This window comes from Oryx dammah, unplaced genomic scaffold (genome assembly GCF_014754425.2).
Source record: "Oryx dammah isolate SB20612 unplaced genomic scaffold, SCBI_Odam_1.1 HiC_scaffold_11232, whole genome shotgun sequence".
In the NCBI taxonomy this organism is placed as follows: domain Eukaryota; kingdom Metazoa; phylum Chordata; class Mammalia; order Artiodactyla; family Bovidae; genus Oryx; species Oryx dammah.
The window spans coordinates 3,035,909-3,180,087 of record NW_024080625.1 but is presented as its reverse complement, the minus strand read 5'-3'; the positions used below and the strand labels follow the sequence as shown (position 1 = coordinate 3,180,087).

General features: G+C 38.5%; 1 protein-coding gene and 1 pseudogene across 3 annotated transcripts; one reads left to right on the top strand and one right to left on the bottom strand.

The window, feature by feature from the left end:
- The first annotated feature begins 39,173 nt into the window (after positions 1-39,173).
- LOC120861252 lies at positions 39,174-40,874 on the top strand (annotated as a pseudogene).
- A 22,587-nt stretch (positions 40,875-63,461) lies between these two features.
- On the bottom strand, positions 63,462-112,535 carry LOC120861335 (sodium-coupled neutral amino acid transporter 4). 3 transcript variants are annotated; one of them, XM_040236983.1, is made up of 16 exons: positions 112,466-112,535; positions 97,964-98,193; positions 92,828-92,918; positions 92,206-92,321; positions 89,347-89,420; positions 88,592-88,684; positions 81,999-82,080; positions 81,830-81,912; positions 81,680-81,738; positions 80,537-80,812; positions 80,326-80,405; positions 79,134-79,234; positions 76,847-76,971; positions 70,472-70,616; positions 69,258-69,355; positions 63,462-63,902 (listed from the first exon to the last, which is right to left on the bottom strand). In XM_040236983.1, the coding sequence occupies exons 2-16, from the start codon at positions 98,080-98,082 to the stop codon at positions 63,819-63,821; spliced, it is 1,626 nt and encodes a 541-aa protein (XP_040092917.1). In that variant the 5' UTR covers positions 98,083-98,193; positions 112,466-112,535; the 3' UTR covers positions 63,462-63,818. The 3 variants fall into 3 exon arrangements, with proteins under 3 accessions (XP_040092917.1, XP_040092916.1, XP_040092918.1); XM_040236982.1 differs by lacking the exon at positions 63,462-63,902 and adding an exon at positions 63,976-66,398; XM_040236984.1 differs by lacking the exons at positions 63,462-63,902; positions 92,828-92,918 and adding an exon at positions 63,976-66,398.
- Between the last annotated feature and the right edge of the window lie 31,644 nt (positions 112,536-144,179).

The following is a 144,179-nucleotide window of genomic DNA, read 5'->3' as shown; positions in this document are numbered from 1 at the left end:
AGCTTTCATTATTGTCCAATAAATCTTTCTACTGAGTTCCTTCTATTAGACCAAAAAGTTAGCTCAATATTTTGAACCTTCTATTGGCATCACCAACTCAATGGACATTAGTTTGAGCAAACTCAGAGAGATAGTGAAGGACAGCGAACCCTGGCACATGCAGTCCATGGGGTCACAGAGTCAGACTCGACTGAGTGAATAAACAATAACAGATTGGGTTCTTTAAAATATTTTAATAAGGCAAATGGATTTTTTTTTGTTCTTCTCAGTCCTAAGAATTTTCTTTCCAGTCTGTATTTAGTAACAAATGACCTTAAAATCTTGATACTTTGAGTTCATCTCTCTTCCGCGTTTATTATAAAACGAAAACTAGATCAATAAGTTTAGTCTCCAGGCAACAAAAGAAACACCAATCAATTTAGCCTTAGGCAGAGTCTTTTGTAAACCCAGTTCTTTAAAGCCCTTGGACTTAAAAAAAAATTTTATAAATGTATCCAGTTTTTGGACATTTGTTCCATTTGATATTGTCATGAGCTTCAGATAAAAGATCTTAGGAATATAAAGCACTTAATAAACAAGTTGAATCAACCTAAAAAATTTTATTAAGGAAAACTAAATATTTTCATTTTTCTGTCTCTTCAAAAAAGAGTCTAAAAATGTGACTATCATGAGAAAAAAAGACAGGCTACAGATTAATTATGCTGTCCACATATTTAAAGCTATGGTTTTTCCAGGAGTTACGTATGGGTGTGAGAGCTGGACCATAAAGAAGGCTGAGCACTGAAGAATTGATGCTTTTGAAATGTGGTATTGGAGAAGACTCTTGAGAGTCCCTTGGACTACAAGGAGATCAAACCAGTCAATCCTAAAGGAAATCAGTCCTGAATATTCATTGGAAGAACTGATGCTGAGGCTGAAGCTTCAGTCCTTTGGCCACCTGAGGTGAAGAGCCAACTCATTAGAAAAGACCCCGATGCTGGAAAAGACTGAAGGCAAAAGGAGAAGAGGACGACAGAGGGTGAGATGGTTGGATGGCATCACCAACTCAATGGACATGAGTTTCAGCAAGCTCTGGGAAATGGTGAAGGACAGGGAAGCCTGGCAGGCTGAAGTCCATGGGGTCACAAAGAATCAGACATGACTGTATGAACAACAAAAAGATTCATTCTACGTTAAAGGAGGCCAAGGAAATATGAAAACTAAATGCAGAATGTATCCTGAAGCAGATCCTGGAGCAAGAACAAAAGCTATAAAAGATATTACCAGGACAGTTGAAGAAATTTGACTAGGGACTAAAGATTAGGAAATGTTATTGTATTATGTTAAATTTCCTGGTGACCTTAGAAAATATACTATGAAATGCTGTGCTGTGCTATGTTTAGTCCCGCAGTCATGTCCGACTCTCTGTGACTCCGCGGACAATAGCCCTGCAGGCTGTTGTGGGGAAGAATACTGGAGTGGGTTGCCATTGCTCCTCCAGGAGATCTTCCCAACCCAGGGACTGAACCCACGTCTCCCACATGGCTTGCAGGAAGATCCTTTACCATCTGAACCACCAGGAAAGCTCATACTATGGAGTATTTAGGGGCAAAGAGAGAGAGAGAGGGAAAATGATAAAACAAGTGGGACAAATACTTAACACTTCAATGGCAGCATTGGGTGATTGGTATCAAAGAGTTCTTTGTAATAGTTCTATGAATATTTCTGTAAATTTGAAATTATCTCAAAATAGAAAAGTAAGAACAACAGCATAAAACCAAAGTTATCAAGATGGTACCAGAGAAGGGTCCTTGGTGGAAATCAAAACTCAACTGATAAGTGAAACTTGTATTTCATTTATCTTCTTATTGTGGATAAATATGTTACATTATCCTGGACTCAATGTTAGCATAATAAAACTAATTTAGCTCTTTTAAGTTTAATTGTGGATTCTGTTACAGAAGAGTGCATTTAATTAGGGTAATGTAGAATGCATGCTAGGTGACTTCAGTCATGTCTGACTCTTTGAGACCCCATGGTCTATAGCCTGCCAGGCTCCTCTGTCCATGGGATTCTCCAGGCAAGAATACTGGAGTGGGTGGCCGTGTTCTCCTTCAGGGTATCGCCCCGACCCAGGGATTGAATCCACCTCTCTTGCATCTCCTGCATTGACAGGTGGCTTCTTTACCACTAGTGACACCTGGGAAGCAAAAGAGCCTGACACATATTGATGTGCGCTATCCGTGCAGAAGGAAATGACGCCCACTCCAGTATTCTTGCCTGGAAAATCCCATGGGTGGAGGAACCTGACAAGCTACAGTCCATGGCGTCGCAAAGAGCTGGACACAACTAAGTGACTTCACTTTACTTTACTTTTGCATTTCCTCCTCTACTTCTTTTTGCAGCAGCTCTAAAGCAGCCGTGAAGAGATACCCCACGTCCAAGGTAAGAGAAACCCAAGTAAGACAGTAGGTGTTGCAAGAGGGCATCAGAGGGCAGACACACTGAAACCATACTCACAGAAAACTAGTCAATCTAGTCACACTAGGACCACAGCCTTGTCCAACTCAATGAAACTAAGCCATGCCCACAGGGCAACCCAAGACGGGCGGGTCATGGTGGAGAGGTCTGACAGAATGTGGTCCACTGGAGAAGGGAATGGCAAGCCACTTCACTGTTCTTGCCTTGAGAACCCCATGAACAGTATGAAAAGGCAAAATGATAGGATACTGAAAGAGGAACTCCCCAGGTCAGTAGGTGCCCAATATGCTACTGGAGATCAGTGGAGAAATAACTCTAGAAAGAATGAAGGGATGGAGCCAAAGCAAAAACAATCATTGGAAAAGACTTTGATGCTGGGAGGGATTGGGGGCAGGAGGAGAAGGGGACGACAGAGGATGAGATGGCTGGATGGCATCACTGATTCGATGGACATGAGTCTGAGTGAACTCCGGAAGTTGGTGATAGACAGGGAGGCCTGGAGTGCTGCGATTCATGGGGTCGCAAAGAGTCGGACACGACTGAGCGACTGAACTGAACTAAACTGAACTTAACCAGATGTTGGATACATAAATCTGATACTATTGGTTGTGATGTCTGACAAGTGATGGAGGAGGATTATACATAATATTCAAACCCAACTCAGAAGCATTTATATCAGTTTTTATGTTCATGAAAGTGTCTCATATATGAATCTGGGTGGAGAAAAGAAAAAGCTTGAGAATGGCTTTTCACAATACTGATATTTCAGTCATATTTCTTCTGGTATAGTTTTTTTTAAATTTATTATATATATTATATATATACAATACATAAAACTATAGATGCCTATATTATAAAAAAAGAAAAACAAATCAATACCTTAACTCATAAATTTAAAAAACTCAAAAGTGAAGAGTAAACTAAACACAAAAGAAGCAGAAGGAAGAAAATAATAAAGAGAAGAGCAGAAATAAATGAAATAGAAAAATAATAAAAACAAAATCAAAAGTGGATTCTTTGAAAACATGAGCAAAATTGACAAACCTTTGGTTAAACTTACCAAGATGAAAAGAGACAGGACTCTAATTAATAAAATCAATAGCAAAACAAGGGATATAACAACTTTATGGAAATAAAAACAATTAGAAGGGAATAATTATATGTCTGTTAATTAGTTAACAGATAAAACACAAACAACTGACTCCAGATAAATAGAAAATCTGGATAGATTTCTATTAAAGAGATGGAATTAGTAATCAAAAACCTTCCCACAAAGAAATGCTTAGGCCCAGATGACCTCACCAGTGAATTCTACCAAGTGTTTGAAGAAAATTAATAGCAAACTTCCACAAACTTTCCTGAAATCTATATGAGAGAAAATTTCCCAATGCATTGTAAGACACCAATATTATTATCATACCAAAACCTGACCAAAGTAATCACAAGAAAAGAAAACAGTAGACCAGTATCTCTTTAGAATACAGATACAAAAATCCTCAACAAAGTACCAGCAAACCAAGTTTAACAATGTATATATCATACCCATGTGAAACTGATTCCAGGGATGGAGGGTTGGTTCAACATATGAGAATCAATGTAATATAACATATTAATTTTTAAAAGGGCAGAAAACACGTGAGCATCATAATAAATGCAGAAAAGACATTCAACAAAATCCAAAAATCATTCATGGCAAAAGCAGTCAATATACTACATATAGAAAGGAACTTTCTTAACATGATAAAGGACATGTACAAAAACCACAAGTAACATCATACTTCAAGGTGAAAGACTGAAAGCCTGCCCCCTAAGAACACAAACAAGACAAGGATGTCCACTCTCCCCACTTGTTTTCAACATTGTACTGATGTTCTCACTAGGGCAATTACTCAAGGAAAAGAAACAAAGGCATCCAAATTTGAAAGCAATAAATAAAACTATTTCTATTTATGAATAACATTGTCTTATATATAGAAAAAGTAAATTCACAAGAAAATTATTAAAACTAATAATCAAGTTTAGTAAGATTGCAGAATAAAAGGTCAATATAAGGAAACCAATTGTATTCCTATATATCAAAAGTGAACAATCTGGAAAAGAAATTAAGAAAAATAATTTCATTTACAATAACATCAAAGAGATTAAAATATATAAAACAAATTTAACAAAAAAGTGCATGATTTGTATACTGCAAATTACAAAACAGTGTTGCAAGCAATTAAGGAAGATAAATAAATGGAAAACATGTCATATGTTCTGGAGAGTGGTTATGGTTTTACAATTTTCTGAATACACTCAAAACCACTGAATTTTATACTTTTTTTGTTATTCAGTTGCTAAATCATGCCCAACTCTTTGTGAACCCATGGACTGCAGCATACCAGAAAGACAGGCTTCCCTGTCCCTCACTTTAAGGGTGAATTTTTATTTGAATTATATAACAGTTTTTAAAAAGGTATCTAGATTTTGTTTTGTTTCCTAAGTACTTTGCCCAGTTCTATATCTTCTGGGCTTTACTTCTGCCCAGAAATCAGAGTTAGAATAATGGTATAAACATTACAAGAAGAAATATTTCATGGCAGTGCCATTCGATAATTCATAAAAGTAAAAAGCTTAGTGATGGTTTCTGTCTTGCTAGACACAAAGGATGTAGTTTGAGCAAGACAGGAATGCATCCTGCTTTTAAGTGGTAGACAGTCTAGTCAGTGAATTTCCTGCAGTTGGAGTTGTCCAATAATAAAATGGCTTCCTTCCAGAGATGTTACGATGTCCTTTCATTACTGATGACCACCTTTGGGGATGTTACGGATGGAATTCAAGTCCTGGATAAATGTCCAAGGCCTTTAAACCTCCATTAGACCTGAAATACTGATCTGACAAGTCTCATTAATTTGCCAGTTGTTGCTAGTTTGTCTTATAAAGAAAATTTTTAAATGCTTCATTATTTTGGTTTTATATTTAAAATATGTTTATTGCAGAATTGGAAACCGAGAAGAGAATGTATATGGTGTCTACTGCAATTATAACTACATACTTTTCCCTTACTTATTACTTTGTTTGTTCCCAGTCTGCTTAATCTATTGTAGAGGTTTTATTGTTTTGTTTCTGCCTGTATGATTTTCTTGCTCTTTTAAATTTATTGCAGTAGTCATCATATGAGGAGAGATTACCCTAACCTAATCATATGGTTAGGCTTTAAGGATCTCTTCTAAAAGAAATGGGCCCTCAGAATGTTACTTTTCAACAGGAAGTCAGATAGACTTGACTTTAACTCATGGGTCCTCCTTTTAATAAATAGATAATCTTCTTCAAGTTTTTTATTTTTCAGATCCTCAGTATCTATATCTGTAAAAACATTTAACTTGTAAGTCTGTTAAATGCTTTAAAGATTATTTATAATCTTGGCACACAAGAATGGCAGATATTATTGAGATTATTTTGGATTTTTTAAAAGATTTCTTTTTAATGTGGACCATTTTTAAAAAGTCTTTATTGAATTTGTTGCAATATTGCTTCTATTTTATGTTTTGATTTTTTGGTTGTGAAGTGTGTGGGATCTTAACTGCCTGACCAGGGACTGAACCCACACCCTCTGCATTCCACTGGACCTCCAGGGAAGTCCGTTCATTGAGATTATTTTGATTAGCACAAAAGTGAATTAAGGACTAAGGATGTATATGTGTGCCACATATCATATTACTGCATATATGTGGAAAATCTAGAAAAAAATGGTACTGCTGCTGCTAAGTCACTTCAGTAGTGTCTGAATTTGTGCGACCCCCATGGACTGCAGCCCACCAGGCTCCTCCATCCATGGGATTTTCCAGGCAAGAGTACTGGAGTGGGGTGCATTGCTGTCTCTGAAAAATGGTACAGATGAACCTATTTGCAAAGCAGAAATAGAGACACAGATGCAAAGAACAAACACACGCAGACCAACAGGGGAAATGCACAGGCGGGATGACTTGGGAGACTGGGCCTGCCATATGTACACTGCTACATATAAAACAGATAACTAATGAGAACCCACTGTGTATCACAGGGAACTCTACTCAGTGCTTCGTGGTGACTTGAATGGGGAGGAAATCCAAAAAAAGAGGGGATATGTTTCTACTTACAACGGGTTCACTTTGCTGTACAACAGAAACCGACACACATTGTAAAAAAACTTTAATCCAATAAAATTTTCAAAAAAGAACTAAACAGGACCTCTTTTCCTTCTTACAAGATTTTTATATAAGATATGCTTCTAATTTTGAATATACAGTCCAGCCAAATTATTATTCCTAGAATAGAGAAGTAAGCATTTAAGTATAGAGAAGCTGTGTAGGATATTAGGAAGGATGTTGAAGGTAAATTTGGAGATTTAAGTTCCATCTTTTAATGTAAGTAGTCGTGAGGCATTAAATAAATATTTATATTTTGAACAGCAGCTCCCTCATCTCCTTTATGTGGGGGTTACTCTAGGTCAGTGTTTCACAAAACAGTTTTCCTTGATTAAGTCAACTGTTGGAAACTCTTGAGTTGAACAAAATCAACAAGAAAAACATAGTGCTTCTCAGAGCCATTTTCTGCCAGTATGTATTGTGATTCTCAAGCAAGGAATATAATATGCAGTGTTTTTTATTGGCACTGACCCACTTTCTATAGAGCATCTCACAAAACCAGTGTGGCACAGAACACACACTGTGAAATCCTGCCCTTCCTAATATCTAAGGAAGCCCCTTCCAGCTCTAATGTTCTGAGCTGAACTGCCTTCGAAGTTGTCTAAACTCAAGGGAATATTAACCTCTTTGAATTTTTTTTTCCTATGGCTAAAAAAGTGAGGATAATTTCCATCTGTTTACTTCACAACTTGATGGGAGGACTAAATAAATAATGTATTTGAAATTCTTTATGAACTATAAAATGCTTTACAAATACAAGGATCTTTCTCTTTTTTTTTTTTTAAATCATGGAGGTTTGCTATGAATATTCAAGAGAATATAAGCAACAGATGTATGTACATGTTTATACCGAATTCAAGACAAAAGAAGTATGCCCCACATGGAGGGAATTTTCTGCTTATTGTTTGAGCTTGAGTTTAATTCGTATGATGCATTATACATTTGTGATTTCCCATACCATCAGATGGTAAAGAATCTGCCTGCAGTGCAGGAGACCTGGGTTTGATCCCTGGGTCAGGAAGGTCCCCTGGAGCAAGGCAATGGTCACCCACTCTAGGATTCTTGCCTGAGGAAACCCATGGACAGAGAAGCCTGCCAGGCTATGTCCATGGGGTCACAAAGTCTGATATGACTAAGCAACTAACACACATATACCCTCAGGATGCCTGCTAATATAACTGACAAGTAATTAAACTGTGAAGGCCCACTGGACCCTATAATTGCTGAGGGCTAGAGAGTACTCATACAGATTGTGTTTCCCATATGCTCTTCCCATAAGAATGGGTTCAGTGCCTTTGGACGTGAGAAATATTAATAGAACAGCTATGGTAGGTTAGAGGGTAAAGATATAATAAAGATAAGTGACGAAACGGAAAGAATATGTTTGGAGCCAAAAGACCTGAGTCTGGTTCTGATTATTCCATTCACTGGCTGAGTGATTCTGGACAAGCTATAACTCTCTGAGAATCAGAATTTTCCTCTGTAAAATTTCTTCATATAATGTTTTTGGGGGAGAGGGTTAAATTATTATATGACTATTGTAAAGAAAAAATGAGAAAATCCCATGTACTTCTGCTGCTGCCAATGCTGCTAAGTTTCTTCAGTCATGTCCGACTCTGTGCGACCCCATAGAAGGCAGCCCACCAGGCTCCTCTGTCTCTGGAATTCTCCAGGCAAAAACACTGGAGTGGGTTGCCATTTCCTTCTCCAATGCATGAAAGTGAAAAGTCAAAGTGAAGTCGCTCAGTCGTGTCTGACTCTTCGTGACCCCATGGACTGTAGCTTACCAGGCCCCTCCGTCCATGGGATTTTCCAGGCAAGAGTACTAGAGTGGGGTGCCATCGCCTTCTCCACATGTACTTCTAATTTGCTATAAAAACACTAGGTTTGAGTCTTTGATAGACATTTGAATATACTTTATGAAATGAATTTATGAACAAGAAATCATCAGAAGATTCTGATTAGTTAAGTATCTACCAACTTCTTTGACACATTTTTACATTTAAAAGCGCATGAAAATATAACCCACCAAAATCACACAAAATATATAAGTATTATATACAAGGAGGTAGCTATTTTTATGTGGAATTTAATACCATTTAATCTACAGTGAACCATATCTAAATTGAAGTTTTTACCTTCTTGATCTTATAGTACAAAACATCCTTTAAGAATGATTCCACTACAGTACAGACATGAGAAGAGCATTTTTTAAAAAGCTAAAATTTCTAAGTAGTAGTGCATCTCTTCCTTCTCCACTTTTAATACACTTCCTATATCCATAGACAAAATAAATACATACAAGGTGTAAAGCACCCTTATTCACACTTACAATATGCTATATTTCTGGAAAAGATATTCACATAGCAGTCTGATATTTGTCTCCATGGAAATAGGATTGGACTTAGGTTATTTTTCTGAAAAAGTAGCTTGTTACTGGCTTTTCATGGACTAAATCACAAACTCCTTTTTCCGCTATAAATAGCATTTATTTTTGCTATATAATAATCAGTGGATATTTCTTTAGATAGTTTGATGAAGGAAGAATTGTAATAACCAGTTATAAAAAAAATTACAGCTAATGATTCAGCCTCATAATAAACTATATAAGATTGTTAATTTTGAACACCTGTTTAGTGCAACAAATTGAAGAAAAAGAACTGACTTTGTAAGGCTAAAGAAGTGGATTGAATATTAAATATTTTACTCTTTTTGTTATAGTGAATTTCAAATTCAGTTTTTCTGCTATTGAAGGAGTTGGAATCAATTTTCTTTGCAATGATGAGTCCAATGCATATGGAAAAGCCATTGTGTTAGAGTGGAAGCTGGCATGGTCAGATGGGTATGGTTTGTTAAAAGCTGTATGGCTGAATGAATGGACAAGGACACAGGAAACAAAACAGATGAAAATAGATACAACTCAGATTATAGTTTACAATGCTGCCTATGCATTTGGATCCCTAGGCGATGTTCCTTGTACAATTGTAGCATCACTAAATTTATAGGACCACCTGGGGGAAAACCTAAAAATATCAGTTTCTTGTCACATAAGCCTCTCAGCAGAGCTGCTCACAACATGGCAGCTTACTTCCCCCAGAGTGAGAAATCCAATTGAAAGCAAGGAAAAGACAACTCCCCAGAAGTCTTTTATAACCTAAATCTTGGAAGTGACATCTTATTACTTCTACCGTGCTCTATTTGTTAGAAGCAAGTCACTAAGTCCACCCACATTCAAGGGGGGGGGGGGATTATACAAGTCATGATGGCAGGAGGCAGAAGTCATTGAAATCATCTTTGAGGCTGTCTACTTTACACACTCTTATCAAAAGACTGATTTTTTTCTGTAGCCATGGAAACAAACAGCCATCTCATGAATTTTAAACCCATTTAACAGATGAACTACAACTTCCTCATTAAACTGCTTTTGCAAGCCCAGCCAAAGAGTATGATTAACATCTTCCTTTTGTAAATCAATCAGTTTGGAATACATTCCCTCAAATTAGCACACTCTCTGAATGTGCCTGCCAATCAGCAAAAGTCTCATCCGAGTAACCATGATTCAACAGATGATAACCATGAAAACCTGCCAGTTTTTGAACTTCATGGATTTCCCCAAGTCCGCTGTAAGATTAGCAGTCTGATCTAACTGATGAGACTGTTCCCAATCAGCATAGCTCTTCTCTTCTATGTCAGCAATAAATTTAGTTTTATGTTTTTTGTTTGTTCGAGGTATTGAGTGATGGTCTATCACCCCCTGAGAATTCAATAGATAATGTTTTAAGCCACTAAGTTTGAGTAGTAAGCTGTTAGTAAGCAAAAGTTAACATACACTCTGAAATAACAGGTCCATCACAAGACATATTTTTTTCATCCTTAAGAGAATAGGATCCTGGTTCTTTGGCGTGGAAGTTGGAGAGCGCTAATGGAAATAATGGCTTGTAAAAGCAGTTTAGTGTCAAAGTTATCACTGTCATGAATTCAGATTAATTTGTGATTTGATACATTTTATTTTGTCATCCTTATTATTGTCAGGAATTACAGATGTTTTCAGTGTTTCTAGAGGAGACTTCTCTACTTGGCTTTTAAATGCATTCAAGGCCTTGATCTTTTCTCTTAAAATACTTGAAATGCTAATGTTGGTCTTGTGAAGGCACATACTTTCACATAATTGCAGAATGATTTCTGAGAAGTTGGTATCTGGAAAGCATGTTTAAAAACTCTGATTTATTTGTATGGTGAAACAAAGGAATTATTAAGAAATTCTGGAAGTGGGCTATGAGTAGGCTTTTTTCCCTCCAACATTTATAAGCTTTCATGTGAAGCTCCCTTTATGCAACATTGGTCAGAACATGGTCCATGGTATTTAGTGTTGATTTTCCTAAAGAACAACACATTTTTAAAATTCTGAGGTTTGTCACAGGTTGGTCACTAATCAAATGATCAGCAAACTCTACAAAGGAGGAATATGGCAAGAAATAGCCTAAGAAATAAAATTGCTGTTCCCCAAATCAGTTGTATTCAATACATATTGAATATTTTAGGTATAAAGAGAACTGGGTTAAAGGGTTGGAACTGGAGATAGAACCAGGAAGGTTTAATTTTAAATGCCATAATAAAGAACATTAAGTACATTTTTGTGGATTTCTTTGGTGGCTTAGGGCTTTCCCAGTGGCTCAGCAGTAAAGAATCCACCTGTCAATGCAGGAGACATGGGTTTGATCCCCTGGAGAAGGAAATGGCAACCCACTCAAATATTCTTGCCTGGGGAATCAGACAGACGAGGCTGGCGGGCTCTATGGAGTTACAAAAGAGTCAGACATGACTTAGTAACGAAAACACAACAACAAAGTATATTTTTAAAGAGTATAGGGAACTTTTGGAATGGTTTAGATATAGCGATGACATAATCAATCTGGTGTTTTAGCAATCTCAATCTGGTGTATGTGTAGAATGTGTAGGATAAATAGTATCGGAGAGGTAGTGGAGGAAAGTAACTAGATGAGAAACCATCATGATACTCCAGGTTGTGAGTTCACATTGCTGTTCTACCACTTAGCAACTGTATAACCTTAGAAGTCACCTGGTAGTTACGCCTCAGTCTCTCCATCAGCAAAACTGGTTGAGATTGATCTATATGATCCATAAGGTCCTTTATAGAACCTAAAAGGAAAGCCAAACTCTTTAACTCTCTAGGGTTCTGGGAAGCAAAATCAATGCAATGCAAGAGTTTGAGTCATTGAAAGAGCAACAGCCATGCTAACTGTTAGTCAGGGTTAAGATTCCTTTGCTTATTTCAACCCTCTCCCAATGTCGAAATCTCAAATCTCACCCAAGTAATAGCTGACGGATGGCTCTCAGTCTCTACTTCAGTACCTCCAGTAACAGAGAACGAACTCCTCTGAAGGATACCACTTCATCTGTGGCAGCTCTAACTGTGCTTTCTTTTGTTTTAATGTTGAGGTAAAATTTGTTCATTATTATTAAGTTTGGAATTACACTGAATAAGTCCATTTTTTTTTTCTTCTGTGTGACCATTAAACTTGCTCCTAGTCATTCTCAGGTAAACGTGCTAAAGTGTTTTCAACTGTTTTCTGAGGATTTGGGGCCCTTCATCGTCTTGAATATCCAGAAGTGCTATGAGTGCAGTTTCCATGAATGTCAAAACGCTGCTGTGACAGCCCCTGGCTCCTCCTCCTCACCCTTCCATTGCTGCTGGAGAGCAAGCACAGCTCAGATACTCAATCAGAACCTGTGGTTCTCCAGGATGTGGGCTCCAGGAATTAGGTTTGTGGAATGCCCCAGGAGCTCTCTGTGGATTGTCAACAAGTAGGTCGATACTGAAGGTCCCTGTTTCCCCGTGGGAGTGGCTGCACCTGAGCTCAACTTGCCAAGGACATGGTGGCCTCTGAACTGGTAGTTTCTTTCCCACAGCAGGAGTGGGTGTGGATTCCCATGGGCCCTGGGCAGATGCCATTTCTCACTGCTCCTGTAACCAGCAGGCACTGAGGTTTAGTCAGCTTAGCATCTGAGTCCAAAAGCATTTGTTCCTCTCACTAATAAGTCCACTTTCAAGATTGTCCAATATGGAGGACAAGGGTCTCCAAACGCCCCTGATTTTCATGTTTCCCCAATAAATCTAGTACCTTTATGCCTAATCTGAAGGTATGGAATTCACCCTCATCCACTTCACCATAGTATTATAGTACACACACACACATGCACAGACACACAATTCCCCTCCTAATTTTTTTCTTTTTGCTGAGACATTAGGTCTCAGTTTTAGCACTGGATGTAATTTCCCTTCTCCAAACCATGGGGGTTGAATTTTTCACTTACTGGGTTTCCTGAAAGCAAAAGAATTAATCCCAAACACCCGTCTCTTACTCAAAGGTGATCCCTTCCCTGAACCCAAAGGACACAGTGTTACCACACAAATATGGGATCCTGCTAGAGATAAGGTCTGGGAGAAGGAGGCTCGGAGTCCCCAGAACATTCCTCTGTGGGTGGCTCTTGCATGCATCCAGCCTCTGGAGTGCAGGGATGGGAACTGGAGCTTGCCTGGGCAGGTCTCTAAATGCAGGGGATCCAGAAGTTTCTTAGTAAAGGTGAGGCCTTTAGTTCCCCAAAATCTGAACTATTATTGGTCAAGTTGGTCTCTGGTCGTTTAGTCATCTTTCTGTCTAGGGTGCTGTGATTGGTGCTACAGTCACCAGCAAGCAGGAAGGCGTGATGTCTGTTATTGGCAGGAGGTTGCAGGCATCAGCTGGCAATCTCCCTTTGGGGATGGATGGAACTAGGGAGCCTTATGGGGATAGAAGGCCTACAGACATCATCCAAGAATAGGAAGTCTGAGGAACAGACTTTCCATTCTTTTTTTAAAATTTTATTTATTTTTAATTGAAGGATAATTGCTTTACAATATTGTGTTGGTTTTTACCATACATACATCAACATAAATCAGTCATAGGTATACATATGTCTCCTCACAACTATTCTTTTGAGAAACTTCCATAATATCTCAATCAGTTACAAGGCGGAGCTATTTCTCAGAGCAGAAAGGCCCATTTACTTTGGTAAAGAGAGAGAAAACATCCTCTTTATGGCATGAATTTGCAGCACGCCTTCTGGCTATGTCAAGCCAGGTAGAGTTCTAATTGCTTTACAAATTTAAACTCTTTTGATATACAGAAAAGGAATATGGCAAAGACATTTGCAGTAACTCTGTTTTATAGGTAAAGGAACTGAGACACAGAGTTAGAAGTCAGCTCTGGGTCACAGGGTAGGTGGGCGGGCCAGGGCCAGGAGTGAGACCTAAACAATCTGGCTCCAAAGCCCAGGCCTGACCACTGCACCACCCTGCCTATCCAGATATTGCTGCTCCTTCCATATGGCCCCAACTTACCTTTCCAAGTCTCTCTCTTTATTTCCACATAGTAAAACTGGAACATTCACTCTCTCCTTAACAGAATCCGTTTTCCCCACCTCTGTGTCCTCTTACGATCTACTTTCTGCCCCAAGTGCCTATCTTCAGGGCCCTTCTCTGCCTGAAAACCTCACATCTATTTGGGGGAGAATCCATCTTAAAGGTACAATCAAAACAAAATAAAATAACATTTGCTAAGATCCTACTATCCTTTGGATACTGTACTAAGTAAATTCACATAAAATATTTTGTTTAATTATCAATCCAACTCTCTGGGATAGGATAGATAAAAAAAAGGCTCTGAGATGGGTTTTGTCTCTTCATTGTTCTGTGTGTCGTGTCTCTTCATTGTTCCTCCCGCAGAGCATGCTGGCAATCTCTCAGGAGGCTTCACCGTACCTTAGAGTACAGGTAGTTGTGTAATGCCCCATCATAAGACTTCTGACAGCAGAAGTTGTGTCTGTATCCCTTTTCCTCTCTGAGGTGCCCAGCCTAGTCCTTTGAACCCAAGTCAATTAACAAATACTTGTGTAATTGAGTGAAACTGACTCAAGGATCAAGGAGGCAGCCTTGGTGGGGAAGACAGGCTCATGCTTGCCAACTCCAACACTTCTTCCAAGTTCTGAAATAATGAGCTGTCAGTTTCCTTGAGTTGCTAAACCTTTTGGGAAGGAAGAAGTGAACTGAAACAAGCAAGTACGTGCCTCAATCCATCAGAAGAGGAAGCTCCTGCTTTCAGACATGACAAGTTCCCAAAATATGTGGTGTTAACTCCAACAGCATGCATTTAGCACAACTTGTGACCGCACAAACATGTGGAAACCAGCTCAGGAACAAAGACACCTCCTTACCCAAAGGTGCCAGAATACATTAAAACACCATAAAAGCAATTTCACATGAATAGTACATGGCTCCTGCAAAGGAAAATAATTTGTTTGGAAACTTTCTTTTATCATATGCCATGTTTTCACTTAAATATGTCTAATGAATCTGTGTTTGTTGGGTGCCAGTTGTGTAAGTAATTAGGTAAGGAGCCCAAGGCACTTGGCTGTTCCACCATTGCTAGATCCTAAGTTACAGAAAACAGAGAAGCAAAACAGTGGAAAAAATATCTTCCTCTTCAATTCCTGCTGCCTTTTCCTTTCTCATTCTGAAGCAGAGGGCTGAGAGCCATAAAGATAATCCAGCCATTCAGGGGATGCAAAAAAGTTTCAAGTTTCCAAGACTCTTTACCTTGTCCTGATACCAAATAGCTGAAAAACACAAGTGGCTTTAAAATACATAAACCTGAAGAAACCATCACCCACAAAGCACTACAGGACAACAAAAAGGGAGCTTAGCTTACATTTTTACCCTACACATCAGAAAACAGGTAACTCAAGCGAGCAAGGAGTGATGGAAATTGGATTTGAAATTGATCGAAAAGGCTGTATGTGTGATTGATACATTTTGAGGGGGGAAAAATGTGAGTAAACCAAAAGAAAATGATGGCAATTACTTTCTAAAAGATTATAAGAACCTCCTAGGTCAGTGTTAGAAGGAATGAGGAGGCAATAATAAGTCTGGAAAGGATTCGGGATGTAGCAGGAAAGGACTGGTGATTGATTGAGAATTGGAGAGGGGTAAAAGATGACTCCTTTTCTGAAGGCTTGAGTGACTGGGTAGGTAGTGCTGTCACCCTCTGAAATATGGAATATGGGATCAGCAGAAGGGGCAAGGATAAGATGAAGTGGAAGGTGAAGTAGCTTAGCTGCTTGCTCCAGCAGGAAGCAATGCCATGTGATAACAATTGAGAAGAGGCGTGTGTTAGGGCCTTGAGGGTGGTCAAGGTTGGCAATGGTAACCGAATATAGAGAAGATGCTGACCAAAGGGAGCACAAAGCATGAAGGGCAGAACTGAGGACTCAGCAGAAGCCTGAGGACACAGATTGGCAAAGTAGTATGATTTTCTCTAGCTGTGTCAACTTAGGAGAGAGAGCAGAGGGTGGAGCCAATAAGCTTCAAAAAGGAGACATCCTGGAAGGCACAATGATGACTTGGTTTTGCATACTCTGATTACTGAAGTCTTGACTGAGATATTTAGGAAGTTTCTACTCAGGCCAGATACTTAACCCACATGATATGTGTTTTAAATTAATCACTGTATAAGTGAAAGTGAAAGTCACTCAATCATGTCCGACTCTTTGCTACCCCTTGGAATATACAGTCCATGGAATTCTCCAGGCCAGAAAACTGGAGTGGGTAGCCTTTCCCTTCTCCAGGGATCTTCCCAATCCAGGGGTCAAATCCAGGTCTCCTTTATTGCAGGCAGATTATTTTTTTTATATATATATAAATTTATTTATTTTAATTGGAGGTTAATTACTTTACAATATTGTATCGGTTTTGCCTTACATCAACATGAGTCTGCCACAGGTATACACGTGTTCCCCATCCCGAACCTTCCCTCCCTCCTCCCTCCCCGTACCATCCCTCTGGGTCGTCTCAGTGCACCAATGCACTTTGAGAAAGATTTGAGGGAGCCAGGCCTAGATGAAGGGAGACTGGGCTGGAAGTCAGTCTTTGTGAAAGATAAAGTTCTGGGCCAAGACAAAGTTAGTTGAGTTATAATTCAGGACCTCATGAAGCCAAGAGAAAGGTGGATTTTTTTGTTGTTCTTTTTTTCCCCCCATTTATCTGATTATCTGTCTGCATTAATATACTGAATCTTTAAAAGAGAAACCGATTTAGATGTATTATTTTTAAGAGACAGTATGATTTGGCAGGTAAGAACACATGCTAAGGTAAATCAACTCCCTGAGTTCAAATCCCACTCTACCATGTAAGAGTTGTGTGATCTCCAACAAGTTAGCTTACTCCCATCTATAAAGTGGAAAGAATGATTTTACTTAGTTGTATGGTTGTTGTAAGACTGAAATATGCTAATATACTTAAAGAGCTTAGAAAACCTGATATGTATGAAGATCTATAAATGCCAGTACTATTCTCTTGTATATTTCATACAAATGTCATCATCTCAAAGAGTCATTTTGTTCTTCATGTTAGAATTAGAATGGCTAAAGGGTTTTCTACAGTGCTCTCCTCCAACTCTGTGTGCTTTCCTGAAGTTTATAGGAGCTCTTTCTCACGAAACCTCTGCTTACTTCTCATGTCCTGCAGTTGTTCTTTGTACTACTAAGAGACATAGTCTTTTGTCCTAGAGTCCCCAAAATATCTCCATCACAAGGCCAGTTAGAAAATTTTTATGCAAGGCTTAGAAGGTAACAGTGGAGTTGATATCACAGCTCTGCAATTTACCATGAACTCTTAGACACCCCTGATTTGGAAAGTCCATTGAACAGTCCCATTGCCAGGAAGGTGTCCCTGGCCACAGTTTTGTTCACAGAATAAGTTTCTAAGCCTCTTCTCTCTTTCAGCTTCAACTTCTCATCTCTCTTTCTTTTTAGTCCAGTCTCCTCAGGTCCTATTTCTTGGGCAACTGGAGGAACTCCATCTCTTTTCCTTTATTAGTCGTATCAGTTAGCTGTCTTTCTGTTTCACACTCTCATCTTCCAGAACCATGGCCTATCAGTGTTTTTGTCAGATTAAAAATGAAATTATGTTTTAAAAAATAACATATTAGCAGAACATGACTTCATTAATCAAAATGACCTTGGTTAATCATTTCTAGATGATGACTGATAGCCAGATGCAATTAATATTAACTGAAATGGTTAAAATTAGAATTACTTAAATGTTTTTCACCACTGAGGACAGCACCATCAGCCTTTGTTCAAACCACTGCAAAACTGAGTTAAAATTTGTAGCTATAAGGGCAAATATAGCTACATTGATAGAATATGAACTATTTAAGAATTATTAGCCTTGATTTCAAAGTGCCTTTCTTTACAATTTAATATCACTATGACAATTTCTCCATATACATAATGAGAATAAATACTGCTTTCTTTTTTCAGTGTTGAAATATCCAAATAATTTTAGTAAAGGATCTTTATTTTGATATTATATAAGAAAAAGGAAATGTATATCCATGTAAGAACAATATTTTTTAGAACCACACACTAACAAAATATTTTAATATTACATATCCTACACTAATTAAAGATAAAGAACCTTTTTTTTTTTTTTTCTTAAACAAAATGGGAAAAAAAATGAAAGGACTGATAAATCAAGAAAAGAGACATTCTCTCCTTAGGAAAATGCTGCCATTGACTTTTAAAATAAATGTTTCACTATTAAATGTAGTTATGTAAACAATGAGTAGGTGCTACATAGTGCTGTTCTAATGTAAATGTCTAATTCCTCAGTATATACTCTGGTGAAAAGTTTCCTTTTATTCAACTTGTGGAGCATTTTTGTATCTTTATTTCTGAGAGAGATTGATTTGCCATTTTCCTTTATTGCAACATTCTTCACAGTTGTTGGTGTGGAGGCTAAACTGGCCTTAGAAATTGAGCTGGGAATGCTTATACTTTTTTCTTCCCTGGGAGAATTTGTATAAAAATATTATACTCTTCTATAATATTTCTAAATATTCTTCTAAAATATTATGTCTTCTAAAATATTTCTTCTATAATGTTTGGAAGTGTTCACGGGTAGGAACACTGTATCTGGATTGCATGTGTGTGTGTGAAGTTGTATTGACGGAGCTCCAATTGTTTTTATTTTAATTTTTCTTATCCATGTAGAAAAAGAAAAACTAGCTATAAACTCCATATGGCCCATCATTCCTATACAAATGCAAGAACAAAATCAATTTATATGCTAAAAATCACAAATGTGTAAAACTTGTAATATTTAAAATTAATTAAGGAGAACAAGATGGCAGGCAGAGGGGTAGGAGAACATGGAGTACATCTCTCTCCACACATACATCAGGAATACACCTTCAGACACAGAAGCGTTAGCAGAACAGCAACTGAGAGAGGCAGGAATATCTGACCACTGGAAAAGAATATATAGACCCACACAAAACTTAGTAGGACAAAGGAAGTAGGGGGAAAAAGAGGAGTTAGTAGGACTCACCCTGCCCTTGGTGGGTGGGGAAACTGAAGCAGGGGTCCAATCCCCACACTGGGGAAATTTGGGGGGACAGAGGAGAAACCTTTAAGGCGGAGAGTGAAGTAGCTGATCTGATAGAGTCTAAATGGAATGAGAATCACATAGACAATCCTTGCCACAGCCATACGTACCCTAAGGAGGGACGTGGGTCCCATAGAAGGCACAGCAGCTGGAAACTGGAGCAGAGGGATTGTGGAGCAATCCCAGGGTGAGGTCTGCTGTTGATTGCTGGGATATAGCCCAAGGTCATGTGAAGAAGGAGATTGTGGTGGCAAATGCCTGTGGGGGAAAACTAGGCCGCCATGGAGGCAATGCAGTACTGTTGAGTAATGTGTAAGGGTGGAGCCATCGCTGCAGCCTCTCTATCCCCAAATGCCAGCACTGGTATCGGAACAACAGAGAGCCTGGCTCTTTAAGTGCCTGACACGTGGACCAACACAGTAGGACCCAAGCCAAGGGGCCATTTAAGGGCCTGAATGGAGGGGAGCAACAGAGAAGGACCAGGCAAAGAGGCCTTCTGATCGACAGCTACCAGAAGCTAGAAAAAGACTAATAGGACCACAGTTCCTGTGGCTGAGATAATCCGTGTCACTGCACACGTGGCGCCTGGAGGGTCCCTGTGACCCAAGTAGTCCACCACCTTCACACTCAGTCCTCACTGGAGCAGAGCTGCCACAGGCTAGCTGCAGCTGCTGCTAAGTCGCTTCAGTCGTGTCCGACTCTGTGCAACCCCAGAGATGGCAGCCCACCAGGCTCCCCCGTCCCTGGGATTCTCCAGGCAAGAACACTGGAGTGGGTTGCCATTTCCTTCTCCAATGCATGAAAGTGAAAAGTGATAGTGAAGTCGTTCAGTCGTGTCATACTCTTCGTGACCCCATGGACTGCAGCCTACCAGGCTCCTCCGTCCATGGGATTTTCCAGGCAAGAGTACTGGAGTGGGGTGCCGTTGGCCACAGGATAGAAAAAGCCTTACTAGCACAGTTTCTTTTGTGACAATAGATGCCAGTACTCCTGCATGGCCAGCATTGACAGGTCCCCCTGATCCAAGCAACTGCACCACCTCCATGCATGATCCCCACTGGGACAGAGTTGTCAGAGGGTATAAAAAGTCCTGCATCCATGCATGAGGTGTCACTTCAGTCGTGTTCAGCTCTTTGCAACCCTGTGGACTGTGGCCTGCCAGGCTTCGCTGTATGTAGGATTCTCCAGGCAAGAATACTAGAGTGGGTTGCTATGCCCTTCTGCTGCTGCTGCTGCTGCTGCTGCTGCTGCTGCTCAGTCGCTTCAGTCGTGTCCGACTCTGTGCAACCCCATAGACAGCAGCCCACCAGGCTCCCCCGTCCCTGGGATTCTCCAGGCAAGAACACTGGAGTGGGTTGCCATTTCCTTCTCCAATGCATGAAAGTGAAAAGTGAAAGTGAAGTCACTCAGTCGTGTCCAACTCTTAGCGATCCCATGGACTGCAGCCTACCAGGCTCCTCCGTCCATGGGATTCTAGAACACCATATTTTCTGCTGCCCTAGCTCCTGGCTTCCATGAGTACCTAGTGCTACTGGGGCCCCTGCAACCCAAGAAGCTGCATCACCTTCACATCTGGCGCTCACAGGGGCAAACCCAAGTCCTCCAGGGCAGCCTCAGAAATAAACCCCTGTGGGCAACACACATGCAGAGGTGGAGATAAAGCCACAAATGAAACCCAGGGGCAGTGTGGCTAAGGAAGAGAACCCAAAACCTGCCTACCACCTGTACAAGCTATAGATTAAATCCACGTGATTAACTAGGCAGACTCTGCATCTATGGAATATATTAAAAGGACAATGAGAATTCCCACAAAAGAAAACACACTAGTTCTGACAGCTCTGGACACTGGAGGCAAGAACACACAGGAGTAGGACCAGATTAGAGTCTGAGCTGCCCTCACAGCAGATCAGAGACCAGCCCAGTATTGGAGGGCATCCTAGAGAAGCAAGGTGGACTATGACTCCCAGCGAGGGAAAGGACTCTGACATCAGAGACTCAAGAAAAGCATATATTAGTCTTACATTTTGACTTGTTCTGTAGTTGCTTCTGGAGTTTTTTTCTTTTTTTCTCTTCTGTTGCAGTTGTTGATTTTATTTGTAAACACAAGCTGGAATCAAGATTGCTGGGAGAAATATCAATAACCTCAGATATGCAGATGACACCACCCTTATAGCAGAAAGTGAAGAGGAACTAAAAAGCCTCTTGATGAAAGTGAAAGAGGAGAGTGAAAAACTTGGCTTAAATCTCAACATTCAGAAAACAAAGATCATGGCATCTGGTCCCATCACTTCATGGGAAATAGATGGGGAAACAGTGGAAACAGTGTCAGACTTTATTTTTGGGGGCTCCAAAATCACTGCAGATGGTGACTGCAGCCATGAAATTAAAAGGCACTTACTCCTTGGAAGAAAAGTTATGACCAACCTAGATAGCATATTCAAAAGCAGAGACATTACTTTGCCGACTAAAGTCCGTCTAGTCAAGGCTATGGTTTTTCCAGTGGTCATGTATGGATGTGAGACTTGGGACTGTGAAGAAGGCTGAGCGCCGAAGAATTGATGCTTTTGAACTGTGGTGTTGGAGAAGACTCTTGAGAGTCCCTTGGACTGCAAGGAGATCCAACCAGTCCATTCTGAAGGAGATCAGCCCTGGGATTTCTTTGGAAGGACTGATGCTAAAGCTGAAACTCCAGTACTTTGGCCAGCTCATGCGAAGAGTTGACTCATTGGAAAAGACTCTGATGCTGGGAGGGATTGGGAGCAGGAGGAGAAGGGGACGACCGAGGATGAGATGGCTGGATGGCATCACTGACTCGATGGACGTGAGTCTGAGTGAACTCCGGGAGTTGGTGATGGAAAGGGAGGCCTGGCGTGCTGCGGATTCATGGGGTCTCAAAGAGTCGGGCACGACTGAGTGACTGAACTGAACTGACGCTTTTGAGATTTTTTAAAAATCACATTTTCTTATTCTTTTATATACTTCTGCCTCTACTTTGGGCCTTCTGTGGTTCTGCGTTTTCCTTTTTTCTCGGCTTTTTAAATTTTAATTTAAAAAAGTTTTTTTACATTTATTCTTTTGTTTGCTTTCCCTACTGTTCTTTTCCCATAGTAGTTAATCTTTAATAATAAATCTTCTTTATGTGTCTCTAACTTTGCGTTTCTATCCTTTCTTTATTTTCTTCCATTTGGTTGTTTTTCTCCCATGTTTCTTAGTTTGTTTTGTTTTTGTTGCTGTATTCTCCAGTTGGCAGCTTGTTTTAGTTTTGTTTTCCAGTTTGTGCTTTAGTCAGTTTTGTTTTTTATTTGTGCATATAATTTTTGGTTTCCTCTGTTTGCCAGGTCAATCTATTGTATTTTATTTATTTATTTTTTGACTGTTTAATTTGTTTATGGGTGTATATTCCATTATTTTAGTTGTTACTTGCCTGATTTTATATTGTCATTTGTCTGAGGTATGTCTTTTGTTTCTTGTTTTTGTGTATTTAATTCCGTTTAATGCCATAACAAATTACCTGTGGAATCTCTGTCCCCAGGCCAGAGATTAAGCCCTGAGCCTTTGAAGTAGGAGTGCTGACTCCAGGACTATAGACTACCACAGAACGCCTAACCCAGCTGCTCTGCTGCTAAGTTGCTTCAGTCATGTCCGACTCTGTGCGACCCCATAGATGGCAGCCCACCAGGCTCGCCTGTCCCTGGGATTCTCCAGGCAAGAACACTGGTGTGGGTTGCCATTTCCTTCTCCAATGCATGAAAGTGAAAAGCGAAAGTGAAGTCGCTCAGTCGTGTCATACTCTTCGTGACCCTATGGACTGCAGCCTACCAGGTTCCTCCGTCCATGGGATTTTCCAGGCAAGAGTACTGGAGTGGGGTGCCGTCGCTTTCTCCACTCCTAACCCTAGGGAGTGTTAATTAATGAGAACTTCCACAAAGTCATTCACCTGTATACAAGACCCAGCATCACCCAACTGCCAGCAGCACCCTGTGCAAGACACCTCATCCAAACATCAAAGAAGACAGAAGTAAAAATCCAGTCATCAGCAAACAAGATTACCACCTCACACAGTCTTGCCTATAAGAAGAAAAAAGAAAAACAAACAAACAAACAAACACCTCACCTCTTCCCACCAACACAAGCACGAGTCACATCCTACAAGAAGCTTACACAAATCACTGGACCAACCTTACAAGGGCAGAAACCAAAAAGAAGAAAGAATTCAATCTCAAAGTCTGGAAAAAGGAGACCTCAAATACAATAAGTTTTTTTAAAAATGAAAAGGCAGAGAAATATGGTGCAAATGAAGGAATAACCTAGAAACACTTAAGTCCAAAAAAATGAAAAGGAAATAGGCAAACTACCTGAAAAATAATTCAGAATAATGATAGTAAAGATGGTCCAAAACCTCCAAAATAGAATGGAGAAACTGCAAGAATCAATTAACAAAAACCTAGAAGAGATAAAGAATAAAAACAGAGACAACACAATTACTGAAATTGAAAATACTCGAAGGAACCAATAGCAGAATATCTGAGGCAGATGAGTGGATAAGTAAGCTAGAAGATACAATGGTGGAAATGACTGCTGAAGAGCAGGATAAAGTAAAAAGAATGAAAAAAACTGAAGATAGTCTCAGAGACATCTGGGACAATATTAAATGCATCAACATTCAAATTATGGGGGTCCCAAAAGAAGAGAAGAAGAAAGGATATGAGAAAATTTTTGAAGAGATTATAGTTGAAAATTTCCCCAACACAGAAAAGGAAATAATCAAGTCCAAGAAGTGCAAAGAGTCCCATAGAGGATAAACCAAAGGAGAAACATGCCAAGAGATATACTAATCAAACTAACAAAGATTAAACATAAAAAAAGAATGTTAAAAACAGCAAATGAGAAGCAACAAGTAACATATAAGGGAAACCCCATACACTTAACAGCTGATCTTTCAGCAGAAACTCTCCAGGCCAGAAGGGAATGGCAGAAAATATTTAAAGTACTGAAAAGGAATAATCTACAACCAAGGATACTCTACCAAGCAAGGATCTCATTCAAAATTGATGGAAAAATCAAAAGCTTTACAGACAAGCAAAAGTTAAGAGAATTTAGTACCCCTAAACCATCTTTGCAACACATGTTAAGGGGACTCATATAGTCAAGAAATATGAGAGAAAAAAGACCTACAAAAACAAACTCCCTACAATGAAGAAAATGGCAATAGGAACATAAATATCAATAATTACTTTAAATGTAAATAGATTAAATGTTCCACAGAAAGACACAGACTGGCTGAATGGATACAAAAACAAGACCCATATATATGCTGTCTACAGGAAACCCACCTCAGACCTAAAGACATATAGACTGAAAGTGAGAGGATGGAAAAATATATTCCATGCAAATGGGAAGCAACAGAAAGCTGGAATAGCAATCCTCATATCAGATAAAATAGACCTTAAAATAATGTTACAGGAGATAAGGAAGGATGCTACATAATGATCAAGGGATAAATCCAAAAGGAAGACATAACAAATTTAAATATTTATACACCCAACATAGGAGCACCTCAGTACATAAGACAAACACTAACAGACATACAAGGAGAAATAGACAGTAATAAAATAATAGTAGGGGACTTTAACACCCCACTTACACCAATGGAAGATAATCAAAACAAAAAATTAATAAGGAAACACAAGCCTTAAATGACCAGATAGATCTCATTGATATCTTCAGGACATTCCATCCAAATGCAGAAGAATACACTTTCTTTTCAAATGCACATGGAACATTCTCCAAGATAGACCACATCTTGGGTCACAAATCAAACCTCAGTAAATTTAATAAAACTGAAATCATACAAAACATCCTTTCTGACCACAGTGCTATAAGACTAGATACCAAATACAAGAAAAAAAGACCTGTAAAAACACAAACAAGTGGAGATTAAACAATATGTTTCTAAATAATGAACAGGTTACTGAAGAAATCAAAAAGGAAATTAAAAAATTCCTAGAAACAAATGAAAATGAAAACACAACAACTCAAAACCTATGGGATGCAGCAAAAGCAGTGCTAAGAGGGAAGTTTATAACTCAAAACACAAGAAAAACATCTAATAGGCAACCTAACTTTACACCTAAAACAACTGGAAACAGAAGAACAAAAAATCACCAAAGGATTTTTTGGAAAAAAAAAAAGCATAAAGATCAGAGCAGAAATAAATGAAATAAACAATAGTAAAAGTTAATAAAATTAAAAGCTGGTTCATTGAGAAGATAAACAAAATTGACAAACCTTTAACCAGATTTATCCAGGAAAAAAGAGAGAAGAATCAAATCAACAAAACTAGAAATGAGAAAGGAGGGTTTACAACAAACAATGCAGAAATACAAAGGATTATAAGAGACTATTATGAGCAACTACATGGCAGTAATACGAACGACCTGGAAATAATGGACAGATTCTTAGAAAAGTTCAACCTTTCAAGACTGAACTGGGAAGAAATAGAAGCTATGAACAGTCCAATTCAGTTCAGTTCAGTCGCTCAGTCTTGTCCGACTCTTTGCGACCAAACTCAACTGAACTGGATTGTTCAAAGCTTCTATTTCAAAATTGAAACTTTGATAAAAAATCTCCCCAAAGACTAAAGTCCAGGGCCAGATGGCTTCACAGGTGAATTCTATCAAACATTTAGAGAAGAGCTAATGCCTATCCTTCTAAAACTCTTTCAAAAAATTGCAGAGGAAGGAACACTCCCAGGCTCATTCTATGAGATCACTGTCACCTTGATAACAAAATCAGGCAGGACAACACACAAAAAGGGAAATTACAGGTCAGTGTCACTGATAAACATAGATGCAGAAATTCTCCTCAAAATTCTAGCAAACAAAATTCCACAACACATTGAAAAGCTCATATACCAGAATCAAGTATGGTTTATTCCAGGAATGCAAGAATTCCTCATGTGTGCAAGTTAATCAATGTGATATACCATATTAACAATATTAACAAATGGAAAGATAAAAACCATATGATAATCTCAACAGATGCAGAAAAAGCCTTTGACAAAATTCAGCATCCATTTATGATTTAAAAAAAAAAAATGCTTCAAAAAATGGACATAGAAGGAACCTACCTCAACATAGTGAAGGCCATAGGCAGTGCTAAGGCACAGTGTTAAGGCATATAGTAAAACCACAGCACATTATTCACAATGGTAAGAAACTGAAAGCATTCCCTCTAAGATCAGAAATAAGAGATGGGCACCTACTCTCACCACTATTATTCAACATAGTTTTGGAAATCCTAGCTACAGCAATCAGAGAAGAAAAAGAAATAAAAGGAATCCAGATTGGAAATGAAGAAGTAAAACTCTCAGTGTTTGCAGATGACATGATACTATATATAGAAAACCCTAAAGATATTATTAGAAAATTACTAGAGCTAATCAGTGAATTTATCAAAGTCACAGGATACAAAATCAATACAGAAAAATCACTTGCATTCCTGTATAACAACAATGAAAAATCAGAAAGAGAAATTAAAGAATCAATCCCATTCACCATTGCAACAAAAAGGATAAAATATCTAGGAAGAAACCTACCTAAGGAGACAAAAGAACTATACAGAAAATTGTAAGACACTGATGAAAGTAATCAAAGACAACACAAACAGATGGAGAGATACTCTATGTTCCTGAGTTGGAAGAATATTTCATTATTTTTGAAATGATGAAATTATGAAAATAACTGTACTACCAAATGCAATCTACAGATTCAATGTGATCTGTATCAAATTACCAATGGCATTTTTCACAGAACTAGAACAAAAAATTTCACAATTCATAGAAACAAAAAAGACCCTGAATAACCAAAGCAATATTGAGAAAGAAGAAAGGAGCTGGAGGAATCAATGTTCCTGACTTCAGATTATACTACAAAGCTACAGTCATCAAGACAGTATGGTGCTGGCACAAAAACAGAAATATAGACCAATGGAACAAGATAGAGAGCCCAGAAATAGACCCACACACCTATGGGTACTTTATTTTTGACAAAGAAGCCAAGAATGTACAATGGGACAAAGACAGTTTCTTCAATAAGTGGTGCTGGGAAAACTGGACAGCTACATGTAAAAGAATGAAATTAGAACACTTCCTAACATCATACACAAAGATAACCTCAAAATGGATCAAACACCTAACTGTAAGACCAGAAGCTATAAAACTCTTAGAAGAAAACATAGGCAGAACACTCGATGACATAAATCAGAGCAAGATCCTCTATAACCCACCTCCTAGAGTGATGGAAATAAAAACAAAAATAAACAAGTGGGACCTAATTAAACTTGAAAGCTTTTGCACAGCAAAGGAAACTATAAGCAAGGTGAAAAGGCAATTTTCAGGATGAGAGAATATAATAGCAAATGAAACAACTGACAAAGGATTAATTTCCAAAATATACAAGCAGCTCCTACAACTCAATATCAGAAAAACAAAAAACCCAATCAAAAAGTGGGGAAAAGATCTACACAGACATTTCTCCAAAGAAGACACACAGATGACTAACAAATTCATGAAAAGATGCTCAACATAGTGCATTATTCAGTTCAGTTCAGTCGCTCAGTCGTGTCCGACTCTTTGCGACCCCATGAATCACTGCACGCCAGGCCTCCCTGTCCAACACCAACTCCCAGAGTTCAATCAAACTCATGTCCATGGAGTCGGTAATGCCATCCAGTATCTCATTCTCTGTCGTCCCCTTCTCCTCTGGCCCCCAATCCCTCCCAGCATCAGGGACTTTTCCAATGAGTCAACTCTTAGTATAAGGTGGCCAAAGTATTGGAGTTGCAGCTTTAGCATCAGTCCTTCCAATGAACACACAGGACTGATCTCCTTTAGGATGGACTGGTTGGATATCCTTGCAGTCCAGGGGACTCTCAAGAGTCTTCTCCAACACCACAGTTCAAAAGCATCAATTCTTCAGCACTCAGCTTCCTTCACAGTCCAACTTTCACATCCATACATGACTACTGGAAAAACCATAGCTTTGACTAGACAGACCTTTGTTGGCAAAATAATGTCTCTGCTTTTGAATATGCTATCTAGGTTGGTCATAACTTTCCTTCCAAGGAGTGTCTTTTAATTTCATGGCTGCAGTCACCATCTGCAGTAATTTTGGAGCCCCCAAAAATAAAGTCTGACACTGTTTCCACTGTTTCCCCATCTATTTCCCATGAAGCGATGGGACTAGATGCCATGATCATAGTTTTCTGAATGGTGAACTTTAAGCCAACTTTTTCACTCTTCTTTCACTTTCATCAAGAGGCTTTTTAGTTCCTCTTCACTTTCTGCCATTAGGGTGGTGTCATCTGTATATCTGAGGTTATTGATATTTCTCCCGGCAATCTTGATTCCACCTTGTGCTTCCAGCCCAGCATTTCTCATGATGTACTCTGCATATAAGTTAAATAAGCAGGGTGACAATATACAGCCTTGATGTACTCCTTTTCCTATTTGGAACTAGTCTGTTGTTCCATGTCCAGTTCTAACTGTTGCTTCCTGACCTGCATACAGACTTCTCAAGAGGCAGGTCAGGTGACCTGGTATTCCCATCTCTTTCAGAATTTTCCACAGTTTACTGTGATCCACACAGTCAAAGGCTTTGGCATAGTCAATCAAGCAGAAATAGATGTTTTCCTGGAGCTCTCTTGCTTTTCGATGATCCAGCAGATGTTGGCAATTTCATCTCTGGCTCCTCTGTCTTTTCTAAAACCAGCTTGAACATCTGGAGTTCATCATTCATGTATTGCTGAAGCCTGGCTTGGAGAATTTTGAGCATTACTTTACTAGCATGTGAGATGAGTGCAATTGTGCGGTAGTTTGAGCATTCTTTGGCATTGCCTTTCTTTGGGATTGAAATGTAAACTGACCTTTTCCAGTCCTGTGGCCATTGCTGAGTTTTCCAAATTTGCTGGCATATTGAGTGCAGCACTTTCACAGCATCATCTTTCAGGATTTGAAATAGCTCCATTGGAATTCCATCACCTCCACTAGCTTTGTTCACAGTGATGCTTTCTAAGGCCCACTTGACTTCACATTCCAGGATGTCTGGTTCTAGGTGAGTGAGCACACCATCATGATTATCTGGGTTGTGAAGATCTTTTTTGTACAGTTCTTATGTGTATTCTTGCAACCTCTTCTTAATATCTTCTGCTTCTGTTAGTTCCATACCATTTCTGTCCTTTTTCGAGCCCATCTTTGCATGAAATGTTCCCTTGGTATCTCTAGTTTTTTTGAAGAGATCTCTAGTCTTTCCCATTCTGTTGTTTTGCTCTATTTCTTTGCATTGTTCGCTGAAGAAGGCTTTCTTATCTCTCCTTGCTGTTCTTTGGAACTCTGCACTCAGATGCTTATATCTTTCCTTTTCTTCTTTGCTTTTCACTTCTCTTCTTTTCACAGCTATTTGTAAGGCCTTCCCAGACAGCCATTTTGCTTTTTTGCATTTCTTTTCCATGGGGATGGTCTTGATCCCTGTCTCCTCTACAATGTCACAAACTTCCATCCATAGTTCATCAGGCACTCTATCTATCAGATCTAGACCCTTAAATCTATTTCTCACTTCCACTGTATAGTCATAAGGAATTTGATTTAGGTCATACCTGAGTGGTCTAGTGGTTTTCCCTACTTTCTTCAAGTTCAGTCTGAAATTGGCAATAAGGAGTTCATGATCTGAGCCACAGTCAGCTCCCAGTCTTGTTTTTGCTGACTGTATAGAGCTTCTCCATCTTTGGCTGCAAAGAATATAACCAGTCTGATTTCAGTGTTGACCATCTGGTGATGTCCATGTGTAGAGTCTTCTCTTGTGTTGTTAGAAGAGGGTGTTTGCATTCTCTTGGCAAAAGTCTATTAGCCTTTACCCTGCTTCATTCCACATTCATTTCAAGGCCAAATTTGCCTGTTACCCCAGGTGTTTCTTGACTTCCTACTTTTGCATTCCAGTACCCTATAATGAGAAGGACATCTTTTTGGGGTGTTAGTTCTAAAAGGTTTTGTAGGTCTTCATAGAACCGTTCAACTTCAGCTTGGGGCATAGGCTTGGATTACCGTGATATTGAATGGTTTGACTAGGAAACGAACAGAGATCATTCTGTCATTTTTGAGATTGCATCCAAGTATTGCATTTCGGAATCTTTTGTTGACCATGATGGCTACTCCTTTTCTTCTGAGGGATTCTTGCCCGCAGTAGTAGATATAATGGTCATCTGAGTTAAATTCACCCATTCCAGTCCATTTTAGTTCACTGATTCCTAGAATGTCGACGTTCACTCTTGCCATCTCTTCTTTGACCACTTCCAATTTGCCCTGATTCATGGACCTGACATTCCAGGTTCCTATGCAATATTGCTTTTTACAGCATCGGACCTTGCTTCTATCACCAGTCACATCCACAACTGGGTGTTGTTTTTGCTTTGGCTCCATCCCTTCATTCTTTCTGGAGTTATTTCTCCACTGATCTCCAGTAGCATATTGGGCACCTACCGACCTGCGGAGTTCCTCTTTCAGTATCCTGTCATTTTGCCTTTCCATATTGTTCATGGGGTTCTCAAGGCAAGAATACTGAAGTGGTTTGCCATTCCCTTCTCCAGTAGACCACATTCTGTCAGACCTCTCCACCATGACCCGCCCGTCTTGGGTGGCCCCACACAGCATGGCCTAGTTTCACTGAGTTAGACAAGGCTGTAGTCCATGTGATCAGATTGACTAGTTTTCTGTGATTGCAGTGTGGCTTCTGGTTTCAGTGTGTCTGCCCTCTGATGCCCTCTCACAACACCTACTGTCTTACTTGGGTTTCTCTTACTTTGGACGTGGGGTATCTCTTGAGGGCTGCTCCAACAAGGCACAGCCACTACTCCTTACCTTGGACGAGGTCACCCCTCCTGACCTTGAACATAGAGTACCTCCTCTTGGCCCTCCTGTGCCCGCACAGCCGCTGCTCCTTTGACATGGGGTTGCTCCTCTTGGCTGCCGCCCCTGACCTCAGGCGTTCATTTTTAGAGAAATGCAAATCAAAACTACAATGAGATATCAACTCACACTGGTCAGAATGGCCATCATCAAAAATCTATAAGCAATAAATGCTGGAGAGGGTGTTGAGGAAAGAGAACCCTCTCGCACTGTTGGTGGGAATGTAAATTGATACAGTCACTATAGAAGATAGCATGAAGATTCCTTAAAAAATTAGGAATGAAAGTAGCATATGATCCAGCAATCCCATTACTAGGCACATACCCTGAGGAAATCAAAATTGAAAAATACACATGTACCCCTAATGTTCACTGCAGCACTATTTACAATCACTAGAAATGGAAGCAACCTAGATGTCCATTGACAGATCAATGAATAAAGAAGCTGTGGTACATATATATGATGGAATATTACTCAGCCATAAAAAGGAACACATCTGAGTCAGTTCTAATGAGGTGAATAAACCTAGAGCCTATTATATAGAGTGAAGTAAGTCAGAAAGAGAAAGATAAATATCATACACTAACATATATATATATGGAATCCAGAAAGATGGTACTAATGACCTTTCTTGCAGGGTAACTAAGAGTCAGACATGACTGAGTGACTTCACTTTCACTTCTCACTTTCATGCATTGGAGAAGGAAATGGCAACCTACTCCAGTGTTCTTGCCTGGAGAATCCCAGGGACGGGTAGCATGGTGGGCTGCCATCTATGGGGTCACACAGAGTCAGACACGACTGAAGCGACTTAGCAGCAGCAGCAGCAATAGAAACAAAGACATAGAGAACAGACTTATGGACACAGTGGTGGGGGTGGGCGGGAAAGGAAAGAGAGGATGAGATGTATGGAAAGTGTAACATGGAAACATATTACTATATGTAAAATAGATAGTCAATGGGAATTTGCTGTATGACTCAGGGAACACAGTGTCTCTGTATGTAGCAAACTGGAGGGGTGGTATGAGGAGGGAGATGGGAGGGAGGTTCCAGAAGGAGGGGAGATATGTATACCTATGGCTGATTCATGGATTCATGTTGATGTTTGGCAGAAAACAACAAAATTCTGTAAAGCAGTTATCTTCCAATTAAAAAATCAATCAATAAAAATTAATCATATTATTTCAGTATAGTGGGTAATTGTTTTCCTTGGCTATGTTGTGATTTGAAATATAAACGCATGTTGTTTGGGCTTCTAAGTTTGCCATCCAGAAGCTGTCTTGTGCCAAGGGATGACTCAAGTCTCCCATTCCTTTTCTTCAATAAATATGAGAAACTTCTCTCATAAGGTACACAGTGACATTACCTGGTCTTCATTTAGCTGAAATGCCTCACCTCTACATTAAATCCTCAACTGTTCTTTGTTTTCACACTAGCCTGTAATCAGGAGACTAGTTCATTATGTTACTTGCTGGCAGGAATTTGTTTCACATTGTCAAATTGATCTCATTTATTAGTTAATAAAAGAGACAAATTGCATGCTATGGAAAAATTTTTAATTGAAAACAATCATTCCAAAGAAAACTTGCATGTTTCTAAGTGGCAAAATAGTTTAACTTGAGTGTAACTGAGAATAAAAGACAAGCATTTCTGTTTGGATATTAGAACACTTAAGGTCTGGCTACTGACCTTAAATCTTATGTTTTATTTTATATATTTTTGGCTGTGCGAGGTCTTTGAAGTTGCTCGAGCTTTTCTCTAGTTGGGTAAGCGGGGGTTACTCTCTAGCTGGTGCATGACTTCTCGTTGCAGTGGCTTCTCTTTTTGCACAGCGCAGGCTCTAGGGCATGTCGGCTTCTAGGTGTGGCTCCTGAGCTCTGGAGCACAGGCTCAACAGCTGTGGCACACTGGGCTTAGTTACTCTGCTGCATGTGGAATCTTCCCAGATCAGGAACTGAACTCGTGTCTCCTGCATAGGCAGGTGGATTCTTTACCACAGAGCCACCAGGTAAGCCCCTGGCTGCTGATCTAACATCAGGCAAACATGCTTCCAATGCATTAAAACTTAAATGTGGCAACTTAAAACGACTCCTTATGGCTTCTATAAAGACGAATGGAGAAGTAGGAATTAAAACTGCATGATGCTGTTTGAGGATAAAGTGGTTGTCTAGATGATAACCGATATGTTTATAGTAATTTTTAAGATCATCATCTAAAAGAAAATATAGACAAAGAATTTGTAGGGAACACATGAAATTGAAACAGTAGATGACAGTAAAAATGCTAATATGTAAAACTCAGTTCTATTGTTCTATAATAGCCAATATCAGGAGTTTTCTGTTAACCAGAAACTGGGAGAGAGCATATGTACCGTTCAAAAACTATATTTTTGACAATAAATGATTAAATGAAAAAAGAAAGAGAACTTAAAGACCCCCATTAGTCTAAGCCCCCTAGTTGAGAAACATTATTTCATATGAAAAGAATCAAGGTTTACAAATTCTGACACTGTCTGGTGACCTGTTCATTTATCATCTGATTCCATTGTTCTTTCTTCTGTATCCTCTGCTGTCTCGTCCCAGGGCCAAAGTGTACTTTTAACAAGGTCCTTACTATTGCTCACAGAGATTTTAGGCTTTGCAGCTACACACGCAAAGTCTACTCTAAGTGTTGAGCTAAGAAGACTCAGCTGTCCTGTAACAAGTGCTATAAAGGAATAGATACCAGCTATAGGGCAGGATCACATTCATCCACGTTGGTTTCTGTTAATTATGTTAGTTGTTTACCCTGTGACCTTCTCCTCTTGGAGCTAGAGGAGTGTGTGTGTGTGTGTGTGTGTGTGTGTGTGTGTGTGCGTGTGTGTGTGCTCAGTCATGTCTGACTCTTTGTGACCCCATTTACTGTAGCACACCAGGCTCCTCTGTCCATGGAATTTTCCAGGCAAGAGCACTGGAGTGGGTTGCCATTTCCTCCTCCAGGGGATCTTCCCAACCCAGGGATGGGGGACGAACATGTCTTGAGGCTCCAGCGTTGGTAGGTGGATTCTGCACCACCTGGGAAGCAATAAGAGATTTTATTCTTCCCCAAATAAAAAATAGAAAAGAACCAAAGAAGTATGTTAAGCCCTTGCCTTTTAAATGTTGTAAAAGCCTCAACTGAAACACTGAGCAAGTTCATCAGCCCTTTTGCTCCCTGCAAGGGGGATCTTGGACACAGTTGGAGGAAAATTAGAGGACAACCAGAGAGCAAGATGCTGGTGAGGTACTCTGAACAGGTGTGCTGTGCCCTGCTTCCCTGTTTTGTGGTTAGCTCCAACACTGGGGAGTGGATAGCTAATAGAATAATTTTCCCAACTGTGAGAAGCCCAGAGCAGAGGAGCCAGGGCCTCTGTTTTCTCTCCAGAACCCTGGGAAGTGCTCATTCAGCAGCAGCAGCCCATGACAATCTGAGTTAGGCAACAGAGCTGTGATTGCCAAGGGGCTGGGATGTGGGGAAGGATGGATTGGGAGTTGGGGTTAACAGATGCAAACTGTTATGTAGAATAGATAAACAACAAGTTCCTACTGTATAGTGCAGGAACTATATTCAATGTCCTGTAGTAAGATATAATGGGAAAAAATATGAAGAAGAATGTATATATGTGTGTGTCTATCAGTTCAATCAGTTCAGTCACTTAGTCATGTCCAACTCTTTGTAACCCCATAGACTGCAGCACGCCAGGCCTCACTGTCCATCACCAACTCCCAGAGCTTACTCAAACTCATGTCCATTGAGTTGGTTATGCCATGCAACCATCTCATCCGCTGTCATTTCCTTCTGTACCCACCTTCAATCTTTCCCAGCATCAGAGTCTTCTCCAGTAAGTCAGTTCTTCGCATCAGGTATCCAAAGTATTAGAGCTTCAGCTTCAGCATCAGTGCTTCCAAAGAATATCTGGGACTGATTTCCTTTAGGATTAACTCATTGGAACTCCTTGCAGTCTTCTCCAACACCACACTTCAAAAGCATCAATTCTTCAGCGCTCAGCTTTCTTTATAGTTCAATTCTCACATCCATACATGACTACTGGAAAAATCATGGCTTTGACTAGAAGGACCTTTGTTGGCAAAATAATGTCTCTTTTTAATATACTGTCTAGGTTGGTCATAATCTTTCTTCCAAGGAGCAAGCATCTTTTAACAGCATGGCTGAAGTCACCATCTGCAGTGATTTTGAAGCCCCCCAAAATAAACTCTTTCACTGTTTCCACTGTTTCCCCATCAATTTGTCATGAAGTGATGGGACCAGATGCCATGATCTCAGTTTCTGAATGTTGAGCTTTAAGCCAGCTTTTTCACTCTCCTCTTTCACTTTCATCAAGAGGCCCTTTATTTATTCACTTTCTGCCATAAGGGTGGTGTCATCTGCATATCTGAGGTTATTGATATTTCTCCTGGCAATCTTGATTCCAGCTTGTGATTCATCCAGTCTGACATTTCACATTATGTACTCTGCATATAAGTTAAATAAGCAGGGTGACAATATACAGCCTTGATGTACTCTGTTCCTGATTTATAACCAGTCTGTTGTTCTATGTCCAGTTCTAACTGTTGCTTCTTGACCTGCATACAGATTTGTCAGGAGGCAGGTCAGGTGGTCTGGTATTCTTGTCTCTAGAAGAATTTTCCACAGTTTGTTGTGATCCACACAGTAAAAGGCTTTGACATAATCAATAAACCAGAAATAGATGTTTTTCTGCAACTCTCTTGCTTCTTTGATGATCCAATGGATGTTGGCAATTTGATCTCTGGTTCCTCTGCCTTTTATAAATCCAATTTGAACATCTGGAAGTTTACAGTTCATGTACTGTTGAAGCCTGGCTTGGATAATTTTGAGCATTACTTTCCTAGCTTGTGAGATGAGTGAAAGTGTGCAGTAATTTGAACTTTCTTTGGCATTGCCTTTCTTTGGGATTGGAATGAAAACAGACGTTTTTTAGTCCTGTGGCCACTGATGAGTTTTCCAAATTTGCTGGCATATTGAGTGCAGCACTTTCACAGCATCATCTTTCAGGATTCAATTCCAGTTGAAATAGCTCAACTGGAATTCTATCACCCCCACTAGCTTTGTTTGTACTGATGCTTCATAAGGCCCACTTGACTTAGCATTCCAGGATGTCAGACTCTTAAGTGAGTGATCACACCATCGTGGCCATCTGGGTCATTAAGATCTTTTTATATAGTTCTTCTGTGTATTATTGCCACCTCTTCTTAATATCTTCTGCTTCTGTTAGGTCCATACCATTTCTGTTCTTTATTGAGCCCATCTTTGCATGAAATGTTCCCTTGATATCTCTAATTTTCTTGAAGAGATCTCTAGTCTTCCCCATTCTATTGTTTTCCTCTATTTCTTTGCATTGATCACTGAGGAAGGCTTTCTTATCTCCCCTTGCTGTTCTTTGGAACTCTTCATTCAAATGGGTATATCTTTTCTCCTTTGCCTTTTACTTCTTTTCTTTTCTCAGCTATTTGTAAGGCCTCCTCAGACAACCATTTTGCACTTTTGCATTTTGCTGGGGTGGGGGTGGGGATGGTCTTGATCAGTGCTTCCTGTACAATGTCACAAACCTCTGTCCATAGTTCTTCAGGCACTCTATCAGATCTAATCCCTTGAATCTATTTGTGTATGTGTATATAGGAGATATACAAACTGAATCACTTTGTTGCACAATAGAAACTAGCAGAGCATTGTAAATCAACTATACTTCAAGAAAATAAATTAAAAACGAATTGAGATGTCTGCATGGGGAGCAGGGCTAGAGAGTCTCTGGTAGTCACAGCAGCTTTCCCCCACCCATTTAGCAATGAGAAGGATTCAGAAGAAGTTGAGAGGAAAGCAGAATTTTTCCATACCCCAAGAAAAACAGAGAAACCAGCTAAATGCAAACTGGCAAACCAGAAGTTGTTATATCAGTTCCAAGGGGATGTCATCAAAAGATCTCAGAGGATCTCTCTCTCCTGGAGAATGTGACCTCTTAGAAGATGCTGGCATAAAGTGTTGATGCCATAACCAGGTGAGACAATGGCCATGGTAATGAATGTCAGTGTGGACAGGTGTCTAACAAGTAGATGCCTCCCCTGATGCTGTGATGGTACCTGAGCCCCAACATAGATGCCACCTCAGGAAAAGGAGGGCAGAGGACAATCCCCAGTGACTGACACTGGGATGACTACATGTATCTAGAACAGACTGATCATATTTTTAATTATTTTTCAGCCTCTAAATATGGCAGAAATTCAAAAGAATTGAACCATAAATTGAATTAATGAGTTCTCTTCTATAAAAATATTTATCAAAGAAATATATCCTGAATGAAGGCAAAAAGGTACCATCTCTCTGGGCAAGATGGTGGGGTGAGGGGGTCAGGGGGACAAGGCTGGTATGAATTTGGGGCAGGTGCATGATAATTAATATAGGTACAGTTCATCATGTAGTTCATGAGAAATCTATGGTTGTAAAAGCTATTTCTGTAATTCACACTGTCCAGTTCAAAAAGAACTGGAAAGAAATATTGCAATAAAACTTGAGTATGCTAAGCTTTATACACTTGATGACCTACATTGTTCTCCACCGTATTTCCTTGGTTAGGGCTTCCCAGGTGACACAGTGGTAAAGAATCTGGCTACCAGTGCAGGAGAGCAGGAGATGAGAGTTTGACCCCTGGGTCGGGAAGATTCCCTGGAGCAGGAAATGGCAACTTGCCAGGGTCCAGCCCCGGTGGATCCAGGGAATTCGAAGGGTGGACAGAGTCGGCGAGGAAAGACTTATTTACTTATTAATATAAGATTAGATTAGGAAGAACTAGTGTAGTAGGAAGATTAAGTGGAGGAAGAGGGCTGAATAGCTTGGATTACGCGGAAGACCAATAAAATTCCAGACAAGGAATTTGCACCATCTACGTTGGGCCACCGGCGCTCGCTTGAATATCTAAGGGTGCCTCGCCTTAGGCTCCCTTTCGCGCGGGTCTTAACAGCCAGGGCAAGTAAGTAGACTTGGCGAGCCTCCGCGCCCCAGATGGGAATTCAGCCTGAGATTAAGGCAAAGAGGAGGGAAAAAGAGAGAGACACGGGGGAAAACAGTCCAGCGACTGGCTCCAGCTCCTATTGTTTAGAAGGCCTTATATACCTTTTGGATTGTACATAGAGATCAATGGGTAATGCAAAATTATGCAGTGTTAGCAGCCCAGACTCTTATCAAAACCAGGCTTTTCTCTCTGCATACCTAATTGTATACACAAGTCTTAGGTGATTTACATCATCTTCTGGCCAAAAGGGGCCAATTAACATTTTACAGCCTTTTTTTCTGATAAGGGTTAGTCAACCAGAAGACTTATTTGTATTGATCTTCCCAAAGTTTGGTGCCACTCTCAGAAAGTACTAAATAAAGTTACATTCTTACATAGCAAGGACACAAGAGGAGTGCAAAGAGAAGTAATTAACTCAAAAGTCTAGTGTTGCTAACATCAGAACTACTATATATCTTTTTCCATATCCCGTTTACATTGATTAACATCCTCCCAGGTGCCTAAAAGATAAAGAACATGGAGGCCTGGCAGCAATCATTGAGTCAACAGTGAAATCCCGTGACCAATATAATTTTTAACTCTTTAGAAAAGGCTCTGTATCTTTAAGATGCTTTTAAGCTTTGTGCCTCTCGCTGTTGGGGGCTGCAAGCAATTCACAAGCTGTAAGAGGTCCAGGGAACCTGTTAGGCAAGCTAGAGAGCAATCAGAGGGGGTTAACTGAAACATCCCTTTCAAATGCAGAAGACTAAAGCCCTGAGTTGACTTTTTTCCAGAGAATATCAGAAAAGTGGAAAAGCAGGCAGATTCTTATTTTGAGGGGGGTGGATGCTCAGGAAATTCCAGGGGGAAAACCTGAGGTCTGATTAGCCTGGCCATCAGAGCTCTTGCCGCATGACCTTGTCACGGGTGGGATTCCTCACGGGCCTCCGGCAGCAACCCACTGTAGTATTCTTGCCTGGGAAATCCCATGGACAGAGGGGCCTGGTGGGCTGCAGTCTATGAGGTCGCAAAGTGTCTGACATGACTGAGGACGCCCACATGCATGTTGCCTTTGTTGACTGCCCTGGAATATTACGATGTTGTGATGGCTCCATGCTGAACAATGCCGCAGTGATGGATGCCGCTTCTCTGTTGATAGCTGGTAATGAGTCTTGCCTTTTCATACTGTTCATGGTCGTCTCAAAGCAGGAATACTGAAGTGGTTTGACATTCCCTTCTCCAGTGAACCACATTTTGACAGAACTCTCCACCATGACTCGCCTGTCTTGGGTGGCCCTACATTGCATGGCTGATAGTTTCATTGAGTTAGACAAGGCTCTGGTCCACGTGATCAGTTTACTCCAACACTTTGGCCACCTGATGCGAAGAATTGACTCATTGGAAGAGACCATGATGCTGGGAAAGATTGAAGGCAGGAGAAGGTGACGACAGAGGATGAGATGGTTGGATGGCATCACCAACTCAATGGACATGAGTTTGAGCAGGCTCCAGGAATTGGTGATGCACAGGACATGCTGCAGTCCACGAGGTCGCAAAGAGTCGGACACAACTGAGTGACTGAATTGAACTGAACTGAATGAGTCTTGTTCTCAGCCTCAGACCTCTGAACACTTGACTGCTATGGAAATTATGAAACTGAAGCATATTTTGATTCTACAAAGTAAAATTGATTTAGTTAGTTTTTTTTTTTTAAAGCCAGACTAAAGAATGGTATGAACAGATCCTTGCATTTGTACAAGTTACAATAGCATAGAAAGAGCTCCTATTATTCCAATTTCTTCTCAGCTAAAATACAATATTGAAGTTGTCTGTGAATACATAGTAAAGAAATTTCCAGTGCCCCCAAGAGACTTTACTTCAGAACCCCAACTTACTGTTATTAGATCCTTTGATGTCAACAAATCTGGATGTGAAGTTGATGACCTTAAGGAGAATGTAGCTGGTGGTAGTGTTCTAAAAGGAGTATTAAATGTGGGTCAGGAGATAGAAGTCAGACCCAGTGTTGTTTCCAAAGACACTGAAGGAAAATTCATGTTTTTACCACTTTTCACAGAGCATAATGATCTTCAGTATGCTGCTCTGTGTGTGTGCTAAGCCGCTTCAGTTGTGCCTGACTCATTGCAACCCTATGACTGTAGCCCACCAAGCTCCTCTCTCCATGGGATTTTCCAAGAAAGAATACTGGAGTGTGTTGCCATGCCCTGCACCAGGGGATTTTCTCAACCCAGGGACTGAACCCGTATCTCTTATATTTCCTGTATTGGCAGGCAGGTTCTTTACTACTAGTGCTACCTGCTCTAGGAGGTATTATTGGAGTTTGAACAAAAATTGACCCTACCTTGTGCCAGGCTGACAGAATGGTGTGGCAGTTACTTGGTGTGATTGAAACTTTACCTGAGATCTTCACAGAATTGGAAATTTCCTACTTCCTATTTAGATGGCTCGTAGGTGAACACACTGAAGGAGACAAGAAAGCAGCAAAAGTGCCAAAGCTATCAAAGAATGAAGTGCTTACGGTGAACACAGGATCCCTGTCGACAGGAGGAAGAATTAGTGCAGTCAAGGCTGATTTGGGCAAAATTGTTTTGACTAATTCTGTGTGCATGGAAATAGAAGAAGAAAAAAATCACCCTTAGTCAAAGAGTTGAGACACACTGGCATTTAATTGCTTGGGGTTAAATAAGAGGGGTGACAATCAAGCCAACAATAGATGATGACTGAAGAATTAAATAACAGATGTGGATGAAGTCAGAATTTCTCTTAACAACCTGGGGCTATATTTTCAAAGCAATAGTAGGGAATTAATTTCACAGTTCATTACCTTAGTAGTAGCTGTAAGGTTATTCTCATTTTTGAGTGATGAAAATTTCACCTCTAGTACTGAGACAGGGTCTACAATAAATGTAAAAGTTGGCATAATGTTGGATTGAATCTACATTTTACCAGACATTAATCATTTCTAAGTAATGTCCAATTTATACAGTGAAGGTTTGAAAGTAAACTGCTTGCTACAACCAGACTTTGCAGTAGCACACATTCCATTGAACCTGTTCAAAATAAAATCTTTCTTCTTAAAAAAAAAAAAAAAAAAAGATGCTATTTGAGAAAATATCTCGGCTTCTAAATTTTGCTCACTTCAATATAAAACTATTGAATTAAGATTTGAATTAAGAATGGTTTCCATTTAGCGTTTGCTCTGAGCTTCCTGTATACATTAGTGCCTGCAGAGAGTTTTTCTCAGGTAGATAAAGTTTACAGAAAAGGATTATTTGAAAGTATTAATCATTTCAAACCTATTAACCACAAAATGCAAATCTGAAAAATATTTTGGGCATAACATTTCATAAACACCCCATTCAAAAAGATAAATTTGTCAAATGATAACAAGGCATGATAACCACAGATAATAAATAATGCTAAGAAAGGAATTAAAGCTCATGAATAAATCAAAAATGAATAATTTTTACAAGTCTTTGCAAGGAACAGATTTAATTTCAAATTTTACTTGTGAGTAACATAAATATAGACATGAGCAAAATTGTAAATGTGGAGTCACATTTAGAGTTGCATAAACTGAAACCAGCAGCCAGCTGGAAAAACAGGCACTCCCAGGACCCCAGAAGCCTCCCTGAAGTTCCCATCTACCCCTCTCAGAGTACCCATTCTCCTAGCTTCTATCACCATAGATTAGTTTTGCCTGTTCTATTCTTTTGTGTCTGTCTTCTTATGCTTAATATTGTATTTGTGAGATTCAGCAGTGATTTTGTGTGTAGTTACATTTTGTGTATTCTTGTTGCTTTGTTCCTTTATTATATAAATATACTATGATTTTTTATCCACTCTACTGTTGATGGATGTTGTGATATTTTCAGCAGGGGGACTTTTATGAGGAGTGCTGTAAATGAATATATTCTTGTGTGTCTTTGATAAATATATGCACACGTCTATGTTGGGTCTATTCCTATGAGTGGACTTACTGGATCATGTAGTATACTATCGGCTTCCCAGGTGGCACTGTGATAAAGAACCTGCCTGCCAGTGGAGGACACCTAAGAGATGTGGGTTCAACCCCTGGATTGGAAAGATCCCCTGGAGGAGGGCATGGCAACCCACTCCGATACTCTTGCCTGGAGAATCCCATGGACAGAGGAGCCTGACAGGCTGCAGTCCATCGGGTCACACAGAGTTGGAAAGGACTGAAGCAGCTGAGCATGCACACACAGTATACGTATATGCAGCTGTAGAAGATGCTGCCAAACACTTTGCAAAGCACTGGCACCTTTATGTCCAGGGGCTGCCTCAAGAGAGCCCCAGATGCTGAGTGTATCCTTATTAACATCTGCCTTTCTTCTCCTACTTCTTCCTTTTCTCTGTCAGAAGAAGACAGTCTTCTCTCTGTCTTCTCCCCCTCCTTCTCCTGCTTCTATCCCCTCTTCCTTCTTTCTCTTCCTTTCTCCCTTCCCTCTCTCTTCTCTTCCTCCTTCTATTTCTCTTCTCCCTCTCCTATCACCCATCCTAGCACACCTCCTCATCTTCTTCCTTCTTTTTCACGCTTTCTGTCTGGTGGATGTCTACTGGTAACATATCATGGATTTAATTTGCATTTCTTGGTATCTGAACTTAAGCGTGTTTCACATTTGGAGATTCCCTTTTGCGAAACACCATTTAGCAAAATTATGTTGCCTACCTTTTTCTTATAGATATGTAGTTCTTTGTAGATTTTGGATGTGAGCCCTTTGTCATATACACGTATTTCAAATATTTCTCCCACTTGAAAATTACCATTAAATATGTGATATATATTTTAATTTTAAATACTCTATGAGAAAACAAATTTTTTTTCAGTCCTAATCTGCCAAAAGTTTATCATAAAAGAGCATTACATTTTATTAAGTGCCTTGAATCTTTCAAGTTAAACATAGGCTTTTTCTCCTTTATTCTGTTAAAGTGGGTGAGATATATACTGTTACATTTGAAATGGTAAACCAATTTCAAGCTCTGGAAACAAACTCAACTTGTCCTTTTCTTTATACTTCAGAATTTCATTTGCTAATATTTTGCTTAAAGGTTTTGCATCTACTGAGAAACACTGATCCATAATTTTCTTTTCTTTTGGTATCTTTGCCCAGGATTAATGTCCTCATACAACATGCCAGTAAATATTCTCTTCTTTTCTCTTCTCTGGAAAAAAATTTTAAGATTAATTATTTTTGTTCCCTAAAATGTTTGGAAGAATTCATGCGTGAATCCAGCTGGATCCAGAATACTCTTGTGGGATATTTTTAAATTGCAGATTTAATATCTTCAATAAATATAAATTTTTTTACTTTCAGTGTCATTTGGGGGAAATTGTATATTGACATAAATTATATATAATGTCTTTTTATGATTTTAATTATCAGTAATATCCATAATGTGGTCTCTTTTCCATTCCTGATATTGTAATTAGTATTTTTTTCTCCTTTTTCTTGACCAGTCTTCTTAGGACTTTATTCTTTTCATTAGTCTTCAAAGAACCTCCTTTGGATTTATTGAATATTTCTATAGTATACCAGTTGTAGAGCATTGTCACTTTATTAATTTTTTTCTCTTTATTATATCTTTTTTCTATTTGCTATATTTTTAACTTCTCTTTATGGATACTATTAATTTAAACCTTTTGCCTATTTGAATATGTGCATTTAACACAATAAATTTCCTTAAAGAGCAGCGGTAGCAGCAGCCCACATGTCTTGATATGCAATATCTTTCCTAACCTTTAGTTCAAAATATTTTCTAGTTTCTACTGTGATACATTCTTGATCCATATTTAATTTCTAAGCATTTGGAGATTTTGAACTTATCTTTTGTGGTTAATTTTGAGCTTAATTCCACTGTGTTATGAACATAACGTATGAATCATACTTTGTATAATTTTTATATTTGAAAAGTTTTTGAGGCCTTGATGGCTCAGTTGGTAAAGAATCTACCTGCAATGAGGGAGACCTGGGTTCAACCCCTGAGTCATATATACATGTATATATGTATGTATATATAAGGAAAAGTTTGTTAATCTCTGTTTGTTCAAATCTCTATGTCCTTTCTGATTTTTAATCAATTAGAGATTTCAGCTAATATTTTCTGTTATGTTTATAGATTTATCTATTTATCCTTTGGTTAAAAGGAATTATTTTAAGTTTTATTTCTACCACCACATGAACAGACTCAGAGTATCCTACTGGAGAATGAGTATTTCGCTGTCATCCCAGTCATTCCAGCTAAGGACTGAAACATGTAAGTGAACCCAGGCATAAACAGATGATCCTGGTCCATACTAGAATGACCACCCAGTTGTTCTCAGTCTAAATTGGTAACTGCAGACTCATGAGCTAGGTAAATATTTTGTTGCTTTAAGCCACTAAGTTTTTGGTTGCTATGTTATGAAGCAATGAAAGTGAAAGTCTCTCAGTCATGACTCTTTGTGACCCCATGGACTATACAGTCCATGGAATTCTCCAGGCCAGAATACTGGAGTGGGTAACCTTTCCCTTCTCCAGGGTATGAAGCAATAGGTAAAATTAATTAGCAAAGTTTTGTAATGTAAGGGCCACGTCAGTACTTCCTTCCTGGGTTTGACTTTCTAATTGGTCTCCTGGGGCATGTTGGAATGTAGTTAACCATCTGAAAGCAATGAGAGGTGGTATAGATGGAACATGAGGAGACTTTGAACAAGAGCTATTTCAGACAGAGCATGAGAAGATGATTGTATTGTCAAGGAATGATCAGTAGAGTTGGGGGGATTCCGAATCATCTCGTTCACCATTCTAATTTCCATGGTTCCACTCTTTCTCAGTCTTGCTCTGCTTTCACATGAAGTTGTAAGACAGTTTTCCAAACAACACAATGACACTCCACATTTGAGTTTTGGTATATTTTTCTTGAGACAAAGAAATTCTGTTATGATAATCTGAGAAACTTCCTGGTTCTCTGATCATGCCTTGATGTAAAAACTTATAACATTGAGCACTGAATTTCCTTTCATTAAGCTTCAAATATATTAGAAGCATCCAACCCTCAGTACCTCTCTTGTTTTTCCTGTGCCTTTCACACTGTGCTATGGAAGTAGCCCCTATCTGCCAAAAGTGCTAACGCTCACTCCATACAGCTTTAACAATGGTTTAAGTAGCTTTTTGACATTGCATGTTGTGAATGATAAGTATTCCATTCCTTAATGGCAGTTGGATCTTTACTACCTTCCAACCACCAAATCAGAGAACCAGTCCCTATCAATTGAGGTACCTCCAGTGAAAATTCAGTAGAGTCAACTGAATCCATTCAAGCCAATTTAAGCAGGAAGACACTCAGTGTAGGAAATTAGATGCTTTTTAAAACTTTGAAGGCTTAGGCTGAGCTTCTAGGAAGGACTCCTTAAATGATCCTGAAGAACTGATCTCTAAGTGAGCTTCTACGTTGACTACAAGCAGGAAGCTCAGAAAAGAGAAAGCTGCCATCACAACTACTGGCTCTAGAACGACTCCCACCCCTGCCCTCTTCCATGACATGGGCAGGTGAATGGATCCACTTACTCTCAGTACTCATAAAACCAGAGATGGTCTTAAAAGACCAGCATCTTCTCTATCTGACAAAGAAATACTCCCATGACACTGTTTTCCAGAACTAACAGAGCAGAACTTTTCCCTTTCTAGATACCCTAGAATTTGGATCTTCCAAATCTCGTGCAAATAGATTTGTTGGCCTAAGCTCCATGACTGGTTGAACTCCAAGGAATCAGGGACATTCAGCCCCTATTTTCTGACTGCACAAAGTGTATCTGTAGCCCTATGGCATCAGCAACATTTGTGAGGGAACAGAGATAAGCAAGCCCATTGTAGAACCTGACAAAAGGGCCAGGGATATGGATGATGCTCAATTCGTGTTAACTGTTACTGTTATTGGCCTGGCATTGCTTATCACGGGAATAAACAGACTACAGAGCAAGGAAGCCTGAAGCTTCTTCAGGACACAGCAGCAACAAACCTTTATTTTGTTTCTCTTTTTTAAAATTTTTAAATTAAATTCTTACTCTTTTATTTATTTTATCTATATTTTTTGGCTGTGCTGCATGGTTTGTGAGATTTTAGTTCCCCGACCAGGGATTGAACCCATAGCCTTTGTACTGAAAATGCAGAGTCATAACCACTGTACCCCAGGGAATTCTTTTTGTTATGAGTGTCATGCTGTGATAAAAGGCATCCCCAAAATAGTAATGCTGAAAGGGGACAGTTTCATACTGTTTCTCTCTCATCATGAACTTCCTTCATAAATTAACTTGCCTATTGAAAAAAAATTTCACTTTCTGTCTCTCCTTTCCTTGTTTTCCCCTTTCTGTTTCTTGGTTTTCAGCTCTCCCTCCAACTCTTTCTTGCCCTTTTCCTCCCTCTTTCTCTCTCTTTCATGACTTAAAAGCTGAACATTTGGTTAATTTAATCATTTTAAACCACATTTTATGAATAAAGATAACTCAGTTGCTTTCGGTGCTCAATTCTGCATTTGTTTAACACCTTGTTTCACACTCACTTGCATGACTGCTTAACAAGATTTGATATTGACTTTCCAGAAAAACCCAAGATAAATTGAAAGGAAACTACATGCCTGTTTATCACAGACATATTCATATACTGGGCAATTTTAATAATAACCTAATGCTTTTTTTTAAAGGACTCTGAGAACATCAAGAAAATAGAAGTACAGTGACAGTGAATAAACACTTTTGAGCCTGAGAGGATGTAGCAGAAACTGAAGGGCCCACATCCTGGTAGGCTCATATCAGGGCAAATTTTGCCTGTAAAGATGTCCTGCAGATTTGTGGGAGACAGAGAGAGTGATTGTGAGTGGGAAACCCTGAGTCTGGCTCACTTGAGCCCTTACAGCAATTAGCTGATTTGTTTTTATGCATTTCAGGCACAGGTGAAGTTAATGAAGTTGTTGCATGGTCTTCTCATCTACACATCCTTCCTTATGTTTTCCTCAGCTGTGACCCACCCAGATGGACACTGGGTGCCCAACTTGCAGCCTCTGAGATAGCAATTTTATCTTTTAAGTCACTTCTAACGAGCATTTTACAACCCCTGTCTCAGTTTCTTTAAGGTGGGGAAATGATCATTTTAAACAGGGTTGCAATAGACCTCATGTTTGGCACCTTCTTTGTTAGATTTAACCACTTTGGGAATAAAAAGAATGGCAGAGGAGGAGGTTCTCGACAAGAACAGTCATTAGCAGAGCCTGATTCAAGAACTAACAGATCTTGATGTTTGCAAATCGCCTCTTACATGACATTACATAAATTCATCAGAATGTAAGTTCTTCAACAATGATGATGAAACTCCATCAGTGACTTGTGGCCAAGCAAGGATCCAGCTGTTTTCTCCAAAGTGACAGGGCTCTCTCGAGCATAGTCAGTGTGACTGACAGATGGCTACCTTATGATCATTAGGGATGATCATTTAGCCCCATTTTCCAGGAGAATCCTGGTTTAGGCATATTGTCCCTGCATTCATCCAGTTAATAGCCCCATTCACTCTCATGTGTGTACAGATTTGGATGATAAACTGTATGGACAACTTCTTTAAAAAACAAGAAAGTGGTCAGGAACAAGTTACACCTGGGTGTGCCTTATCTGCTCTTGTCCTACAGGGTTCCTGGAGTTCTGAATCGGGAACTTAATGGAATCTTCAGTGACAGGTGTGGGGAAAGTGCTTCCCACTCACCTGTACTCCCCCTCCAGGCTTCCGTTAAAACTGTACAAGACAAGACCATTGGCATCATTTTTCTCTCTTTCCATTTCCTCACTCCTGTCCTTTATTCCCTTTCTGCTGCTATTTCGTTTCTCCTTCTCTCCCTCCCCATCCCCCTCCTCTTACCTCCCCTCCACTCCCCCTCACCTCCTCCTTCTCTGTTTCCCTTTTTTTTCTTCTTTTTCTCCTCCTGTTTCTTTTTCTCCTATTGTTCCAGATTGTTTTAAAATTGCATTTTGTGTTTTAGGAATCTTTGTTCAGCAATTGTAAAACATATTACAGCTGCAATATAAGAAATTATTTGTCTTGATTACATGTTCTCCTGGTTACTTTTTCTATTTCTCTTATTCTTGCATTTCTTGTATATCTGTCATTCTTCTTGGATTACATTTTTATTTTGGGTAATATTTTTCAGAGGGGTCTGTGGGTGGCAAAATTTCTAAATTGCTTGCGTGTTCAAAATTATCTTCTTTTGTTTTCATACTAGAATGGCAATTCAGCTGGAAAAAATTTACAAATCCTTTTCCCTCAGAATATTTTGGTTATTTCTCCATGATTTTCTGACTTCTTCACTTGCCAATCAGAAGTCTGGGGCCAGATTCATTATAACTCCTTTGTGATACTCCTTACCTTCTACCTTCTCTTTTTTAAAAATTCCTTCCACCTTCTCTTTTTTAAAAGTTTGTAGAATTTTCTTTTTATCCTCGGAATTCATGAAAATCATCAGAATGTGTGTTTTCTTAATATTTGTGTAAAACATGCTAAACCCTTTTGATCTGAATGTATGTCTTTCTTTAGCATATGGAAATTTCTCCCACTGTTTCTTTGATTTTATTTTTCCCTCCATGCTCTTGGTTCTCTCATTTTATTGGGTAAATATTTGAATGTATATTTATCTGGATACAGCTCCAAGTTTATTAACTTCTCATAGTTTTCATTTTTATTTTTTTGAATTCTTAAAAAAGTCCTTAGCCCAAATTTCCAGGTTGCTAAGTGTACCTGTAGTCCTCTCTGTTTCTGTATTCAGTTCTTCTGTTGAATTGTTAGCAACCAGATTTTTAACTCCCAAGAATTACTTTGTGTTCTCTTGCATTAATTTTGCTTCCCTTGATGATCTTTTTTACTTCTCCCATTTATTGCCTTTTTTTCTGTTTTCTCAAATGGTGTCTGATTCTATAGTAAGTGGGTTGATGTGATGAGTAGGCTTTTTCTGAAGTCCAGAGAGGCTTATCTTTAAGTGTGAGGCTGCATGTCCTCAGAGAAGCCAGAAATGACCTGGGACATTACACCACTTCTCTCTCTAGCCCCTTGGCTCATGCTGGGCACTTCCTACAAGTAAATCTATTGTCTACAGAGGTCTTTTTAGGACTTCAGCCTGGGGTGAATGCTACAGGCAGGGACCTCAAAAGCAGATTCCCATGCTCTGTTAGGTTTTGCGAACATCCAAGTCTAGTCCATCTGCTTTATACCATACAGAAATTACCTCATATTCTGGTCTGCTAACATCAGCTTTTTGGTTTACTAGTGCTTCTAAGGATTTGGTTTTTATCCTTTCTATGGTATTGAGGAGAGAGCAAATAAGTAAGTAGTCCACCCATTTTTAGCTTTGCTGCTGCTGCTGCTAAGTCGCTTCAGTCCTGTCCGACTCTGGGCGACCCCATAGATGGCAGTCCATGAGGCTCCCCCATCCCTGGGATTCTCCAGGCAAGAACACAGGAGTGGGCTGCCATTTTTAGCTTTAAGGCACACCAACTCTCCAACTATTCTCATCCCAAAGATTTGCCCAATCTAAGCCATATGGATTGTACGGTTGATAAAGCTGAGCATAAAACACCTCTTATTATGTGCTTCTATTTACTGCTTTCTAATTATGGCTCTAATTTTGCATTTTTCCCAATTTATAACTCATTCATGTTGAAAAAAATCATACAGTATGCTTCCACTGCATTATAAGGATATTATTGCTAAGTTGAGCCAGTCATAAAAAGACAAATTTCGCATGATTCCACTTATATGAGGTGTCTAAAGTAGACAGACTCAGAGAGTGGTTGCCAGGGGTTGTGAGGAGGGAGAAAAAGTTGTGCAATGGATAGTGAGTTTTAATTTTGCAAGATGAAAAATTGCTAAGATGGAAAATTTTACATGTTTGTTAACCACACACAAAAAAATCAGAGCTTTAAATCTCAGTTTGAGAGAAACTTTAAATGTAAATAATCCAGTAAGAGGGAAACAATTGGCTTAAATTTAACCGTAGGTGTAAGAGACCAGTGTCAGGCCCTATTCTAATAGCAGGTTTGCAAAGCAGGAAGGGCTTCCCTAGTGGCTCAGTAGTAAAGAACCCACCTGCCAATGCAAGAGACTCAGGTTTAATCCCGGGGTCAGGAAAATGCTCTGGAGAAGGAAACGGCAACCCCCTCCAGTGTTCTTGCCTGGGAAATCCTACAGATCGAGGAGTCTGGCAGGCTAGAGTCCATGGGATTGCGAAAGAGGTGGACACCACTTAGCGGCTAAAACAACAACAACAAAGGATGGCTGATAGCTTGACGCTGTGGGGCTTCTGAAGGGACAAGGTAGGCATAATGTGTTGCCAAAGGGTTAGACAAATGCTGACTGTTACCCTGGAAAGTCAATGGTTGTTCTCATGCTGACACTTAGGGATTGAGCAATACATGTTGAGGTGACAGATGACATTTTTGCAAAATTCCTTCAAGGAGTCAAAGGATGTTTGGAAAATGAATCCTATGGAATATTGTATGTCGTTCAGGAAGTTATGAGCTTCTTTTGAAGATTGTGTTGTGTATATGAATGTACTCTGAAAAGTTAAAAATATACAAGGTAAAGATTCATGGAAACAAAATCAGCAATATGAAATGGATTTGACCTGCTTTTCCTTTTTAAGCTCCTTTCATCTAACTTCCCCTAGTCATCTAACTTCCTAAAAGCTAAATTTAAAAAGCCTCTGTGTTACAGGACAACTCTTCATACTGCTGTTCTAATAGCATGTTTCCAATTTCATGGCACTGACCCCACACTGAGTATCAAGGGGAAGTTATGAAATATCAAAATTCCAACTGATCTAACTAATATATGAAAATTAAGAAATACTAATGCTATCTTTTAATGAAAGATCATGAAAGCAAAAACAGAACACTCAAATTTCTAAGCTGGAGCCTTATTTGGAGCAGGAGAATTTTTGTTATGTGCAGTTAATGATTTTAAACACCAAGTTCAGTTCAGTTCAGTCACTCAGTCATGTCTGACTCTTTGAGACCCCATGGACTGCAGCACATGAGGCTTCACTGTCCATCACCAACTCCCAGAACCTACTCAAACTCATGTCCATCGAGTCGGTGATGCCATCCAACCATCTCATCCTCTGTCTTCCCCTTCTCCTGCCTTCAGTCTTTCCCAGCATCAGGGTCTTTTCCATTGAGTCAGTTCTTTGCATCAGATGACCAAAGTATTGGAGTTCCAGCTTTAGCATCAGTCCTTCCAGTGACTATTCAGGACTGATTTCCTTTAGGATGGACTGGTTGGATCTCCTTGCCGTCCAAGGGACTCTCAAGAGTTTTCTCCAACACCACTTTTCAAAAGCATCAATTCTTTGGTGCTCAACTTTCTTTATAGTCCAACTCTCACATCCATACATGACTATTAGAAAAACCATATCTTTGACTAGACAAACCTTGTTGCAAAGCATTGTCTCTGCTTTTGAATATGCTGTCTAGGTTGGTCATAGCTTCTCTTCCAAGGTGCAAGCATCTTTTAATTTCATAGCTGCAGTCACCGTCTGTAGTGATTTTGGAGCCCCCCAAAATAAAGTCTCTCACTGTTTCCATTATTTCCCCGACAACTTGCCATGAAGTGATGGGACCGAATGCCATGATCTTAGTTTTCTGAATGTTGAGTTTTAAGCCAACTTTTTCACTCTCCTCTTTCACTTTCATCAGGAGGCTCTCTTTACTTCTTCTTCACTTTTTGTCATAAGGGTGGTGTCATCTGCTTACCTGAAAGGGCAAACTAGTCCAAAAGCCACTTTTTATTTCAGGAGGGTCTTGCTTAAGTGATTTTTTGTCCTCCTATCTTCTCATTATTATGAATATTTGCTTATAAATGTATTCTCCCAAGTAATCAATATCAAAGTATTTGCAGATTTAGCATCTAGTGAGAGCCCTCTTTCTGGTTTGAAAGTGGCTTTGCCTCTTCATGGCAGAAAGAGAGAGAGAGCACACACTTGGATCTCTTCTTCTTTGTATAACGGCACCAATTCCATCATGAGAGTCTCACCCTCAGGACCTCATCTAAACTCAATTACCTCCCAACAGTTTTACATCCAAATAAACATCAGATTTGGAGCTAGAGCATCAATGTATGACTTTGGTAGGGGTAAAAATATTCATTCCATCACAGTGTGTGTGTGTGTTACTGATGAGAGAGAGCTACATGGGGCTGGGATGTGAAGAATTGTATAAACCAGGAAGCTATGTCCTGGTCCTCTACTTTAATGTGAGATTCTGCCCAAACTTTTGGGCAATCTGTCTTTCAGGGAGATTTTCAAAGTATCATGGGAATTCAGCAATTTTGAGACTTTTACTTAGTAAATTTTCCTCTAAGTTTTCCTTTAGCTGAAGTCTCCTTCGTACACTGAGTGGGTCTCTGGTTCAGATCATTTGGTTTAATCAGTCCACCAGATGAAGGGCTTTGTTGCCGGGGCAGGGGGGTCTTTCCCAGGATCCCCCAGCAAGGGCTGGTAGCTACCACTCAAACCTCCGAAGCCTCACTTCTCAATTTTTCTACTCTCCCATCAGCAGAGTTGGAGTTGGAGTTGGAAATAAACCAATATAATTTAGTTAACTCTTATTCTAAACAAGTAGTGAAAATAATTACATAAAGCTCTACTAAATAATACTTCATTTCATAACATTATTAAATAGAAAATGACCTATGTGTTGAGCATCCTTCATAAGTAAATAATTATTTGATGAAATAGTCTATCTTCTTTTCATTTTCTTGCACAGCAAGATATAGACTACTGTCATTTAAACAGCAGCTATATCCATTCAGCAACCCATCCTGGCCAAGATTTGTACCTTTAGGAAAAGAGAGAGATCCAAAATGGCAACTATTTTTAATCCTCTCTAAGTTGCTGAGTTAGTATAGGCTGAAAGAAATTCTGATTATTCATCTGAGGACAGAGATTTGGTCTGTAGACCAGGTTTAGACAATCTTTTACTCACAGAGTGAAACTTGGTGATTTAAAGTTTTAAGGTAAAAAACTGGCAATAATGGAAAAAATAAGCCCATCATTTAATGGAGAGAAATCAAGTTTTCCTTTGAGTTGATGGTACCAGGAACAAGATCATAGAAGAATCAGTCTCATGTAGCTTATTCACAAATAACCCTGATTAAATTGGCCACAATCCTGTGGCAGGGAAGCTGAGCTATAAACAGCAAAGAATTGGGGTTCTGGCTTTCTCCCTGCACCCCCAGGGCTGGTGGAAATACTCCAGCTTAGTGACAGTTTCACTTAATGTCAAACTAAGAGTAAAGATTATTGTCTAGGAATCTTGTGGTTGGAGCTATATACTGTGTGAGCCAGGATTGAGAATTTACAAAGACCAGGAAGGCCAAGTGCAGTGTGGAGATCTTTTCACTATTACCCCTTCATTCCTGGGCCCTCAATTATTTCCTTTTATAATATTTTCTTCTTATGGGTCTACTAACTAACGAGTTAGATCAAAATAAGTCTGATTTGGAAAAAATTCATATTGCAGTGAGTTCATGTTTCATATGGTTACCTTCTGTAACCTTTCTTCAGCTGGTCTGGCCCCCTCCATCCTACCTCCAAAGCACACACAGACACACACAGACACACACAGACACAGACACACACACACACACACACACACACACACACACATCACCACCACTACCATCATAGAATTAGAGTGGTACATGGTGGCAGTAATCAGACTGTTTTGTACTACCATGTATAGGAACTCTAAAAATAATAGAGCCCATGCCCTTTTTATCAAAGAATGTTAACAATGTTGTTTACAAAAGACATATTTTATTAAAGTTAAGATGTTTAAAAAATTTTAAGATACACCATTATTTTATGAACCACTAGAAAAGGAAAATTTCTGTCAAACTAAAACACAGTGCTTTATATATTTTCTCTTTTTATTTTGTCAGTCTTGGTAGAGGTTTATCAATTTTCAATTTTCCAAAGAATCAGCTTTTGTTTTATCGATTTTCTCTGTTGTTTTCTTATTTTCTGTTTCACTGATACACGCTCTTACCTTTGTTATTTTTCTTCCTTCTGATTTCTTCTGGTTTATTTTGTTCTTTTTTTCTCATGTTTCTTAACTTAGGAATTTAACTTATTGACTTGAGAACTTTCCTCATTTCTAATGTAAACAATTTAGTGCTGCAAAATTTCCTCTCAGCACTGCATTAGATGCACCCCACATCTTTTGATATGTTGTTTTTAAAAATTTTAGTCAGTTCTATGTATTTAAATTTTTCTTTGATACTTTTTCTTTGATCCAAGGAGTAAATAGAAGTGTGTTGTTTAATTTCCATATCTTTCTATTACTGACTTTTAATTGACTCCATTATGGTCAGAAAACACACTTTGTGTGACTTTAACCCTCTTAAATTTGTTGAGGCTTGTTTTATGGTCCATGATATGGTTTATGCTGGTTAGGGTTCCATAAGTGCTTGAAATCACTGACTCGATGGACGTGAGTCTGAGTGAACTCCGGGAGTTGGTGATCGACAGGGAGGCCTGGCATGCTGCAATTCATTGGGTTGCAAAGACTGAGCAACTGAACTGAACTAAACTGATTCTGCTGCTGGTGATGAAGCATTTCATATGTACCAATTAGAACCGTTTGGTTGACTATGTTGTTCAGATCACTATCTTTACTGATTTTCTGTTTAGTAGTTCTATCAGTCCCTGAGAGATGAATGTGGAGGTCTGCCAGTGTAACTGTGGATTCATATTTCTCCTTCAGCTCCATCAGTTTTCACTTCATGTTTTTTGAGGCTTTGTGGTATTCGAGAAGACTCTTGAGAGTCCCTTGGACTGCAAGGAGATCAAGCCAGTCAATCCTAAAGGAAATCAGTCCTGAATATTCATTGGGAGGACTGATGCTGAAGCTGAAACACCAATACTTTGGCCACCTGATGCGAAGAACTGACTCACTGGAAAAGACCTTGATGTTGGGAAAGATTGAAGGCAGGAGAAGAAGGGGGCCACAGAGGATGAGATGGTTGGAAGGCATCACCAACTCAATGGAGATGAGTTTGAATAAGCTCCAGGAGTTGGTGATGGACAGGGAAGCCTGGTGTGCTACAGTCCACGGGGTTGCAAAGAGTCAGACACAACTGACTGAGTGACCGAACTGAATTGAACTGATTTTGAGGCTCTGCTGTTTGTTTTGTGCACACTTAGAATTGTTGTATTTTCAGCCACATTGATTCTTTTATTGTTATTTACATGACAGGGACAAAGGGACATTGCTTTGTCTCTATTATTTTTCTTTCCTCTGAAATCTATCAGATATTGATATAGTCACATTTCTATTATTATTAATTTTTGCATGTGTGTATTTTTTCATCCTTTTGCTTTCAACCTATGTCACTGAATGTGAAGCAAGTTTCTTGTAATCGGCATGTAACTGAGTCATAATTTTTATTCATTCTTCTAATCTTTTTTTGATTGGTGTACTTAGATCATTTACCTTAAAGTAATTACTGGTATGTTATTTCTTCAGTCTGCCACTTATTGTTTCTTTTCTTGCTGTTCTTTCTGGTTCTCAGTCTTCTATTTCTCTTTTATTGGCTTCCAGTGTGCTAAACATTTTTGAGGAATTCACCTTGGTTTAGTTATAGTGTTTTTGAATGTGTTTGTTTGGACAGTTTTTGTAGTGGTTACTCTGGATATTGTAGCATATATGATTTATCACACTCAACTGGTATCAACATTTAATCATCTTGAGCAAACTGTGAAGACCACACTTCTATTTAGGTCTCTGTTACCTTCACCGTTAAAAAAAGATATTACCTTGAGTATCAGATGGTATTGTAATTTTTGTTTCTCACAAAAGGTATTGACAAAACTCATGAAGAAAAGAAGCATCTATTGTATGTATGCATATTTCTGGTCTTTCATTTGTTTCTTCTTTACTGATACACTCAAGTTTGTTCTTTTATCATTTGCTTTCTGTTTGAAGGATGTTCTTTAATCAATTTTTAAGACTAGATCTGGAACGATTCAGTTTTCCTTTTTAGGGGGAGTGCTGTTATCTCCCTTCATTTCTGGGAAGAATATAGAATTTGCAGTTGACAGTTCTTTCTCTCAGCACTTGAAAATTGCTGTGCTGCTTCTTTCTGATCTCCATAGGTTTGGTAGGAAATCCTGTAATATTTGAACTGGTATTCCTCTGTAGATAACATTTCGTTTCTCCTGAGATGCTTTCAAGACTTTTTCCTCATCTTAACTTTTAAAAAATTTGACTATTATTTGTTGTGGATTTTTTTTTTTTTTAGTTATCCTTTAGAGAGTAGCTTTGTATCTTTCACCAAATTTGGGAAATATTTAGTCATTATTTCTTTAAGTTGACTTTTAAAAGCCAATTTCTTCTCATTTTCTTCTAGAATTCTGATAATACAAATGTTGACTTTTTGTTTTTGTCACATATGTTCACAGCCCAGTTCTCTTATTTCCTTCTCTCTTTCTTTCTCACTCTCGTCTCTTCCCCTCCCTCCTCTCTCTTTCTTTCTTTCCCTAGTGCCTCTTTCCTTCCTTTCTTTTGTTCAGATTAGGTGAAAGTGAAATGAAAGTGAAAGTGTTAGTCGCTCAGTTCTGTCTGATTGTTTGCAACCCCATGGACTGTAACCCTCCAGACTCCTCTGTCCATGGAATTCTCCAGGCAAGAATACTGGAGTGGGTAGCCATTCCTTTCTTCAGGGGATCTTCCAAACCCAGAGATTGAATCTGGGTCTCCTGCATTTGCAAGCAGATTATTGTGTGAGCCACCAGGGAAGCCCTCAGATTAGGTGAATTCCATTGCTATTTGCTCAAGTTCACCGATTATATCCTTCATCATCTCCATTCTATTACTGAGAACATCAATGAAATTTTCTTTGAATTTCTGTTATTGTATTTTTCAGTTTATAATTTGCAGTTGATTCTTTTTTGAACTTCAGTTTCTTTGTTAAGATGTTCCATTGTTTTCCTCTGGTTTCAAGAGAGTTTACAATTGACCATTAAAGCATTTTTATGATGGATGCTTTAAAATCCTTGTCAAATAGTCCCAGCATCTGATTCATCTCAGTGTTAGCATCAGTTAACTATCTTTTTCAATCAAATTGTACTTTTCTTGGTTCTTGATATGACTAATGATCTTCAGTTGTGTGTCAGACATTCTATTTAAATCTTTTACTGTAGCGGGCTGTCATTCTCTTTCAATTTGACACATCGGTCCTGGTCTACTTTGTGGCTGTAGTACTAGGCACAGTTTAATTTTAAGAATCTTTGTTGTTTTATTTGCTCTGCTTGATTTGTATGATTCTTCTGGGGCTTCTACTGATTCCTGCTGTTGCTGTGGTAAGATAATAAAAGATATTTTTAGTCACTGAGTGTGTGGCAATTTGTTATAGCGTAAAAGGAATCTAATACATGGTCTGTGGAAGGCATGTGCACACATGTTTATGTGGGGAATGGGGAGGTCAATAAGATAAATCATGTTCTTGTGCATAATACTTGCTATTCCACTCCATCTCTTTACCTGATAACTCCAATCTGTTCTTTAGGATGCAATTTATGGGGTAACTGTTGCCAGAAACCCATGACTACTCCTCTTTCCCAAGGCTGACTTGAGCACTTCCTTTGGTGGTTCCAGGGAATCCTGGGTATATACTAAAGCATTTTCCATTCTGTGTTGTAACTATCTGTATACATGTTTTCCCTCCTCTAGAGTCCTTAAAACCCCTTGAGGATGAGGACTATTCTGTATTCTTGTACCTAGTGTGGAATCTGGCATGTTCTTCACTGAGTAAATGTTTATCCAGTAAATTCCTCAACCTGAGCAGCAAGGCAGAGTTTTCCTCAGAAGTGTCTGACGTATCTGCTCACTTCCAGGACAAACTGCTCAAATCATTGTTGCAGTGTATGCTTTGCAACTTTCCCACTAAAGAGAATTCTTCCCGCACTCATTTGTGACTACTGCCAAATCTTTACATTAAAGATATGATTATGTTATAAGAAAGACTCTTCTGACATTTCCAGTGATTACAAGCTAAATGATCTTAGGAATTACATTATACAGAAATTATTCCAACAAATATGAGGAAACTAAAGCTCAATAAAATTAAGTGACTTACCCAGAACATGGATATAGGACTCAAAACTTGGTCTCCTGGCTATGCTACACTGTTTTCTTCAAGTCATCCTTTTCTCATTCCAGCCCCACCTCTGGTCAGGGTCTGTCCCATCCTTTGAGGGTCTGCTTCAGTCATTAATGACTCTTCCCTAATTATGAATTGCACATTCATTTAATTATGCCTTTCGACTCAGCTTAAAATATAAAAATGTATAGAAATAGGCAACATGGTTTAATTATTTTCCAGAATAGAATTTGGCAGAAAGCCTTTTCCATTTCTGAAAACTTTTTTCCTAATGATAAAAGGAATATATAATCTTCATAGAAAATTTAGAAAATAAGAGAAGCATATGAAGATGAAAACTAATTGCTAATCATTTTTCTACTTATAAATATCTACTTTTAATATTAGGTCATTTTCATTTTTTTTCTATTTCATGCTTTTATAATATATAAAATTGGGATAAGAAAGCTTTTATTCTTTTTTTCCACTTAATATTATACCATAGTTTTTCATTTTATTAATGAAAATATTTTTTATTAAAATACTTTTGATGACTGCATCATAGTCCAGCCTATGAAGGTACTAGAATTTATTAAATGATTCCACAATTTTGTACATTTGGAATATTTCAGAACTATAAGATACTATATGTTGAAAGAAGACAGCGTATGTAATAGTCAATTCATTTTTCTGATTATTTCCTGAGAACAGAAATTAATCAACAGACATGAATATTGTATTTTATAGTTTCATATTGCTGTCATAGCAAACTATCACAAATTTAGCAGCTTAAAAAGGCACTCATTTATTATCTCACAGATCTTTAGGTCACAAGTCTGGCTGGCTCAACAGAGTATTCTGCTTAGACTCTCTAGGCTCAAATCAAGGTATTGGTGCCCTAGGCTCCTACTTGGAAGCTTAGGAGAAGAATCATCTTATTGTCTTATTTAAGTTGTTGGAAGAATTCATTTCCTTCACACGGTTTACACGTGGTCTCCTCCATTTTCAACTCAACAATGGCAAGTTGAGCCCTTCTTCTGATTTAAATATTTTTGACTTTAGCTGAAGAAAGTTATCTGATTTTAAGGGCTTATGTGACTAGGTTATTCAGCACAATATTCCTATTTTAAGATCTGTACTTCCATTTTATCTGCCAAATTCAACCTCCCAACATATTTTCGTGTGCCAGGGATTAGAGAGTGAACACCTCTGGGGAGACTACTATAAGCATTTATGAGGATCTGTATAAGCATGGCCAGAATGAGCTCCACATAAGGCTAGCAAAAGAAAGATTTCTGTCACCAGAATGAGTGATTAACTCCTCACAGTCATTAAAACAGAACGTTATCTTTTCTTTATTTTAGTACTCTGACAAAGCAATTGTTTTAGTTATGTCTTTACTTGCCTGTAGTTGATTCATAATGAGATCTAATTATTTGTAAATACACGTTCACTATTCATTTCTGTATGTGATTTCACGTCTGTTGTCCATTCTTCTGTTAGATTCTTGATAGATCTGTATTATCTCTTCAAACATTGAGAATATATTGGTCTGCGTTTTGTAGTAGCTATTATCTTTAATTGTTTATTCCTTAATGGACAGAATTATATTTTCCTGCTACATAGTTATGTCTCATCATCATTGACTGCCTTTGTGCTTTTTGCCATTGTGTTTTACTTTCCAGTGTGTTTTACTTTCCCTGATGGCTCAGATGGTAAAGAATCCACCTGCAATGCAGGAGACCAGGGTTCAATCCCTGGGTCTGAAAGATCTCCTAGAGAAGGGCATAGCTATTCACTCTATTGTTCTCACCAGCCTTGCCTAAAGAATTCCAAGGACAGAGGAGCCTGGTGGGCTACAGTCCACAGTTGCGTCACAAAGAGTTGGACACAACCGACTGACTAATACTTATGTTCATATGCAGCTATCAAACAGTTTTTCCTTAAATGTCTCCTCATCTTGTTATGGCTTTCATAATGATTTTATTTCATTTTGGTATTTGGTGTGAAGAAAAGCTCTAAACTGATTTTATTAAACTAATAATTTGTGCAACATTTTTTATTGACAAAACACAGTCATGAGTATGCATGCTACAGAAGCAAAACTATGCAAACTTCTTCTGTACATGAAGGAAAATACAGAGTCAAGAGAAAATGCCAGGATTTCCAAGCTGGTAAATGAGAATCAAATAAACTAATTTCTCTTGTTTCCTCTATATGTGCCTATAGCAAAGGCTGAGGGATCTAATAAAGTTGACTACAAGTAGCTGAAAAGGATTTCGGATGTCCTGGGCCTATATAGGCAGTAATAGGTCTCCAAACTAAGATTTAAAGTGACTTAGAAAAAGTCATTTTTATCAAAGATCTGTTTAAAACAAAACTAGATTCAGTTCAGTTCAGTCACTCAGTCGTGTCTGACTCTTTGCGACCCCATGAATCGCAGCACGCCAGGCCTCCCTGTCCATCACCAACTCCCGGAGTTCACTCAAACTCAAGTCCATCGAGTCAGTGATACCATCCAGCCATCTCATCCACTGTCATCCCCTTCTCCTCCTGCCCCCAATCCCTCCCAGCATCAGAGTCTTTTCCAATGAGTCAACTCTTCGCATGAGGTGGCCAAACTACTGGAGTTTCAGCTTTAGCATCATTCCTTCCAAAGAAATCCCAGGGCTTTCTTCCCAGATCTCCTTCAGAATGGACTGGTTGGATCTCCTTGCAGTCCAAGGGACTCTCAAGAGTCTTCTCCAACACCACAGCTCAAAAGCATCAATTCTTCAGTGCTCAGCTTCCTTCACAGTCCAACTCTCACATCCATACATGACCACAGGAAAAACCATAGCCTTGACTAGATGGACCTTTGTTGGCAAAGTAATGTCTCTGCTTTTCAATATGCTATCTAGGTTGGTCATAACTTTCCTTCCAAGGAGTAAGTGTCCTTTAATTTCATGGCTGCAGTCACCATCTGCAGTGATTTTGGAGCCCAAAAACATAAAGTCTGACACTGTTTCCACTGTTTCCCCATCTATTTCCCATGAAGTGATGGCACCAGATGCCATGATCTTCATTTTCTGAATGTTGAGCTTTAAGCCAACTTTTTCACTCTACTCTTTCACTTTCATCAAGAGACTCTTTAGTTCCTCTTCACTTTCTGCCATAGGGGTGGTGTCATCTGCATATCTGAAGTTATTGCTATTTCTCCCGGCAATCTTGATTCCACCTTGTGCTTCTTCCAGCCCAGCACTTCTCATGATGCACTCTGCATATAAGTTAAACAAGCAGGGTGACAATATACAGCCTTGATGTACTCCTTTTCCTATTTGGAACCAGTCTGTTGTTCCATGTCCAGTTCTAACTGTTGCTTCCTAACCTGCATACAGATTTCTCAAGAGGCAGGTCAGGTGGTCTGGTATTCCCATCTCTTTCAGAATTCTCCAGTTTATTGTGATCCACACAGTCAAAGGCTTTGGCATAGTCAATAAAGCAGAAATAGATGTTTTTTTTGGAACTCTCTTGCTTTTTCGATGATCCAGCGGATGCTGGCCATTTGATCTCTGGTTCCTCTGCCTTTTCTAAAACCAACTTGAACATCAGGAACTTCACGGTTCACGTATTGCTAAAGCCTGGCTTGGAGAATTTTGAGCAGTACTTTACTAGTGTGTGAGATGAGTGCAATTGTGCGGTAGTTTGAGCATTCTTTGGCATTGCTTTTCTTTGGGATTGGAACGAAAACTGACTTTTTCCAGTCCTGTGGCCACTGCTGAGTTTTCCAAATTTGCTGGTATATTGAGTGCAGCACTTTCACAGCATCATCTTTCAGGATTTGAAATAGCTCAACTGGGATTCCATCACCTCCACTAGCTTTGTTCGTAGTGATGCTTTCTAAGGCCCACTTGACTTCACATTCCAGGATGTCTGGCTCTAGGTGAGTGAGCACACCATCGTGATTATCTGGATCGTGAAGATCTTTTTTGTACAGTTCTTCTGTATATTCTTGCCACCTCTTCTTAATATCTTCTGCTTCTGATAGGTCCATACCATTTCTGTCCTTTATCGAACCCATCTTTGCATGACGGCTTGGATTACTGTGATATTGAATGGTTTGCCTTGGAAACGAACAGAGATCATTCTGTCATTTTTGAGATTGCATCCAAGTATTGCATTTCAGAATCTTTTGTTGACCATGATGGCTACTCCATTTCTTCTAAGGGATTCCTGCCCACAGTAGTACATATAATAGTCATCTGAGTTAAATTCACCCATTCCAGTCCATTTTAGTTCGCTGATTCCTAGAATGTCGACATTCACTCTTACCATCTCTTGTTTGACCACTTCTAATTTGCCTTGATTCATGGACCTGACATTCCAGGTTCCTATGCAATATTGCTCTTTCAGCATCGGACCTTGCTTCTATCACCAGTCACATCCACAACTGAGTGTTGTTTTTGCTTTGGCTCCATCCCTTCATTCTTTCTGGAGTTATTCCTCCACTGATCTCCAGTAGCATATTGGGCACCTACCGACCTGGGGAGTTCCCCTTTCAGTATCCTATCATTTTACCTTTTCATACTATTCATGGGGTTCTCAAGGCAAGAATACTGAAGTGGTTTGCCATTCCCTTCTCCAGTGGACCACATTCTCTCAGATCTCTCCACCATGTCTTGGCCCCACACAGCATGGCTTAGTTTCATTGAATTAGACAAGGCTGTGGTCCATGTGATGAGATTGACTAGTTTTCTGTGATTATGGTTTCAGTGTGTTTGCCCTCTGATGCCCTCTCACAACAGCTACCGTCTTACTTGGGTTTCTCTTACCTTGGACGTGGGGAACTAGATAAGCATACATTAAATGAAGCTAGCTACAAGGCAAAAAGATACAATAACAAAAAAGAGAAAGAATTCTTGTACTCTCCAAATTTGAAAATCTAAACAATTATGACAATTAATTGACCATTCCAATTAATCTCATCCTCATTAAGACAGGAATTGCAAAACACATTTAGGAAAATGTGTAAGCATGCCATAGGCTGGGAAAATACATTTGCAATCTGACAAAGGACATGTATCCAGAATATATAAAGAATTCTGACAAATACATAATAAAAAGGCAACCTAATTTTTAAAATGAGCAAAGGATTTGAACAGACACTTTACAAAAGAAAAATATGCACGAAAAGTTTCCCATACTAGTCATCAGGGAAATGGAAACGAAAATCACGGTGAGATAATTTTCCACACCTACTTGAAGGGCAACAAACTACAAAAGACAATGTCAACTGCTGGCGGGGATGTGGAGCAAGTAGAACTTGTGTATATTCCTGGTGAAAATGAAAATGGTAGACCCACTTTGGAGAATGCCTTGGAGTTTCTTAGAAAGCTAAGCACACGCTTAATGTCTGACCTGTCAGTTCCACTGCAAGTTCACTTCCACCCAGTCTTCAGCACTCCCATGTCACTTTCCCTTCTCCCAAATAGTTCAGATTTTTCTTTAACGATTTTCATCATTCTTCTATTCCTTCTTTTTCCATCCCAGATGAATTCTTCATTAATTCACCATTAAGAGAGTAATTTCTTCCACATTCATTCTAGGATGATACAAAACAAGCATGATTTCAAATTAGCTGTGTATTTTGCCAGAATAAGATGGCAACTATTTTCTGAAAGCGATAAATATTAGTTTTATGTCAGAGTAACAATAAAAATGGAGCATATACCAATATAAAAGAGACAATATTAAGATTCACAATATGTTTTCACTTATAAATAATATTTTTCATACCTTCAACAATAGCAAGAAAATTACATCATAGTCATTTGAAAAATTCATTTATTATATACCAACATACACTTTCTGTAATAAAAAAAAAGCTTCCCAATATATTGAACCATCTTATAAATGAAATAAGAAAATAAAATTTTCATCTGTTTATAAATGGGGCTAAATTAACCAGTACAATATACCATATGTATGCCTGTCCTGCAGTCTATATGAACTCTAATCCTGAAAATGGCCATGAGAAAAAATGATACTTTATTATTTGGCACTGTAGTATTGCTCTTGAATATAATTTTACATGTTGATACTTTCAAGTGAGTCATTTCAAACTTAAAGCATTCAAAATATATACAGATTTTATAGCTTTTCAGTTTTTTGGATCAATCCATTGTATTTACATTTAAATACATTCAGATCAAACATTTTTAACACTCAGAAGGCACCTTTTTTCCATTTTCTATTTTGATACTCTCTTTAGATGAATTGAAAATAGAAATATATCTTTAAAATGCTATTTGGTAAATAATAGTAAGTCAGAAGTCATGATAGTTTCTAGTAATGCTCAATTTCCCTAACAAAGTGCACCATTTTACAACATTATACCTCTAGAGAATAATACATAAAACAAATATATATTTAAGTAAGGCACATTCCAGCAGAAACTATTGAAATACAATTTAATATTATCATACTTACATAACACCTGTATTTCATAATAGGCTATACTAAAATATACAACAAATGTGCTTGCTACTGATTGAGAAAAAAAAGGAGCAAACTCTAGAAATTCTAGGCAATGAGTACTAATTTTTAAATCCATTTCATATAACTATGTTGTAAAAGTGAGCAAGACTAGTAATTTGCATCTCTTTGTAGTGTTAGCACTTTGTTTTTACAGAGAATAGCTCAACACTGTATTGAATGGCAAATCAATGTTAGCAAACACCTATTCAAGCTAAAATGAACTAAATCCTATTTTAGACCTGCTAAATTAAAAGAACTACCTTAGTATTGATAATTATTTGCAAATAGGGAACTCGTTTTCTTGTAGATGATTATGGTAATATTGTAAACACTGAAGAAGAGCATTACCAAACTATTAAATATATCACTCAGGTTTCAAATTTAAAATATGCCCAATAGACAAATACAAACGTGGATTTTTGAGCCTATCAACTCAATTCCCTACCCCCACCCCCAATAACATAAATGTTTGACTGTGAAGAGAAAACTACACGTGTAAAAAATAAAAATCAAATGTACCATACATTAAAATTCTGATAACTACAGAATAAGATTATATACATAAACATAAAGCAATCACAGTTTCCTGCACTGAATGTTTATCAAATAAAAATGTATTAAACAATACTGGGTAGTGTAGCTCCACATGAATAGTGGTATTCTAAAACTTCTGAATGAAAATGGAAGACGAGAGGGAGGGCATTGTTCAATGACAAAAGTATGACAAGAGGACTGCGAATAACATTAATAAACAAATGCTTCCAGAACATTCAGTATAGCAATAAGCATTGTTTTGCTGGTGCTCTATAATTTCAATAAAGCCCCTCTCTATGTTTCATAGGATGTTTTAATATTTACAGAAGAATGATTGAATGAAGAAGTCACTAATTTAATGTCACAAGTGGGATGGGCAAAATTTTCTGTTAGTGTTGAGCATAAAATGCTCCAGCCTGGTGTCTGATCACTCATGTGACTTGTAGAGACAGTTCATAATACATGTCTTTTGCCTCTATCATTAAATAGACCTGGAGTATTGGATGCAAGATTGAGGGAAGGCATTAAATGGCGATAGCTTTGCCATCAGAGCATTTTTGCTTGATGTTCTGAGAATACAGAAATTTGGTACTTTTGGGGGGAGAGGGAAAAGGGTATTATCTGATAATCGTTACATGCAGCTACCTTTATTCTGCATATGCAGAAGCAAAAATATATCATCGCACACTGCTCTAGTAAAACCTGGGTGGAAATGTGCGCCACAGATTTTAAACATATAAACAGCCATTTGTGACAAAAATGATGATTTTCTCTTCTGTAGGTGCTTGGTAATATTGCTGGTAAACATCTTTGGAATCTTCCTGTTACTTCCTATGAATAACATTCCAAACAAGATAACTAAAATGTCTTTGGGAGCATAATTGGTAACCATCTCCAACAGGAAAAGATAGTATTTTTCCTTCGGTTAGTGATGCTTGGAATATGGGGGATTGTAAATCCAGTCAATTATAATGAGTGCCATGCTTCCCATCATGAAGATGATGCCAACCACGAAGAAAATTAAAGCCTGTAAGTCAGAAAGAACTTGTTAGGGAACACAGAAATTATACTTCCTTAGTAGTTTGCTTTTATAAGTTGTTTACTTAAGACAGCCATTTGATTTGCATATTGAATTGTATTATTCTTATAGCTGCTCATGCCTAGCAGTTAATCAATTTAGAACCCTACCTCGGGAAAGAGGGTAAGAATACAATAGTAGAGAGATTTAACCCAAATGTTCAATATAGAAAAATGGTTGATTGATTTGGTACATAAAATAATGGAATAACCTGTAATCCTTACAAACCAAGTAATAGAAAAAGATTAAATGACTTACGGTGTGCTCACAATCTTTTAGGTGAAAAGGGGCAGGTTATAAAAGAGTAGCATGCATGATATGATTACATTTTTTTAAAAGCAAACAAAAGCAAAGCCTAGTGGCACTAGGGGTAAAGAACCCCTGCCAATGCAGGAGACATAATATGAAATGCAGGTCTGATCCCTGGGTCGAGGCGATCCCCTGGAGGAGGGCATGGCAACCCACTGCAGTGTTCTTGCCTAGAGAATCTCCAGAGGACAGAGGTGTGTGGCAGGCTACAGTCCATGGGGTCACAGAGTCAGACATGACTGAAGAGGCCTGAGCATGCACACAATATAATGTACATTGCATATTTCTTGAAAAAAAAAAATCCTCAAGATATATATGTGTGTGAAGGGAAGTGAAGTCGCTCAGTCGTGTCCGACTCTTTGTAACCCCATGGACTGTAGCCTACCAGGCTCCTCTGTCCATGGGATTTCTCAGGCAAGAGTACTGGAGTGGGTTGCCATTTCCTTCCCCAGGGGATCTTCCCAACTCAGGGATCGAACCCTGGTCTCTCACATTGTAGGCAGACGCTTTAACCTCTGAGCTACCAGGGAAGCCCATATATGTGTGTATTAATATGTAATTTCATATACATATACTAGTTTTTCCAGTAGTCATGTATGGATGTGAGAGTTGGACTATACAGAGGGCTGAGCATAGAAGAATTGATGCTTTTGAACTGTGGTGTTGGAGAAGACTCTTGAGAGTCCCTTGGACTGCAATGAGATCCAACCAGTCCATCCTAAAGGAGATCTGACCTGGGTGTTCATTGAGGGGTCTGATGTTGAAGCCGAAACTCCAATACTTTGGCCACCTGATGCGAAGAGCTGACTCATTTGAAAAGACCCTGATGCTGGGAAAGACTGAAGGTAGGAGAAGGGGACAACAGAGGATGAGATGGTTGGATGGCATAACGACTCAATGGACATGAGTTTGGGTAGGCTCTGGGAGTTGGTGTTGGACAGGGAGGCTCAGCATGCTGCAGCTCATGGGGTCGCAAAGAGTCGGACACGACTGAGAGACTGAACTGAACTGAACATAAACGTATATGCCTATACTTGTAATATACCTGTAATTACATAAACATACAAAAATTTCACAATTTTAGCACTAAAAGGGGCCTTATAGACTACCACATAGATAGACTTCCTAATTCTACATAAAAAGAAACAGCGATTGAAATCTTTTTTCACTAAGAAGGATTTGGGATAGAATTCTGTTCACTTTTATATCTGGTCAAACTGAAAAAGTGATTTACCAAGGTCCCAGTGCTATAAAAGTTGAAACAGAATGGACTACATAGAGTGGAAATCTGGGGGCAAGATGATGGGAGGAGCTTTTGATACCAACCTTTCCTAAAGTCCCCAAACCATTCTGAGAGGAGAACGACTCACAGGCAAAATTCAGGGTCAGTCAGTCAGAGGCACTTTTCAAGCCTTAATACAAGACTTTATTAAGCAGTCTTCAGTTCAGCTCAGTCGCTCAGTCGTGTCCGACTCTTTGCAACCCCATGAATCGCAGCACGCCAGGCCTCCCTGTCCATCACCATCTCCTGGAGTTCACTCAGACTCATGTCCATCGAGTCAGTGATGCCATCCAGCCATCTCATCCTCTGTCGTCCCCTTTTCTCCTCCTGCCCCCAATCCCTCCCAGCATCAGAGTCTTTTCCAATGAGTCAACTCTTCGCATGAGATGGCCAAACTACTGGAGTTTCAGCTTTAGCATCATTCCTTCCAAAGAACACCCAGGGCTGATCTCCTTTAGAATGGACTGGTTGGATCTCCTTGCAGTCCAAGGGACCCTCAAGAGTCTTCTCCAACACCACAGTTCAAAAGCATCAATTGTTCGGCACTCAGCCTTCTTCACAGTCCAACTCTCACATCCATACATGACCACAGGAAAAACCATAGCCTTGACATTAAGCAGTCTTAGATAATATTTAATATTGAAGAACAATTATTTCTAGTATACATTTTTTGTAGTACTATTGTGGGAAAAAATATATACTCCCCAGGTTAATAGGACTATAAATTATATGGAAAGAGACTAACTGGACAACAGATGGTTCTGTTCTCAGTCCACAGGGGACAACAAGGTAATGAGGAAGGGAAAACAAAAGCAACATTTTTTGGCCTCACAAACCTAATGACTGTGACCAAAATGTTTATATTTTTTTCATAACGCTGCTAAGGAGCCTAATTCCTTCCTGCATGTTTTTCTGTAGATAGTGCAACAATAGCTTGGTGGTAGAAACTGTTATAAATGTATGCCTGTGGGCAAACTCCATTAGCATTTGACAGGTAGGAAGGATTTAGCACAAGCTGTTTAATATGTGAAGAGAAGAAATCCCAGAATCATCTCAGTGCTAGAAATCTACACCTCCTTCTTTTCCACCAGAGAGTTCCAGCCCTCTTTGATTTTCGGTTGTTGTGCATCGATTCAGTTTTTGGAACATGTGCATGCATTTCCTGGTTTACTCTAAGTAGTGGAAACTTAAAGGGAGAAATTGTAAACCTTACTTACCCCAACCTTTTGGGGTGACCTAAGAGGTTCTTTCTTGACAAGTTTAAGATAGAAAACTGCTGGAAGGATGAAGATCAGCATAGTGGCAGAAGAAGCCCCTGAGGGGAGACATGGGACAAGTCAGTCTTACTCAACAGGCAGAGATGCAAGGGCATACACTCAAAAGAAACCAAGTCTTAAACTACCCTTAGCAAAGCACAAAAAGCACTATAAGCTCACGGTTTATTGTTCAGTCACTTAGTCACGTCCAACTCTTTGTGACCCCAGGGACTGCAGCATGCCAGGCTTCCCTGTCCTTCACTATCTCCCGGAGTTTACTCAAACTCATGTCCATTGAATTAATGATGCCATCCAACCATCTCATCCTCTTCTCCTGCCCTCAATCTTTCCCAACATCAGGGTCTTTTCCAATGAGTTGGCTCTTCGCATCAGATGGCCAAAGCATTAGCCCGTGGATGTTTTTTCAAAACAAAATATATTTATAAATAAAATTAGAATGCACCTAACATCATAGCTGCCTAGTAGATATACATCATACACAATAAACAACAAAAAGGCCGAGTGTTATAGATTTATAGGAAATTAGTAATATAAACACATACTAAGGAAGCTGAACTCCTCACACCCTTCTGATCCACCTTTTCATGTTGCTTACGCCTGTGTTTTTATATTGCTTTATAAAATTTTATATTGTACTTAAAATGTGAGTAAACCCTCAAATCAGCAGAATGGAAAATTAAATATATTAATGGGTCACCCAGTTAAGAGAAATAATATGTTTACAAAGTCAATCTCCTCTTTCTCCAAAGATATCCTTTAATGCTCAGCTGATACTCACAGACTGTTTAAGCAGAATCTACCTTCTTTCCTCTTTTTTTTTTTTCTTGATGCAGAGTTAAGACCTCAGTCCAAACCCTGGGTTCACTCCACCATATGATCTGACTTCTATAGGGCTAAGTTGCATTGTTTGTCAGAAAAGGCAGCTAGATTAGATGACCTATAAGGTAGGTTTTAGCACCAACGTTTTCTGGTCCTGTCCATCAAGTCCAGTGTCACCTGGGAGGAAGGGATGGTGACCAACCAGAGCCCAGCTGGGCTACCAGGAATTCTAGGAGCCTGAGATGGACTGAGATCCTTGACCTCCCATCACTGGTTCCTGCTCTCCATTTAAGGACAGCTCGAGTTGACTAAACAAAAGCCTTTTGGAAACTTACCTATGAATCCAAAGATGTATTTTATAGTTGGTACAAGGATGACCAAAACATTATTAAGAGCAATAATTATGGCTGCAATCAGGAAATGCCTTATCCAGCTGAATGGTCTTTTAGGAAATAACAGTGTGGTCACTGATGTGCGAATCTGCAACAGGAAAGTTCAAAGGCAAGGTCAGTGCTTTGTGTTGTTTTTTTATTGAAAGTTCAGTTGCAATGTTACGTTAGTTTCAAGTACACACAAACTGAATCAATTATACATATATATTTCACATATTTATACGAGTACATGTATATTGCATATATTTATACATATATTATACATATTCAATTATACATATAATTATATATATTTATGTATGACTATATATATTCTTTCAGATTCTTTTCCATTATAGATTATTACAAGATATTGACTGCAGTTTCCTCTGCTACACAGTAGGTCCTTGCTAATTATCTATTTTATATACAGTAGTGTATATATATTAATCCCAAACACCTAATGTATTTCCCCTCCCACTCCCACTATCACCTTGGGGTCTATGCTTTGTTTTCATCTACTTTTTCAAATATTCTCATCCCTCTAAAGCATTTTCTTTGTTTTTCTTTACCCCCAGAAAAGATCTTGATGCTGATATTTTTTCCAAAAATGTAAAAAATTGTGGTAAAGTACAGATAACATAAAACGTATCATCTTAACCATTTTAAAGACTCTAGTTCAGTGGTATTAGGTGCATTCATATTGTTGTGTAAGTTTGATGCTGATTTTTGATGTTTGGGAGGGAATCACTTTTCCTTGGCAATCTATCTTGTGCTCACTTTCTCAGTTTTCAGAATTTTTTTCTTGAAAACAATCTCAGTCAGAAAGAGATAAAAGAACAGATAAGATGTATAATTCAGAGACACAGAAAAACCCCTGTTGATTTCTAATTATGTCTCATCAGCCTAGATTAAGTATGAAGGGCAAGCACTGAATTTATTTGCATATGATTGTGAGCAGAACTTTTATCAACCTGGCATCTCTTCAATTCACACCTTAACATTTTTACCACCTGGTATTTTAAGAAACATGATACTTTTTGTGTTTACTTCTTTCTTCCCCACCCCCCCATCACCTCCCCCTCTCCCAGTATAGATTATAAATGCACAAAAGGCAAAGGACAAGACCTAACAATTTTAACATTCCTCAGAGTTTCTATCTTAGTGTCTCACATGCAGAAGGCACCAATAAATGTTGATTAATTGAACAGAACGAATCTTTCCCCTCCCTTCAGGATTCTTCTGAGATTTCAGTCCTATTGCAGCAGCTGAAATAAGTAGGTAAAGGGTCAGGGAGGCTCCAATTGTAGCATGGGCTCAAGTTACCCTGATGTAACTGGATGAAAAGATCCTTGTGGGTAGAGGGAGGGAGAGCCTTTTATGTTTGTACAGCTTAACAAAGTTGAAAATATTCTTATCTTTGAAATCTTTGAGAAGACACTTTTCGACTTAGTGAAATTAGTTTATTGGCTTTGCAATAAATGAGCACTTCAGTTAAGCTAGGACTTCTTATTTTTAGAAATGTGGAATTGATTTTCACTTTAAACTTTTGCTTCTGAAGTCTCTTAATAGTGCGAAGATTGGAATTCACTGAAAAGAGAGAAAAGTAAAATATATTTTGAAGCACACATACAAATAACAAAAACTTTGAGTTGAATTGCCTCAGTGTCTAATGTAGCATTCTTTTCATGCCAGTCCACAAAAAATTAAAGCCATCTCTTTAGGTTTAAAAGGCAGTTTCATTTCCAGAATGGCAAATCTGCATAGTCTCTGGAAACAGTTTAAGAGTGAGTTTGTAATGGATTTTAAAAATTGGATGAGTGAAAATTACACAACTCTGAAAAGTAGACTGAGGAAAACAAAAGGTTTGACTTTGTTTCTCCCAATAGTTTATAATTCTACATTATGTCTGACAATTAGTGCTTATTCAATGCTGTCCAAACTTAACACACTTAAAATAAGCTTTCTGTGGTTTTAAGGATTTATTTGTCTGAAAGTGATAAAGTTACAGCATAAACAAGTAGAATACAGGTTATTTTCAGGCAGGGGGTCACATGTTTGTGCTTTTTAGTCCTTTGTTGTAATAATGCCTTTAATTGTTTAAGCTAAGTTAGCAAGCCTATATGTACTGGGTGTCTGAATGTAAATAAATACAGTTTCCTAAGATCTCATGGCGCTCAGAAACATTACAATTTGGCTTAATGATGTAAGAGTACAGAAAGTTTACAAGAATAATGGTTGAAATAAATGGTGAAAGCTTGTGCTTCAGAATGAACAAGAAATAAAATCCTAAAAAGAACAGAAGGCGTATAGAGTTGCCCATGCATTCCTAAAATGGGCGACAGGGCAAAGAGGGAGATGGGAGATTGCTGGTGGTGGTAGATGGTGGAAAAAATAGAATGAAACTTGCTAGTCATTCCACATTGGAGAAGGAAATGGCAACCCACTCCAGTGTTCTTGCCTGGAGAATCCCAGGGACGGGGGAGCCTGGTGGGCTGCCGTCTATGAGGTCACACAGAGTCGGACACGACTGAAGTGGTTTAGCAGCAGCAGCAGCAGTCATTCCACATAAGAACACTGCCTTGCGGGGTGAGCCTGGAATCTTGAGGTCCCCAGCAGCTCTATTTACCTCTGTCAGGGCAGAGGTGACTCTGGCTTGTTACTGACTTATCTCAGTGTCCTTTTCTCTACTGACACAAACTGATAAGAATCTGGAAATGTGGGTCAGATACTGTGGGGACGAAAGGCCCCCGAGTGATTCCAGACAAGTTCCATTCAGCTCTAGAGAAAACATTTCCAGATTTAATGTTCCGAACAGGAGCCTATTAGGAGGTACTGTGTTTTGATATGGGGACTCAATGGCAAAGTCAGAAATGTGGCGGCCAACTGGAAAGCGGGAGACTTCGTTCTCAACTCTAAAAAAAAAAAAAAAAAAAAAAAATCCATTCTATTGCTTAGAAGTAAACCACACTTCACTTTGCAAGACTGTGTAGGACAAAAAGTGTAGGAAATACTGACGGTCACTGTGCTATTCCAGACACAGAAACATCTGCCATATTTCTATGCCTACATCCATATTCACTTCAAAACAGGAAATCTGAAGGCAATATAAGTGAAAAGAATGGTTTTACTAAAATAAAATGAAATAGAAGTAGCTAGAGGATACGAGACATGATCTCTCTTTTTTCTTAAAAAGAAAAAGGTGCAGAGAGTAGAATTTGAGTCTTTGTGTTTTTTCTGTTTTTCATGAAAACGTGTGCATTTTATGCATAAAGAGAAGCACAAGTTGAAAATGTCAATTCCATAATAGACAACCCAGCCCCATATCACCTTCTCCAGCTAAGAAAGGAAAAAAGTTGAGCAGCTTGTAGAAAAATAACCTTAATTCTCTTTATTTGTTCAATAAACACTTTGTGGCTTTCCTAAGAAGGAAAATGCTATCTGGAAAAAAGAAAGATAATAAATGGAGAGACAAAAGGAAAACCCAACCACAACTGACAACAAAACCCTTGTTATCTCTTCTTGGGCTCCTAAGAAAAATGATCAACATATTTGTTGAAAAATGGAGAATACCAAAAATACCTAAAACTGGTAGATTTTAATCCAGATTAAACCTAATCCATTTTAGGTTTTGCTTGTTGTATTATTTATGTGTGGGGATGTCAAAACAAAGTAAATAAACATATTGGTCAAGAGTTTCTTAATTCAAAGAAACTCATCAGGAGAACCATGCTATTTGACTCAGCTATTTGACTCAGTAGAAAATTTTGGTTCGAAATTGGAAGAAACAAAGAAATGCAGCACAACCAATTTCTATCATTTTGGGAGAGAAGTGACTAAAATGCAGCCTGAATGTATTTGACTGGGGCAAGGAGGCCAAACTTGCTTTTATGTCATCCATCAAAACATGGAGGCTTAGTTCAGGTAGCCAAGATCCTCACTCAAACTGTAGTTCATGGCAGATGTTGGCAAGGGAAGAGTCTATGTCTTTTTTGCTAGAAAAGACAGTTCATACAACTTAAGAAAAGGCAAGCTTCATTTGGAGATGGTCTTCCTTAGCAAACATGGTTGAGCTCATCCTATGCCATTCACTGTACATACCCCTAACCTCTAGGGGAAAATGTGGACAATTATATAGACCATCTCAATGTAACACTGTAAGGGTGAGGCAGATTTACAAACAAAATGTTTCACAACTGCTAATGTTGAATAAAAATACATATTGAAGGATAGCAGTTAGTTATGCTTTCTGAAATTTGGTTCTAATGATCACTTTTGGTTTTAATGGGTATTGGATGGGAAATGCTTCCAGACCACAATGGGAGATACATCTAATGGGAAATGTGTTGCCATTCTTGATGGACAGATTTGTGCCAACGCCTTATCTGTTATACAGGGGAAGAATTTCTATGGTCAATCTGGATTGTTAATGTCAAAGCGAAATGATCATCACCAAATGAAAGGCTAACTTCTACTTTCCATGATTATGACTGCAGCCATCAGTGTCATCTGTGAGTAATGTATTAGCTCAACTGTTACCAGCTAGCTGGGTAACCCAACCAAGTCCATTAATCTCCTGAGACATCGGCTTGAAAGCACCACATTTAGGGCTTATGAATAAAAAATAATGCAGAGGCATGTAACAGATTTCTTTTATAAAATGCTTTGATTCAACAATGATATGAGTGCCCACTGTGTGAAAAAATTTAATCAGTAATTTAATCACAAAAAGAAGCGCTCCAGATATTCTTTTCTTGGCGATGCTGTTTGCTTGAAATTTTTACCCTATGGTACAGCTTCTATGTACAGCTGTCTTCTCCCTTATACCTACAATGGGGCTGATTTTAGGCTAAAGCTGTGTGCATGACATTTGAAATACTTTCAGATAAATGAGAGACAAGACATTATTTAAAAGTAAACTCTTAGCTGCCGTTGTAATAAAGATCTGATTTCATGCACTCATGAAAAAGGAATGTGCCAACAAATATTTCAGTGCACAAGCTGCATTTAAAGTGACCGCAGTATCATTATATGACTAGCCCTCATCTGTTTGGCCCTGTATGGAACATTCTGTACAGGACAGTGCTGACTACTGTGCTGCTAACTTCCCCCCTAAAATAAATGGTAAATTCGGTGTTTATGAAAGGAGGGAGAGTTGACAGGAAGGTGCAGACTTGTGTTTCTCCATAGGTAGTGGTTTTAGCTTGTAATTCAAGGCTCCACAACCAGCCCTGCTCTATGATCCTGTAACAACTGACCCCAATGGTAAATGCCATGAAGGGACTGTCCCAATATCAGTCCAGCAAGAGGGTATGTATCAGCTTTAGAAGCATTAAAGAGATATATGATGGATAATATGACTACTTTTTTAAAGGAAATTTGGTTGTAGTGTGTCATTTACTTAACATGAATCTCCTTCTCATTCACCTTTAAGAATCAGATTAAATAGGGTCACTTTTGAATGTTAAGGTAGCATAATAGCACTAGGAGGCAAAAAAATGAAATATCTACAGAACTGTGGTAAAAATGCAATATAATCTGAAAGTGAATGTGGTTTTGGCTTTCAAACTTCAAAAGTTGTATGGATTACTACTCATTTCTACTAATCTATAAGAGAAGCTCAAGATCTGCTTTTTTAAATTTTAGTTTAAAAATAAATTGCAATCTCAATAAAACCATAAAACAAATAAATACATAGAAATAAATTTAGTGATTTTTTTCCCTACATTTGAAAAGTACTTCAGTTCAGTTCAGTTCAGTCCCTCAGTTGTGTCCAACTCTTTGCGACCCCATGAATTGCAGCATGCCAGGCCTCCCTGTCCATCACCAACTCCCAGAGTTCACCCAAACTCACGTTCATCGAGTCGGTGATGCCATCCAGCCATCTCATCCTCTGTTGTCCCCTTCTCCTCCTGCCCCCAACCCCTCCCAGCATCAGAGTCTTTTCCAATGAGTCAACTCTTCGCAGGAGGTGGACAAAGTATTGGAGTTTCAGCTTAGCATTTAAAAATATTTGCTCTATGGAATTCCCTGGCAGTCCAATGATTGGGTCTCTGTGCTTTCACTGCCAGGGATATGGGCTTGATTCCTGGTCAGTGAACTAAAATCTGCCAAGCTGGGTGGCTTGGCCAATTTTTTTTTAACTTTTAATAAGCAAATAAATAATAAAAACTAAAAATACTTGCTGTATCTACATAGTACATAGTCAGTAGGTTCAAAAGGCTATATAAAATATAATGTTCTCAGGAATTGCATTTTAATTGAATCCACATCAAGTCAGAGCATATGTACTAATCTATATGGCCAAGCAGGATTCTTTTACCAAACCCAGGTACTTACAGGGAATAGCACTATGGGCACAGTTAGTGTTACTGCCACAAGGACAGCCAGGCGCACCATGAGGAGAGGGGTGTCAAATGTGTACACTTTGCTGTAAACATGAAGCAATTCATCTTCAACTTCTCCTGCAAAGAGGAAGTGGAGAATGAGTCCACTGGTGTAGTCAGATCGGCACTGCTCACCTATAACAACATTTTATAGGAAGAACACAATAGAGTAGGAAGAAGCCAGATCTGAGAATCCAGACACCTCTGCTTTTATCCTGTCTCACCTTATTAGTTGTGTGTGTGTACTAAGTCACTTCAGTCGTGTCCAACTCTGTGTTCCTATGGACTGTAGCCCACCAGGCTCCTCTGTTCTTGGGATTCTCCAGGCAAGAATACTGGAGTGAGTTCCCATGCCCTTCTTCAGGGGATCTTCCCAACCCAGGGATCGAACCTGCCTCTGCTGCGTCTCCAGCACTGCAGGCGAATTCTTTACTGCTGAGCCACCTTGTGTGATCTTTGTTCAAATAAACAAAGGGTCCTGAAGCTTGTAAAGTTGTAGATTTAACATAAAATTGTTAAGGCTCTTCTCTGGGTCATTGACATTGTGATAACTTTGCTTTACAGAAGCATCGCAAAACAGGACAGGCTGAGGTCCTCTGGTTGAAAGGGATGAAAGGACTAAGCTTTATCAGACTGTTACTCACATCTTGCCATCTCCTTCCACTCCCGCCTACCTAGTGAGGCCTGACGCAGCTTCTCCAAACCCAGTATGGAAACCCTAGGACAAATGATCTCTAACACTTTTTCAAGCTCAACAGTTATGACCCCATCATGACTCTGGTAGACATAGACTTTGTCAAGTTAATGTTTGTCTCACTGAGTTGAGACTCAGTAGACTAAGTAACTGCAAGGAAATCAAACCAGTCCATCCTAATGGAAATCAGTCCTGAATAGTCATTGGAAAGACTGATGCTGAAGCTGAAACTCCAATACTTTGGCCACTTGATGCAAAGAACTGACTCATTGGAAAAGACCCTGATGCTGGGAATGAATGAAGGCAGGAAGAGAAGGGGATGACAGAGGATGAGGTGGCTGGATGGCATCACCAACTCGATGGACATGAATTTGAGCAAGCTCTGGGAGTTGGTGATAGACAGGGAAGCCTGGTGTGCTGCAGTCCATGGGGTCACGAAGAGTAGACACCACTGAGCAACTAAACTGAACTGAGACTAAGTAACAATGCAAAGATGAAGTAATGCCCTAAGATTAAGGTGCTGCCCTCCTGGAAAACACAGTTCATTCAGGATTCCAGGCACACATGATAAAGAAATGCTTATAGAATCAGGTGCACTCTGATTTTCCCACTCCTTCCCTCGAAATCAAAGGAGGATAAAAATACTATCAATGACATTGTCCTGACTTTCATTAATTTACAACCAGCAGAGTTTATGCCCAATCTAAACCAGAGCTTGGTTAAAAACCAAATATTAGTCAAAAAGAAAAAAAAAACAAGCAAATGGTGCCCTCTCCAGCCTCTTTCTCCCCAACTTGTCTTGCAATCAATTTAATTTACTGAGTCAGGCAGAAAAAAATACAAAACTATAGAGAGTTTTATTTTTAAAATATGTGTAAGTTGATAACATTGATTAATATTGATGTTTGATTCCCTGAGATTCATCTCTAGGGCCACTCTTCAGGGAAGAGAAGAACAATCCTGCTCCTTTTGTGTCCACAGAGGAAATATTTTCAGCATAATCTAATGTGACCAGAATCACTTTGTTTTTTGATAGTATGTCCCCAGATTGAAAAGAATACTGTCGTGTCCTGTTCACTTAGAAACCAGTCACTATAATAGAAAAGAATGAAATTAGCCAGAAAATGGGTCTAATGCTCCAGGCCTCCAGATCTGACTTGACTGGTAAACAAGAAGCAGGTTCTAACTCAAGGACTTTGTACTTTTTCTGCCATTTGTTTGTTAATTAGTTATTCTACCAAAAGAGCTTTACAACATATAGCTGAAATATCCTTTATCCCTTAAGAAAAGGAATTATGATTGAGAGTTTTTTTTTTTAATGTGAGGGAATTCACAAATTATTGTAAACTCTTAGGCAATCTAATTCAATTTTTCTTAAGTCATTTTCTTAGGTCAAATGAGGAGGCTAAAATAGCATGCTAATTGAGTATGTGCATCTATAGATCATGCTGTTTATTGAGAGTAGTTAAAAGAATTATACCTGCCAGGTTAATGATCTGTCCAACTAGGATTTGCACAAGAGAATGACTTTGACAGAGTGACCTACCATAAAAGGTTAGGTAACCAAAGAGGGCAGCAAGCAGATACATGACGAGCATCCCTGTGATGGAGATATTTGACACTGTTTGCATCTTCCTCCGGGACCGACTAAAAAAGACAAAGGACATTGAGCTTTGATTTTTTGAACTGATGAAAATACCACTTTTTTGCAATTTAAAAGCTAAGAAAATAATATATGTCTGTGTTGTTCATTATAAAACCACATTTTTAGTGCAGAAACATCACTTATTTAAATTTGCCTTCAAGAATTATGGAGGATTTGCTTCCATTTTTCTTAAATGCTACCTCTTCAGTCTTAGATATAACTATTTTCCTAGAAAAGGATCAGTTTATTTTATGTTGATAAGTATGCTTGTCTATTGCATGTTTGAGAGTGTAAATGACACAAGGGTCAAACTGGTTTCTAATGCAGAAAACCTTCATACTTCACAGTGAGATAGATTTGAGGGCAAGAATCCACAAGAATCAACAAAATACTCCTTCTAGGAGTCCAGACTACCTGAAAGCTTGATATTTTTACCTGGACAGCTTCTGGAAACCATTCTGTAGGCACCTGGCTGCTTAAACCATCATCAGGCCTCTAGGGTAATTGCTATCACTTCTCTTTCAGCTAAGATCAAGTGTAGATGAACTGCTACATAGGACTTTCCAACTAAATCAAATAGAAGTGCTCTAAAAGTTTTTCAAGAAGTATATCTGAATATATGGGGCAAGTTATTGTTGTTTAGTGAGAACTGAGTATTGAAGTCTGGGTAAAGAAGATGAGAATTATTATATGACACCCTCCCCTCAAGGTAAAAGAAGAAGCTGCTTAGCCAGGCCACCCTAACCATAATTTTTGGTCTGCACGGGTGTGGGTCATTTCCAGCTCAAGTGACATCTTCTTCCCACCAATTTCAAATTCAAATTTCACATGCCTGCCAAAATCCTTGCAGACATGGGCTCCTCCTCCCCCTGGACCCTTCACCTGGATCATTAGGATGGAAAAGAAAGAAAGAAAGAAAGTAGCGAAGGGGCTGATTCATACCTTTGTGGTTAAAGCACGTTACTGATGAGTGGTTACAACATAAAATTTCTGTAAAGACAAAGCTCTAAACTATACTTCTGTATAAAGCACCTTTGAACATATGAGCACATTTTCAAAGCAAGTTTAAATGTTAAAATGATGGCTGCCTTACTCTTTAAGTTCACTGTAGATAGGAAGGACCTCAGGGTGGCATACAAAAGCGAATGCTAGGATGGGAATTGCATAGGCCGTCTGAAAAACAAAGATAACACCTCATATTTAGCATTCCAACACAGAGGGCTACCTCAGGCCATCTCAGCTTCTGAAATAACAACTCAGAGACTCCATTGCTAGACTCTTAGAGGCCTCTGGCTCTCACATACCCTGGAGTTGAAGACAAAATATTTGGGCTGACACTTGTCATCACTGTGTGCTTCAAACTCTACTCCACTGCCATGAAGAGAGCCCTTGGCCTGGTTCTCATCGAGTCCTGCAGCATTCTGGCGGGTGTAATCCACCATGAAGTTCACACCACTACTCTCAGAGTTGTTGAGTAACGTCACCACATGCACTGGAACTGTGTTGTTGAATGTCAGATTCCCAGCACTGTGATCCAGAATCGGCAGAGGACAGGGTATTTGGAATTTCTTGTAAATCACCTAGACCAGATCATTAACAACAACAACAACAACAAAGAGTTAGCCCTTTGAAGAAAACAATGAAACAAAAAGCCATATGGTTGGTTTATGGGGTAGATATGAGGGAACTCTGCTGAAGATTCCTCTTAGACTAATGGATGATGGAGACTCCCTATAGCCTCTGTTCAAAGGAAGGAGTCGGAGCTATGGTTGGCAACAAGACAGTATTTTGTGTGAATCCATCCTAAGCTTCACGCATACTCTTCCATGAGAAAGATGATCATTTTCTTGCTGCATTTCATCTCTTTCATTTCTTCAAACTAATGAAAATAGTCATCAGAAACTCTTCCTTCCTCCTTTGCCTCTTGGGAGAAATGCTATATAAATGTTGGCATTCGTGATATTAGCTGAAATTCCTCCTTTTAAAGGGGAGTGGGATAGGGTGGGAAAGGATTTCTTTCTTTAATTCCCCTGTGGTCACCTTCTATTCATGGGTCGAATGAGTAAGAGAAAATGGCTGATTCATGCAAATAAGGATAATTCTAGAGTCTACTCATTTATTTTCTGGGTCTCTTCACTTCTTCTTCCTCCACCTTTTTAAACACTGAGTTATTGTCACATTCCTGCTGAAGTGTTCCTTTTGTCCAACTATAACATCTAGTTTGCCTAGAACATACTATTAGCAATGGTCTTGACATTCTAACTCAACTGTATTCAAACTCATGACTATTCTTCTCTCATTCCAAATGAGAATACAAGAAAACTGCTTGTGTTGCAAGAACTATTTCATGCTAATGATGTGCTTGAACAAAAATTAGGACACCATTTCAGGCGCTGAAAGCATCACATGCCTACCAAGTTACAGGGATCATGTCAAAAATCACTTACCACACTGACAAAAAACACCATGCAAGTAAGAGAAAATCCGCTGGTATAACCAAGGTAACCTAGGAGTTAGGAAAGAAGGTGAATATGACATCTACAATCAGCTTGCCTCTTAGAATATGAAATGAAAATCAAAATGGAAAATGACTTTACCTAAATTTTTAAGAAGAGAGAGTGGAAGAATTATTCCAACAGACACAAATATGACGAGGTAGTTGCCGTTGAGATACCATTCTCTAGAAAAGAAAGACCAGAATATTAGGATCAGAAAAGACCAAGTAGGATGAGTCTATTGATGTTACAAAGAAAACAGAAGACATACCCAGTATTTTCTTCAAGTCCCATGAATGCTCTGATTACTTCAGGTAGTTCATATTTAATGATAAAGAGGTAGCTTGACATGGCTAAAATGGAAAACGTGACAGCTTAGTAGTGTTCATGGCACCAACATCGCAGGCAAGTTGTGAGAAGTCCAGGCACTGGGGACATCCCAGCTTCTCAGTAATTCCCAAACCGAAAGAGAAGCCACCCACTGTGTATTCTGTATGCCTTCCAAGCTCTTCTCATAAATGGATATTGGGCCCTTTGGCTCTTCCTGATGACATTTGCTGACAGTATCAATGCTGATGCTGTGTTAAATCCAGCTCAGATTTTCAGTGAAGCTGCAGTTTTGAAGCTTTCCTGCTAGTAGTCATCATGGCCTTACATACGTGCCTGTTTGTATCTAAAACTCAGGCAGAGGTTTGACAACCAAAGGTGTCAGCCACAAGAGAGGGGGGTAGAATTGCAAGGTGGAGTTGGGTAGAGTACGTGTCAGTCTGCCCTTAGTAGGTGGACGCCAGTTTAGTCCTCTGTGATCTCCAAGAGGGGCACACAATCTCAGACTGCTGATTCTCCAAACTGGAGTCATACTGGATTGATAAAGAAGAAAAGTACAAGGGAGGATAGCTTCTCTAACCTTTATCAATGAAGTGTTTTTCTGTATCCTTTGTCCAAATAAGAAATCATAACAAAGTGGCAAAATTTCTTGAGCATCTCTGTAAGTGATGCACGTGTGATCATGTACTCTTCTGAAAACTTGACCTATAAAAACGTGCAAACCCTCTCTCTGGAAAAACATTTATATAGACATGCACAATAAGATACAATTTGGGGGGTTTATGCAACATCCCTTTCCAAAGTCCATCCACTCAGTGAAGAATAATACTGATTTGCTATTTCACACATGGTCAAAAGGCTCAACTGAAAATAACACTGACAAGTTTCACACTTCAAGGTTTAAGTGTGTGCGACATCCTTCTAGTGAATTTTTGCTAACAGGCATTTCAAGCAGCGATCCAAGTTGCAAATTGAACTATTAATAGTTTAAAATATTTCCTTAACCTCAAATAAAAGCAATAATAGTGATACAGTTCCCCACATGGTTTAGCTTTGCACGTGGCCAGCTGAAAATTCATGTGAAAGAGGAAGATGCATCTTATTGTCTTCATTCCACAGCTGAGGATATAATGATTATGAGAGCTCAAATGACATGTCCAATATCACACAGCTTGAAAAATGGCAGACCACATCCAAAATATAAGCTCCCTAATTTCAGGCCAGTGTTTCTTCTCTATTGTGAAATGAAATGATTTTTACATTATCTGATGTGTCTTCTGTAAACATGACTTGGTTAATCTTTACAAAGACCTTGGCTAAAGCTAAATCTTACAGAGGGTAAACAGAGGAGATATTTCTGATTAACTAGTTCAGTGAGGTACCATCAATTTTAGAGCTGTTAATTGCTGACTTTCAGTGATGTCACCACTGTTAATGTGTTTGGTCTTCAAAAATTCAGAATGATCCAGACCTGTCTGGATAATGTCAACATTATTCTCCTAATGTTGAAACATCCATGGTCAGTGTTAATTTTTCAGGGGATTGAGATAATTAAACATTCTAAATGTGGAATTGCTAAATACAGAAATACAAGTGATTTCTTTTAGGCCACAATAACCATTAATCACATAGAGTAACCAAAGTGAGAGATTTTCAGGAATGCTGTAAGAAATTTCATCTTACTTCTTTAAAGCCATACAGTGTGTGTGTGGTGGGGCTTGATTGAGAGACCATGCTATAGTTTATTCCATTGTTTAGAAGCATAATAGTAGCTACACTTGGAACAATAGACAATGTTGTTGCCACTCAGCCTATTGGGATCAGGGCTAAGTATGTGTATGTCCAGTTAGTTCTATGGGCCAAATAAGTAAATTAGATTACCCTCAAAGGACTCCTATGAAATCCTTAAATTTAAATCTCCTACTATGAAATGCTTGATATTTAAATTGTACCTGTTCAGTGGCTAAGCCATGCCCAACTTTTTGTGACCCAGTGGACTGCAGCACACCAAGCTTTCCTGTCCTTCACTATCTACCAGAGTTTGCTCACACTCATGTCCATTGAGTCAGTGATGCCATCCAATCATCTCATCCTCTGTTGCCCCCTTCTTCTCCTGCCCTCAATCTTTCCCAGCATCAAGATGTTTGCCAATGAGTCACATCAGGTGGCCAAAGTATTGGAGCTTCAGCTTTAGCATCAGTCCTTCCAATGAATATTCAGGGTTGATTTCCTTTAGAATCAATTGATTAAATCTTAATAAGGCTGAACATTTGAACCAAATGTAAAGCAATTTATTTGGTGGAGGCTGGGGGACTTATATGCTTGGGGCTCAATGCCAGTAAAAAGAATGAAACAATTACTGCCAAATTCTACCTGGGACAGTACTCATACTATATAAAAATATAACAGACGTAAATACAAATCATTATGATACGACTGAATTTTATTTATCTTCTTACTAACTATCCATTAGTAGGAGCAGTTATAGTTAGATAAAGGTTTTTAAAGAAATAGCTGCATTTTAGAAATCCCAGATAATTCCAGTGATTTTATTAATCAGAAAGAACGGCCTCCTTGCAAGGTCTCTATACAAGTTCATCTATAGCAGCATTGTTTGCAATAGTAAAAAACTGGAAACATTCCAAAACTGTTCATGAAGTGATTCAGTAAATCAATTACTGTGCATTTGTGTACAATGGAAAATTCAAAAACCATTATAAAGAGTAATATCAAAAACATTCAAGGCATATTATTAAATAAAAAGCAAGCTGTAAATCAGTGTTATAAGATGATCTTATTTTAACAATAACACTATATTTGTTAAATTTGACAGAGAGGAAAACCTGAAGTGGTTTTTTCTAAGGATGATTTACACAAACATTTCTTTGTAATCTGTATATTCATGCAATGTTTCAGTTTTTCACAATTAGCATGTATTTGTCTTATAATTATAAAAATCCCACTTAAGAACAACCAGAAAACTGGGGAAGAATTATGCACTGAACCCGTATTATTATCACCTTGTGAGAATGAACTACTACTCTCATTTACATAGATGGAAAAAATGGACGCAGCTTTGTAAAGTGACTTTCCCAAGGTCATCGATAGTGACAGAAACAAACTCAAATTCAGGTGCATCAGGATCCAAAAGTCTATTCTCTACTCAAAGATTTAAAAAGCTCTTGAGATGGTTAGATAGCATCATCAACTCAATGGACATGAGTTTTAGCAAACTCTGGGAGATAATGAAGGACAGGAAAGCCTGGCATGCTGCAGTCTATGGGATCAAAAAGAGCTGGACACAACTGAGTGGTTGAACAGCAACCACATACCAGTTCTATACAAACAAGGTTAAAGGAGCCCAGAGGTGCTAGTACCTAATAGCTTAGAGAATGATGGATCATGGGTACAATCAAAGAGGGAGAACCAGAGAATGCATGTGTGGTAAGGCTGGAGGATGGTAAAAGTAGGGGAGCTGAATGTACTTAGTTATGACACAGAACACATAAGGAACAGATGATAGATGGGTAGGGAAAGAGAGAGACAGATCGGTAGGGGGTTTCAGGAAAGGTAGGCAAAGGAAAGATGGTGAAGACCTTTATATGTCAGAAAAAAAGAGTTTAAATTTTATCTTGAAAATAATGAGGGCATGCTGAAGAATTTTATGCATGTGAGAAGCCAGGGTAGATCTGGATTTGAGAAAGTTAATTTGGAGGATGAATTACAAATGGAAGAGGGGAAGCTCAAGACAGAAAGATCAGTTAGATGGCTACTGCAACAATCTGAAGTGTGGTGATGAGACTAGAAGGAGAAAGATTCAAAAGATAAACAATGGAAAGAATGATTCAGTTCAGTTCAGTACAGTTCAGTCACTCAGTCGTGTCCGACTCTCTGCAACCCCATGGACTGCATTACGCCAGGCTTCCCTGTCTAACACCAACTCCCAGAGCTTACTCAAACTCACATCCATCGAGTCAGTGATGCTATCCAGCCATCTCATCCTCTGTCATCCCCTTCTCCTCCTGCCTTCAATCTTTTCCAACATAACAGTCTTTTCTACTGAGTCAGCTCTTCGTATCAGGTGGCCAAAGTATTGAAGTTTCAGCTTTAGCATCAGTCCTTCCAATGAATATTCAGGACTGATTTCCTTCAGGACTGACTGGTTTGATCCCCTTGCAGTACAAGGGATTCTCAAGAGTCTTCTCCAACAGCACACTTAAAAAGCATCAGTTCTTCAGTGCTCAGATTTCTTTATAGTCCAACACTCACATCCATACATAACTACTGAAAAAAACATAACTTTGACTAGACAGACCTTTGTTGGCAAAGTAATGTCTCTGCTTTTTAATATGCTGTTTAGGTTGGTCACAGCTTTTCTTCCAAGAAGCAAGCATCTTTTAATTTCATGGCTGCAGTCACCATCTGCAGTGATTTTGGAGCCCCCCCAAAAAGTCCCTCACTGTTTCCATCATTTTCTCATCTATTTGCCATGAAGTGATGGGACCGGATGCCATGATCTTAGTTTTCTGAATGTTGACCTTTAAGCCAACTTTTTCACTCTCCTTTTTCACTTTCATCAAGAGGCTCTTTAGTTCTTCTTTGCTTTCTGCCATAAGGGTGGTGTCATCTGGATATCTGAGGTTATTGATATTCCTCCTGGCAATCTTGATTCCAGCTTGTGCTTCATCCAGCCCAGCGTTTCACATGATGTACTCTGTATATAAGTTAAATAAGCAGGGTGACAATATACAGCCTTGATGTACTCCTTTCTTGATTTGGAACCAGTCTGTTGTTCCATGTCCAGTTCTAAATGTTGCTTCTTGACCTGCGTAAAGATTTCTCAGGAGGCAGGTCAGGTGGTCTAGTATTCCCATCTCTTTCAGAATTTTCCACAGTTTGCTGTGATTGACACAGTCAAAGGCTTTGGCATAGTCAATAAAGCAGAAGTAGATATTTCTCTGGAACTCTCTTGCTTTTTCAGTGATCCAGCTGATGTTGGCAATTTCATCTCTGGTTCCTCTGCCTTTTCTAAATCCAATTTGTACATCTGAAACTTCACGATTCACATACTTTTGAAGCCTGGCTTGGAGAATTTTGAGCATTACTTTGCTAGCACGTGAGATGAGTGCAATTGTGTGGTAGTCTGAACATTCTTTGGCATTGCCTTTCTTTGGGATTGGAATGAAAACTGACCTTCTCCAGTCTTGTGACCACTGCTGAGTTTTCCAAATTTGATGGCATACTGAGTGCAGCACTTTCTCAGCATCCTCTTTTAGGATTTGAAATAGCTCCACTGGAACTCCATCACCTCCACTAACTTTGTTTGCGGTGATGCTTCTTAAGGTTCACTTGACTTCGCATTCTAGGATGTTTAGCTCTAGGTGAACGATCACACCATCATGATTATCTGGGTCGTGAAGATCTTTTTTGTATAGTTCTTCTGTGTATTCTTGCCACCTCTTCTTAACATCTTTTGCTTCTGTTAGGTCCATACCATTTGTGACCTTTACTGTGCCCATCTTTGCATGAAATTTTCCCTTGATATCTCTAATTTTCTTGAAGAGAACTTTAGTCTTTCCCATTTTATTGTTTTCCTCTATTTCTTTGTATTGATTACTAAGGAAGGCTTTCTTATCTCTCCCTGCTATTCTTTGGAACTCTGCATTCAAATGGGTATATTTTTCCTTTTCTCCTTTGCCTTTCCCTTCTCTTCTTTTCTGAAGAGCTGGTGTTTCATTGAATGGTCAGGGTTAGGGAGAGAGGGAAATGTTCAGGCTGATCCCCAGATTTCTGGCTTAAGAAACTGGATGCTTCTGGTATTGTTTGTTCATTAAGATGAAAGAACAGAAGGATGGAATAACCAGTTTGGGGACTGGGTAGGAGGTGGGGAAGTAAGTGCCACTATGTGATGATATAGTCTGGATCATGCAAGGGGACATGACCACAGGACATCAGGAACATGGATTAAAATGTCTTTAGAAGGCCAAAGACATGAGAGGACCACTGAAGTTGGTGGGCAAGTATAACCTGGAACGTGATTAAAAATATATGCTTCTAAGCTCTCTCTGGGAATGATCATTCAGTAGGAATTATAAGAATCTGTTTTACAAAGCTTTCAATGCCTCACCAGATTTTTACCTTAGCACAGCTTCTATGAACACTGCCCAGTGGGCTGACTGCCCAAGATGTGTCTCAATGACCCCAACATTTACCACATGCCTCAGATACTGAATTTTTCCTTTTGTGAAATATGCTCAATCATATATATTTATATATATTTGAAATAAAGAAAGGTTTTATTTTTTATTTTTGTTATAGAATTTATTTCATAGGGTTTATATAGTATTTCACTTCAATATAGATATCATTGTTTTGGGTTACAGAGAGATAGTAAATCTGTTTAGAAAACTTATTAAATTTAAAAATGATAAAGCAGGTATTTCTATTTAAATTCTTGTTCATTGCCATTAAGTTTTCTTATTTCTTGAACCTCCTTTAGAAAGTTTAAATGGTTTGTTGAAAGCTAGAACCTCTTACCTCCAATGTTCTGCATTGTAATGGAAATGAAAGCTCCGATTTTCCCAGGCCATCCAAATGCCTTTTCACCTAGTTTTTCATAAATTAAAGACCCTATAATCAGAAATGAAAAGAACCTTGTTAAGACACTGCTTTAGTGATGAGGATATTTCTATAATATAATTCTGCACTGGAGCCTCAAACATGTAAATAAACAGCATATAGAAATCACAGATCTCAGGTTCAGTCCCTGGGTTAGGAAGATCCCCTGGAGAAGGAAATAGTAAACTGCTCCAGTATTTTTGCCTGGAAAATTCCATGGACAGAGAAGCCTAGGGGGCTATAGTTCCTGGGGTCACAAAGAGTCAGACACGACTGAGCGTGAGCCCCTAAATGACCTAAGTGACCACCTATAGAAACCATAAACCCCAAATACGCAATCTCAAAAGCCTTTACAAAATATGGTGAATGTTCTCCAAACAAGGAGTGATGGCTTCATTCATCTTGGCCCCACGCAGCAAGTCAGAACTGTTATTTCCATCATCCATCAAAAGTCTTTTTCTCTATTTGGCTTGAACCTGAGCAGGCTGACTTTCACTTTCACTTGATTTTTCACTTGCCTAGATAACTAAAAACATGGAGAGGCCATGTGATTGGGATTAGAAGAAAATTAAATGTAAAATTGACTAACACCATCTTATAGGTGTGGAACTAGAGACTGAAATGCCTTTAACCAGAATCAAAATGACATGTCTGGTGTCTAAGGTGTAGCATACCTCCTTCTTTGGCAGTCTTTAATAAAAGATGAACTGAATAAAGAGATAGGACTGCCACGGCAAGCAGCATGATTCTGTGAAGGGAATAGAAAGGAGACAATAAGATTTCTGTAAAAAATAAGACGTAATAATACATGATGTTACAATACATTATTACACTGGTCTTTCCAATCATTAACTTTCCAAGAGTATGTGGATTTGGGGAAGCTGAAAAATTCTTTTACAGAATGTCACAAATACTCTTCAATGCTTCAGAACTAGATTGGCTTTATTTTATGGGCCAAAACGTACTACTGGAAGTCCCTAACATACCTTTTTTAGTATGTTACTACTACCAGTCGTAGAATCTAGTTTAAAATTTAGATGCTAAAGGTACAGCAAAATTAGCAAATACTATATCTACTTACTCAGTATAAGGGGCATATGTATATGTATATCATATTTGCATGATATTCTCATGAATATTTATAATTGAAGGGCTATTCAATGACCTGACTAAACATCCATCTAAAATCTAGAAACAGAAGCCAAAGCAAACTCTGAGTTCCATTACTACTGTCTGTGCATTATACGAGAGTGATCAGAGGTGTGAACCAGAGGTCTGGCAAATGCCGGTATAATAGAAGAACAGAAAAAGGTAAGTCTAGGCTACAGGGAAACCTTTGTTGTATTCAGAAAAGAATCGTTTCTGGTTCAGGGCCCTCCACATGTCCACAGGCATATATGGTTTCTTTATGTATTCAGTGATCAGTGCTTTCCAAAAACAAGAACTGAACAGCAAAAATAGAGTGTAGATAGAAGCAATTATATAATAAATTAAGGCATAATAGTAATCTTTACCTGAAACTGAAAAAAATTCTTATTCTTTGTCTGTTTCCTATGATGAGAGCACGCTAAACATTCTCCCCACAACTGATCTAATTCTTTGGTAATTCCTGGGGAAGTTAAGTTTGCAAACTTAGATTTAGACAATGAGGTACAAATGTCCTAACAATTCTAGCTCTATTGTGCTCTTATTTATCACAAAATATGTTCACCAGAACTGTCTAATCAATGTCTTATTCATCTGTTGTTCCATACAGCTTATGAATTGACCTGTTTTTAAGAATTATGCAATTCAGATTATATAATTTTATTCCCTGGAAAAATAATGATAATACTCTATATTCTAAACACATACTTGCTTTGGCAGAAAATACTAAAAGTAAAGAGCAATGAAATCCTGTGTCACTTGTTGGGAATTAAGGGAGATTGCTGAACCCATTTTGGGCTACTTGGATACACAAAACACATCTCATGATCTCTAACGATTTAATTGCTTTGGCCAAATTAATTTGCTAAATGTTTACAGGCCTAAAATGAGGCTTTCAGTTTTAAAAGTGGAATATTCTCCTCTCATGAAGATGATCTGTGGCTCTAGAATTGAAGAAAGTATCTCTTACTTCTATTCATCAGTGATCTATGAAAATTTCCTTATTAATTTTAATGGTATGTGTAATTAGTACAGAGAAGGCAGGCTGTTTGTTTCAAAGACAGAGTATATTACAAAAGTATACAACTACATATATGACTAAACCTCTAGCCATTAAGAATCTGAGAATTTTTTAAAACTACTTTATTTCAACCATGGCTTAGAAAGGTAAAGTTGACATAAAAACCCATTCAGCTAAAAACTATAATCTAACAGTTCAATCAAAGCACTGACACAATATCAGTATTTATAGTCCAGCCTGATCCTTAGCCCTCAAATAGCTATGTGGTTACCTAATCATACGTGATGTTTGGAACATAAATAGCATATATTTATAATATAAATGTTACATTCTTAGACAGTTATTTAAGACTCCAGCATTGCATTAGGGATTGTGATCTACATTCACACTGATGCTTGACTAACTTTACTCTTGTGAAGTATTTCACTGCTGCCAACTGTGTCTTTGAAAATATCAGGCTGCACGTAATGTACAAATGTCTGTGGCTGTCTGTCACAAAGTGTTCTCCACCTTCCAGGTCGGCTCTGTGATGCTGCTGCCACCAGGCAGCATTTGACCAAGTTTGGATAAAGCGCATTGGTTTAAGAAGAAAGTTTGGCCACTCTGCAAAAATTCCCCAAGCCAAGCATTGTTACTAGGTCTTGGGGATATAGACATGAGATGAAAAAAACAGGATTGAGCCATCTCCAAAGGCTTAACACTTTGGAGATGATAGTCTGGCCAGGGAGAGAGCCATCAAACAAATGAATCAGACAACTGCACTAAAATACTAACACTGTGGAAGGAATAACTGAAGTGTGGCTGAGCTGAGTTATGGGGAGTTAACTAGATGTGGAGGAAAGGGAAGAAGGTTCCAAGATCATGTGCAAAGGCCCTGTGGTAAGAGGGAATGGCACCTTCAAGGGATGGAGAGCAGACACTGTGCCCATTGTATCTGGCATATAGAGCAACAGATGATGGGACTTGAGATGGGGCACACAGGACCCTGCAGGTCCGGTTTGGGAAGGGATGTTTTTCCTGAGTGTGATAAAGTCAGATTTGCTGCTAGGAAAGATCTTTTAAACTATTAAACACCAAATTACTTTACGATGAATAACTTTGGACTGGTAGGGCTGTTCTAGCACTTTGGGGGAAGGGGGCTCAAACACATAAACTTTCTGCCATTTGAATAGAGATGGCTGGTTGAACAAGTACCAGGATTAGACTGCTCTGATTATTTCTCATTGCTGTTTTGTTTCAAAAAGAAAGAGAATATGCTAATACTTTCTCAGATGATTCCTATTCACAAAGATCAAATTTTGTTAATTGAAAGAGCACAACGTATGCACAGGCTTTAAACTGAGTGTAGATACGTCCAGGCACTTACATGAAAAGTACGATCCCTGTGTTGGCCATGGCGTAGGACAGGCCCAGGATTCCACTCCCCATGATGGCATTACTCAGGTTGAATGAAGACATTCCAAAGGAGGTGGTCCCAGGATGCTTGAAGAAAAAGGGATGCATGATAAGCAAACACCCACCAAAGGATGAACCTTTTTTGGATTATTCTTATCCTATATCATCTTTTTTTGGAAGAGCCTACCACCAAAAATTGAAGATTAAAGTAAAATCACAGCAAATAAAACCGTGACTCAACTTCAGTAAAAGCATGTAATTTTCAGTGGAATGTGGTACTTGATTTCAGCAGAGGTCTCAGTAAAAATAAAAAGTGCAGGTTGAGTAATAGAAAGAAGGGAAAGCATGTACGACTGCAGATCACGTTTGAGTTAGAATGATTTCTCCAAAAAACAAATAAATTTCATAAATGATTTATGCAGCCATATGGCGAACAGGAAAAACAAGCCCTTATTCCAGTAAGGGCCTGAATAAACAGAGAATGTGCTGATCAAGGCTTGGAAAATTTCAGTCACATTGCTTTCCTGCAGAGACCCAGGTAGATCAGACATCCTCAAGTCCTGTTTACTGCCGGAAAGCAGAGAATCACTTACATGTTCATCGTCATAATCTGCCAACTTCTTTTTCCCCAAAAATCCATTTGTCAGGAATTTCTGACTTTCAGCATCTTCATTAGTAAATTGACTGAACATACACACAAAGGAAAAGAAGACAGTAAAAACAGCTAGTAAATGCTCTGATTTATATTTATGTTTCAGGTGATCTAAGTCACTGAATCAGGGGAGGAAAAACAAGACAGTTAAAGCTTTTATTTTCCTCTTCTCCTCTTCATACTAGTGTTCCTTCCAGACAAAAGGACTGAGCCCTATTTATGAGTATACTTTGGGAGGGAGGGAGAAAGCTCTGAAGGAAGAAAATATTTTTTGGTTGAAATCTTTTTAAAGCCACATTTTTTCTCCCACATTGACTATGCAAAAAATGGAATAATTAGAGCTAATTTTTGCCATTTCAAGCTCTCCCAAAGAAAGGGAACAGAGCAGTGACTGTGTTTTCTCAACTGTTAATACACCACGACCACAGGATCTTATTAATTCAATGAGTATTTATTAAGTGCTTTGGCACTGTGATCTCATCTCTCTTGGTGCTCAAATGTCCTCATAAGGGAAACTTCCATGTCTGATATGAAGCAACTATGGCTCAGAAGAGTAAGACAGCATGTCCAGCCCCACCAAACCCCAAGTCTAGGGTCTCCTACAGCACCATGCAACCCTAGACAGAGCCCTTAGCTGGCATTTTCCTCTTTTTTGATTTCACATTTAATATGCATATCTCTTGCTGGAAAGGAGTTCAATGGTAGCTCTGTGCTATGTTTGGTTGTGTGCAAGAATGTGTATTTTAATTACTCTGAAAGTGTACTTGGTTGTGTTAGATAATTAATGAATGAAACTAAGAGAACCTTTTAAAGAAACCCAATAAATTAGCAGAAGAGTTGAGAGGGCTGTAAGATGCAGGATTAAAGAGCAGGACTTTGAGACATTGCTATCCACACAGAGCAGGGCTTTCCTGGCGGCTCCATCAGTAAAGAATCTGCCTGCAACGCAGGACGTGTGGGTTCAACCCCTGGGTCGGGAAGATCCCCTGGAAAAGGGCATGGCAACTTCAGTATCCTTGTCGGGAGAATCCCAAGGACTGAGGAGCCTGGCGGGCTATAGTCCATAGGGCTGCAAAGCGTCAGACACGACTGAAGAGACCAAGCAGCACAAATCCACTAAGCACTGGGGTAGTGGTCTACTTGGTACAGGCTGGAAGCTGCACATCCCATGGCAGCACTGGTTGGCAGCTGAAGCTATATGCCAGAGATATGAAGGATGTGAGGATATGAAGATTTGAGGATACGAAGCTAATACCAGTCACGTTTCTGAACATTTGACTAATGAGCTCAGCTGTCACCGCTGCATTTTGATACTGGAAAATGTCACATAGACCTTCGATTATAGGAAATACTCAAATAAGCATGCTTTTTAAAAAGTGCTTCATTATTAGATAAATTGCAAATTTAAGGCATTTCTTGCATGAGAGAGTAAGATAAAATGATTGGAGTTTTTTTTTAAGTAATCCTTAGAAATAAAAAAGGTAAAATAATTATTATAGATCTGTGCAAATTATCTCTTAGAAGTTAAGCCTGAAAATATCTTATGAGAAAGAGGGACAAAAAGGCTACTTTTTGAGAACAGAGAACAATATAAAGTGCAGATAGAACTAGACAGATCACGAAGACAAAATCACAAAGTTTCATGTGCTTTTCTAAAACCCAGGAAGTGGCTTTTCTTGAACCATGTGGCTTACAAGTTAGGAATATTTCCTGTCATTTTTCTCCTATCTCTTGAAGGAAGAATAATGCCCTCAGAGGCTATCTTCCTCCATCTCTGCACTCCTTCCTCCCTTTTGTGCTTTAATAGTCTGTAGTTAATATACTTGCTATGTGGAGACTGGTACGTAATGTTCATAGCTGAAAACAGAAAAGATAAGATGAAACAGAGCCCCAAATGGGCCTAATGATAATAAAAATAAAGGTGTCATCTAGATTTAAACTCTGGAATATACAACATTCTCTTTTTAACCTTAATCAATAAGCTAGAATCCTTTAGCCTATGAGTGGTTTTAAAGTTTTAAATGTAAAAGTAAATAGACTTTCTCTTTTGAGGCATTTGCATGTTCTTATTTTGGCATGAGATGAATTGTAATCATAAAACATGTCAAGATTGTAAAATATATGAGAAATGTCCCCAGCATCTTCAGTGATTTAATATCAAGCCCAGCATATATTGAAAACATAAGTATAATGATTCCAAATAAATATATTATGTTGAATTTCCCCAAAATTTATATTTAAGAGATCAAACCAAATATAAACAAACCCATCTGTTAAAAATGATCATAAAATTGCAAAATAATGACCCACTAGAGTCAGGACTTACAAGCTAAGTCCTTGTAAGTGTTCCAGAACACACTGCCTGAAGCTGACAAAAGCATTCTTGCTCTTTTCGTGTCGGCTTTCAGAGGACCAAATCTAATGACTCTGTAGGACTCTTCTTAGGACCCTGTCCCCTTCAGCTCTGCCACTTCCACAGAGCTCATATCTGTATGCACGTTTCTCAGAAACAAAAGAGCCCTTGGATTTGATCAATTTCCCGAGTAATGAAGTGGAGTGGAAAAAACAAGAGTTCACTGAGTATCATCTGTCTCAAAGGCACTCATTTAATCCTCAGCAAAGTAGGTGTTGGTTTGCCATTTTGCATTTTCCACTGAAACTCAAAGAAAATAAATATCTTCTTCAAAGTCAGATAACTCCTCTGCTGATTCCAAAGCCCTGGTTCTACCATGTTGTGCCTCCTCAAGAGTAAGTCAGAAAGAGAAAGACAAATATTGTATATGAACATACAGATATATGGAATCTGGGCTTCCCATGTGGTACTAGTGGTAAAAAACCCGCCTCCCAATGCAGGAGACACAGGAGACCTGAGTTTGATCCCTGGGTCATGAGGATCCCCTGGAGGAGGGCACAGCAATCCACTCCAGTATTCCTGCCTGGAGAATCCCACGAACAGAGGAGCCTGGTGGGCTATATTCCATAGGGTCACAAAGAGTCAGACATAACTGAAGTGACTTAGTATGCAGGCACATATGGAATTTAGAAAGATAATACTGATGAGCCTACTTGTTAGACAGCAAAGGAGTCACGGACATAAAGAGCAGAGTTTTGGACACAGTGTGGGAAGGAGAGTGTGAGATGAATGGAGAGAGTATCACTGAAACCTATATGTTACCACATATAAAATAGATGGCCAGTGGGGATTTGCTTTGTGACACAGGGAACCCAAGCGGGTGTTCTGTGACAACCCAGAGGGATGGGACGGGGAGGGAGGTGGGAAGGGTTTCAAGAGGGAGGGGACATATGTATACCCAGGGCTGATTCATATTGATGTATGGCAGAAACAACCATGATATTGTAAAATACTTTCTAATTAAAAATTTTAAAATATATTATGCTGGGAAAAAAAAAAAAAAGAGTCACCCAACCCACGAAGAGTCATGTTGACATCTCCATGGCCTCTCTTATCCAACAACACTAATGTTTACTGGGCTGGCTTCCTGGAGGAAGAGTACTTCCTCCTGACACCCTTCCTGGGTGTTGTGAATGCAATAAGACGTCCTGATTTGAAGATAATATTCTCTACTCCAGACCTAGATTTAATTAAAAAAATTCACTTCTGAATATCTTAAATCATGAATAATTTGTGTTATATAGTATTTTGTAAGAAGTTACTAAACTTATCAAGTAACAGTTGTGCAGCTACTCTGTTCCAGGCAGTGCCATTAACCTGGTGTAGTGGCATCACAAACATCTGGGTAGGGAGAAGGTGCACAAAGTAGGTGATCACTTCTAAGTGGGGGATGGCTTCATAGGAGACCTGATATTGAGCTGAGTCTTGAAGACAGAGTGTAGCCAGTAGAGAAAAAGGGGGAAGGTGAGTGGGTAATACTTAAATCAGGGCATTCCAGGCAGACAGAGCAGAGTGACTGCAGGAACACGAGTTTTGAGTGGCTCGACAAGGCTAGAAAACAGCACATAAACAGGGCAAGGGATGAAGAGGAGAGTTAGGTGAGGGCTAGATCATGAAAGGCTTCATATGCCAAGCAATGTGTAGTATAATCTTTCTCTCATAGCTACTGAGAAAGCACTCAAAGGGTTTACCTTAGGATAGGACATGAGTCAATTTGAAATTGTAAAAGATTACTTTTGCAAGGAATATGGAGGGCTAGATGGAAGTGAGTAAATAGTAAGATGGGGACTAATCAGGGCTGTTCTAGTGGATGAGTGACAGATGATGAGGGACAAAAGCAAGATGGCAATAGAATGGATATAGACAAGTGGGTGGATATGAAACATTAATGAGGTGGAAGCAACTGGATATAGTCAAACACTGTACATGCAGTTTGGCAGAAGGGATGAGTCAAAGTTGATACCAAAGGCCCTTTGATTGAGTTGCTGAATGATGCTGATGACTTTCACCAAGATGAAACTGCTAGAAGAAGGGAAAATTTTGAAGAGGATGACAAGAGTTCAATATTAGACATCACAAGTGTAACTTAATCAAGGAGGCAAGTCAGACACATGAGTCATCCAGTAGAGATGTATAGTAAACAGTTGGATATGATGATCTGAAATTCAGTTGAGAAGTTTAACAGGCTGAAATATGGCATATATTCAGTGGGTGAAGCCATGATGGTGGTGAGTAAGTTTGCTCAAAGGACACTTTTAGCCAGAGAAGAATCTCAGCAGAACTCTGGAGATGTAGAAACACTTAACAGAGGAGGAACCTGAGAGAATAACCCAAAAGGTAAGAGAAGTGGTATGTTAATTGTAATTTAAATTATTATATATTATTAATAGGAACAAGAACACTGTAACTGCAGTTTTAAAATAATCATACAAAGGACTACGCTAGATCTTAGCCAAAAGGCGGAGAAGCGATTATACAAAGGACTGACATACAATAATGATATAACAATGTGTACTTCAGGATCAGAGAGTTGACGTGTTAATATCAACATCATTGTTATCTCTCAAATAGGTAATAAATTCAGTTCTTCCCAACAAAAGTTTTGTTTTCCATGTCCATAAGCCTCTCATTTTTCCATGGGGCCTCATCATTTTAACCCCATACCTGCTCATTGCTGCCTTTTCTAAATTCCCCATCCCGGTGTAGCTGTCTTGAATACTCTCTCCACTGATGCTCTCATCATCAGGCTCGATGTTGACATTGCTCAGTTCCATGGGGTCCATTTGAGCTGTCAGCGCTTCCTTGTCCACACACAAGCTCCTTCAGTGTAAACAAGATACTGTACCTTCAGCTTGAGGCTCTCCTACTTGGTGTTATGTTCAGAACAGTCTGTTCTGCAAACAGAACACAAAATAAATCATTATAAATTTCTTTAAATTAATTAAATAAATCCAAACCACTTACTTGTGTATGTTATCTGTAAAAACATGAAAAGTAAATAAATTCCTGAAAAATTCACAAAGTATGTCTCCAAAGTTTCCATTACCCAATACAAAAAAAAAAAAAAAGAAAGAAAGAAAATGAAAGAGAAAAAGGAAAATTCTTAATAAATTGCCACATTAGCTGGTATTTATAGAATGTTTTTCAATGGTAGGGGCTTTAATAGTCACTGTAGGAAGAAAAAAATAAATCTTAAGACATGGTAGCAGTCTTCAAGAAACTTTAAGTATTTGTTAGCAAATTGTATTATTTAAATGGGTGACAATGGTAAACTGCTGAAAAAGAAAGATCTGCCAAGGTGGCATCTGACAGTGTCTCCACCAACAGTAACACAGAAAATGACTGTGTTAATTTTGCTTTAATCTGTTAATCGGGCATGAAAGAATTAACACCATCAAAATACTTAATAACATACAATACAAGGTAGCGTCAGGCTCAGGAAGCCACTTTTCAGGCACTTGGATCATGAAACCAAAGTTAAGAACAGTAATAAAAGTAAGTACAAGTTTATCTTTGAATCAGTCTCAGTCACCATCTATGCAAAGTTGAAATGCATTTTAACAAGAAAGGGATGGAGCTTTTAGACTTTGCTCTGCCTTTAATTCACTGGATCTCAGCATATTTAACTTTTTTTAACCTCATTTTCCTCAATTAAGTGAAAAGGGGTGGACTACTACTGTGCAAAAAAAATTGCTATGAATCCATTAATGTTAATATTCTGAAATTTTTACCATTAGTTTCATTCAATTCTTATTGAATCAATATATTGGGAAAAATACTATCACTCTTGGAAGGTGTGGTTCTGAAACATACACTACCATTTCGTAAGGAAATCCTGAGCAGAAAAACTAACCTAAAAATTGCTCCAGTACACATGGAATCCATAAATTCCCTGGCAAATAAGAAACAGGCACATTAGAATGACTCCATAAATCCAGTGCTGCAGCAGCCCATCTGTGGAGGACAACCCTTGATTAAGATGATTTCATACTCCAAATCACAAAAGCTGCAAATCACGTATGGAAACTGAAACTCACTAGGAGAGTCAGTAGGCACAAGAAGTAATAATTCACACCTGAGTGACTACAAACTGCAAAGTAATTGAAAATGGACTTTATGATAAAAGAAAAAATAAAATGGACTATAACATTAATATAATAAAAAGTAATAAAAGATTTGAAATAAGAAATAACATCGACAGATTATGAACACAATAGAAGATCAGACTGGTTTGAGAAAAAGACAAAAAGAATTCTAAAAATAAAATATATAATCATATTAAAAAAAAACTCAGCTGGAGGGAGAGTAATGAAACTGGAAGATAGATTGGTGGAAATCACTCAAATTATATCACAAAGAAAGGAAATTATGAAGTTAAGAGATATGGGGAAGAAAAACAGAAGTAAAAAGTTAAACATGTCTGAATAGTTATTCTAATATGAAAGAATCGTGAGATGAGAGACAAAAAGTACAAAGAATTGTTGAGAACTAAAGAAAGAGAGTAGTTCTCAAGATTCAAAAAAACCACACAGTACTTCCAGCAGGAGGAAGAAAAATGAATATTTTCACTAATAAAAAGTAGTGTAAGTATATAACATCAAAGACAAAGAGAGAAATCTCTGAAGCACCAGAGAGAAGCATACAATTAAAAGAAAAAGTAGAAACTTCTATTAACTGAGTACAAACTTGTCTCAACATCCCACAGTATCACGCAGTATCAGTTTCACTTCCCAATAGCAATCACTAATGACAGTTACTGTTTTTACTTGTTCATTTAAAGTAAGTCATCTACTACAAAGCCACAGTCATCAAGACAGTATGGTATTGGCACAAAGACAGAAATATAGATCAATGGAACAAAATAGAAAGCCCAGAGATAAATCCACACACATATGGACACCTTATCTTTGACAAAGGAGGCAAGAATATACAATGGAGTAAAGACAATCTCTTTAACAAGTGGTGCTGGGAAAACTGGTCAACCACTTGTAAAAGAATGAAACTAGACCACTTTCTAACACCGCACACAAAGATAAACTCAAAATGGATTAAAGATCTAAATGTAAGACCAGAAACTATAAAACTCCTAGAGGAGAACATAGGCAAAACACTCTCCGACATAAACCACAGCAGGATCCTCTATGATCCACCTCCCAGAATTCTGGAAATAAAAGCAAAAATAAACCAATGGGACCTAATTAAAATGAAAAGCTTCTGCACAACAAAGGAAAATAGAAGCAAAGTGAAAAGACAGCCTTCCGAATGGGAGAAAATAATAGCAAATGAAGCAACTGACAAACAACTAATCTCAAAAATATACAAGCAACTCCTGCAGCTCAATTCCAGAAAAATAAACGACCCAATCAAAAAATGGGCCAAAGAACTAAATAGACATTTCTCCAAAGAAGACATACGGATGGCTAACAAACACATGAAAAGATGCTCAACATCACTCATTATTAGAGAAATGCAAATCAAAACCACAATGAGGTACCACTTCACACCAGTCAGAATGTCTGTGATCCAAAAATCTGCAAGCAATAAATGCTGGAGAGGGTGTGGAGAGAAGGGAACCCTCCTACACTGTTGGTGGGAATGCAGACTAGTACAGCCACTATGGAGAACAGTGTGGAGATTCCTTAAAAAATTGCAAATAGAACTACCTTATGACCCAGCAATCCCACTACTGGGCACACACACTGAGGAAACCAGAATTGAAAGAGACACATGTACCCCAATGTTCATCACAGCATTGTTTATAATAGCCAGGACATGGAAACAACCTAGATGTCCATCAGCAGATGAATGGATAAGAAAGCTGTGGTACATATACACAATGGAGTATTACTCAGCTGTTAAAAAGAATACATTTGAATCAGTTCTGATGAGATGGATGAAATTGGAGCCAATTATACAGAGTGAAGTAAGCCAGAAAGAAAAACACCAATACAGTATACTAACACATATATATGGAATTTAGAAAGATGGCAATGATGACCCTGTATGCAGGACAGCAAAAAAGACACAGATGTGTATAACGGACTTTTGGACTCAGTGGGAGAGGGAGAGGGTGAGATGACTTGGGAGAATGGTATTGAAACATGTATAATATCATGTAAGAATCGAATTGCCAGTCTATGTCCCATGCAGGATATGGCACGCTTGGGGCTGGTACGCGGGGATGACCCAGAGAGATGTTGTGGGGGGAGCGGTAGGGGGGTTCAGGTTTGGGAATGCATGTACACCCGTGGTGAATTCATGTCAATGTATGGCAAAACCAATACAGAATTGTAAAGTAAAATAAAAAATAAATAAATTTAAAAAAAAAAGAAAAGTATTTGCATCTAAGAAATAAAAAATAAATAAATAAATAAAATAAAGTAAGTCATTCTAAATTTAAACTATTCACTAAGACCTCTCTGACTTGGTTTATCAACTCTAAACTGACACTTAGGAAATATAAGGAAATTAACATACTTCTTTCTATACTCCTAATTGTTTCCTCCACACTCTTAATTGTTTCAGCTCATGAAATACTTCTACAATGTTAAGATTCATGATAATGTCATCTATTCTGTAAAACAAATCTCTCATAATTTACCTAAAAAAATCAGCATTTACAACATTGCTGTGCTGTAATTTACAACATTCAGTTCAGTTCAGTTCAGTCGCTCAGTGGTCTCCAACTCTTTGCAACCCCGTGAATCATAGCACGCCAGGCCTCCCTGTCCATCACCAACTCCCAGAGTTCACTCAGACTCACGCCCATCCAGTCGGCGATGCCATCCAGCCATCTCATCCTCTGTCGTCCCCTTTTCCTCCTGCCCCAAATCCCTCCCAGCATCAGAGTCTTTTCCAATGAGTCAACTCTTCGCATGAGGTGGCCAAAGTACTGGAGTTTCAGCTTCAGCATCATTCCTTCCAAAGAATACCCAGGGCTGATCTCCTTTAGAATGGACTGGTTGGATCTCCTTGCAGTCCAAGGGACTCTCAAGAGTCTTCTCCAACACCACAGTTCAAACAATTCTTCGGCGCTCAGCTTTCTTCACAGTCCAACTCTTGCATCGATACATGACCACTGGCAAAACCATAGCCTTGACTAGATGGACCTTTGTTGGCAACACTCAACAGTGGCCACAGGACTGGAAAAGGTCAGTTTTCATTCCAATCCCAAAGAAAGGCAATGCCAAAGAATTTACAACATTACAATTGTGTAAATAGTATGCCCAAAGAACCAAGTGGTATATTTGACTACATAATAAAGGCAATATAATCCTATACTACTAAAACTTTCGCTTCCCAGGTGGCGCTAGTGGTGAAGAACTTGCCTGCCAGTGCAGGGGACATGAGAGATTTAGGTTCAATCCCTGGATTGGGAAGACCCCCTGGAGAAGAGTGTGGCAACCCACTCTAGTATTCTTGCCTGGAGAATCCCATGGACAGAGGAGCCTGGTGGCTCGCAAAAGAGTCAGACATGACTAAAACGACTCAGCAGGCATGCACTAGAATTTTGGAAGCAAATTATCCACACTCTTTTACTTTCTGAAGGGCTTCCTCCTCCCTCTTCTGGGTCTTATTCAGCTGCCCATGTTTCTTGAATGCCAAGCTATCTCTTTTCTTCAATTCATTTTGCATTGTGCTGAAATACTCCCTTGTATAACTTTTTCACACAGTAAGTCCAGAAATAGAATTCCTGAGTTGTTTCATGTTGGAAAATGTCTTTACTTTATTCTCAAACTTTTTTGATTGTTTGAATTCTAGATTCAAAATCATTTTCCTTTACAAGGTTGAAAATCTTTGTCTCTTGACTTTCAGCTTCCTCTGATAAATCAGATTTTCATCTTTGTTTTATTTTTTTTTCTTCTGAAAGGTTTTAGAATTTTCCTCTTTAATACAATTTGAAATTTCTCCAGGATGTAACTAGATATGAGTAGTTTTAAAAATTCATCTTAATCCACACATGGAGAGCCCATTCATTTAAGAGACTTGTATCTTTCTTCTGATAAAAATGTTCTACCATTTTAAAAATGTTTCCCTTCCTTTGAAACTTGTATTAGTCATGTACTGGCCCTCTTTATCTCTATTGCCAAGATTTTCTCTTTATTTCCCATTTTGTTACTCAGTGTTCAGAAATAGTTCCTCAGTTTCCAGAATAGCAGATTTGATTTTCAGCTATATAACACTGTGATATAATACATATACATTTGGTCTTCATTCCCATTTCTGGCACAAAGCTCCAAATGCAATTACATAACTAATATTTGGGTTTTGTACCCGGTTCCTGAAATAGTTCTGGAATGATAAAGATGTTTTTGTTGTTATTGCTGTTGTTGTTATTCATAGCAAGATCCTTTTAACCACACCTGAGTTTATGATAATGAAGTGGCTTTTGTAAAGCCCTTGGGATGGAGGCTGCTTGCTAGGGAAACCAACCAATTGATTAGAGAGCTAGAACTTCCAACCCTACTTCCAGTCAACTGAGAGAGGAGAGAGGCTGTGGGCTGAGTCAATCACACATGGCCAATTATTTAGTCCTGTCTAGATATTAAACACCATCACGGAAGGGGTTTGAAGAGCTTCTGGAGCGGTTATCATACCGAGGTGCTGGGAGAGCGGTCCACAAAGAGGGGGCATGAGAGTTCCGAGTCCCTTTCCTCATGCTTTATCCTGTGCATCTCTGCCATCTGGCAGTCCCTGAATTATATCCTTTTATAACAAACCAGTAATCTAGTAAGCAAACTGTCTTCCTGAGTTCTGTGAGTGATTCTAGAACACGATTTAATCTGACTTACAGCTGACTGGTCAGAAGTACAGGAGGTCTGAACTTGCCATTGCATCTGAAGTGGAGGCAGTCTGTGGGACGGAGCCCGTAATATGTGGGATCTGATGCTAACTCCAGGAAACAGAGCCAGAATTGACTACATTGTAGGACTCCCTGCTGGTGTGGGAGAATTGGCTGGTATGGGAAAAACTCACACTTTTGGTACCAGAAGAAAGTATTGGGGGTAGAGTAAGAAAACCATTGTTTACTTTTAAGCTGTACCCATTTTCTTTTTCAACCTGCCAGCTAATTATTTTTCACAATCATGTTTTTAATTTCTGATCATTTGTTTATTCTCTTCTTTTTTCATACCATCTCTTTTGTTCATTTTAAAGATGCAGTATTTACACAAATCTTTCTAAGGCTATTGATTTCAAGTTTCCAAAAGCTCTTGTTGTTCCCTAAATTATGTATTTTTTCCTGGAGTTGTTCATCTTGGCTCTTCTCTTCCATTTGCCGGCTTTCCTGAAATTCTTAATGATCCTAGGTTGTCTGTTCATATTTATGAATGAAGAGTATATTGGTTAACTTAGAAAACTAGTATTTGGGGTTTCTCTGAAATCTTACAGGCTCATTCCACTGATAGATTGCTCCCTTGTAGGTCCCCTGTAAGAGTCTGCCTGCAAATGCAGGAGTTGCAGGTTTGATGTGGAGAAGATCCCCTTGAGAAGGGAATGCCTGGGAAATCTCATGGAAAGAAGAGCCTGGCAAGAGGCAGTCCACAGGGTTGCAAGAGTTGGACACAACTTAGTGACTAAACAGCAAACAACAGGTCTGGGGTAAGTGGCATCTATGCAATCAGTCTGTGTGCAGAGCAACTGCAGGACTCCACTCCCAGACATAGCTGGCACTGTAGAGAAGGCTCCTCAGGGAGTAAAACGCAATGATGTATTTTCCTCTTGGTGGAGCTTCCATTTTTGCTTGTTATCTCTCTTTGCCTGCTGTGGGGGTCTTAATATCTATTATAGAGTTCATTCTTAGGCTCTCTTTACAGACTAGATTGCAGCCTTATTTTTTGACCAAAAGAGGCAGCCCAAACAGATGAAGAGTCCAAACCAAAGTTCCTTGGTGAACATGTGGTCATTGGTTGCTCTTGAATCATGCCTCCTCTTTGTGTATACTGACTTAACTTGGGACTCCTACTGGACTGCCTCTGGAAAAAGCCCAATTACCTGGTTTACCCTGGTTCCTTTTCTCTTTCACAGGTTTTCCACCCCTATCTGCTTCCTGGCTTGTAGGAATTCTTAAAATTCCATTTGTTGCTGATCAGTATAGTTCAGTTCAGTCACTCAGTCATATCCAACTCTTTGCAACCCCATGGACTGCATCACGCCAGGCTTCCCTGTCCATCACCAGCTCCCGGGGCTTGCTCAAACTCATGTCCATCGAGTTGGTGATGCCATCCAACCATCTCATCCTCTGTTGTCCCCTTCTCCTCCTGCCTTCAATCTTTCCCAGCATCAGGGTCTTTTCAAATGAGTCAGTTCTTTGCATCAGGTGGCCAAAGTGTTGGAGTTTCAGTTTCAGCATCAGTCCTTCCAATGAATATTCAGGACTGATTCCCTTCAGGATTAACTGGCTTGATCTCCTTGCAGTCCAAGAGACTCTCAAGAGTCTTCTCCAACACCACAGTTCAAAAACATCAATTATTTGGCACTCAGCTGTCTTTATAGTCCAACTCTCACATCCATACATGACTACTGGAAAAACCATAGCTTTGACTAGAAAAACCTTTGTTGGCAAAGTAACATCTCTGCTTTTTAATATGCTGTCTAAGTTGGTCGTAGCTTTTCTTCCAAGGAACAAACTTCTTTTAATTTCATGGCTGCAGTCACCATCTGCAGTGATTTTGGAGCCGCCGCCCCCCCCCCCCTCCCACTACCCCCCCACCCCCCGCCAAATAATGTCTCTCACTGTTTCCATTAATTCCCCATCTACTTGCCATTAAGTGTTGGGACCGGATGCAATGATCTTAGTTTTTTAAATGCTGAGTTTTATTATTTTACAGATCTCTTGTGACTTTGTTCCTTTAAGAAGGATCATTTCATTTGAAGTTTCTTTGCTTGAATTCCTCAAGGATAGGTCCTAAACTCCCCTTGTTCCAATCTACTCAAGGCTTCATAAACCATGGACTCTCTAAGTCACAGTTCTGGCCAAGGACTTCATTCTGACCTCCAGTTACACGTGTCCAATGATGTATATACGTTTGTGTATCTCAAAGGCAGTTCAAATTCAATGTGCCTAAAATCTAACTTGTGACAGTTCCTCCTTCTTCCAATATTTCCAGTCCAAAGAATGTTGTCACCATTTATCCAGATCTTCACATCAGAAATATCAGTCTTCTAATTTTTTATCCTTAACATTTTTTAACTAAAGTCTAGTTGATTTTACAACAATTAAAGTATTTCTTAAATTAGTCCACTTCCTTCTATTGCTTCCACCATCAGCTTTGTCCAAACTCTCTTACATTGTCAATTGCAACAATCATAACTGATACCTTCATCCTTTCTTGCCTACCCTCCCCCTCCTCATTCATTTTCTACAAACAGGCATATTGATCTTTTAAAAACAAAACTTAGATCATGTCGTTTATTTGCATAAAATCCTCTATTGTCTCCCCTTTACTCTTAGGATAAAATATAAAATTCTCCACATGCCCACAAGTTCCACATGGTCCCTCTACTCCTGATTTCACTCCTTCCACACTCTTCTCGCTTCACTGTTCTAGGTATTCTGGCCTCCTTTCAGTTTCTGGGTTTCCCTGAGCTCTCTACCACCTCAGGCCATTTGTCTGATAAGACAGATTGCATGAAGAAAGGCCCCTAATCCTAATTTTGATCCTGGTCAAAGGATATCTTCTCACCTAATTTGGAACACAGTTTCACAGCTCATATCTTTAGCTCTGAAGATTCTGTTATGATCTATTTTAAGGGAACAACAGCTAAAAGCACAATTTTAAATGAATTAGGACATTATGAGAAATTAGATACACTGAGTCATTTGCCTGATGCACAAAGTAGGCCCTTTGAAGCATTTAGACTATAGCATAATTGCTAAACCTTAACACATGATTAATCAACATGAAAGCATATAAAGATGGTATTTATTTATTTATTCAACAAATACTGAGAATGACCTATAAGCCGGAAACTATGAAAGATAAAGCACGAATAAGACAGAATCCCTATACCTGATGAATTTTGTTTAGTAGAGAAAACAGATTTTTGAACAAGCTCTTATATTGTAATCTTTACTTTTTTCTCTGAATAAATGCTTAAATAAATTAAAAAAAAAAGAAAACACACTAACAAAAAAAAAATAAACAACAAAAAAAAATAAACTAATCAATGAATCATTCCCTGGGGAGACTAGAAAAGAACAATGCTGTGACTGAAAAATATAGTAACATAATATGTGTGTGTGCTCAGTTGCTCAGTCGTGTCTGACTCTTCACGACCTCACGGACTGCAGCCCAGCAGGCTCCTCTGTCCATGGGAAACTTCAGGCAAGAATATTGGAGTGAGTTGCTATTCCCTTCTCCAGGGGATTTTCCTGACCCAGGGATCAAACCTGGGTCTCCTGCATTGCAGGCAGCTTCTTTACTGTCTGAACCACCAGGGGAGCCCTTTTCATAATATAATATATAATATATTAGTTTTCATGGCCATAGATTCTTCTGCTGCTCCCTATCTCAGTACCCGGCACTTCATAAGAAGTGCTCACAGTGAAACAGAGCAGGACCCGATAGTTCTTGCCCTCCTCCCCTCTGCCTGCCTTCTGCCTGTGGAAAACTTTAGTTAAAGAATAAGTTTAATCAGAGAAGTGAGAAATGCAGAAACTAAGGAAAACAGTCAAAGGAGACCTAATAATAATAATAATAATAATGTAGTCATTAAGCATAGTCAAGGACCTTTAGTTCTTTCTCAAGGGCTACAGATAATATTCTGAGCCATATCTTGTGAGCTGTCTTGCTGCTGCTGCTGCTGCTAAGTCGCTTCAGTCATGTCCGACTCTGTGCGACCCCACAGATGGCCACCCACCAGGCTCCGCAGTCCCTGGGATTCTCCAGGGAAGAACACTGGAGTGGGCTGCCATTTCCTTCTCCAATGCATGAAAGTGAAAAGTGAAAGTGAAGTCACTCAGTAAGTGTCCGAGTCTTTGTGACCCCATGGACTGCAGCCTACCAGGGTCCTCCATCCATGGGATTTTCAGGCAAGAGAGCTGTCTTACAGATACTCAAACATCAGGTGGAAGAATTAACTAAATGATGACTAGACTGTACCCAAGACATGAGCTGCCGCAATTCTGAGAACTGGCCACAAAGAAATGGGAACAAATGGACCCTAGAACTGAAGATTAACTGTACCTAAAACAACCAAGATGAGACTGATCAGACCACCAAGGATCAATTTGAAGATGACTGTCAGAGCTGACTGTGTTGTTTTTGTACATAGCTTTCTCTCTGTGTGTCTATAAAAGCTCTCATCCCCTGCTCTTCAGGGATGGTGGGGGCAGGGGCAGAGATTTGGCCTTTGGACAGATGTCTGCCCTCCCCCACCCCATCCCAGTTGCCAGCATCTGAAATAAAGCAAACTTTCCTTTCCACCAACCTGCCTATTCATTGGCTTTTGGGGGTCAAGCAGCCAGACCCCATACACCTTTCGGTAACAACAGGAGGAATCTGGCTGAACTTCCTGGGTGGTCCAGTGGCTAAGACTCTGTGCTCCCAGTGCAGGGGGGCCTGGGTTCAATCCCTGGTCAGGGAACTGAATCCCACATGCTGCAATCCTGTGTGTCGCAACTAAGACCCAGTGCAGCCAAATAAATAAAATAAATATTAAAAGAAACAGAGGAATTTGGTCATCATTATAGGTACTTCCCCCTCTCTATACTGTGCCCCCTCTCCCATGTTCAATCTATCACCATATCAATCTTTCTGGCAGAGAAAGATTTAAATTTTATTTAAAATTAATTTACTTTTCTCTCCATGACCACTATGTTAATCCAAATGACTACATGTTGAAGGACCTAACATTATTTTTCTCATTACCTTTCAGAATAAAGTCAAATTGCCTAACATGCTATAAGGCTCTATATAGTTTAATTCAGACAGAGCTCTGGAGTCCTGCATTGAATCACATGCCCCCTTACTCACTAGACTCCCTAGACTTCTTTCATTTCTTCATTGCCACCTCGAGACCTTTTTAACCTGCTGTTCCCTCTGCCTGGAATTCCCTTCCCCACATTCTTAACAAAGTGTCTCCCACCGTTAACTAAAAGAACCTGAAAATCTTTAAATGCCACATGGTCAGAGAGGCCCCATGTCTAACTTAGATTCCCCCATGGAACATGGCCTCCTCTTCCTTACAAACTCATCACACTTTGAACTTACATTTTTAGATGTATGACTATTTGATGAATATTAATAACTGTCTCCTCTGCTAGGCAAAAAAAAATTTCATGAAGGTGGGACAAGGTCAGGTTTGTAGACTACACATATTTTCCATTATCTAACACAGTACCTGGTGACATATTCTTCGAAGACCAAGGCAATTTTATATGACCTCCTTTATAAATGCAAGTACAATTCTTATTATAGCTTTATAGGTTAACATTTCAAAGTGAAATAGACATGTTCCCTTCTGGTTCCCAAGAAGAAGAACAGCTTTGCTGTACAAAGAATGTTCAAAATTCTTCTAAAAGAAAAACCAGATTTGATTTGACAGAACTTTCTATAGTCTAGCCTTTCTCGCTAATGAAGTTAGGTTTCTCAGCAATAGAAATTTTGCCGAAACAGACTGGATATTTGAGTCCAGTGATCTTCTGCATTGCCATTTTACTTTATTCATTCATGAAGGTACAAAATCAAAATTTGAAACAAAAGTATTTGGAACACTATCACCATTTAGAAGTCTTTGTTTCATCATACTTATTATGTTATCTGAATGTCCTAAATAGCTGATTCCTTATATTCAACTTTTAGTTATTAAACATTATATATAACATTTCTTTGTAGTATTATTTATAAACATTTATTTTACCTGATAAATGAAAGCACAAAAGGAGCTAAATTTCCCACCATTGCTATTTGTTTTTCATGCCAGTCCAGTTCTGATGAATCTACTCTGAAGTCTAGGTTCAGGTAGCAGATTTTACCCTTCGGTTGGATGAGCAGGAAGTTGCTGATCCTACAGCAACTCACTCCAGTATTCTTGCCTGGGAAATCCCATGGACAGAGGAGCTTGGCAGGTTTCAGTTCATGGGGTCACAAGAGTTGGACCCGACTTAGTGACTAAACCACCACCAACCACAACTTCTAAAAGCCAAATTATCTTGCATCAAAGGAGCTGATTTAAATCCACATCCAAAATATATCTTGGATAAATGAATATAGATTTGACAATGAAATGAATCTAATATTACCTTTATGTAAAATTCTCTTAAACAATTTCCCCAACAATGTCATTCTAATCACATTTGATACTCAGATTACTCATTAGTCTATGGCATGATTTCTCACAGAAATCAGCTTTCATAAAAGCATTCACTGTCAGTCTGAAGTACATCTTACAAAAGAAACTGCCAATAATAGCAAAACTGTATTCACTTGACTTGGGCTTCACTGGTGGCTCAGATGGTAAAGAATCTCCCTGCAAGGCAGGAGACCAGGTTTGATCCCTGGGTCAGGAAGATCTGCTGGAGAAGATAATGGCTATCCACTCCAGTATGCTTGCTTGGAGAATGCCATGGACAGAGGAGCTGCTGGGCTATAGTCATTGGTGTCTCAGAGTCAGACATGACTGAGTGACTAAGCGTGTACACATTCACTTGACAACTTCATATTGCTGGTACTAATATTTTACCATTTTCATTTCCTTCCTCTACTTAGACATAGCTTAGAAATAATATCAAGGGAGAACTGGAAAGTTAAAAGAATTTACCGTATGTTGAGGTCTTGTCCCTTTGTTAAGAATATTACATGCTTGCTAATATAAGAATTAAAGCAGCCTTTTGATGAAGTATAAAGGACTATTCATAAAATCCATATACATTATTTCACTTATAAATTTTCTAGCTCTGCTCTTAGAAAAAGACATAGATTCTCTAGTCATCTTAATGTTAAGAAATACCTTAAATTCCTGCATAAATTTTAGTTCCTATTTTCCCAAACAGTAGTTTGTTTCCAGAAGTGTTCCTCAATATGTAGCATATTTAATACTACACAGTGAACTCCTTATGCTATCCATGTTAATGCATAATATTTAATAATCTGTCATAAATTATGGATATATTAAGTTCTAAATGTCTATATTCTATATAATACATACTGGACCACCTGCAGAGGTACTTTTTTCCTTCTGAAATAAACTGTTTAACTTTTAAAAAATTAACTCATATATTAAAAATAATAGCTTCAGTAACCCCTAAAGCACACTGTATAACATAGTTTAAGAAAAGTCAAGAGTTGAGCTCTCAAAACTAAATGTTATTTAAATGTTACTGATATAATTCTTAGAAGTAGAAAGACTTTCCAGAAAATCCCAAAACACTATCTAAATATAAATCTGAAAAAATGGCAGATGTTGTCTTGTAAAACAAATGGCTATCTTTTCCAAGAAACATACCTAATTTTTTTTAGTTTGTCAAGAATAAAACTTAGTCAATGAATTGTCCATGAATATGATGTATATCATCATTTAAAATATTTTTTCCCTGAGTTATAAAAGTTTCGTTATCACCTAGACATTTAATTAAAATAATCACCATATGCTCTATAAGAAGCTCAAAATGCATTGAGAATTATCCCACTGTCTGGTAAATACATTTGAGGAGTACAGATCTAATTTTTAGATATCTGATTCCAGCCTTTCTATATCTAAAGCTTTGCTTATATTCTACTAATCTGTCAGTTTCTTCCAGTAAATTTGCTGTAAAAATACTCCTTCACTAAAACGGTTACATAAAAACACAAGCTAAGACACAACATTTTTTTTTTCTTTTGAAAATGACGCCACCCAAACACTTAGCCTTTCACATCTGCTGTAGTGGTATGATGCTCCTTCTTTGAGTAAACTAAGTTTTGGTGGGTGTTTTTGTCTTTAAGATAAAGAAAATCTTTAATAACACTAAGAGTGTACATCTCAAATGTTATACTTTTTCCTAAGACAAACTGTGTCAACTCTTCATTCCAGAGTCTCCTCCCAGGATCTGGGTAAATAATTTCAATATTTGACATTATATTGAATAGATTTTTTATAAGAAAAGTAATAAATAATCAATACCATAAAAAGAAGAAATGAAGCATTATTTCAACACTGTAAGTTTTCATGTAAAATCGGCTTTACCTTAATTATTTATCCAGTCCTGTGCAGTCTTTCCAGAATTGTGTGGCATAGCAGACCCCTGTTGCAGAGTTGACTTATGTGAAATTCTGGGGACTTAGACAATGATTTAAAGACCAGTGGGAGTGAGCTAGAGAAGCCAATCACCACCAACCCCTCACCCCAACACCTCCCTCTGTCCAACTTGCGTCAGCTCTTAAAAAAATAGAGAAGCTAAATCAGTTTACTGTTTTACACTCAGATTGAACACCAGTTACACCAATTTCTGTTTGCTTTTAGAATTTTGGCTTTTATACAACAAAGTAGTCACTTACTGAAAGCTTTACCTTGACGGGTATCTTTCTGTATCAAGATTCTACAGCTTGGTTGACTGATAAATCTGAAATGTTAATTTTTCTAGAGGTTTATGAACTGAAGTCAAATTAAAGTAATACCATAATAATGGAATCAGACTACTTAATGAATTATTACAATCAGAAAGTGTAGAAAGTATTAAATAGCAGAAGAGTTATTTTCTTTGGAATCGTCAATTTTATTCAGAGGAAATGTTATATTAGAATAACAGACACAACAGCACCAAGTTACTCAAGGTGACGTGAGGCTGGAAAACATAAGCCCTTTCAAGATTCTGCTACCATTTCAAAGGTAATGTGCTGAGTAAGTAAAACATTATTTGGAGTTTTTAGATAATTTCTAAACAGACATTTTCTCCCTTTCAAAAAAATCTACTTGATTTTCCATATATCAGAAGAAGAGTTAAAATGTGTTGGCAAATAATTCATTCTGTTATAAAAATGTATAAAGCAGACAACATTCTAAAAGTTAAGTGAGAAAACAGATTAAAAAATCAGTCCGGAATTAAGAGTTCTTTGCCTTTTTAATATTTATAACATCGATGAGCTCTTCAGTAACCAATCAAAAGAAATGCTAGATGCTAGATTGCAACAGTTGTGTCAATTTCCTATTTCTGGAAAAAAAAAAAAAAAACAACAACTAAACATTGTTCTTTGAGAAAATCTTGTGTTGATGCAAGAAATTAAACAATGAGTAAACTGTCCAATTATCCATTTTTCTTTTCCTTTGCAAATAGGCTCATTTGGTCTATTAACTTTAACATGGTATGTTTACTTTCATCTGTCTTTTAGTTCTGCTTCTTTATTTTTCAGTTACCTTGTAACTTTGTCCCTGATCAGATGAAAATTATTATGGCCTAGGGGAAAAATGATAACAAATACACTAATTTGTTGTCAACTGAAGCTCCAATACTTTGGCCACCTGATACAAAGAGCTGACTCATTGGGAAAGACCCTGAGACTGGGAAAGATATAAGGCAGAAGGAGAAGGGGACAACAGAGGACGAGATGGTTGGATGATATCACCAACTCAATGGACACGAGTTTGAGCAAACTCCGGGAGATGGTGAAGGATGGAGAAGCCTGATGAGCTACAGTCCATGGGGTTGCAAAGAGTCAGACATGACTGAGCAACTGACCAACAACAACAACACTAATTTAAATTTCAAATAAATTTAAAGAATATTTCTTTTCAAGTTATTTCCATCATTTAACTATTATCTTTCCAACTTAAGATTTTCTTCTGTTTGCAAAGTTATCAGATGAGTATAAAATTAAGAAAGCAAAAACCTGAGCTAATTGTTAGAAAATGAAATATTTGTGTTCTAGCAAAATTTCATGTAATAATACAGTTTCATTTCATAGTATATCTTCATGCAAAATAGGGTGGAGATAAATGAATAAATACCTACAGTTTTACCTCTCAAATTTTAAGTCTTGGCATCCATATAATTCTTATGTTCTTCAAGCTAACTAAGTAATTATAGCAAATGAGCATGCTGGATTAAAATGAAAAGTACACATAAGAGACTTCTATGAAGAGTTTTATATATTTTTAGAACCTACTCTAATTGCAAAATTCTTATCAGAAAACTTTCCTGACATTGACTCAAAAGTCAAATATACATAGATAAAAACTAACTTGACAAAAGTTAGCTAAATTAAAATGACTTAGGAACTTTTTTATTGTGCAATTATTTTCTCCCTAGATATCTGACATATTTGGACATGCAAAGATTAATGAAGAAATGTATGGTTTGGTCTTGACAAAACTCATAGTAACTTTCTTTTTACAAGGAAAATACAGACTTAAGCATTATAGTTTTATGTTCTGAATATTTCTTAAATTATATCATAATGTAATTTCATATACATTTGACAGTAGGTGTATACTCTTTGATTTTTAAAACATGAAAATGCCACATAATCTGATAGGATCTAATTTGGTACAAGCATCCATTTACAAAGAGGTAACGAACCAGAATATGTACAAACTTTTAAAAAATGAATAAAATGAAAAATATGTGGATAGTGAATAATGAAGCAAGTATGAACAATGAAATGACAGATACTATGATCCTTTCCATAAGGAATTCATAGAAGCGCCACCAAGAACAGAGGTGGTTGAGGTGGGAAGTTGGTGAGACTTGGTTGAAGTGGGAAGTTGGTTTGCAAGGTGTAATATATGTCCACTTAAAGAGATACCCAGCTTTCAGATTACAATATGATTAATATTAACAGAATTATATCATATACTCCAGGACTCTAGAAGATGAAAAGTCCCCAGGGGCTAAGATCATCCAAGACTTGAGGGAGCCTACTAATCTTGAAAAGGGCCTTAAAGTCTGGGTGAGATTCCAATGGGTAGAGATGAAAGGGAGAGGCATTTTGGAGGCAAAATGTAGAAATGCTAGAAGCATATTCTGGCAACAGTGAAAACTAGTCTGGGTGCAGCAGAGACTTTTCAGAGAAAAACAGATTGGAATGGAATACTTTAGGCTATAAAAGGCATTAAATCTAGAGAACTCAGATTTCTGTGATCAAGATCTCTTAAAAGCTTCTGAAGAAAATCATAGAATCAGCAGGGAAGGATACAGGTGGGATGATAGGGTAGACATGGAGAAGAGTTCAAGAAAGATGCTGAAGAGGCTGACTGATGGCTTGGCTTTGGTGATATTTACCTGTCTGAGAATAATGACAGAAGAGAAGGCAAATGAAAAGGATTTGAAGTGGGGTCAATGGTAGTTTGACTCTTTCTTGTATTACTGTTTCTATTTATCACTTTCACTAGCTCACAACACATGGTGTGAATTTTATGTGATACTTCTATCAGGAATAAGAAACGTGTAATGAAACCTTTATATTTCTTTATATAGAGAAAGAGAATATATAGTGGTAACTCATCTACTTCAGCACCCCATCAATCTGTGGTTCTCATTTTCAAACAGTACAGAGAAGATCCTGGAATATATATCCCAATATGTTATCTAGTAAAAGTACAAACTTTCTGACTCAAACTGATTCAGATCTTACCCATCATTAAATTAGATTTTTTCCCTTGCCTGTATTTAAAAGCACGACTCATCTTGTTTCAAATTTCTACCTTCATCAACATCTTTGAAGGAAAAGTTCCAGCTGGATAAAGTTAAAAATTGGTCAGCAATATATATATATCCTTTAGCCAGACTATCACGGCATTTTGCAATGACATAGGGAAGATAACATCTTGTTCTCATGATTGTACCCAAATTTCTAATTTTAGTCATGGGACAAAATAATACTTGGAAATACAATGTGGTTATAGCCAAACTGGAAGAATATGGGTAGAAACAGTAATGATTAAGAAACAAAATCACCTAATTTTTAATAATTTTGTATTGCCTTTGTATCTGTATTCAAGTGCTTTTCTTTGCTCCTACTTTAATTTCCCTTTAGGTCACCTACCTTTTTCCTTGCTTCTGTTTCTTTTTAACTTTTCTGTGCTACATGGTCTTTTTTTAGTCTATTTTTAATTGGAAGATAATTGCTTTACAGTGCTGTGTTCGTTTCTATCTTGCGACAATGTGAATCAGTCGTAAGCATACATATATCCCTCCCTCTTAAACCTCCCTTCCACCCCCTCTATCCTACACCTCTAGGTTGTTGCAGAGCACAGGGTTGAGCTCTCTGGATTGAGCAAGTTCCCACCAACTATTATTTACTCCTTGGAAGAAAAGTTATGACCAACCTAGAGAGCATATTCAAAAGCAGAGACATTACTTTGCTGACTAAGGTCCGTCTAGTCAAGGCTATGGTTTTTCCTGTGGTCATGTATGGATGTGAGAGTTGGACTGTGAAGAAGGCTGAGTGCTGAAGAATTGATGCTTTTGAACTGTGGTGTTGGAGAAGATTCTTGAGAGTCCCTGGGACTGCAAGGAGATCCAACCAGTCCATTCTGAAGGAGATCAGCTCTGGGACTTCTTTGGAAGGAATGATGCTGAAGCTGAAACTCCAGTACTTTGGCCACGTCATGCAAAGAGTTACCTCATTGGAAAAGACTCTGATGCTGGGAGGGATTGGGGGCAGGAGAAGAAGGGGACGACCGAGGATGAGATGGCTGGATGGTATCACTGACTCAGTGGGCATGAGTCTGAGTGAACTCCGGGAGTTGGTGATGGACAGGGAGGCCTGGCGTGCTGCGATTCATGGGGTCACAAAGAGTCGGACACGACTGAGCGACTGAACTGAACTGAACTGAATATATGTTTCAAAGTCATTCTCTCAATTGCTATACCGTCTTTACGAGGCCTTATTCTTCAATAAGTTATCTTTTACAATTTCTAGGTTTTAGATTTGTGAACCCAAAATTGAATACAGTTGATCAGTTGCCAAGATTATAGATCTATCCTCATCCTACAATATTACTGCTTCCAAATACAGACAATATGTGAATTAATCCAACTATTTTTTTATAGTATTGTAGGTAATCATCTACAATGACCAAGCCATTTCTAGAAATGGAAGACGCTATCATAACTGCAATTAGAAACAAGACTTTGATTACTTCTTTTTAACTTAGGATTTATTCTCTGGCTTTTGGGTTTCCGGCTTCCAGGGACAAAGAGCATTTGTGATCTTTACTGATGTCACTCTTTGGCCCTCCAAATTCTTCATCTTATCTGTCTTAGTATGAATACATTTTTTAAAAAACAAGAAAAACCATATAGAAACATTGCAGAATTCTTCCTAAATCATTCAAATCACAGAATTCGTGTTATCCTGGAGGTGATCTGAGCGTGTAGGTCCTTTGATTCAACTGTAGAGAGAGGGAAGCATAGATGTGCTATAGGTCTCTCTCTTCATAGTTATGAAATTATTAATCTCAACTTACAGAAGAAAATAAGGACTACAAGAAGAAAAAATGTAAATGTGACCCTCAAAAACCACATACCAAATTAACTGTAAACATAGAAATACAAATGAATAATTTTCTAATTCCTCTTCAGCAGAGGATTCAAAAATACTTTTTAAATTTTTTAAAAATCCAAAAGCAGATTTCTGAACTGTCATACATTTTTCAATGTTCCTATTTCACAAAATAACACCTCAACACACATATAATACAAGTGACTTTATGAAGAGCCTTATTTGATGATACCTTCTAAAAGTCTAAATTTGGGACCCTCTCAAATATGAGTTCTCAAAAGGCTGCCCAGCCTGGCCCCAAGGAGAGGCTCTGCTTTTCTGTTCAGAAAAATAAAAATAAAAAATTCCCTGACCAAGAGAAGGGCAATGACCCACATGTGCTGAGGAAATTGCTTGATGGATGGCGTCCCCCTTTCTTGAATCCAGCCTAAATCACCTTTATAGTTATACAATGGAGCATTCTGGAAATGTTTGAATAATCACCGTGTTGCAAAATTAGCAAACAAGTTTGGGGCAGGTTGACAAATTTACTGACTTAGCCACAGACCTAAATAGAAAATTCCTTTAGCCTCAGCTGATTAAAAAAAAAAAAAAAACTAGTTAGAAGACAGCTCATGTTGTTCATGTTTTGTTTTCTGTGTTTTGCCTTTCAAGCAACTAAGATCCTTCTGGTCCATTTCATTTCTCGATCCCACATTGAAACGATGCAAAGAAAAGCGTATCTCAAGTTCGTTCTAGGCTTCTGCCTGAGCGGCTACACCAAGGTGAAGAAAGATAACAAGATCTGTGGGGCTTGTGGATAACTTATAACTTAAATAATGTACTGAAATTTTAAATGTTAATTGTTGTTGTTTAGTTACCAAGTTGTGAACGTGAACTGCAGCATGCCAGGTTTCCATGTCCATCACCATTTTTTCCTAGAGTTTGTCCAAGTTCACGTCCATTGAGTCGGTGATGCCATCCAACCATCTCATCCTCTGTTGCCCCCTTCTCCTCTTGCCCTCAATCTTTCCTTGCATCAGGGTCTTTTCCAATGAGTTGGCTCTTCACATCAGATGGCCAAAGTATTGTAGCTTCAGCTTCAGCACCAGTCCCTTGCTTTATATGATTCCTATCATGTAAAATGCCTGCTTGAGAAAACCACACTTCTAGGAAATAATGATTAAATTATAACAGCACTTCCTAAATAAACCACCTTGATAATTTATGTTTTTCACATAAAATGCAGTATTAACATTGTGCTAAGTTGAGTTGACTGCCTTTCTAACAAACAGCAATTAATGTTTTAAAAACGACATGCTATTCGGGCACAGCACATTAATTTTCATTGCTCTCTCCCTTCCCTTTCCTGTCAAAGCAAATTCCCTTCCAAAACAATTTCTGTGCATTTGGATTTTGTAATTTCATCAGTGATTGGACTTTGTAATCCTGGCGTCATCTTGCCTGGATTGGACAACCAACAGTTTCTTAAGCTGGGACCCAATAGGCTGCCAGGCTAGACTGGGAGGAGATAGACAGCAAAGGAGACCAAAAAATCACCCAGCAGATTTTTAAAGGGAAGGGGCTCTCCAAAAAGGGGATGACACAAATCCATCCTGTACGAGAATCAGCATCCCTAATAACAAAAGATAGGCTCAAGCTGGCCTCTCCAGAATTTTGAAACCAGGCAAGCAAGTCTACCCTAAGGTGTTCTTCAAAGGAATTTGAGCTGAGTGAGACTTATACTGGTGATGTTGACATTTCTTAATGGACTTTTCTGGGAATGCAGATGATTTCCTGAGTCAGATCTCAGTAAGCGAGGGGGCAGCTCTCTCCCTCTGCTGAGCAGTAAGCAACCCCCAAGGCCAGGTCATGGTGAGGTCAGAGCTCTTTGCAGCATGTTGACAGATGTACTGTCCTCTGCTACATGGGTTAGCAGGAAGCCAGCATGGCAAGATTCACTGAACTACTTGTACTTTATGGGTTTTATGAGTTAGGAATTATACTTCCTGGAGGGCTGGTTAACACCAGACTTTCTTTAAATATAGGAAAGCTGACTCAGAAAAAGTAACTGTTTTGACCTCATTCAGCAGGACAGCAGTTGAGAGGGACATTTGGGCAGATGGTATACTTAGGAGGTTTGGGGATAAATTCAAGTATGTCTAGACAGCCAAGTTAGATTAGTTGTAAATAATTTCTTTTGTATGTTTACCTTAACAGGTTTGTTTACCTATAAACAGGCTATGCCTAGGTATTGCATAAATGTTGAATGAGTGAAAGTCTTTATTAAAGGTGCTGTCTCAATGTGTGCATCCAAAACAATTCTTTAGAACTTATTTAAGGGGTGCAACAAGAAACATTATAATTATTCTAATTGAGCATCGTGCCACATATTAAAATGGAGTAGTTCCTTCTTGTGCTCAAAGACAATTATGAGATGGTACGGTGAATGTCCATACTACATGCAAGGAGCCATTAGTCCTTTTATAGAGAGTTGGATTCCTGGCATATTAAGCAGTAATCACCAATCATGTGTACAAAGAATACTCAAATAATAATAAGGGCATGAGAAAATTATAATTATAATAAATTTTGAAAAGCAAGATGCAAAATCTAACAATAATATGTTCCCAGTGTTGCCCATATCAGAATATAAAGACTGTTTATTTCCAGATTGTGAAAATGTTGATAATCTTTATTTTCTCATCTATATTTTCCCATAAACTAAAGAGTATGGATTACTTTTACTATGAAAAAAATAATAAATACTATTAAAATACTAGGTTTTGTAAAAATTGTTAATCAATCCCAGACATTAGCCACAAACTAAATCTCTATTTTTAGTGAGAATATTTTGGATGCTTGACCAGAAACAATCAAATCTCTTAAAAAAAAAAAAAAACTTCAGTTCTGAATGGGCATTTGAGTTATTTAAGGTATAGATAATTTTATCCATGTCCAGTTTATTCTGGAGGGATGGATTGTTTTTCTTCCCAATCGGCAAGAGGTACTGTAATAACTCTCAAAGTATTATTGAGAAAAATAGAGATATTTAAATATATTTGGAGCCTCAATGTTTTCTCATTGAGAACTGAGATAGTCAGTTTCTGTTACAGCCCAGTAAGCAGTCATCTTCATTTATTCATTCAATAAGTATTATTGAACACCTATGTGCCAGGCTTTAAGGTAGGGGCTAAGGCAAGATAGACAAAAATAGAAGACCCAGTCTGTGTTCTCAAGAAGCCCCGGTCTCTCCAGGGAATCCGCTATGTAGGTCAGGATGCTATAATGAGGTATGTGAAATGCCCAGGGGAATGAGGAGCGGGGGTCAGAGAAATGCAGCACCCAACTCAGCTTGAAAAGGACAGAGAAGACTTATCAGAGAGGTGAAGCTGGGCTTAGACTGAAAGAATAAACAGGAGCTGGCTAGGATCAATGGCGTGGGGAGCAGACTGCAGGTAGAGAGACAGCACAAGAAAAAGCAAGAAGGTAAGAAGCAGCTCCCAGCTGTCTGGTGTTCCTGAAATGTTAAAAAAAAAAAAACTTGACTGGCAAAGTCACTGGTGGGATCACAGGGGTTTAAGGCTCCTTGTTTTTTCTCTGTTCTGTTCGGTTCAGATGAGTTCATTTAAAAAGACTGGCCCAGCAATGCCACATAGAGCTCACAATTTCAGATACATGAAGAAAATGTGCTTTGTCTGGAATGGTGATAGTTTAAGGCTACTGCAAACAGTAATAACCACCAGGGTTCAGTTCAGTTCAGTTCAGTCCCTCAGTTGTGTCCGACTCTTTGCAATCCCATGAATCGCAGCATACCAGGCCTCCCTGTCCATCACCAACTCCCGGAGTTCACTCAGACTCACGTCCATTACTCAGACTCACGTCCATCACTCAGACTCACGTCCATCACTCAGACTCACGTCCATCGAGTCAGTGATGCCATCCAGCCATCTCATCCTCGGTCGTCCCCTTCTCTTCCTGTCCCCAATCCCTCCCAGCATCAGAGTCTTTTCCAGTGAGTCAACTCTTCGCATGAGGTGGCCAAAGTACTGGAGTTTCAGCTTTAGCATCATTCCTCCAAAGAAATCCCAGGGCTGATTTCCTTTAAAATGGACTGGTTGGATCTCCTTATAGTCCAAGGGACTCTCAAGAGTCTTCTCCAACACCACACTTCAAAAGCATCAATTCTTTGGTGCTCAGCTTGCTTCACAGTCCAACTCTCACATCCATACATGACCACTGGAAAAACCATAGCCTTGACTAGATGGACCTTAGTCGGCAAAGTAATGTCTCTGCTTTTGAATATGCTATCTAGGTTGGTCATAACTTTTCTTCCAAGGAGTAAGCGTCTTTTAATTTCATGCTGCAGTCACCATCTGCAGTGATTTTGGAGCCCAAAAAAATAAAGTCTGACACTGTTTCCACTGTTTCTACATCTATTTCCCATGAAGTGATGGGACCGGATGCCATGATCTTCGTTTTCTGACTGTTGAGCTTTAAGCCAACTTTTTCACTCTCCTCTTTTACTTTTATCAAGATGCTTTTTAGTTCCTCTTCACTTTCTGCCATAAGGATGGTGTCATCTGCATATCTGAGGTTATTGATATTTCTCCTGGCAATCTTGATTCCAGCTTGTGCTTCTTGCAGTCCAGCGTTTCTCATCATGTACTCTGCATATAAGTTAAATAAGCAGGGTGACAATATACAGCCTTGACGTACTCCTTTTCCTATTTGGAACCAGTCTGTTGTTCCATGTCCAGTTCTAACTGTTGCTTCCTGGCCTGCATACAGGTTTCTCAAGAGGCAGGTCAGGTGCTCTGGTATTCCCATCTCTTTCAGAATTTCCCACAGTTTATTGTGATCCACACAGTCACAGGCTTTCCTGCATTGTGTTTAGGTGAGCTGGGGTCACTGCTTTGTGTTTGCACCATCAGGGTTGTTGTATTATAATTTTCCTAAGAACAGAAAAATTCACGTTCATGAGGCATTTTGCTTAAAATGATGTAAATATATAATTTGTTGTTGAGTCACCAAGTTGTATCCAACTCTTCACAACCCTGTGGACTGTAGCATGCCAGGCTTCTCTGTCCCTCACCATCTCCTGGAGTTTGTCCAAGTTCATGTCCATTGAGTTGATGATGCCATCCAACCATCTCATCCTCTGTGGTCCCCTTCTCCTCCTCCTTCAATCTTTCCCAGCTTCAGGGTCTTTTCAAATGAGTCAGTTCTTCTCATCAGGTGGCCAAATAACTGGAGATTCTGCTTCAGCATCAGTCCTTCCAATGAATATTCAGGGTTGATTTCCTTTAAGATTGACTGGTTTGACCTCCTTGCAGTTCAAGAGACTCTCAAGGATCTTCTCCAACACCACAGTACAAAAGTATCAGTTCTTCAGTGCTCTGCCTTCGTTATGGCCCACCTCTCACATAACTATCGTAATTATAAGACTTACAGGAATTGAATTTTTAACTATAGAAATCTTGACCCTTTCTTTAGTTATTCCTAGATATTTGAAGATTATATTTTAAGTTGTATCTCAGGTTCAACCTATTTAAACTTCTTTCTTTTTTCCTTTTTCAAAGTTTTTATTAATTTAATTGCAAAAAATGTATGTCAGTCATGGTAAAGATGGTATATTTTCGAAAGCTATCAAAATAGAGAGAATTTTGTATCAAAGATGGCGAGAAAGCAGACATAAACTTTTTAATATGGATAAAATTATGGCAAATTGTATTGGTCAAAAAGAATTCCTACCATCTTTTAAATATTAAAACAGCAGGAAAGTATTATTAATGTGTTTTTGTACTGTCCTGGTAAACTTTCCTTAATTATTTTAAAAATACATCTAAGTGAGGATTGATAACCAAGTAAATTATATATGAGTAATATACTTAGTAATATTAATGTCCTAACTTTCAAGTGTCTACAGTCTCTAATTCTTTTTTTTATAGTATCTAGTGTAGTGTAATAAATAACAATTGGAAGACTGATACTTGCTTTTTAATGATGGGTGATCTGATTTTTACATGCACATAAGACAATCATGGTAAGGCAAATAATTTTGCTTGTGGCCTTTTTTCAATTTTAAAAGACTGATGACATTTCCTTTGAAACTTATGACTTTTAACAGCTTTTTCAGAGGAAGCCTCAGAGGAGTTCACATTTTCTGTCTTGAAACTGTCTCTATTCATCCCTTCTAATCTTTGACACCCAAAGAATTTGAATGGCTAAACAAGGTCTCTCTCTCTTTTGTTATGCTAACACTTTCCATTGCACTTGATTCTAAAGATTTGGGGTCCAGGTCTAAATCCATCATTTACTAGCTGTGGAACTATCAACTCAGTAAACTCTGTGGGCCTTCGTTTTCTCATTTACAAAGAGTATATAATTCCTGAGGTGACAACAAGACCACCGGAAGAAGTAAATGAAATTCACCCATTCATCTATTGAGGATCCACTGTGTGATGGAAAAACACTTATAAACATGACTATCATTCATACTGGCAAAACAGTTATTTTTTTCTTCCCATAGAGTCCCTTTTGCCACCGTTTGAACCACAAAACTTAGAAATGTAAATAGATGGTAACTATATTTATATAACTGTCAAAGAAATAGCAAAGTGGTTTTCCACTAGAGACTCTTTGGTCGTAAAATTCTGATCGTTGACATAAACTTCCTATCTTAAATATTTAGATTTAAATAACTCATCAAAATTTTAGCAAGCTAAAAGATGAATAACAGAATGAATTGTCTTTAATCTTTTTTTTTCCTTTCCTTTTCCTGTTTTCTATCAGTCAATTAGCAATCACTCAATTAGGGTGTAAACACTGAACACCTCCTATAACCGGGCCCATCAGTGTCTCCCTGTCTTTAGTCTCCCCTTCTACTTCTAAACATCTGGCTGTTTTTTCTGACAAACCCCAAGTCACAAAAATGACTGGAGAGCTTCACAGTTGGGTTGAAATATACAAGAGTTTGGTGGCTATCTATATATATCTTTTAAATTGTATATCTATATATATCTTTTAAATTATATATTCTACATTACATATATGAAAGATCTGTATGTACGTTTACATTTATATCTATTAGGATTCACAGTGCTTTTTTCCCCCTTTTTAAACAAACTGAGCTTTTGTCCTTTGGTTCATATGCTAGGGCACTATAAGCGCAATTGTTGCTTTCTCCCTGTAATTCCCAATTCTTCTATCAAACATGGAGCTGCCCTGTGAAATGGAGAGCACACGGACTCTGGAGTCCAAATTCAAGGATTCAGATCTAAACCCTATCCTGCTGCCTACTAGTTGAAGGCCTTTACAAAGCAGAGTTAATCCCTCCCTCCTCTGTGCTGTCTCTGCTTTCTAGAAGCGTTGCTACCATGCCAACATGCTCTCTTAGTATATTTGTCTACAGTAGCTTCTAGACTTTGAAGTCCTTAGGAGCAGACACTGCGTCTCATTTAGTGTAGTTGAATCTAGTACAGGTTCTGGACTTTGACTGCCTAAACTTAAATCTGCCTCTTGTCACTTCATAATCGTCTGACTTTGGGCAAGTTGCTTTTTTATCTCCATGTCTCAGTTTCCTCTTTTGTAAAAAGGAGATAATAATGCCTCCCTCCCCCTGCTGTTGTGGAGATTAACTAAGTCCCTATTTGTAGAACATTTAGAAGGGTTTCTGACACATAATAAATATTATGTATTTGTTATATGTGTATGCTTAAGGAATTGTCTCTAACTTCGAAAGCTAATATGGTACTTATTTTCTTTGTTGAAAAGTAAATAAAAGAATTTAAATATTCTAGAACTCAGTCTTTAAAATTGTGCTTAATAAGAATCATTATGACTGTGAGGATGAAATGAGATAATGGATATTTAAGCATTATAGAGATAAAAAGTATTTTTGTGGCTGTTTGATTATAAGGGCAATGTGACATTAGCAAAATCATTCGTAGAATTAAATTGGTTGCAACAACTTTTGGTTTGGAAGTGTATTGTCACTGTTCATTAGAGTATTATTTCATCTGTTAAACTATTGATTAGTGCTGTTGAAAAGCTAGAAAACGGCAGGTTTTGACCCTGACCCGTGGAATCTCAGAAAGCAGCCTCATAATAAGATACTGTTTGCAATACATGTTTTTGTTTAACATTAACCAACCTGTGAAGCTGAACAGTACACGGTACATATTTACCTCTGAATGTGTCCTCAAGACACAGTGTTTAAACATGCAAATGTGCTGGTAGATCTAGGGAGATTTGATTTGGCTTGCTTTGGATTTTTTTTTTTTTCCTATAAGATTGACAAAACACGAAGACCCCAAAATGTACCAAGACACATGTTTCAGATGCCACAATAAATGACTGACCTTTTGCTTACACTATGGGATTTGAGATTGCTGGCTTTCTTGTACTAATTCTCAAATTGTCCACCCACATAGGTTTGTCTAATCAGAACCTGTTGATTCAAAGGTAAGACCTTTTTAATCATTATGAATCAGTATCTGGATAAGCTGGCAACATGAATGGATGCCTGGCTCTCTTTGAGGCAGCTTCTTGATCAAAGAAGGACCCCACAACTTCCATTTCCTTATCTCTTAAATGCAGGGAAGTCTTATAAGCATGCACATATGCTACTTCTCACTAATTTCCAGTTAACTTGTATAAGACTGCTTAGAATTTGAGTTGCAGTTTAAATGACTAGCACGTCAAATTTTTTATTTTTTATTGCCTCCAGGTCAATTTATTCTCAGAAATTTAGAGATAAGGAATCATATATGCAGGTGTTTTCAAACAGAAAGCTTTATAGAAACAAAAAAACAACATTAAAAATCTTTAGTATTCTTAGCAAACATTCTTATGCTTTTTGGGAAACAGGCCATTTTTTCCTAGGTGGTACGGGTAGAAATGGTAATAAACACAATGCTGGTAAAAGTTGGTGTTATCCATCCTGATATTTTACTTTCTTTCCATCTTTTCCTCTTTCAAACAGTTGGTCTTCCAGTTGCTGACATAATGAACTGTTCTCACATGAGTGTACTCGTACTGACATCAAGCCCTGTCTTTCTCCTAAACAGAATAATGTTGAAGTATATTTATTATATCAATAATGTCTCGAGACTTAATACTTATTTAGACTACTAAGACTCATGGTCTCAACAAAGCTGTTTAATTTTCAGAAGATAAATTTAGTTGCTTTTTAAATCTGCCCATTTGGTGGTAGGATAACAATAACTAGTCTGTTGTATTGCTCATTGTCCAATGTGTCACCACGTAGACTGGTGTTCCTGGGGCAATTGTTAAGTAAACAAGATTTTTATCACTCCCACGCCCGATTATGAAAAGCATCAACAGGAGCAAGAACTACAATATGAAACAGAAAAAAATGAGACTGCAGTGAGTTGTTGAAAATATCCCCCAAAGACTTTTCTCAGTGTTTTGGGTCATGTTTTTGTCATAGGAAATACAGCTTACATATTTCTTTTATATCTGGTATAGATAGTATTTACCGCACTAATATTAGGATTTAGAAGTATGTGGCAAAGAGATGAAACACATGTTTAGATGTCTTCTCACTCCAGCTAGAATGAAAAATGTGAGACTCTGTTTATTTTTTTTCTAGGATTTTAGCAAATAAAAGTGTTCAGTTTCCATATGCATTGTCACCAAGTTTAGACCTACCCATGAGGAATGTCTAGGTGTATGTACAAGTCATTTTCAAAGTGTAGAAACAGATGTGGTCATATGGCCTCCTGAGTTTCCACCACAAATGCTTAAGTAACTATTTTCTTTCAAAGCAGATTTGGTGGGGGAGGGTTGGGGGGGGTGGAATGACTTTTCAGAGATTCTATTTATAAAAAGTTAAAAAGCACCTATGTATAGCTCTATGGATCAAATGGAAATGGTCTTTGTTTTGTATCTTGAATAGACTGGTAAATTAAGACATTTTATTTTCTATTATATTGCGTTTTCCTTCTTTTTTGTTCTTATTTTTGCATGGAACACAGTAACTTTGGGTGTTCATCTGAAGGACTGATGTTGAAGCTGAAACTCCAATACTTTGGTCACCTGATGTGAAGAGCTGACTCATTTGAAAAGACCCTGATGCTGGGAAAGATTGAGGGCAGGAGGAGAAGGGGACCACAGAGGATGAGATGGTTGGATGGCATCATCGACTTGATGGACATGGGTTTGGGTGGACTCTGGGGGTTGGTGATGGACAGGGAGGCCTGGTGTGCTGTGGTTCATGTGGTTCGCAAAGAGTCAGACACAACTGAGCAACTGAACTGAACTGAACACAGTAACTTATTAAAGAAGGCATATGCATTTGTTATTTACTTTTCCACAAGTGGGATCATTCACGTACAGAATTTAGAACAGAGCTTAGGATATAGCAATATAGATACAGATATGTGCTGTGCTGTGCTAAGTCACTTCAGTCGTGTTGACTTTTTATGACCCTATGGACCACAGACTGCCAGGCTACTCTGCCCATTGGATTTTCCAGGCAAGAATATTGGAGTGGGTTGCCACGCCCTCCTCCAGGGGATCTTCCCGACCCAGAGATTGAACCCTCAGCTTCTTATATGTTGGGCAATTTGGAGGCAGATTCTTTACCACTAGTGCCACCTGTATAGAAGTAAACAAATATTAGTTGTTGCTGTTGGTTGTATATTTTCAAGTACATGAACTATATGAAGTAGCCTAGGAATTTAATGTTTTCATGAGAACCCTCTTAAACAGTAGATTATTTTTGACTCAGAAGAGCGATTATCATCTACTAACTAAGTGAAGTCACTCAGTCATGTCCAACTCTTTGCGACCCCACAGACTGTAGCCCATCAGGCTCTTCCATAAACATTTCATTCTGTATTCTTGGCTGAAAATCAGGTGGCAAATTTAATTCCTGGGCCTACTAGAAAACATTCCAGGAATAGCCTCCAAACTTTTGTTATTTGCAATATTCACAGATCCCCAGGAGAAATAACTTCCTTTCGTGGGCTTCTTTGACATAATAGCACTGAAACATGTATATTACCATATGTGAAACAGATCACCAGTCCAGGTTCGACACATGAGACAGGGCACTCAGGGCCGGTGCACTGGGATGACTCTGAGGGATGGGATGGGGACGGAGGTGGGAGGGGGGTTCAGGATGGGGGACGCATATACACCCATGGCTGATTCATGTCAATGTATGGCAAAAACCACCACAATATTGTAAAGTAATTAGCCTCCAATTAAATTAGTTAATTAAAAATAAAAGTCAGCCTTTTAAGCATTAGCATTCATTGCCTTGTGTTAACTTGCCTTGGAGTTAACATTTCAAACATAGGAAACCCTGAAAATATATATATTCATAACAGAAATACTGACATGCTCTTGATGCTTCCAGCTACCTCTGCCTGCTGTGATGTCTGTTTACTCTGGTCTGGTATTTATTAAAATATACAAATTTGCCATAGCAACCATTGCAACACAAAGCCTATATGCTTTTCTAAGATAAGGAGAACCTTTTTTTTTTTTAAAGAAACATACAAAAATATGCTAGTTGTCCAAGTACAGATTAGATATCCTTCAAAATGGAAATGTGTATAGAAATAACATTTTTATATGGAACCATAAAAATATTTTTAAATACTTAGACTGTTTCTAAGTACCTATTATTGCTACCACTATTTTTTTTTAAAGAAATCTGAAAGTTGTGGTGTATTTGGATATATAACAGTGAATCTGGCAAAGAAGACAGACACAGCAGTGTAAGAATTTGAGTTAATGGCTATCATTTTACAAAAAATACATGATTTGTAAATATAATGCCTTATTTTTATTTTCCATGACATTTGACATTTTGTTTTCAAGTTTATTTGTTAAAAGTGAACATTGTAGAACCTGAAAAAACCCACTCTACATCTTTTTAAAGAAGTAAAAAACATTCCTTCTCTTTTTATGCTGAAAAAGTGATTTGTGCTTTATTGTCAGGTGAGCAGGTGACTGGGTCTTTCTTTGGCCTCAATATTCGGTATATTTGTTGGCTTAAATCCCATGAAATCTGAAGCCCAACACATTTGACTATTTCCATGTTTTCCCTATTCAAAAGTGGGTTGCCTCCATCTATTTTTCTTACTTAATTTTGGTAGAGCATAAAGGAATAAAAAAAATGTATTCGCATAGGTTATTGAATCATTTTTCTAATTTTTTAATAAAACAATAAATCTAGAAACTGAGGACATATATCTATATTAGTTTTATTGAAATAATTGCAAAGAGACACAAGTTAGCTTTTTATTTCAATTCTGATCAAAATTCTTAAAAATTAAGTAGGTAGAAAGCAATAGCTCAGAGGGATTGAGGAATCTGGGTAGAGAATAACCTCTCACCAGCTGAGACCATTAAACTTCTGAAAAGTCCATGAAAGGAGAATTCCAGGTTGCGTAATTCAGTATCTTAAGGGAAGATATGTTTTACAGGGTTAGGGCCAAGCCTGAGTGAATTCACAAAATACTTTTACACTCATATAAGTAAAAATATCACCAATGATATTATTACATATTTTAAATTGATGATGATAAATACAGTTAAATTCCAACTTTTCACCTTTTGCCCATGAAAATGTCCCTAGAATTGTAAATTTTGCTGTTGCATAGCAGATTATAACAAAAAGTTAAATTTACCCTGGTGGCTCAGTATTAAAGAATCTGCCTGCCAGTGCAAGAGATGCAGGTTTGATCCCTGGGTCTGGAAAATCCCCTGGAGTAGGAAATGGCAATCACTCCAGTTTTCTTGCCTGAGAAATCCAATGAACTGAGGAGCCTAGAGGGTTATAGCCCATGGGGTCAAAAAGAGTCAGACACGACTTAGCGACTAAACAACAAAATTACTTAATGAGATAATAGAAACTTACTATGAATAGAAGCTAAATGTCCTTTGAAAAGTATTTTCTAGTATATATGGCTAATGTAAGCATAAGGTGTTAATTCTCTTACCTTTTCAACAAATAGAACAAAGGGAAATCAAAGTAAAGTTAAACGTTGATAGGTTTTGGGAAAGTTTTGTTTTGACCTTCACCTTGGAAAATAAAACCTGAATTCTCATCTGGCATAATAGCAGGGAAAGCTTATGAGTATGACTGTCATAATCCATCTGAGCATCTTCTCTTAAGTGATAATCAAAGGGTTTGGGTCATTCCTCTTCGGGGAGTCTTTTGTCAACTATTGGTAGACTATAGGGGCCTGTTGATGGGTTCTGCCACACTGGAGTGTTAAAGAAGGCAGCTTAGTCAAATCGCAAAACGAATGAATCACCTCTGCGCGGAGTCACATTTTTAATCACTCCAACCCCATTTCTCCATTTTATTTAAATATTATTTAATATTGATTTTTTCACTTGAAAACTAACTTGTTTTTGGACAAACCAAAGTGCATTGTTCCTTAGACATGATGTTTTTAAATTGGAGGATAACTGCTTTACAATGCTGTGCTGTTTTCTTCTGTGCAACAATGTGAATCAGTCATAAGTATATTTATGTGAATCAGCCATAAGTATATTTATATATCCCCCCTTTTGAACCTATACCCCTGTCCCACCCCTGTAGGTCTAGACGATTTTTTAAGTGTCCTTAGCAATAAAGTTTACCAAAATAGAATGTTTCATTACATAACTTAGCTTATATACTGTATTTCATTTTTATTTCTTATTAGGGAATATTTCAAAGTTATACAAATGTTGGTGGAATAATATGCGGAAACCTTACATATGCACTATCAGCTTCAACAATTATCAGCCATGGTTAATCTCATTACATGTAAACAACCACTCCATTATTTTAAGACAAATCCCAAATATGTTAACTTCCAAGTAAATATATCTTTGTATATCAGTAATAGAAAAGTACGCTGCTAAAAATGTAGTCACATAGCAGAGCTTTTAAAATCAAAACAACCCCTACTATTTACTGGTGCTGTCTTGCAATCTTAGAGAAAGTTGAGTAAGCACCTGGGTTAGTAGATCAATACACATTTTGAAACCATACTGAAAGGGCACTCCGGGTTGGCCAGATTCTATCTGGAAGAAATGTTCAGTAAATTACAGATACTATGAGGAAGGATATTTGTGCAAAACTGCACAAAATGTTGGAGAAGGCGATGGCACCCCACTCCAGTACTCTTGCCTGGAAAATCCCATGGACGGAGGAGCCTGGAAGGCTGCAATCCATGGGGTCGCTGAGGGTCGGACACAAGTGAGTGACTTCACTTTCACTTTTCAATTTCATACATTGGAGAAGGAAATGGCAACCCACTCCAGTGTTCTTGCCTGGAGAATCCCAGGGACGGGGGAGCCTGGTGGGCTGCCATCTATGGGGTCACACAGAGTCGGACACGACTGAAGTGACTTAGCAGCAGCAGCAGCACAAAATGTAGGCGGCAGGACAGGACCCTCAAGGAAACAGGCAAAGAAATGACAACAAAGTGCAATTTTTCTTTAAAACAGAAGCAATTTACAAGAGTTAGATTGAAGAAGGCAGAAGATTAGAGTTTTAGGGTGACATTTTTAAGGTTGTATAAATTAACAAAATTCAGAATATTGAAAATTCTATCAGACAAATGATTGGGGTTTATCATCAAATAAATTATATGAGGTTAAAAAAAGAGAGAGAGATAAAGTGTGGTTGAACCTCTGGGTTAAAACAGACTTAGGAGAAATATCAACCAATGAGTGTGTTCACCTGTTTCATTCTGATTCAAACACAGTAAGGGTCAAACAAAAAAGAGAATCAGGTATTTGAACACTACCTGAATATTTGATAATATTAAGGAAACACTGGTTTACTTAAGGTGTGATGACATTTTAGCTATTTTTAAAGACTTCTTATCTTTTTGAGATACATCCTGAATCATGTATGGACCAAATGGTATGATGACTGGGATCTGCTTAGAAATAATCTGATAATGATTATGGTAGGGGTAGCAGGGAGGAAAGGCTTGGGTACAGGTGAAATGCAACAGACAAGTATTAACAACCATTGAAGTTAGATGAAGACAGAGTTACAAAATATCATTCTTTACTTTGAAATATGTTAGAGATTTCCATATTAAACATGGTTAAGTTTCCTAGTTCAGAACTACTACATGTATTTTCCTTGATATTGCTCCCAGAAGTTTCAAAGCAGAAGGAAGACACTATAAAGTTCTTCAACCAACCAGAAATTTCTATTAACTGGCACCTTTGAATTTGGCCACTACAGATGAAGTTCATGATGGTGAGCCCAGGGCACTCTGAAACATTGAAAGATTAAATTACATTTGATAAGACTGTGATTTTAAAATGAATCTTGCTATGTTCTAATTCTTTGAAAATCAGCAATCCGTAGCAGGTACAATTTCCCCGTAATAAGAACACTGTATTCCTCAGTCATTTAACAGAGCTTTTCCATATCTTTAGTTAGACAAAGGAGACTTTTGAGCAAATGTTCTTCCTCTGTGACTGTGAAATTTGTACAGATCCATGTGCGTATGTGCACTTCACCTAATATTGAGAACTCCTTTAGAAGAGGTTGTTATTCTGAAACAACTCTAGAGTTGTTCCAATAGAGTTCCAACCACTTAATAAAAGAGTAATTATTTAAGGTGTGGCCCCAAATAGGAAAAAGTCAGAATTTGTATGGGACCCTTTATTCCAGACTCAGTATATTTTGCTATTTATTTAAAGTATAGCTGTTCTGTTTGTAATTGAATGCTATGGTCTAAACACAGCCTTTTTAGGTCTGTAATTCAAAACACAAAAGGAGTTTGTTTAGACATAAGTGTAACCAGAAAAAGAGCTAATAGTTATGCCCTTGATTTGATTGAAGCCATGCTTCAGTAAAATATCAACCAATTTGTAGGGAATCATTAGAACTCTAATAATTTGGTATTATGTAGCTCGAACAACCAGTTAATTCATGGAAATTTTCACTTGTCTGAGGCTACAGGTTGTGTTTGTGAATAGCTTCAAGGATAGATGATTCATCATGAGACTATTTTAATTACTCTCTGTAGCTAATATCTAGGATTTATTCCCTTCTTTATAAAAATTCATCCATCACTTGATTATCTCTTACTAAAACTAAAATCTGTGCCAAGCCACACATATTTCCATAGATTTAAGAAGGGAAGAATCGTTCTGTTTCCATTTGTTTGTATCCAGTCTCAGTGGGTGGGCAGCTGGAGACTCTCTTCTTTGCTGACTCTGTTCCTCCTTGTGCTATCAATTAAGGTTGAAAGATTCAGAGAAGTCTAAACAATCAAGTTTTCTTCATTCTCCACTCACATCATTATCACCTGTTAATTTTGTAAAGTCTGAAATCTCTTTTATTTAAGTTCTCACTAGTAATAAACATATTCATGACAGCCCAATATTATGCCAGGCACTTGTATCAAGTCAGTAATATCCTAACCTTTGTTCTTGTTCAGTTGTTAAGTCATGTCCGACTCTTTGTCACCCTGTGGATTGCACCACGCCAGGGTTCCCTGTCCTTCACTCTCTCCTGGAGTTTGCTCCCATTTATGTTCACTGAGTTGATGATGCCATATTATCTCCCCATTTTTCAAGTGGGGCAACTGATGATCAAAAAGATGGAGTAACTTATCCAAAGACCAAAGCTGGTGAAGGACTGGCTGAGCAGGACACGCATACCCCCACGTCTGACTGCAGAATCCAGTTCAGTGTCCATGGAGTACCTACTCCACGTTGGACACTCTAGGGTCCCTGTCACCAAGTAATGGAACTAAATTGGAGGGCTCAGCAAGAGAGTTGGGGCAAATAGAGCAGGTATTATGGAGGAAAAATGGTGTGGCTTCCGAGGTGAGAGGGGTTCCAGGCAGGAGTAATGGTTTCAGAAGTTTGGGCCCAGAAATAGCAAAACGACTACAGTCTATTTCATCTCAAATGGAATGTTCGTGCAGAGTTCAAACATGTTCGTGTTCGTGTTCTGTCTGAGGTTGGCCTTGACCACCAGTTAAGGAGTTTGAACATTCTGTAATTCTGGTATAAAAAATAATGTAAAGCATTGGATTTTGTTTCATTTTTCAAAGTGTGGATACTGCTATAGTGTTACAACATTGTTTGAAAGTAACTGTACAGCTAGTACTTGATTTCTATGTACATTAATATAATACATGCAGTATTTATATTTTATTTTTCTTTCAGAAAAGCTCTACTTCTTTTCTTTAGAAAACAAAAATTCAAAAACAAACAACCTCCCCATCACCCCTTAAAAAAAATCACTACAGTGCTGGGAACCACAGTTTATGTATGTGCTTATATTTTGTGTCTGCTCCGCTACACCAATGACTGTCATCATTAGCCATATAAGTAAACAGCATTAATATAAGAAAGGTAAACTAAATTCAGTGGGCCTTTTGTTCAGTCTTCCCATTGACAGCCAAGTGTTGGCTCCTTCAAGATTACAGGGTTGAGTTAACTGCCCTACCACATGCTGTGTGACCATGTGGTCCAAACACAGGAGACATGACCCAGAAGAACAGCCTGTAAATCAATATGGGATATGTAACATTTATACAAAATAAAATAAATCATAAAGACAGTACAAACAATTATATTTCATTTTGAAGGATTCAAAAAAGCAGATTTGCCTATCAAAGAAGTTATAAGTTATTTTAGCTATGACACTCCTGGTCCTTTCTATGTTTTAGGCTTTAGAACCAGCATCCTATATCTACCTTCCATCCTCAGGCAGAGGATGTGGGATAAGAAATGTTTTTCTGGTAACGTAAAGCATTAAAATGGAGATTTAGTGGACAATGCCTTCAGTTAAACTTGGTTCTAGTCAGGGTTCCTGACTGATAGTGTTATTTTGTGAATTGTTCTGACTCAGAAAGCCCAAAATGTGAAATTCTAAAAATATACTTAAAGGAGTGTACACTTGCAGATAGTAGTGGATATTTCATTCTTTCCTCTGCTTGGAGGCATGGTAGTGTTGGGGTGGGAAGTTCCCTAATTAGGTGTTGACTGATGGGGGGCCAAGCTTACCTCTTCCAGTCCTACAGAAGTGATGCGCTCCTTAGTCATTACAGACACCAGCGCCCAGGTTTGTGGGCATTCAGGTGAGAGGTAACATCCTCTCTTAACACTTAAGTGACCTCTAGGGGATGTTGGCCGGTGGGATGAAAAGCCAGAGTAAGGTAATACTGACTGTCTCTGGACCCTTGATAGTTGCCCTGGGGCCAAAGATGCTACTTTGACTCTCAGTGACCCTGTCAAACTAAAGTGCCATTTCCTGGCATTTCCAGTCACGTGTCTGTCCCTGAGTTATCAGCTGTGTGACTGAGCGTAAACTGGCAGGGGATTTCCTACTACAGAGGCTTTGTTTTTGTTAGTTTCAAGAAATTGGAGTTGTCTAAACTAAACGTAAAATCACAGAATAGATTATTAAATGGGTGTGGAAATTTTAACAGATTCTAGATTTTATAACTTATTGTCTGAAGACATACTTTCTCTGCCCTATTCCTTTTCTCCTTTCCATCCCTCCAATGACCTCCATCCCAAATGGAGATGTAGTTCATACACCTTTTTGCCCTACCATACAAATGTCATTTTTAAGAGGAAAACATTCAAATTTTACCTTCACACTTCACGTCATCAAGTTCCTTCAGCATCTCTTTAATCCAACTAAAGTTCTAAATAAGTATATCAAGTGAGAGGAAAAAATATAAAAATATACCAGTAAATACAGTCAAACAACTGGAATACTACTTGCCAATAGAAAGGACCCATCTATGAATATGACAACCCATTTCCCAGGTGGCGCTGGTGGTACAGAACCCACCAGCCAATGCAGGAGACAAAAGAGATGCAGTTCTGATCTCTGGATCAGGAAGATCCCCGGAAGGAGGGCATGGCAGCCCACTCCAGTATTCTTGCCTGGAGAATCCCATGGACAGAGGAGCCTGTTGGGATACGGTCCATAGGGCTGCAAAGAGTTGGACACAACTGAAGTCACTTAGCACGCATGCATGCATGGATACAACAACTTGAATGACTCTCAAGAGCATTATACCAAGTGAAAAAAAAAATTGATCCCACAAAAGATCCCATACACTATGATTCCATTTATGTAACATCCTCAAAATGATAAAAATAAACAAATAAAGAGAGGGAAAATAGCTGTCTGTCAAGGGTAGAGAGAAAGAGGAGGGTGTGACTACAAAGGTTCTTCATCTCTGCAGCATGGAAGCTCTTTCTCTTGGTTGTGATGGTGATTGCACAAATCTGTGCATGTGATAAAATGACACAGAAACTATAAACACATATTGCACCAATGTCACTTTCCTGGCCTTGATATTGTAAGAAAATTATGTCCCAGGTAACCACGGGAGGAAACTAGTTTTGAAAGGTACATGGGGTCTCTCTATGTTACCTTTGCAACTTCCTGTGAAACTATAATTGCTTTAAAATAATAAACTTATACAAATCAACCAACAGTGTGGACTCCTCTGCACAGCAAGTATAAACACAGCATAGCTAATGATGCCAAAAAAAGTATCAGATCTTTTTTAAAGGTGTGCTGTCACTAAAGAGCTGCTTCAAAGGCAAGAAGGAATAAAACCGTGCTGAACTGTGTTCTCGGGGCTGTCACAGCATCCTCCATTTCTGCAGAGCTCTGAACCGTCTGACTGTTTTCCAAGGATGCACAAAGTAGGGTGGAAGCACAAACCCCTTTAGTTGCATCCCATCAACAATCAGTGGCAGTTTGGTCGTTTAGTCTATAAGAACATTCTGCATCCAGGTACCACATTCCTCTGTCCCCTTTGGAAAAATTCCAGGAAATAAGACCATAGCATGTAGCCCCATGTAGCATACAGGAAACGTTTCTTCAGACAGAAAGGATCACAGTAGCCTCTCTCCTTAAAGAATGCCTCTCTCTCCCCACCTTTTTCAGTTCTTTGCTACGTCTCCCTCCAAGTTTGCCTGACTCATTAGCCTGATCTTTCTAGTGAAGTTTGTATTAATGGCAAAGCAGGCAAACCTGTGAGCGATGTGGCAACCCCAGGCGGGGGCCTCCTGAGGTCCTCCCTGTGCACAGCGACCCAGCTCATGCTCCCCACGAGCCGGCGGGACCTGAGCGTTGCCCACGAACCACCAGTTGTCCCTGGAGACGCTGCTGGGCGGCCCTCACCAAGTACCAACACTACGAACACAACAGCAGCCTGATCAGCTGTCGGCCAGAGTTGCCTCCTGGTGAGTTACATCTTTTTTTCTTTTTCTCATTTAACATTTTTATAGTACTGTGAGTGTACCCAGTGTTATAAAATTATGCCAAAACAAAGAATAAAGTCCTTGTCCTGAGGAGTTATGCGGTGTAAAAGGCGCGAATGACGCAAGGAAACAAAACAGCACAAACACACAGAGTGGGGAGGAAAAGTAAGGTAGAATCAATGAAACTTTCAATGGACCGAGAATGGAAAGGCTACGGGCGGGGCTCCAACTCCTCCCCATAAAACAGAATTATAATAGCAGTAGCAACAGTAACATTTGCGGGTGCTTATTGTTATTAATATGTATCGTGCAGTATCATCAAATTAATTCTGTAATGCAGGTATTATAGCTACCTGGAAATAAAGGGTTTCTTTTAACTGTTAACAAACACCTCTAGTGCTTACAAAGTGCCAAATATGCTTCTGAATAAATTAGCTCATTTAATTCTCATAAAATCCCTCTGAAATAGGAACTGTTTCACTCACTTTACAGATGAAGAGAATGAAGCAGTCAGGTTAAGTGACTTCTCAATGTGGCTCAGGTAGAAAGTGAGCGAGCCAGAATTTGAACCTGAGAAGTCAGAAGGATGGAGCCAAGATCCAAATCCAGGAAGCCCAACTCTGTGATGGCTCCAGGATTCATATCCACATGCCCTGACTCTCAAACCTGTGTGTTTCATTATGTGCAGTGAAGCACAATGAAAAAATAATTTAATTTTAAAATATTTATATTGACTGTTCACAATGCAGATTTATTTTGTAAGGGCCTTTAATATTGCGATGAAAAAGTGTTTATTTGAAGAATAAATTTTTTTTTTTTTTAAAAAAAAGGAACATGTTTTCCTCCTTCCTTCCTTCATTCAATAAACATCCCTGAGTGTCTGTTTACGCCAGACACTATGTGAGGTACCATGGTGACAGCAGTGCTCAAACGAGACAAAAATGAGAGAAAACAAGGGAACCGGACATGATATTCATTTTAATGATGAATACACACTAGACTTATCAGGAGTGCTAGGGGCAAATAGCCAACAGGAATAAAGGAACATTTCAATCTTATTATACAGCTGCTGCTGCTAAGTCGCGTCAGTCGCGTCCGACTCTGTGTGACCCTATAGACGGCAGCCCAGCAGGCTCCTCTGTCCCTGGGATTCTCCAGGCAAGAACACTGGAGTGGGTTGCCATTTCCTTCTCCAACGCATGAAAGTGAAAAGTGAAAGTGAAGTTGCTCAGTCATGTCTGACTCTTAGTGACCCCATGAACTGCAGTCCACCAGGCTCCTCCATCCATGGGATTTTCCAGGCAAGAGTACTGGAGTGGGTCACCAGTGCCATACAGGGAATGACATTATTCTGGGCTGGACTGTCCCACATGAGTATTATTTAGCCCTCTTTTCATTTCCTCCCTTCGGTTTTCTTCATTGTAGTTACAGCACTTCGAGGAGAACATGTTATCAAATAACACTTAGTATAGACATTTGTTAACACTTCAGTGCTTTGGGTGACAGCAGGAGTAACATTAATGATAAGAGCTATCACATATTAAACGCTTCTTATGTATTAGGCATTAGTCTAAGAATTTTACATGTTAACTCATTTAATAGGTCATGAGATCGATTCTATTATGATCCAAATTTTATAGACAAAGAGATTGAACTCTGAAAGATTAAGAAACTTACCCAAGGATCTAATGCTAAAATGTGGAGGTTTTAATCTGTTAATGGAAATTAGGTTGGGGATTACTTATAGGTTTCAGTCACTCTTTGAATTCCCTTCCTCATGACAGTGTGAATGAGTGTTTTACAAGTCTGGAAATGGTGAAGTGGCATGCAGACCTCTGAACCTGCAATGAAAAACTAGTATAAAAGATCCCTAAAGAAAAAAGAGATGCTGGGAGTTGAGTTTTCAAAGTCTGCTATCAAAAGCTAGAATTTTACTCAGCTTAAACATCTATTTTGGAGATAGGAGAGTGAAATGTATTACTGTCTTCTCATTTCATTTTTTTTTTAATAAATTTTTACTTTCTGATTCTTCTTTAGCATGCTAAAATGAAAAAATAGACAAAAACTAAAATAAGAAGAGAAATCCACAGCCCTCCAAGCTACCTTTTAAGAAAAGCATAATAAAGCATTAGCTTGGAAGTCTTTTTCATGATTATGTAGATTGTACCTATACCTTAGTAAAATATCCTAGAACAAGAAAAATAATTTGGTTTTCCCATACAGAGGACAACAAAGTCTGGTCTTCCTATCTGAGCTTAGGTTTTAAAACACTAACATTATAAAGAGTTATAGTCCTCTATTATAGGGCCATAATAAAATGATAAAATAATAAAATGTATCACTAACTCTTATTATAGTCAGTCATTTTGTTCCCTGTTAGCACATTTCACTTCCGACATTCAAGAGAGAGGCTGAGTTATGGGACATTTGCAGAGAAATCATTCGAGGACCCAGACCATATACTCCCCCGCCCCCCACCTCCCCACCCATCCCCACCCCCACCCTCACCTCCTCCCAGCAATCTCCACTGAACTTTTAAATTCCTGAGTGGTCTCTAACTTCTTTCTCTGCTTAGGCCAGTGTTTCTGTTGAGAATCCTCCCCTACTTCCTTCACTTCCTTGCCTGGCTGACTTTTATTTCTGCTTCAAAACCCAGCTGAGGTATCATCTGGTCTAGAAATGTTCTCTGACCCCTTTCTTAAGCCAGGTTTGGTGGCAGAGTGCTCAAATCAGATTTTTTTTCCCTGGCCCTTCACATGCTGTTAACACAACTGTTTGCTTATTTATTCTTTCCTTCACAAGACTCATCCTTTTACTCCACAAACATTTCTTGAGCACCTAGTATTTGCCTGGGACTCTGGTAGGTGTTAGGGAGACAAGGAGAAAAGAAACTCCCTAATATACTCCCTGGGGGATAATGATATTCAATGATTGTTTGCAGAATGAATGAATGAAATTAGGTCTTTACAAACAGTGGAAAGAAGATCAGAAGATTAGCAGGCACATGAAAGTGATTTGTTTTTTCCATTCTCCCATTTCTCACAGCCCACTCTGCTGTATAACACCTCTCTAAGCTTCTTGATTTCAGTTTTTGCTCTCCTCGTAGTCTTCATCTTATTGCTATCTTTATAGGAAGCAGGAACTTTGGCATAGGAGGGACCACAGTTCTGATGCCAGCCCTGTCGCTTACTATCTCTGTGATCCTTGGCTCTTTGCTTAATTTCTCTGAGCTGGAATCTCTTCCTCTGTAAGATGGAAATTACAAATACCTATACAGTGGAGTACTGTGTGTATTAAATGTGATTCACACATAAAAAGGGCTTGACTCTTAGTCTGACTTTGAAGAGTCTTCCTTTCCTTTCTTTTGGCTCTCCCCTTCTTCTATCCCTCATCTTCCTACAAGACATCATCAGGGTAGTAGTAGTATGCGAGATGGTTTCATGTGATACATGGAATTTTCTAGAATATTAATATTACTTATATATATTATACATTTTTAGAATAGTAATATTACTTATACATATTAAAATATATGGTCATTAAACTTCATTCAACTTTTGTTTTCTATAGAAATTATTGCTTTGGATTTGCAGAAAATAAAAAAATAAAAGAGATTTGTTTTTTAAAAACAGGAAAAGAATCTGAAAAAGAATGGAGAGATATATACTCCAAAATAAAATAAAAATTAAACTTAAAAATGAGAAGAAAAAAATAGTTAGAAAAAATATTGTCAGTACAAAGGATGGCGGGCAGGGGGTGTGGGGGGGATATGCCTAAAAACCACTGCAGAAATTAACAAAAATGATATTATAAAAGAAGAAAAACCTTTAGCTCAGAAGTTCACAAGCTGCTATATTTATTATGCTTGTCCTGAGAGCTTGATAAACTGAGAAGCCTCTTAAAAATGAAAGAGGAGAGTGAAAAAGTTGGCTTAAAACCCAACATTCAAAAAACTAAGATCATGGCATCCAGTCCCATCACTTCATGAAAAATAGATGGGAGAATAATGGAAACAGTGACTTTATTTTCTTGGGCTCCAAAATCACTGCAGATGGTGACTACAGCCATGCTATTAAAAGATGCTTGCTCCTTAGAAGAAAAGTTATGACCAACCTAGACAACATATTTAAAAGGAGAGACATTACTTTGCCAACAAAGGTCCATCTAGTCAAAGCTACGGTTTTTCCAGTAGTCATGTATGGATGTGAGAGCTGGACTATAAAGAAAGCTGAGCACTGAAGAATTGATGCTTTTGAAGTGTGGTGTTGGAGAAGACTCTTGAGAGTCCCTTGGACTGCAGGAGGTCCAACCAGTCCATCCTAAAGGAAATCAGTCCTGATGCTGAAGGTGAAACTCCAATACTTTGGCTACCTGATGTGAAGAACTGACTCATTGGAAAAGAGCCTGATGCTGGGAAAGACTGAAGGCAGGAGAAGAAGGGGACAACAGAGGATGAGATGGTTGGATGGCATCACTGGCACAATGGACATAAGTTTGAGCTAGCTAGTTGGTGATGGACAGGGAGGCTTGGCATGCTGCAGTCCATGGAATCTCAAAGAGTCAGACATGAATGAGCAACTGAACTGAACTGAACTGAACCATAGTTATGCATTTCTCAAATGCTACTTGTAAAAAAAATCCAGTCCTGGGTCTGACAAAGATTAATTCTTAAGCTTCATGGTCATGCTTTTGGCTTTCTTAGGATAGAATTAGTCTCTAATAGACTAAGAAGTCAGTCTTGGGTCTCCAGAACCTGTCTAGTTCTGAGTATGATTAAATGTAAAGTGAAAGAAGATTGTTCTGTACACTTAAGAATAATTAATGCCCAAACAGAACTTCCAAAAATGCTCTTTGTCTCCCACACTGTGTATCTCCATTTCTTGATCTATAATATAGCTGCTAAGTCACTTCAGTTGTGTCCAATTCTGTGCGACCCCATAGATGGCAGCCCACCAGGCTCTCCCGTCCCTGGGATTCTCCAGGCAAGAACACTGGAGTGGGTTGCCATTTCCTTCTCCAATGCATGAAAGTGAAAAGTGAAAGGGAAGTCGCTCAGTTGTGCCCAACTCTTACCTACCCCATGGACTGCAGCCTTCCAGGCTCCTCCATCCATGGGATTTTCCAGGCAAGAGTACTGGAGTGGGGTGGCATTGCCTTCTCCAATAATATAGCTAGAATAATATAATCTAACTCAATAGGCTAGGGTCAAATGAGGGTCAAATGTTAAAAGAAGCACTTAGAAACATATAGGGAATATAATAATTGATATGTATGCATGAGCCATTATTATGATGAATCTAAAAGAAACTAGCCTCTTTGGGGCACCTAGCACTCCATACTCTGGCAGAAGAGCTGACGTCCTATGCCCACAGCCTTGAAAGTTATTTATTCCTTTACCCAAGTCTTCCTGTTTTTTGAGGTTTTGTGATAAAATCAGCCCATTAGAAGCTTTCTGTCTCTGAACACATATTTGTTATTGTTTAGTTGCTAAGTCATGTCCGACTCTTTGCCACCCCAGGGTATTCTGTAACTTGGGGAGATCAGATACTCTCTTCAGTGTCTAGATCAGATACTCTCTTCAGTGTCTCTGCGCTTATAATCTTCTACCTAAAAATCTACAGATTTTTCTGTAGATTCATTTGTTAGAATTTGAGACTATATCACATGCACACACACACACACACACACACACACACACACACACACAAACGTTTCTTGTGTTCCATATGAGAGAGTCCACCAATCTCACCCACTCCTCAGAGACTTATTGCAGTATGGGGACCAAAAAAAAAAAAAAAAACCCCACAGGCGAATTTACACCTCCTCCCAGCAAAAGTTAAGATCAATGAAAAGTTTTAACCAAAGCTGAAACAAACCCAGGCCCTGGAAATTGTGATCTGGGTGTAGGATCTTCTCTTTACAACATAAGACAATTTAGTCATAATGATGTCATAATGATTATGTCTGCACTGCCTAGGGAGCAAATAAAGAAGAATATAGGAAATCAGGAATTTGGGAAACAGACCATTCATGGTGAAAGGCTGGCCACTCCCTCCTTTCCTTAAGGGTGCCAAAGTGCACCACTACCCAACCAATAACGAAGAAAGCAGGTCCAGCAGCCTTGGGGGATGGGGCACCTGACCAGGAGGCGGTGGAGGTAAGTGCAAGGCCAGGTCTTCTTTCACCTCCAGCGCAGAGGTTACCCTTCGCTTCTCCTCTCTTCTCAGGGT

Excerpts from the sequence above, each read along its gene's own strand:
- LOC120861335 (XM_040236982.1), bottom strand. The coding sequence starts at position 98,082 with ATGGACCCCATGGAACTGAGCAATGTCAACATCGAGCCTGATGATGAG. Across the intron at positions 76,972-79,133 it reads TGGTTACCTAACCTTTTATG|GAGAAGTTGAAGATGAATTG; the intron begins GTAGGTCACTCT and ends TCCTCTTTGCAG. Across the intron at positions 66,399-69,257 it reads GGTCACCCCAAAAGGTTGGG|GCTTTAATTTTCTTCGTGGT; the intron begins GTAAGTAAGGTT and ends TCTGACTTACAG.